The 128,799-nt window shown below is 46.2% G+C and overlaps 1 protein-coding gene across 3 annotated transcripts; it reads left to right on the top strand.

The window, feature by feature from the left end:
* Positions 1-19,069: 19,069 nt before the first annotated feature.
* On the top strand, positions 19,070-86,379 carry USP12 (ubiquitin specific peptidase 12). 3 transcript variants are annotated; one of them, XM_072976040.1, is made up of 10 exons: positions 39,350-39,372; positions 43,796-43,897; positions 54,167-54,247; positions 63,292-63,505; positions 70,790-71,016; positions 75,059-75,135; positions 75,252-75,335; positions 79,607-79,804; positions 81,833-81,911; positions 83,220-86,379. In XM_072976040.1, the coding sequence occupies exons 2-10, from the start codon at positions 43,817-43,819 to the stop codon at positions 83,319-83,321; spliced, it is 1,143 nt and encodes a 380-aa protein (XP_072832141.1). In that variant the 5' UTR covers positions 39,350-39,372; positions 43,796-43,816; the 3' UTR covers positions 83,322-86,379. The 3 variants fall into 3 exon arrangements, with proteins under 3 accessions (XP_072832143.1, XP_072832142.1, XP_072832141.1); XM_072976041.1 differs by lacking the exons at positions 39,350-39,372; positions 43,796-43,897 and adding an exon at positions 19,075-19,478; XM_072976042.1 differs by lacking the exons at positions 39,350-39,372; positions 43,796-43,897; positions 54,167-54,247 and adding an exon at positions 19,070-19,478.
* Positions 86,380-128,799: the final 42,420 nt, after the last annotated feature.

The raw sequence follows: 128,799 nt of genomic DNA, 5'->3' as shown, positions 1-128,799 counted from the left end.
CCTGTTGCCTCAGCCCGTACAGGTCAGCCCCCCGGGTCAGCACGGAGCTGGCTGGGCCAGCGGGAGACGTCCAGGACCAGAGCCCCTCAGCACCCACTCCCGTCCTTTCCCAGCACGGGGCACCTCACAAGTTCTCCCTCCCGACCCTTGTGCCGCTCGCTGCTTGGTGATTTCAATTCAGCCACAGTCCGACCAGAAGCCTAAAGTGTTAGCCGTTACCAGTGCCCTGCATGTAAAGTGAGGTTGGGGGCGGAGTGAGGATTAGGAGAAAGTGAGAGAGAAGAGGAACAGTTAATCAGTCAACATAAAACAGGACTGCTCCAGGGCCAGCTTCTGGTCCACAGCCTCCTTCCCCAACCCACTTCACATCCGTCTTCTGCCGGGCTGAGTGGGGTTACCTTAGTAAGGTGACCCACACTTTTACCCATGTGGGATGTGAGTCCTTGTGAGTCTTTTGCAGTTGCCACTGTTTTCCACGGACTTCTAGAACAGGAGGTGCCTCCATGTGCCCCCTCGGTTTCCTTCCTCTGTTGTGTGACAGCATCTCAGTTTCCCTTTGGTTAAAAGGATCAGCTGGTGCTTCTGTCCCTGCCTTTTGGTTAAGCTGCATGAGGAGACCCAGATAGCTGAGGGTCAGACTCAGTTTCAACGCCCCGTTGAATGGAGCTCTGTTCTCTGACAGAAATGTTATTCCTAGGCCCTAAGGCCAAGGCCAGATGGGAAGCAAGTCTTCTTTTGGTGGTGGTTTGATGTGGTAGTGAGAAGGGCCACTGTGACCTCCACCCCTGGGTGCCCAGCCCAGTGCGGGCCGGCTGTGGGGCAGGTGGTGCTGTGCTCTGGCTGCTGGTCTGAGGCGCTTACCACCTCCAGGAGGAGAATAGCGGCCTTGCAGGGCGTTGCCTCCCAGCTGTCACTCCAGCTGTCTTCTGCAGGCCACTCTATTAAGCAGTCTCTTTCTCGGGAATTAAGCATGTGACAAAGTCAGTGAATTCCACGGTCAAGATCCCACTGGCAAGTGACCACCTCTGCACATGTCCTCTGGGGAGGAGACGTTGAGTTGCAGCACTGTGATGACAGACAAGACGATCTGTAAGTTCAGGAATGTTGGTGCCGGCAGAAGCCCTGGGGGGCAGGGAAGGCAAATCTGTATGTGGAACAAATCTCTCTCTGAGGCCAATTCTGGCCCCTCCCTGGTGGAGGGGATCCAGGGTTACCTACAGCCAGGTCTCCTGCTGGTCCCCTTGGGGAGCAGGACCACTTTAGAGTCTCCGTGTTAATCAGGGGCCGGCAGTTGGACATTCAGCTCCGGTGGGAGCCAAATCGGCCTTGGTGGGAGACAGAGCAGGTTACTGACCTGAGCAGAGCTTCCGTCCCTTCCTCCTGTGTGCTTTGCTCACAGGCCTGGGGAGCGAGCACGTGAGAGACGAGGGAAGAGACTGACACGGATTCATGGGGGCAATGGTCTTGACCACCAGAGTGCTGTTCTGGGCAGAGCTGTGTCCCCCAGAGTCATGTGTTGAAACTCTAACCCGCGTGTTTTCATATTTGGAGATAAGGCGTTAAGGAGATAGTTAAAGTTAACTGACCTCAGAAGGATGGAGCACTAATCCTCAAAAGGCGAGGAAGATTGTGTGTCCATTAGATCTCAAGAAAGCTGGGAAAAACTTAATAAATAAAAATGAGGAACAAAGGGGAAAAAAGAAGAGACGTCAGAGCGCTCTCTCCCCGTGCACACAGAGACGAGGCCTCGTAAAAACACAGAGGAGGCTGCCTCCTATAAATCAGGAAGGGAGGCCCCTCCAGAGACCCACCCTGACGGCACCTTGATCTCGGACCTTGGCCTCCACAACCACGGAAAGTACGTGCCTGCTGTTCAAGCCTCCCGGTCTGTGGAAATCCGTAAGGGCAGCCTGTGCGCTTTCTAGAAAGTCCGTCCACGCGTCTCTCCCCGAGCCCTGCTGTCACTAAGCGTACAGCTTGTTTTTCCAAGATCTGGATCAGCGAAGCTGTTACCGCTGCCGGTGTCAGATGGTCGTTCCTCAGCCCTCCGTCCCTCTGTGCCAGATGAACCAGGCGGAACGCAGGGGCTTCCGCCTGCTGGAGGGGCCGCCCCTCCCTCCCTCCTTTCAGGCTGTTCCCGGGTGAGGCTGGCGTTGGGCCGCTCGCACTGCGGTCCGGTCTGTCCCGCCACTTGCAACCATTGGTAAATCTGGCCCCACTTTGCCTCCTCTGAAAACGGCTGCGGGGACTCCCCGGGCGGCCAGCGGTGTGTGCTGAGGGAGGGGCCGTAGAGCAGTGGGAGGGGGCTCCGCGGACCTGCAGGGCCTGGGCTCCGTGTACCACGCACACTTTCCAAGGGCACTGCTGAGCACGTCCTGGTCATGATGGGCAGTTCAGATCCTGTAGTCATTTGTGACCAGGGTCAGATGATCCCACCCTTGGGACCCTCAGAAAGTGCAGGGTGAGCAGCGCCTTTGCGTGGGTCCTGCCGGCCTTGCCGGGCCCAGCAGTGTCCCTGTCTGCCGCAGGTTCCCCCACCCACTGGGTTTGCTGCTCAGACTACTTGTGACACAGCCTGGGTTTGCTTCAGAACCTTTGCACAGCCTGTACCCACTCAGAACTGGTAGCGTTGTAAGTTATCCAGTAATTAGTTCAGAGTGTCACACACCAAAATGTGGTTTAAGTTACTTCTAAAATCGCTAATTGTTTTGTCTCCTCTGCGGTACATGGGGCAGGGTGCAGCTGCTCTCACTTGTTCAAGGAGACGTCCCAACATGTCCCAGACCACTGGACCTCTGGAAACATCACTGATGTAGAGCTTCTGAACTTCTGAAGGGGTTACCTCCCACCTTCTTGGTGTGTTTTACCAATGCACCTAAGGTGCTAGCAGCTTCCTGCTCCCTGAATCCAGTTAGCATAATACCATCAGTGTAATGGACCAGTGTGACGTCCTGTAGACAAATGACTTCCCTCCAGATTATATTATGACAGCGGGATTTGATTTAGCCCTGAGGCAGGACAGTTAGGATTTTAGGATACAGTGCTGTCCTTGACACATGAAGGCAAACTACTTTTAATGTTTGTTTGTTTGTTTTTCTGATAGAGAAGGTGGGTGGTGAAAGCATTTTCAGGTCATTAGGTGCATACTAGGTGCTGGAAAGTGTTGCCTTGGAGCAGCCAACCGCAACAACGCCGCTGAGAGAAAGCCAGGGTAATAAATACGCCAGCCACCTGCAATCTCCTACTGGTGCCTCCAACAAGCCAAGTCCAACTGAAAGCCAGTCCTGCAGGTCCACATATGGGACACAAGTCAGAGGGGACAGGTGGAGATGGGGTAAATCTGGTCAGGGAATCCCTCCTCAGCACTTACTGTGCTAATGCCATGGATTGTCTGTTCAACTGCTCAAGAATATCAACCCCATGAGAACAGGGACTGTGTCTGTCTTCTTCCCAGATGTAAGCCCAGAGCTGAGCAGATCCCAGGGAAATGGGAGAGGATATAGGAAAACAGTGGAAAGACACGGGGGCCTTGAAAACAAGGGAGCACTGTCCACGGACAAGACATTTTGGGAAATGTATAGAAGATAGAAAGTGGATAGAGAGTGGATCACAGCAGAGCAGAATGATAACCTCAGGCCATCTTGGAAGTAAGAGCTGTTTTTCCTGGCAGAGCTCTGCAGAAATTCCAAGACTTGGAGTCAGCAAGTTTGGAGAGGAGAGAGAAATTGCAGGCCCATCTACAGAATGGCTCAGTCAGTTAGTCCCCAACCCCCATTAAATCCCATTAAATATTTGGAGCAGCACCTCCTGCCCCACCTCCAGCCCTGGGAGTCCTGACTCTGACGACATAAAAGCTGTGTCTGAGGAGATCCCACGGTGAAGGGATGTGGGCAGCGGACTGAGGCAGAGCAGGAACTGAGACTCAGGATCCCCCCTCAGAGTCCCAGGCAAAGGACTGCCCTCTCAGAGGGGATTCAAATTTGTTCTGGCAATTCTGAGAAGTGAGCGGGTACATTTACACAGACTGCTTACCCAGCGCCTATTGCAGTGGGAGTGGGGTGAGGAAGAGACCGTTCCTGTTTGAAAGGGAACGCATGTAAGTCTCCTGTAAGGATCAATATATCCCATCATTCCTACGCCAAGCCGTGTCAGTCAGAGACTGTAAGGGATTTAAAAGAAACTGATGCTGTGAAAGACCAGTTTGAACAAGCAGAACACGTCATTTCAGGGAGTGGGAGACAAGAGACAAAACTTCAAACAGAGCTTTCTAATCTCAGCTCCAGAAGATACACAATTTATCTATTGGATAAAGGAATAGGAACAGATGGCCATGAAAAAAAAAGAGCACCCAGAAAATTTTAAATTCTCAAAAATGAAAAACACGATTGCTAAAATGAAGACTCAAAAGTAGAAGGTCTGAATGAAGATAAAATGGTGATCTGGAAGATATAGACAGATATCCAGAAATATAAGCAAAAATGAGGAAAAGTTAAGAAACAGAGGATTCAGTATCTGCCTAATAGAAGTTTCAGGAGGGGAGAACAGTGAATGAAAAGAAAATGTTTAAAGAAATAACTAAAGATAATTTCCCTCAACTGAAGAAAAACTCAAGTGTCCAGATTGAAAAAGTCAACTAGGACCACAGACAAGGGATTTACACACACACACACACACACACACACACACAGAGAGATGTATTCTGATCAAGGTTCAGAATGCCAAGTTCACAAAGAAAATCTCTAACTTTTACAGAGAGGAAAGAAAAGCAGTTTCTCATGGGAAATGAGGAATAAATTGACATCAGATGATTTACAGTGACAGCGTTTGGTAAAACGTGGGGAGCAATGACCCCAAACTTAAAACTATGTCCAAACAAGCAAATGTGAGGATAAAATAAACGTGTGAAGCACTCACAAAATTTATCTCCACATATTCCCTTTCTGAACAAAGTTAACTGAGGATGTGCTTCTTCCAAACTGAGAAGGACTCCGACAGGGAGAATCGCAGAGGCCCGGGAACGAGCCCAGGAAGGGGCTCATGTGTGTAGCGGGTGTGGACAGCGGTCAGGTCGGACTGAAACAGGAAGTGAAAGGCTTCCAGGAAGATTATTTTTAGGGAGAAAATAAATTTCATTGTACACATTGAATATTTAAGAACATGGGATATTATTACTTAATAATAAAGTGAAGACATTTCAATAACTACATAAACACACACACACACACAAAAGGAAGCTAGAAACTATGAGGAAAACAAAGGCTGAACAAGAAAGTCATGACTCAGATAGGAAGCTAACTAAAACACAATATAGACAATTTAGAAAAAACACCAAAATGTGTTCGTTAACAGCTACCGCTCATTGAGTCCTTGCTACCTGCAAGCACTGTGCCAGCACAGAAAGCAAATTCTAGAAAGGCTGGACTGACTGAGCTTTGGGGAAACAGAGTGGGTCAGGGAGCTCGGGGCTCAGACTGTGCTATGGCTATCCAAGTTCGGAGCGACTCTCAGCAGCACCGTGTAGTACAATTTTCTTCTCTTTCCATGGATGTATTTTGAAATTGTAGTTGATAGATGCATTCTTTTTGAAGCTCAGTAATCCAGGATCCTTTCTTGTCCTTTTGTCTTCTAAATTATTCTCTTAAATTGCTCCATCTGGACTTTCCCTTTGTTTTATGTTGAGAATATTGAAGTCAAAAATCTTATTCATCATATGCTTTCATTAATTCTGAAAAATAGTTACTGTGAAGTACACCTTGTCTTACTGACTCACATCCAAACTCATTATGAGATGAAAGAATATGCAGTATAATAAAAATACAGTAATTTATCAGCTATTAACCTGGAGTTATTGTACATGACTTAAGCTACAAATGAAGTCAAATAAAAGATTCTTTAATGACTAACATTAAAAAATCTTCCCCTTTTAGACTAACAACCTTTGGAAAATTGAATACTCAATAATATACTCAATATGCTATATAATGAATATGTATATGTAATACACTCAATATTTACTCTATTGATTGATGGCATATGAAAATAACTGTTCTAATTAATTCAGTTTACTCTTTAGCTGTTTTCAAACAGGAGACAACTCTTCTCCATTTCCATTTTGAACAATTAGTAAGGTGAGCCTTCAGTCCAAATTAAACCATCATTCCCTGTGAAATTCTTTCATAAATTTTTATGCTCCTTTGTTTCTTGAATAACTACCCTCACCACCTTTTTGATTGAAAATTATAGATGAAAATATCACTCAGAACCGAGTATAAATCCCACACATTGTAATTTTGAACCAAAATTGCATATTAGATTTTCTGAGCCTTTTGTTTTTCATGTTGATGCACTATAATGACACAAATGACATCATGCAGAATATAAGAACTACTTTCATAGGAAAACTGGTTATAGGGCTTTGAACTACCCAACTAATCCTTGAATATGGAAGCAGTGTAGTTTCTGTAGCACCAGGCAGTACTGTAAGAAGAAATGGTTAGGCATAAAAACAACTTAAAAAGAGACAAACTCAATAGTTTTGACACTATTAAAAATAAAATAAATTCTTTCGCAAAAAATGTGGTATTGAAAAAAGCAAACTACAAATTTGTAAAAATAAATATTTAAGACAAAAATATAGAGTGCTCACAGAAATAACTAAAAAAATAGACACCAACAGAAGCCTGGGCAAAGACTACAGATACATCACTCACAGAAGAAGAAATACAAATAGCTAATAAACGTAAGAGAAGGTACCCTCAGAAACAAAGAGATGGCAAATTAAAATGCACAGTGATTTTAAGTACCCCACATTAGCAAATATTCTGAAGTAATGCGCTGTTAAGTGGAAGTGGCTGGAGTGTATACTTCCTTGCTTTTGTTCCTGATCTTGAGGGGAAAGCGTTTGGTCTGAAACCGTTAACTGCGATGCTAGCTGTCCATTTTCAACATATGTTCTTAGTCATGCTGAGAAAGCTTCTTTCTAGTCCTAGATTCCCTTTCGTTCTCTGTTTTGACAACAGTGCACAAGGTTGGCAACGATACAACAAGGTAAACACACTGTACTCTGCTAGGGGAGTGTAAGCTTGCACACACTCTCTAGAAATCAAGTTAGCAATATGTATCAAATATTTTTAAACCACGCTTTACGTCAATACTGTTACTATGTACCTGACCTAAGAAAGTAATCTGATACATGGTTAAAGATTTACTTACAAAGATATTCACTGGAATATCATTCATAATAGTGACAAATTGAAACTAGCATAAGGTCAGTGTTACGAGAATGGTTGAGAGAATTATGGCCAAACATAAAAGAGAGTAATATGCAGCCATTCAATTTCAATTTACAGAGGCTTTTTAATGCCATGGGAAAATGCTTATACGTGGGGGAAAATTATGATAAAGATCAGATGTGGTCCAGGAATTTGGTTTCAGAGTCAAGTTGGTGAGGTGAATGGATCTGAAGTGACAGGGCTCTGAGATCCTGATCAGGGACCAGAGACTGAGTAAAGACCCAAATTAGGATCACAAGACCAAAACTCTGGGTTCAGTGGGCGAAGAAGCAGAGCACAATATGGGGGAAAGAAAACAGAGAGTCAACCGCTGAGGAAGAGTGGAGCAAGGAGGAGACAGAGACCACGCTGCTTACCATGAAAACAGACTGTTCTCCTTCTATGCGTCCACCCATCCTCAGCCCCAGAGTGGCATCCCGCACTCCAGGACAGACTCTTTCAAACTGTGGAGACAAAAGACTGGAAGGAAACACAGCAGACCCTTAACAGTGATTTTGTCTCGGTGGTAGAAAAATGGGTGATTCTAATTTCTTTCTTTATGCCTTTATGTGTTTTCAGATTTTTGTAATGGCAGAGAAGTATTTTTAAGGATTTCTGATGGTAGAAAACCAGCCTTTTAATTCCACGTTCCAAGTTCAGAAATACGCTATAATGGAACAAAATAACTAAAAGATGGCAAGATTCAGGGTATATCCTCTTAATCTCCAGGCCGATTCCCAATTTCTTTATAAATGAACTTCCCCGCCCAAGTGTCCTCAAGGCACTAAAATCACCTATGCCTGAGTTGAGAGTGTGTCAGATGTGTGTTTTCTTAAACAGTTGATTCAGGTTTGGCAGTCAGTGGGTGATTTTTTTTAAATAACTAATGTTAACATATTCATTCATTCATTCACTGTGTTCCCACTTGCTGTCAAAGAGGAACTAATTATGTCCACATGGCTTATATTTCTGGGGTGATGGGAACATTCTGTGTATTGATTAGGGATGGCAGTTAAACAAGTTTACATTTATCGAAACACATTGTACACTTAAAGTCTGTGTATTTTACTGTATGAAAACTTCTTGTAGAAAAAGTGGGTGATGGGTAAATTGGGTTCATTTTACTGTTCTCTCTACTTCTTTTATATGTTTGAAATTTTTCATAAGAAAAAAGAAAAAGAGAAGAAGGAAGAAATCTACCACAATATTGGAAACAGGAAAATTATTTAAATTAGAGTCCTGGAATGAAAGGGGGCAGGTTGAGTGACACGTTTCAGGTTCAAACATGTCGTTGGATGCAGTGGGGTTCTACCTTATCGGAACACTCACGCAGTGTTGCAGAACTGGGGTTGGGTTGAGTTTTTTGACCCAGGCATTAAAAGGAGAGAGCACAAAATAACTCTTTCAGTCTTTCCTGATGTAGTTCCCATTTGCTAGAACCAGCTTCATTATCGGTGTCATCAAAATGCCTATTTGATATTCTCACCTATAAAACTGACGCTTCCTCATCTCTCAAGGAAAAAAACAGTGAGAAGAAATTTTCTTTGATGTGCCTTGGTTATAGGATTGAGACATACTCAAGTCAGTGAATAATAGGCCCAGGAGGAAAGGGACTCAGGGCTTTCCAGGGCGAGCCTAACCCTAAAGAGACCTCGCGTGGTGGTTGCTGTCCCCTGGGTGCCTCCTGTTGGGACTGTGTCCACGGAGCAGCCCACACTGCCGTTTTCGGGTCTATTGACTTGTGTCCACTTTAATATTTGAAAGGTAGCAATCTCCCTGGGGATACCCACAGATTTGATATGATGATGACTAGAAATGACCAGCGGTGGTGCTTGAAGTAAGAGTTAGGGAGCAGGGATGGTCAGGGGAAGTTTTCACGACAAGGCTGACCGATCCTGATCGCGTGCAAATAGGAGCAGGCTCTGATGTGGTGCGTGCCCGGGGGCTGTGCATCCACGGCTTTCTGATAACGTCCTGAATGACGGCCAGACGAGGTCAACGTTCGGTCCCAGAGGCATGCTGACAGGATGGTAGGAAGATGTTACCAGAGGCATCTGTGGCCCGGAGGTGGATCTTTCCCTCAAATCCTACCCCAAATGGATACTGTTTACCCACCGTTTAAGTTTTAGAATGTAAATCTATTATCTAATGGTTCTGAAGACCAGAAGTCCGACACCTGTCTCCCTGGGCTAAGGTCAAGGTGTCGACAGGGCTGCTTCCTCCAGGACACTCTAGGAAGGGACCTGTTTCCTTGCCTTCCCAGCTCTGAGGGGCCACCTGCACTCCTTGTGTGCCCCCTTCCTCCATCTTCAAAGCCAGCATCCTAGCCTCTCTCTGACCCGGCTTTCATCATCACATTTTGCATCTTCCCTTCTGACTGAAGCTTGTTTTGACCTGGGTTTGGCCCTTGTCCCTCAGACAGCCTCACGCCTCAAGGGACGCTGGCCCCCAGCCCAGCTCCGGGAGCCAGCCTGCTTAGTCAAAGGAGATCCTGTGGCTGTACCCTCCCTCCCCAGTGATCTGTGCAGAAACGAACTCACGTCTGTTTCCTCCACTTAAACGTGAATGCCGTGAGAATACGAATGTTCATCTGTTTTGCCAAGAACCTGGAACAGTGCTGGGCTTCTAGTTCTCACTGAATAAATGAATTCATTTTTTTTATTCCTCTTAGCAAACTTTAATTGACCACCTACGCTGTGTCTGAGTACTGGGGATGAAAAGGTATCTAAGACTCAAGGAGTCTAGCAGGGGAGGCAGCACAGCAGTTCCCTGACAACGTGCCTTGTAGCTGTCGTGAAGTCACACGGAGAAGGCTGGCAGGCACTGACGGGGCAGCGGATTTCCCTGCAGGAGGTGTGCAAGGCTTTCCAGGACCTCCGACACTGAGCGGCTCACGGAAGACGAGTGGAGATTTGCCAGGTGAAGAATTAGGGCAGAGGTAGTGTGACCACATAACTTGCGCCAATCAGGACACTTTGAAGAGTGAAAGGAAGGTTATTAATAATCACACCGGACAACAAGTGTAAACAGAGAGTGTTCTGGGAAAACCAGGCCATGTGCTCGTTCTTGGCGGAAGGAGCAGCTTAGGCGAAGGCAGAGGCAGTAGAAGCCCCCCCCCCGGAGGAGACCCTCAGTGTGCTGGAATAGAGTGGGGCAGGCTAGGGGAGGGGCCGGGGCTGGCCTGGAGGGTGGGGTCTGATGTGAGGGACCTATTCTGGCAGGGAAAGAACTTCAGCTCGGCCCTCCAGCACTGGGGACTTGGGGAAGCTGCTCAGCGGGAGAGCACCAGGACCGGATTTGCATCTGGGGACGCCAGACCGGGCCATCATGGGGAGAAAGGACTGGAGGGGCAGAGACTGGAGGAGAGAAACCAGACCAGAGGCTGGTGCAGCAGCTCATGAGGGGATGGTGGGCCCTGATCTGAAGCAGGATGGGAGGGAGGTTCAGAAGGAAATACACACACTAGGTGTTCCAGAGGTGGGACTGACTGGGCTGCCTGGAGGGGCAGAGGAGGGAAAGTGGACGTGGATGATGCTCAAGTTTCCAGCCTTGGTGAATGGTGGCTTCTGCTCTCCTTTTCCTCGGGATGGTGACAGGCAGAGAATGACCTCAGCTGCTTGGCAGACTCTGAATCTTGTCAGGGAGCAGATTCAGAAAGCTGCGTCTCGCAGGGCCAAGTGCCTGGCCAAGTGGGCGAGCCAGACGCTGAGTCACTCAGCCCACAGGGTCAGCACAGGTGGAAAAGAGGCAGTCAAGGTGGTTCCCGAGGATGAGGGAAGCCCTTGAAGGGGAGGTACAGAAACAGCTGGGCAGGGGAGCGGGGACGAGGCATGGCTTCCTGCTGAGCCACAGGCAGGCCTTGTTGGTGTGTAGCCTCTGCACCTGCTGGTCGTGTGTGATTCCAACCAAGCAAGGATCCCGGAGCGGGCCCATGGAAGCTCTGGGAAGTCAAGCCTGAGGGTGGAGAACCACACTGGGTGGCAGAAGAGGTGAATCTCCAGGCAAGTCCACGGAAGTGATCTGTGCTCTCGGGGCCCAGAGTGGAGAGGAACTCAGTATAAACTGAACACATCGTTGTCTGTCTACAGTCCTTGGTCTTTTTCTTTTTCTTTTTTTTTTTTGAGGGGGGGTTAATTGTTTTTTAATTAATTAATTAATTAAAATGAAGGTACTGGGGATTGAACCCAGGACCTCGCGCGTGCTAAGCATGCACTCTACCACTGAGCCGAACCCTCCCCCTTGGTGAGTGTTTTTGAATGACTGTTTTTTTATTTCAGTAAAACATACATAATATAGCACTTAGCATTGTAACCACTTCTAAGTATCCAGTTCAGTGGCATCGAGTACATTCGCACTGTTGTGCAGCCACCACTTCCGTGTATACCGCAAACCCCCTCGTCATCCTCCAGAGAGGCTCTGCGCCCGTTAAACCCCACTCCCCCCAGTCCCTGGCAACCACCATCTTGCCTTTCATCTCTATGAATTTGACTATTTTACTCAATTCACGTGAGTGGAATTATACAGTATTCGTTTTTTTGTGACTGGCTTATTTCATGCAGTGTCCTCAAGGCTCATCCGTATTGTAGCAGGTGTCAGAATTTTGTTCCTTTTTCAGGCCGAATAATATTCCACATATGTATTTACCATATTTTGTTTATCCATTCATCATCAATGGACATGTGCATTGTTCCCACATTTTGTTATTGTGAATTCATCACTTTCTGAATCAGCAACCATGCACACTTCTGACGTAACTATCTTGCTAGGAGACGAGAGGAAAGATTCCAAGTGAACAGCTGCACACTCTTATTTCATTCATCCTGGGGGCTGGCTGCAGTTCCAAGTACTTAGGGGCAATGTCTCATTTAATCTTCCCCACAACCTGATGGAGTCAGGGTCTCCCCCTTTGTATAACGAGAAAACTGGAGCTTGTTCAGAATCACAGACTGGACATTGTGCAGGGGCAGAGAGAAGGGAGTCAACCAAGTCTTCTAACACCCTGATTAACTTGAAACCTGCTAGTATTTCAGGGGTCAACCACTGCTAACTGTTGTAGAGCTTTATAAAGTTTGTTTTGCCCTTTATTATTTTGGTTGTCTATTTCCTGCTTCTTAATAATGATTGACAGTGGAATTCTTTTTTTTTTTAATGGAAGTACTGGGGATTGAACCAGGACCTCCTGCATGCTAAGCATGTGCTCTACCACTGAGATATTACCCCCCACTCCCAACAGTGGAGTTCTTCAAATAAAAAACTCCTTGCTTCTTACGGCAGCAGAGGGGAAGAAGCAGTGGTTCTGGGGACAAAGTGTGCCCAGTCGGCAGGAGAGCAGCCCCAGGCTTGGACCTCAGAAAGATGGGCACGCATTTCCCTGTTACCTGGAAGACATAGTAAAAGAAATTCTGGTATAATATGTCATTTGTGTATCTTCAAGTTCTGTGCCAGAAAGTAGACACATCTGCTCCTGTGTTTTAAAAAAAAAAAAAAGTAAAATTTCTACCATGTTTGGTAGAATTGACCAAAGGGAATTGGGAAAGGCTAATGGAAAGAAAAAAAAGCCCTACCAAAAACCCCAGAAAAGGTTAAAAAGCAGAAGTGCCTGGGAGGACGAGACTGTTCCTGTGCTGGGAAAAGCCCGGGGCTGTTCTGGGGACGGGGTTGGGTGCGAGATTACGTGATGCTGATCGTGTGATTGTTGACTCCATGGCCACGGGAGGGACTGTGGTCACCTTACCTCCTCTCTGTTTGGCCTTGAGGATGGACCTCTAGGAACACGAACAGGAATTCCTGGATTCACCTCCCTTCTCCCCATCTCTCACTTCCTCCACAGCTTCTTCCTTTTGACTCTTGAAACAGGAAGACAAAAGGCCTCTTGTGAAGAGACTGTTGTCTTTCCCAGCCCGCAGCATCTGAGCCCGTGAGGGCCAGAGGAGAGTCCTAAGGAGGGAAGTGTCAGTTCAAGTGTGTGTCCTGCTTAGGCAGAGACCGGAGTTAGACTGGAGTTGTAAGTTACTTGACAAAAATTCTTGTTTAGATTGTGCCTAATATTTAAGAATATTGCCACATAACTATGTCTTTTACTTATATTTTTAGAAAAAAATCAATTTACTTCAGTTTTGAAATAGTTATCCATTTGCATGGCTCAAAACTCAAAAAGCATAAAGAAGTGTATAGTGAAAATTCTCTCTTCCATCTTGGTTCCCAGCTCACCCATTCCCACTTCCTCAGTCATGGGAAATCACCGTTAACAGTTTCTGGCATATCTGAGTTTCTTTATGCTAAATATATTTTGGAAATTTTGCTGTTGGTGAAGTTTGCTCCGGTTGGCTGTTTTAATAGTGTTTTTTAGAAGGAAGAAATGGAAGCCATGTCCGTTTCTCTCAAATCATGACAAGCTTGCATGGCTCAAGACAACCCACCCTGGGGTAAGCTCCCCCCACACCAGGTGCCCTAGGGAGGCTCATTAAGGTCAAGAGCAAGGAAGCATGGTGGATGCTAAGATGCAAAAAATGACAGTGGAATCATACATTAGAACCAAACTCCAAGCACATGGCTAAACTCGGGGAAACCATGTAGAAAAATCACCCTGAACATTTTGAGAAGTAGGTCGTAGGGAGAGGGCAGGATGAAGTGAGAAGCTGTCTCCATAGGAAAACCGAAAGGCACAATAAAGAAAATCAGAGTTACGACTGGGGAAGTTAGACGTAGGTGCTTGAGACTTTCTGGAGCCCAAAAAGTACATTGTCTTTTCTTTTCTTCCTCTGATGAATTTTCTTGCGAGAGCTGAGCAAATGCTGAATTGAAAATGGGAACCTGCAGCCCATAGGAGAGTCAGAGAAGCAGCAGAGTATCTGTGAGCATCTTCAGGAACTTCAGATTCATTGTGCTGATTTGTCAAGATAAAACACCTCTATGTGCCAGAATTCTTCTGCTTCTATTTGCTCTGGAGTTGGACATACTTAAAAGAGTAGATGTTGATTAGTTTCCATTCATTCACTAACATTTATTTATTGAGCACTTACTGTTCTTTCCCAGGCCTTGGGGACAGAGCTCTACAAATAGACAAGGGTCCAGTTCTCACAGGCTTACACTGAGAGGGGGCAATCTGGCGGCATCAAGGCAGGCTTCCTTGAGGAGGTGACCATGTGAAGGCAAGAGGGCTCCAGGGAGAAGGAACAGCCAGTACAAATGCTTAGAAGTAGCATGACACTTGTTGGTGTTTGAGGAATAAGATGGAGGCAAATGTTACTTAAAAGATATAATTATAGTTACTCTTTGGGATTTTCCAATTTTTCCCTTTGGATCAAGTGACCCTAATCTCTAATATGTGGTAGCATTTTTGGATGACCTAAAGGAGAAACAATCACTATATTCTCTAAACCCTTATAATACTATAAATCACTCAGTTGGTACTTACTAACTTAAAATGATTTGTGTACACATCTTCTCTCTCAACTAGATGGCAAGCTTTTTGAAGGCAGGACTCTTGCTCCTTGTCTACCACAAGCCTACATGAGTTGGAGGTATTCAGCAGATATGTGTTGATTTAAAAAATGCAGTTCAGATGTACATCGCTGTGGGACTGGAATGGATCATGTTTGTATCCAAGGTTGTCACTTTATGGCCCTATCTCTTTCTATTCTCCCCTTTCCACAGAAGAAAGGATTGGCTAATGGAAGCATTTGAAAAGGCATCCCCTCCTCAAGTTAAGCTCAGCAACTTTTGCACTTTTTCTAAGGAGCTGGGATGCTCGCCAGCATCCTCCCCACATTTTCCCCTGCATCCTCCCCACATTTTCTCCAGCATCCTCCCCACATTTTCCCCTGCATCCTCCCCAGCATCTTCCCCTGCATCCTCCCCAGCATCCCCCCCACCCAGTCTCCTATAGTCAGGCTCTGCTTAGTGAGGAGCTGAGTACCAAAGAAAACATTCTGATTTACTTCCGCGCTCACTAGAAGTCAAGGTTTTCTCTTCAGTTACAGACCTGTTAGTTTGATGTCTCCTTGAGATTCTCTGCCATGTTTAGTCTCAACAAATTTCAGGGCTGGGAATCCACGTTGATATTATGAAGAGCAAGGAACAGGTTTTAAGGTGGGCTGATACCACCACCTCGTACTGATGGACTTGACGGCAGAGATACCAGAGACTGTCACCTTTGCTGGTCTCCTTGTGGGTTGGATTGTCACTTTAACATTCCATACTTATCTCCACAAACTCCACAACCTTAGGCCCACACCTTGTGCTCCTATGGGTCCGTGCTCGTGACATTCCCTCTGCCTTCCCCTCCCCTAGCACTGTTCATTCTGTTTTTCTGGATTGTGAACCTGCCATCAGCCTGTCCCTCCTGCAAGCAGAGCTGGTCTCACTCCCCTTTAGGGCCCACAGTGCTTAGTTCTTCATTTTCTCAGCTTATTTTCCATAAAAATCCCCCAGTGGACTGTGTGCTTCCTGAGGGTGCAGATTTCTCTTAATCGTCAGTAGATGACCAATAGATATTTGTTTCAATGAATGAATTCACTTTTCAATTTTAAATAGAGCATAAAGTGGGCTATGCCTTTGACCCTCTGTTTAAAACCTAGGTTAAATAATGACAACATTTTAGATATATTAACTCTGTGCCATCCTGCCCAACAATCAAACTCATATATCCACAATGCGTATGGTTTGACTTTACTCTTCTGAATTAGAAGTCAGCACTGAAAAGTAAGTCACTGCTTTGTTGAATCAAACCAACAAGATCATCACTGTTTTTAACATCTACCTCTTGACAACTGGTTGTTGTTAATTAACGCCATCAGGAAGGAGGCTAAGTCATTCAGCTGTCGATGGGCAGGATAGAGAAGGGGAGGAACCATGGGTTTTCAAGTCAGAGTGTCTGGGTGTGGCCCCTGGCTCTGCACTGGCTGGGCAGTGCCGTGGTGAAGGTGGTAAAATGAGCACAAACTGACCCAGCTCCAAGGGCACGGGAAGGTTACATTAGAAAATACATCTGAAACACCAGTCGGGTGACTGGTACACAGCAGAGGCGCGTTAAATTGGCAGCCTGATGGCCCTTCTTGCCCATCTTGACTTTTAAAATGTTGATACTGAAAGTCCATTCAAAGCTCTCCAGTTTGTGCTGAGTGCCAGGCACTACTCTATAACCATGTCTCCATTTTTTTTCTAATTTTTGTTTAATTTTGAGGGGGAGGTCATATTTGTGTATTATCATTATTATTATTTTTTTATTTAACAGAGGTACCGGGGATGGAACCCATGACCTCGTGCATGCTACGCACGCATGCACTCTACCACTGAGCTCTCCCCTCCCCCCGCCCCCTGTGTCTCTGTGTTTTATCCTCATTACTTCTGAGATGGGCATAATCATTACCCTTGTTTTCCAGATAAGGAAATGAGACAAAGAAACATCCAGCTGAGTCTACTTTGTAGCTAAAACCTGCACACAGGTCCCAAAGGAATCAGTGCCTCTGAACCTCATTGGACTAGAATCAAAATGAGGCACTTCCACATGAGCTGGGTTAGCGGAGCGGGTACAAGTGAGACCTCTGGAGCCACATTAAACATCCTGGTTCCACTGCAGGCTAGTTGTACAACCTGGGGAAAGTGATCTCTGTGCCTCAGTTTCCTTTCGAAAATGGTCATGATCATCACACCTACTCCACTGAGTTGTTATGAGGATTTGAGAAAATGCTCGGTGAGAAGGTAAGCCCTTGGAAAGCACTCCCTGTCATTATGGATGTCTTACACGCCTCCCCGCCCCTCCCCGCCACTTCCTTCCCCGCCCCATCACAGGCAGCATTTCACTCATTTGTGTTAGCTAGTGTAAACCCAGATGCCTTCGGGGAGAAGAGAGGTGGCAGAAATACATGAAGTGACATGTGGTTAACTGGTGGCAGGAAGAGTAACAGAAAATATGAAGTGGCTTGCCAGGAACTGGGCAGTACAAGACTTGGGTAAAATTATTCAAATGAAACCATTCAAAATCATTGTGCTGACTGAATGGATTAAGCTCGGTCCTAATTTGTTTACTTGCTTGGTCCCTGAATTTATCTGGGTACAATTTGTAGCTTGTACACTCAGGAAGGCCCAAAAGAAGTCAGTTGCACACAAACTCCTCTTTCCCTATGCACAATGAAGCTCTCTGTAAAGCTGATACAGCTGCAGGTAAAAACTGTGTTCTAAGCCCAGAACATCCCTCTCAAGCTCTGGGGGCAAAAATGTGATGTTTCAGTCCAATCTTATCTTCAACTGTGTTACATATGATAAAAAACACCCCAGCCAGTGCAGTACCTAGCCCATAGAGGACTCTGTGTTTGTGCCCTTCCTTAGGCTGGGGAGATGAGGCACTGAGGTTTGCCGTTAGGATCTGTGGTATCACCTGTGAATTTAGATGGCTATAAAATCAAGTAAACACAGCTCCATACTATTCTACCAGAAATCCATTTGGAAAAGCCCTTGTTCTCATATAAAATTAGATATAAAGCTGATGGCATCTGTTCCTGTGACAGTTTAGGATTCGTGGATGAGGGAATCTGGGTGGGCAGCAGAGATGGAGATGGGGCTCAAATTCTGGTACATAGACCTGTTTGCTGGAACAGAATAGCAAGAGAGGAGGACAGAACGATGATAGACTTTTATCCAAATAGGCAAGACAGACAGGATCCAGGGCCATGGCGACACTGGTCCAAGGCCCAGGCGTACCCTGGAGGCCTAAGCAGGATGGAACATAGCAAGAAAGAACTCAGGTGGGTGATACTTCCAAGTCTAGGCGGGAAAACAGGAGGTGAGCAGTCCCAGGTACCTGATGTGTGGCTGTGAAAAACAGGCCCTAGCACTCCAGGGAGGCAGGTGCCTGGAGAACCAGACCAGCTACTATGGGACTTGGCTATATTCTGTTTGCAATTTTTTTCCCCTAAGCAAGCTTATACTGGAAATCACTATGGAAACAGCATTCATGTACCAGACATCTGTTTTTCACCTAATTTTTTTGAATGTTTTTGAATGTTTTGAACTTATGAGGTAAAGCATATCTGATTTTAGAGATTTGTCTGAATTTCTGCGGCACTGAGATGGGGGAACCCAAAAAAGGACCCCCATCAGTACAGTTCCTCCAATGGTGAAATATCGCCAGCTTTCTAATACAATAATTTATAAAGTTGTTCTACTAACTTGAACTTCTTTCTCAAGTGAGAAGAAGTGAAGCCAAGCTGTCTGGGTTGAGACCTTCCCTATTTTCCAATTCAACTTTCAGAACAAATATATTTAGAAATTATATTTATAACCATATTCTAAATGTATGGTCAAACAGCAGGAGGATATGCATCGTTTTTATTTAATTAATTTGTCTTTCGATAAATTACGGTGTTTTGACCCAGCTGATTCACCCATGTAAAAAGAAACAAACCACCTTAGATTTTAAGAGCTTGGGACGCTGCGTTACCGTACAGAAGCAGGTTTCCTCCCACCGCACCCAGAATTATTGTGGTCACCACCAGTTTTCTGTCTGGGCAGTGGGGACGAGCTGGCCCTTCGCCCTTGGTGGAGGCTGCGGGTCAGTCCCTTCCAGGATTAGCGCTGGTCGTGAGTCGCCCCCGGTGCCCCTCTGGCCCCTGCCCGGGCTCGCGGGCTCTAGGACCGCGAGGGACGCGGGCGGGAGGCGTGCCCACCCGAGCCCCGCCTCGGCCAAGCGCGGGGTGTGGCCGGCGCCGGAGTTCCCCGTCGCGCGCGCTCCGAGGCCGAGGCGGCTTGCGCGGGGGAGTGGGCGGGGCCGGTGCGCGGAGTGGGCGGGGCGCGCCGCCGGGCCGCGCAGCTGCCGGGCAGGCCGGGCATTAGGGCCTCAGCGGAGCCCGCTCCCCAGCGCGCTGGGCGGGGTGTGCGGCGGGCGGCTTCGCGGGCAGGCGCGGGCCCCGAGGCAGCGGCTGCGCCCTGCGCCGGGGAGGAGCCGGGGGCGGGCGGCCGGCAGGCGGGGGCTGGGGCCCGCGGCGGGGAGAGCCGGAGCGCCGGAGGCGGCGACGGCAGCGGCGGCTGAGCAGGCTCGGTGCGTGGGTCCGTGGCGGCTCGGGGTCCGCCCGCGGGCTGCGGTGCGAGCGGGCGGCGCGGCTGCCCTCCTCCCCCGCCCGCCGCCGCCGCTGTGATTGGGTGGAAGATGGCGCTGGGCGGATGGAAATCCTAATGACAGTCTCCAAATTCGCCTCCATCTGTACCATGGTAGGTGCGGCGGGAGGGCGGCGGGCGGCCGGGGCCCCGCCGGCGGCCCTCGTCCCCGCCCCTCGCCGCCCGCGGGGCCTGGCGCGGGGCCGGCGGCCGGGCGGGGGCGGCGCGCGGCCGGGCGGGGGCGGTTGGACGGCGGGGCGCGAGCGCGGGCGGAGAGACCCCGGGAGCGGGCGGCGCGAGGGTGGCGGCGGGGGGGGCGCCGGTCGTCGGTGCCCCGGGCTCGGCTGCTCGGTCCCCCCGCGGCGTCGGGGCGCCCCGGGCGGTGGGCGCGCGAGCGGGGCACGGGCCTGGCCGGGGATGGAGGTGGAAGGACACGAGCAGCGCCCGCGTTTCCGTCCGCGGCGGCTGGGCCGGGTGGCAGGGTCCCCGGGCGTGGGGTCTGCGGCAGGAAGGCAGGGTCTCCTTCCTGGCCGGGAGGGGACGGAAATCAGGCTCGGGTTTCCTTCCCGCGCCTCTGGCGAGGCCAAGACCCCCCACCGGGGCCGAGGGACGGGGTGTGTGTGTGAAGGTGGAAACTTTAAATAAGTGCTGTTGAAAAATTTCCCCCTTTTCTACTCTTCCTGAGAGGAAGAGCTCTCCCGTTTCCACCGTGTGTCCAGGTGGCAGTCTTGTCTTTGCGAATCCACGTTAATCTCGAAAACAGCTTAAGCATTCCTGTCATTTGTTTACTTTAATGCGCCAGTTGCATCTGCGTGCGGTTTCAAGTATTCCTGGGCAGGAACTGACGGCGAAGGTTGCTGTATGTTTGTTATTGGGGCATTTAAATCGACTTTCAGGGGAAAGTGCTAATGCCTGTTGAAAAGTCCCGAGTTAAGCAGAACGTGTGTGTATTTAAATCTTGGTGTTTTGTGCTTGGCCAGAAGGACCTGTTTTCCAAACAATGGGGCGAATTCGTTTCATCAGCTCCTTAAGACTTCCATTTAGCGATCTTAATGATGAGCCGTCACAGAAAAAAGTTATTCTTCGCAACGTGGCCTAGTGATTATGTTATTATAGACTTCTGAAATCTTTCCTTCAGTTTTCTGTCTTACCGGCCCTCTTTATGCATATAGGAAATCCCCCAAGCAATCTTCCATTTAAAGGTAGTACATTTCATGTACCTTTCTTTAATAAGGTGTGAATCGGATCGGAAAGATGCTTTAAAAGCAGATTCTATAGGGCACGCTGAGGAACAGTATGAAAAAATGGCTGAAATCAGGTGGGATTAAAGTCTACAGTATTAAATCATATTGAAGGATGAATCACTGAAGAATCCATTTTCTCAAATGGGTGTTTGTTTCTCTCTCAGTTCACATTTTAAGAAGGCATTGATGTTAAAGGGACTGTATTAAGAGGATTTCCCAGGGTCGTGTAGATTAATTATTTTTGGCTATGCCAGTTATTATCTTACTTTATTTCAAAAGAAATGTGATAATTAAATCTTTGAAAGTGATAATCTTGCCAGATTGCTGAGCTACACAGATTGTTTGGATCATAGTTCAGTTGTCAAAGTCTAGAGTTTCTGAGTGATGTGTTATTCTTTACTGACCTGTTCATCCGCTCAAGTGTATCAGGTATACATTTAGCGCCTACTAAGTGCTAGAGATTGAGCTGAGTGCTGGGGATACAGCAGTGACCAAGACTGCTTCTGCTTTCATGGTGTTTACATTCTAGTTAAGGGAGACAAACAGTATTTACATAAACGTATTAATACGTGCTCTAACCAGGTTAAGAAAATGAGGCACAGAGAGATTTGCCAAGTCACGCACTGAGTAAGTGGGATTTTGATCTCAAGAATTTTAGACCTCTAAGGTCTTTCGAGGGCTGCTGTACAGGTGCATTCACTGTGTGTGGCCTGTGTGTATTGTTGGTGGATACAGAAACATCAGTGCCTGGCCAAATGAGATTTCTCCAAACGTAGTGTTAAAATTGGGTGTGTCTGTGTTCCTATTTGAATAAATTCTGGTGTGCTCCCAGAATGGTGCTGCACATCTCAAAGTGATCTGCAGTCTTATTCTTTAAAGAAAACTTCATTCTATCTTCTGACAGTTACAAAACTGACAGTCAAGAAAAGCAAAGATACTTACCTCTATGCCTTTGTGAATTTCTGGCACGTTCATAGCTGTTTCAAGCAGGTAGCCTTACTTGAATAAGTCTATGCCTGCCCATCCCCTACATTTAATTTCACAGCATTTTTGTCATCTCAGTAGCACTTACCATGCTTCCTGTATTGTAAATTTTTCTCTTAATCTGTTCATTAGATTGTAAAGACCGTAAGGGGAAGGACTGTCGTTTATTTCTGCAGTTGGTGGAGTTGTGCAGACAGTAGAGGTTTCCCAGAGCCCTTCATTTCTCCTGCACATGTCCAGGGGGAGTGAGTCCGGTAAAACGTGGTTGAGGTTGGGGTTGTGTGGGGAGTGGTGGAGAGAACAGGGGCCGCACCAAAACAGAACGATTTCTCAGAGAATCAGCAGGTGGGAAAAGATTTATAACGAGTTTGAAATTTTATTCCATAAATAAGAACGGCGACGTAATATTGTCATTTGTCAGCATAAAGTACCTGGGCAAATCAGCAGTACCTTAATTGGGCTGAGTAACTGTTAAAAGCAAATCTTTTCAGATATGCCTCATTCTAGATTACTGTTCCGCTGACGGGTGAACATTAATGAAGTTTGTTTCTCTTAGGTTCGTGTTTTAGCCTGACCCAAATGAATGATTATGTTTAGGCTGCAGTGAATACATTTTCAGGGTACCTGTAGAAATGCCTCTTGTTATTGGTCCAAGAAATAATTTCAGTATCACGTGGTGCTTGTTCTGCTGCTGAAGTAGCTTCAGACTTGGCAAAGAGCAGCTGCCTAGTGTTTAATAGTGTGCTTAACAGTTGTGAAATAATGGGGAGAGTGGCTGAACACGTATAGAGGGGTGGCCTGTGTTTTGAAATTGAAGTGGGAGTTGTAGAGGAGCTTTTGGTGGCCCAGGACTAGAAAGTGACAGCACAGGTCAGGGTCAGGGCTGCCCGAGGAGCACGGTGGTGGGGGCTCTGCACTCCTCAGGTTCCAGTGGTGGGCGTCCCCGCTGGGAGTGGGTGTTGGGAGAGGGTTGGCTGAAGGAGAAGTTGTTCTGGTGAAGGTGGTAGGTCATGGGGGCCCTGCCTGGCTACTTTCCACCCCCCGACACTAGGGGGTCATCTCCATCGCTTAGAACACGGTGAGGCCGAGGCCACAAATCAGCTGCTCAGTGGGTCTTTTACTTCGAAAAACCTTGCCTAGCGCAGCACCCTGGGCGTGGGAACTGTATGTAGCAGTGAATAACTGGCTTATTGCAGGAAGGTCCCAGGTGAGACCGGCTGTTTGTCTTGTCTAATTGTTTGAGTCTCACTGAGACTTGAGTCACTGACCAGGAGTCAAATGTGTGTGTGGTCAGTGCAGTTTATCACTCCAGAAAGAGGGAAGGAGAGAAAACCGCAAAGCCTGTGCCTTGTCGGGGATGGGGCGGAGGGATTCATACAGTCAGAATATTAAATAGTAAAATTCCTTGTTCCTTTTTCAAGAAATAGGATGGATATAATTCTTTTATTAGTGAAATATTTAATTAATTTTTGTTAATGTTTTATTAGTAAAATAGTATTTCTGTGATAGGAACATTCAAGCTAAGTTGCCATTGGTTTACTAATTTTGCTGTTTCTAATGTTGATTTAAGAGGGATGGAAACTTCAAAAATAAGGAGTTTTCTGTCATATAAATGGTTGGTTTAATACTGATAAAGAATGTTTGAACATGTGTTTCAGGACCTTAGTGGAGAGAACGTTTAGAATAAGTATGATAAAGGTTTCATATAAGCCTGCTGATCTTTTGAATTTGACTAAAATGCATATTGGACATTAAAAATTATACGTAGGAGTTTGGGATTAGCAGATACAAACTGCTATATATAAAGTAGATAAACAGCAAGGTCCTACTGCAGAGCACAGGGAACTGTATTCAATATCCTGTATTAAACCATAATGGAAAAGAATATGAAAAAGAATATATATAGCCGAATCACTTTGCTGTACACTAGAAACTAACACGACACTGTAAGTCAATTATACTTTAATAAAAATTTTTTAAAAAATTACACATGCTCATTATAGAAAATTTGGAAAATGCTCTATAAAAGAGAGTTTGGAAACTCTTAAGGAAGCACAAAGAAAACAACTTTACTTCCCAGCACTTATTTTGTCTTTTTAAAAAAATTTAATTGAGCTTATACCCCAGATAAAAATTTACATTTTAGTTTTCGCTGTGTGTTATTGGCACTGACCACAAGTAAAGGTAAGACCATTGGGATTTGAAACTGTTAATATGCTTAGAAAGTATGGTTTTAAATACCATGTTCCATTATGTGCAACATGTGTGAAGATGCTGATCTCATTTTGTTATGTGCGACTTTGCTTGTTACCTCCTGTGGTTTTCTGCTTCCACCTCTGGTTTTTATAATAAATCTCAAAGTAGGCTAATTATTTACTCTCCCATGATCCATGTGGCCTGTTTCAGCCAGACTTACAATGACGTACCTGCTTGTCTTTGGTTCTGGGCTTCTGACCCAGCCCCCAGAGACTGAGCCCACTTCCATTTTGTCGTAAGTTTCTTTCTTCCTGCCTTTAAAGTCACATTTATTGAAGCTTTCTTGAAAATCTACTGTCCCAAGAAAGATTATTTAAGCATCTGTTTACTTAGTATTAATTCCTTTCCAGAAACCTTCATTTTTTAGATTTAAATAATCTAATTTTGTTTTGATTTCTCTTTGAGTAGTTCAATTCCAGAAACTTAAAAGAGCAATTGGACCAGAAGGAAACTTCTAGTCCGGGTTTTGACATTTAGATCTGTACATGTGGGGAAGTCTCTGAAGCCTTCCAAGCTTTGTAAAATGAAGGGTTTGGACTAGACACTGGCAAATGCTCTGTGTTTCCTTCTACATGTAAAACTCAGTGTTCTCTGATCCTTTGAGAGTTTATAAATGCTTATTGATAGCATTTTGGGAACTCTAATCATGTTTAATTCATCAGTCAATTAATTATTTTCTTTTTTCCATTTTGACCCCCTTCACCCATCTCTCCCCTCTCCCCTTCCACCTCTGGCAACCATCAGTCTGTTCTCTGTGAGCTTGTGGGGGGGGTTTGTTTTTTAAATTATGCATATGAGTGAGATAATGTATTTGTCTTTCTCTGTCTGATCTACTTCATTTAGCATAATATTTTCTAGGTCCATCCATGTTGTCACAAATGGCAAGATTTTAGTCTTTTCTATGGGTGAGTAATATTCCGTTGTATTCATACACCACAGCTTCTTTATCCTTTCATCCATTGGTGGTCATTTTGGTTGTTTCCGTATCTCAGCTGTTGTAAATAATGCCGCAGTGAACATAGGGATGCATCTGTCTTTTAGAATTAGTGTTTTCATTTTCTTCAGTAAATATCCAGAAGTGGAGTTGCTGGATCGTGTGGTAGTTTTAGTTTTAATTTTTTTGGGGAGCTTCGATACTGTTTTCTGTAGTGGCTGCACCAATTTGCATTCCCAAAAGCAGTGCGCAAGGGTTCCCTTTTCTCCACATCCTCAGCAACACTTGTTATTTCTCATCTTTTTGATGATAGCCATTCTGATGGGTGTGAGGTGATATGTCATTGTGGGTTTTTTTTTAACGGAGGTACTGGGGATTGAACCCATTGGGCCTTGTGCATGCTGAGCACACGCTGCCACTGAGCTCTGCCCTCCCCCGATGTGTCACTGTGGTGTTGATTTCAGTTTCCCCCATGACTAGTGATGTAGAGCGTCTCTTCATGTGCCTGTTGGCCGTCTGTGTGTCATCTTTCGAATCAGATCCTAAGCCCATCTTTAAATTAGATTGTTTTTGCTGTTGAATTGTATGAATTCTTTTATCTATTTTGGATGCCAGTCCCTTATCAGATACGTGGTTTGCAGTGTTTTCTCCCACTCAGTAGGTTGGGCCTCACTGTGTTTTAGGGAATGTGAGGAGCATAGAGTCAGATACAGTTAAATGGCTTATACCTAGTTTCCCAGTTTTTTTAACTGTTACAGAATTTATGGAAGGTTGCAGCCCAAAGTAGATGTATTTCTTTTTTCGAAAGTATTTATTGGAGGTTAGTGATACCTCATGCACACAGCTATTTACCTATTTTTGACATTTTTTTCTTTTCCAATACCATTTAAGAAAAGATTTGAATTGGGGCACTTTTTTGAGATTCTATGTTTATTTCCCTAGGTATGAGTGTGAACTTGCACAAGTTCCTTCTCTGTGCCGTGGCTTTTTTATCTGTAGATGAGAGCGAAGTAATACCCAGTTCACAGGGTTGTAGGCTGGCACCTGGGCGGTCGTTAATCCCTCTGTGGTGTTGGTAGCTATTATTATCACCTTTATAAAATGATTTATTTTCTCCCCTCAGTGTGTAAGGAGGACTTGTTGGCAGTACTAATTAATGCCAACTCAGCAAGTACTGGGAACCAAAATTGAATTTTTTAAATAAAATGCAGTTATTTTAGTTCATTTTCATCACGAGAAACAGTTTATTAATGGTATAGGCCTCTACGAAAGCATACATTTATTTTGAAGTTAAAACGGTTAGATTATACTACAAACTAAGGACATAGATTGGCTTTTCCCCTTGTTTTGAATAGTTTGTAGAAAGAGATTGTACTTCCTTTGTCTGGGAATAAAAATGTTCTAATTTGTGATGTTCTCAAAAATGTTTTAGATGTTTAGGTAAGTTGGGAATACTGCTTTCAGAAGAAAAATCTTACTTTTTATAGTAAAAAAAAAAAGCACACCAACCTTTTGTCATGGTTAGAATGAGACATAGGCTTCAGGCCGTGTTCCCTTTATATTTGCTGGTGTTTCCTGGTGCCGTATCATTGCACTGATCCCCTCCTGCCTCTGTCCTTCTCATCACCTGCTGTGCAAATGCCCACCTCCCTTTTAGGTCGCTTGTCTGAAACCTCTCCTTGTTTCATGGGCTGGAAGAGGATTATTTAAATATCTGTAAAGTACTTTGTTGGAAGAAAAAGGTAAATGCTGGATATTACGAGGAGTTATGGGTTATAGAATTAAAAACTCAGAGACCCAGTGTTGTTGAAAATACCTAAATATAAGAATCACTCAGTTAAAATCCTATGCACAGAATTTGTATTAGAAGGAGATGAAAGAGACAGTTTACATACATAATTTGTTTTGGAAGAGAAACTGTTCAGCCTTTGCTTTCACGAAAGTACTCAGTCGAGAAGGGTTTTGGGAGAGCGTGAAGTCCCTGACAGTTGGTACAGAACGTGCTGGCGTGGGGTGCCCTAGACCGTCCTCATCCTCTGTGCTTACTGGCTTATTCTTTTCTGCTGCTTCTCCAAAAGAAAGATTATTAGCTTTTTCTAAGAATTTTGGGGTGTCTACAGAGCGATGTATAAGCTTGCGTAGAATCTCCATCTGTAGTAATCCACACGTCCAAAACTGTGCCAAAGAAAATTTTTTTCCAAGTTAAAACAAGAAGTGGATGTTTTTTCAGTGATAACTGACAGATGTTCTTATTGAAATGCTTCTTAGGTGCGGGAGCCAACCATGTGTTTCCGACTTGTGAACAGTGGTTTAATCATGGTGTCTTTTAATGGAGTTAGAGCACTGTTGCTTTTGATTTTATTTCAGTGCTTTTTACTTTAGTGACCTAAGTAAGCCTTCTACCTGGCAGTGAATAAGTGTGTGAGTGCTTTTTATGGAAGGAGGGGTGACTTTATTATTTTTAAGTTAATAGCAATGTGTTCTGTTTTTGTTTTCATAAAGAGTGCCTTTTCTTCATAAGTATTTCCAAAAGTACTCATGGAGATGTCGTGTCAGGGTGGATGTGGGTATTGAGGATGCAAAGATGGGAGCATGAGAAGCTCTGGTCTTGCAGAGCTTCCCATTCAGTGTTTCCCTAGTGGGTTACAGTTGTGTAGAGAAAGAAGTCCTCTTGGGCCCTGGGCAGCTGGGAAGTGTCTGGATTGACCAGAGATCCCAACCAGCGGCACCCAGGGGAGAACAGCCCTACCTGTGTCTCCTTGTGGGCTCCGCACTTAGACGTGTGTGTGTGCCATGGTGAGAGAAAGGTGGGGAAGGAGGAGAGACGTGTACAACACGTCACTGTGATAAGCGTGTGAAAGGGAAAGTGGTCATTTCTTCCTGGGAGAGAGAGGAGGGCTTCAGGAGAAAGCTTCGCAGAAGAGATCTGAAGTTTGTGAAATGAAGTCTACTATGTGGACGGAAGAGAGGGGATTCCAGAGGTGAGCAGAGGGGCCACCTCGTGGGATAATGCGCTCCTTTTAGGTTCTGGAGGTGGTTTGAGTGGAAGGGCTCTTGGGAGGAATGAGGCTGGAGAAGAGAAAGGGGCCAGAGGGTTCACCAGTTACTGCCTCCCATTGAAGTATCATGAAAATATGCATTTAGCCTGCGGGAGTGTAAGTTCCAAGGAAAGTTTGGATAAAGAAACATTGGAATTGATGGAAGTATGTTGGTAAATTTTATATTATATTGATTGTTTAAAAAGTTGTATTAAAAAAAGGTGATGACAGTGATAAGATGGGGTGGGGTAGGAAGGATTGTTTCATGGGTAGTTAGAGCCTGTTAAATCTTGTCCTCCCCAAAACCCAATACTAGAAAGTTTAAAGTTTTATATGTATGTTAAAAATTAAGGATGAATACATACCCAAACAAGAGATGAATTTTCTTGCCTCCAAACCAATTGAAACTTAAGCTTTATCACTCAAACTCTGAGGGAAGGAAAATAGGAAAAATATGATTCAAAAGGAAAAAAAGATAAATAGAAAACCAAAATAAAATGGAAGAAATAGGCTCAATTTCATTAATTACAATAAATCTAAATGGATTAAATTTATCTGTAGTATTGTGAAGGAACTATCAGATTAGATAAAAAACAAAATACTGCTCAACAACAAACCTGCCTAAAACAGAGAGACAGTCTATATAACAGTAACACCATACTGCTGTCACCCCTAAGAACTTAATATCTCCACAAGCTCTCTGTAAGTTTCAGAATCATTAGTCCTTTTCTTTTTTCGTTAGTCTCATACTCTGTCTCATGTCTGTCATCTTGAAAATCCTTCTAGAGCTAGAAAAGCTCAGGAAATGTTAGTCCCACTTTCACAGATTGGAGAAAGAAGCTTCAAGTCACTCCACATCGACTAGGGATGAGGTCCACGTTTCTTGACTCCCAAATCCACGATGACACCTACAAGCCAAGGTGTTGCAGCTTTCTTGGTTGAGACAGAATTGGCTTTCCTTCCTTTTTAAACAAGAATCTGGGAATTTCTGTCCCTAACGTCTAAGCTTTCTGTGTGTGTGTGGTTTTGAATCCGATTTCACTTACTAGTAATTTGTGGTTGGATGGACGACTTTCCTGATTTCAGCTGTGAAATGGAGTGATAATTTCCCCATTGGATCAGATGAGAGGATGCATGTGAAGTGGGATGATTCGTGTGAAAGTCCTTTGTACTGTAAACGTAAATTAGAATCATCACATGATCACTATTGATAGGACTTCTTGTCCTCATAAGGAGAGGATGGGGGCATGTTCTGGTGCCATGGCTGTGGGAGTGACAGCAGGGCTCACAAGTTACTGCTGACAAAGTTGAAGTCATTACAGAGTTTGAAAATGAGTATTTTAATGATGCTAGTCTTGGGATGCTCGGGTAATTCATGAAGCAGTTGTAGATTACTCTTTTTTTAAAAAAAATCTTTTAAATATTTTAGGAATTTATGGTTCAGAGAGTTTTTCTTTTTTCCTACCTGGGTATCTGTGGGCTTGGTTCTCTTATTGACATGCGATTCTTGGCCAAATTATTTGTGCAGTGAAGGAGCAGTTTACTTCTGATGTCAGCAAACTTACTGTAATTTCCTTCTAGTTAGCATTTTTTTGTAAGGGCTAATATTATAGTGACTAAATTGTGTTAATTTCTACAGTATTGGTCTCCCTGAGTTTTTCAGGGATCCCTGAGAAGAGAACTTTCATAATTCTTTCAAATTATGATCAAAGTAAGAGCCCTTGCAGGCACAAATAAAGAAAGCAGTGGAGTAAGTCCTGGGGCAAGGAGAGAAGAAAATAAAAGCCTTCTGTTCTTACGGAATGGAAAATATGTCTATAATGTGAGATCCTATAGGCAAAAACATTTATTCTGCTTTGGACTTCAGTCTAAGGAACAATCCACTGTAACGCTGAAGAAGTTATCTTTTTTCCTAAAATACTGTTTCACAGTTTTTTGTTTTTCCCCTGATGTTGGGAAGATTCCCTGGTGTTTAGTCTGCGTCATGCAGGTGTTCATATGCAGAATAATTACGGTGGTACCTTGTGGGTAGTGATTGGTACTTTAAATTTTGCATGAGGTAGATGTGTCTTGAAATAATAGAGGAAGGGTGTTCTTGTTTCTGTAAAACAGAATGTAATGTTTAGAAGGTTTCAGACTTTGGCCTTGAATGGTGACGCTTTGGTTTTCTTCTAGGAACCGGTGAGGAATGGAAATAAAGTGTCTTTGCCGTTTGATTATTTGATGGACTTAAGGTTGTGATGCTGGTGATTTCCTCAGACTGATGGCCTCAGGGTTATTATTTAAAGGTGAACAAGAGTTGGAACAAATTTAAAATGTCAGAGGCTCAAAACTGGATACAGTGCTTTGACTCTGCTAGGCAAATTTTTTATTTTTGTTGTCATTATTTGCATATGTTTCTTTTAAAAGACAGTTCATTAAAAAAAAAGCTAGTTTCTCTAGCTTACTAGTTTCATTTGTTTTGATTGCATATTTTAAATTTCAGACGGTTTACATCTCCCTCACAGGGAGACGTCTGGACTGACGGTCAGCTCAGTAGGAGAGAGCTGGCAGGAAGCACCTCCCAACTTCTGATGGTTTTCTCTGTGAAAGCCAGGCCTCCGCCTGATGACCACACTTGGTTATCTGCATCGTTGTCTTCTTGTTTGAAGACATTTATAGATGGTCCTTTTCAACCGAAAATAAACAAGTGAGCTCTGTCACCTCCTCTGTGTCTCTGCTTGTGGTTTGTTTGATTATTTTTGTCCTTTCCGGGCGGCGTGGCCACCCTGGCTGGCGCTGCCCCTCCAGGCGTCCCGGCCCCGCCTTTCTCGTGTCCTCCCCCCCCTCCCCCCCATTGCAGCGTTTCACCCCAGATGTCACCATCTCTCCTTTCCACCTCTAGAACCGGGCTATGGTTATTGTACCACCTCAGCAAGTTCTGCCCATGATGACCTGGGTCATCTCAGCAGACATGGTGGCATGGGAGGTGACGCTGGTCATTTTCAGCTTCCAGAGGAGCGTGCATGGGGACCTGAGGCTGAGTGGCTCTTAGTGGTGCTGTTGCTGGGTACTTTGCACACTGATTAAGCAAACTTAGAGATGATAAATCTGGAATTGATTATTAACAAGAAGTAGGATGTTTGGGTCCATTTTTGGTTTCGTAAGCTAACGAGCCTTCTCAAAATGTTCCCTGGTGCTGTGGCAGGGAGAAGGCTGGGCTGAGTGGGCATGGCCCAGTTGAGAAATGAAATTCAATGATAGAACATTTGTAAAACCTTCAGAATTATATTCCTGGTAGACATGGGGGTGGTTGGTAAACATTATCTTATTTTCCTGCTGTCATTTTTGCCAACAACTTGTGTTGAATACTGATTCTGAGATGTCACGACATGGTCACTGTTAGAAATGGGGTGGTAGATATGCCTTTGTAGTTCAGTAATTAATGAATTTTTTAAACTGTCTGAAGTAAATCACTCAGGTTTAACTGTGTTATTGTTAAGGAACTTTACGACCTCTGATTTTCTTGGCAGCAGTAGTTTCTTTTAATTCATTTTTTAAAAGTTTAACAAAATTTATTGTTTTAAAAAGTACAAAAGCTTGTGAATTAAAAAAATCCATCTCCTACAAAGAGAAGGAGGGGCGATCCTTTCCAAGAGTTAATTGCTTGTAAGAGTGTGTGAATGTGTGTCAGGGGCTGGACATCACCTGAGCATATACAAACATACAGTAGTGTGTGTGTGTGAGTGTGTGAGAGATCACCCCCACCCCATCAAATCTGCAGATTGATTTGCAACTTGCTCTTTTCACTTAACAGACGTTTTTCTTTATCATTACGTTGCTTCATTCTAGGTCAAAACTGTGCTCATTTTAATTCTCCATAATCTTCAGTGTCTATCATTTGAGAAAGATTTAGTTATATAATACTGGCTGCACATTTTCATTCTCTTTGACATCAGTCTTGTTAGTTTCCTCGGGTTGCCAAAGCCAAGTACCCAAAACTTGTGTAGTTTAAAATAACAGAAGTTTGCTGGAGGCCGGAGCCCAGAATCAAGGCTCAGGCAGAGCCGGCTCCTTTGGAGGCAGGCTGTGGGGAGGGCACTCTCTCTAGCCCCGCACTCTGAGGGATGGGGGCTTAGGGCTGGGGGGCACGCTTGATCTCAGTACAGCAATGGGGCTGTCAGGTCCATTTTTACAGTCAGTATCGAGGAATGTTCATTAAGGAGGCTACTCACTAGACACTAGAGCTGCACTTTAGTGTCAGTCTGTGTCCTCAAAGGACTTGCAGTCTAGTTGGGAAAACCAGACTCACACGTAACAGCAGCAGCAGCAGTAACAGTGTAAATGACGACGCACACTTGTTGTGCTGAGTGTTCTGATGCTTGAATGGAAGACAGGCGGGCATTCGGAGCGAAGCCTGGGCCACTGGAGAAGGTCTTTGGGAGTGGTGCGTAGGGGAGCTTGGTGGGATTTGAAAGATAATTTGAGGGAAGGTGCGGAAAGGGAAAGGCTTTAGAGAAGAGGCGAAAATATGAATGAAAATTGACGGTAAATACATTAGAGTTTAGTTATTAGAATTACTTAAGTAGTTTAATGTTTCAGTAACTTTATCACATTTATTAAATGGATTGGATTTGTATTAGTTTAGGCAAAAATCTCCTGTTAAAGTTGTCTGGTAGATTTTTAAAGAAAAAAAACTCATATGTTTTTAATAATCACATTTGTAGCCTACAGAGCTCACTTTGCTAGAGTGAGTTAGTGAGGAGAAGGTCTGCCTTTGGCCGCGGGGCCAGGCAGGGGCCGAGATCGGGGGACAGCACTGGCTTCTTTCCTTCCCGGTGTGATGGCAGAGGAGGAGCCTCAATCTGAGACCCATTTCAAGCATACACTTTTTTTGCTTTTTAGCTCATTACTTGTAAGCTTATCAAGAGAAAAGGGGTCAGAGGAAGTGGTTTCATAGAAAATTAATTGAAAAAAACACAACCCGCTTACAGTGAATCAGTCATTAGTAAAAATAACTTACGCAGAATGTACTTTTGTGGCAGTACATCCATGAAGAAACCTCCCCAGTGTCATTGTTTGCATTTCAAACCACTTTATTACTTCATTTTTTTTCTGAACAGTGATGGGAAAATCTATGAAATGGGCCAACAGGAGTAGTATTGTTTCACAGATAAGGAGGTGGGCAGTAGGCTGCCTCAGACCGCAGTCCTGCGGTCAGTGAATTGAGGCAGGATTCCGCCCGGGATCTCTGTTCTGCCTAGAGCTTTTGCCGCTGGACCGTACTGCTCCCCGAGTAAGTGCAGAGTGTCCCCCCGTCCTCCACCCCCAGTACGACCACAGTATCGTTTACTCTGCTCCCCCACCCCCATTTCTTAGTGCCCTCAATCCAGTCATGGTTGAAATCGCCTGATTGTCTCAAATGCTTTATGTGGTTGGGTACATGCACTGTACTTGGCTGTTGTAGCTGTTAAGTGTGGGTCTTTTTAAGAACAGCAGTTTATCTGCTGGGACAGGACGTCGTCCCTTAGCTTCTCCCGTTTCCTGCATCTGCTGATTGCGTCCCTTAGTAGTGTTGAGCATCTTTCTCCATCCTGTGTATTTTCTGTAAACTGGTCTATCTGGAGGCTTGATCCAGACTCTTTATTTGGCTTGGTTTTATGGGGGTGGGATTGGGGGAGTAGGTGGGCGGTGTTGAAAAAAGGTGTCATAGGTGATGTGTCCTTCCTGTCACAGCACAGTAGGAGGCACGGGTGTCTCGTCTCCATGACTGGGAGGTTGATTTTGGTTCAAGAGTTGTCAGCACGATCCTTCTAGTGTGTAGCTCTCGGCCGCTCTTAATGGTTTTGGGGTTTTGTTTTGTTTTTTTTTTTTTTAGCAACTGTTGATAACCATTGCCTGAATCCAGCATTTCATTAGAGGTTCAGAATAGAGTTTTAACTGCATTTGTAAGTTTTTTATTTTAAATAAATACTATAAAAACCATTCAGAGAGAATGTAGATGTGTTCTTCATGTCACATTTAAAGCTATAGAGATGTAAACTTTCTTACATATGCAGATTTTCTTCATAATTGCACTTCCGAAGTAATGAATTTAGTCTGGCTACCCTTTAAAGTAAAGTAGCTTTTTTCATATCTAAACATAATTTGGTGGTCGAACTAGCGAACAGGTACCTAGGGTTCTAATGAAAATTCTTGCCTATGATTTATATTATAGTTAGTAAGGCTCGACTGTGCACTAGTGCTTATTAACAAAGTAGTTTTACTTTTATTTTCCATTTTTAATGTGTTCTGTTTCAAAGTCACATACTTCCTACTCTTGTTATTGAAGCAACTTCAGATTCTTAAGCAAATGATTCAGAAAGCTGGATGAACTAACCAGATATAGTCACTTTAATTTTCAAATTTTAAAGTTATTAGAGTGTATTTATTTCTATGTGTAGTGTTTAAAGTGAACCAAAAATCTGTGTGTGTATCAGTTTCCTGTTGCTGTTGTAACAAATCACCACTAATTTAGCTGCTTAAAAGAACATACATTTATTCTTCTGTGGTTCTGGAGGGCACAGGTTTGCAGTGGGTCCTACTGGGCTGGCATTACAGTGTTGGGAGAGCAGCGTTCTGTCTGGAGGCTTCGGGGGAGAGTTGGCTTCCCTTCCTTTTCCTGCTGCTACAGGTGCCTGCAGTCCTTGGCTGGGTGCGCCTGCTGTTTACGAAGCTGGTGGTGGCTGGTCGGTCTTTCTCACACCGCATCGCCCTGACACTGACTCTCCTGCCCCTCTCACTTGCAGTTTGATAAATCAGGCGCATCTGGGTCATCCAGGATAACCTCCCTGTCTCGGTCACTTGACTGGGAACCTTAACCCCCTCCCCCCGCCGTGTAGTCTAACATTCTCAGGTTTTGAGGATTAGGGTGGGGTGTTATTTTTCTGCTGCCACCGTGTGTATACATTTTTTTACTTAAAAAAAATAAGTTGTTATACTGAATGTGGAAAACTGGTTCCTGACATGTTTGCAGTGGATTTGGGGCTGAGGCGAAGTACTGGGCAGGACTTTGAGTGGGTTTGTGAGCTCTGCCTTTGCACGCGGTGGACGGCGGCGGTGGTTATTACCAGTTGTAGGCGCAGGAGCAGCGGGAGAGACCTGGAGGTGCCCGGGTGCTGAGGAGAGCCGGCTGCCCGTATTTCACAGCTTTTGGTGAGCTGATACATGCAGGCTTTGTAGCGTGAGAGGGCATGAAAATGAACACAGTGGGTGAAACCCGGACCACGTGGCCTTGCTCAACAGAGAATCTGTGGAATACATTTCAGGACTTAAAGACGGGGTCAGACCTTTTAAATTTGTAAGTCGAATGAGAGTTGGGTTTCATTAACGGATAATCTTTGGGGTTAAGAGAGAAGGCTTCAGGACAGACTGTGAGCCTCCTCAGGGGGAAAGGAGAGGAAAGGGTACCTGGGGTTTCCTTCCTACGCAAGCTGGGGAGGTATGGAGAGTCCTGTAGGGTGTGAGGTAGACGTCTAGTGCTTAAAGATGACACGGGAAGTTCTCACTCGAGGATTCCCGAATCTCGAGCACTTTTTGTCTTGCAGTTATTGAACAGCTGCCCTAATTAGATTTGATTTCTCAGTAAACGTAAGAGAAGTAGGTCGGAACAAAAAGCCTGCACATTCAGGAACTTTATTTTTTTCGATGTGCTTATGAGTCTAGAGGAAAACCAAGGCAGCAGGAGACGGAGAAGAGAAGAGGCGTGCTGGTAAGCAGGAGCAGTGAGTGCTCCTGCCCGGCCCTGTGCGGCTGGGCGGGCGGGGAGAAGAGCCGCGTCCCCGGGAAGGTGTGTCCTCGAGGGGAAGTGAGACTCGAGTCCTCGGGCGCCGGGGGCCGGCGGCGGGAGCGGCGGTGGGAGCCGGGCCCGGTGGGAGGCGGCAGCGCGGCGCTCTGCCGTTCCGGGGGGAGCCGTTCACCCTTGCCATCTCCTTTTTGGAGAAGTTTATTGTTATTAGAGCTTACAGCACGTACTCAAAATTAGGAAGTGTTTCCGCCCTGTCACTTTATATACACGTGCAAATCCGTTTTATCTGAATGTTTATGTTGAGGACTGCGACGTGGGTTTGGGCGGTGAGCCCTGCGAGCTCTGACGTCGGGTCCGGGGACTCGGAGCTGCTGCGCGCGCTCTGCTCCTCAGAGGCCGCTCGGTGCGCGGCGCGGGGCTCCCGCCTGCCGGCCGCTTCGTGGGGCCCCGCCGCACGGCGTTCCTGCCGCCGCGGCTGCGGACTGAACGTGCGCGCGCTTTCCCACATTCCTGTGTTGCAAGTGGGCCCTTCGGGGGTGATGAGGTCGCGAGGGTGGAGCTCGCGGGTGGGGTTAGTGTCCTTGTAGAGGGGGTCCTGCGAGCTGCCCCGGCGGGTCCGCGTGCAGGCGGGAGGGCCCTCGGGCAGAGCGGCCCTGCCGGCACCCGGCCCTGCCTTGCAGACGCCGGAGCAGTGAGGAACCGGTGCTGGCCGTGTAAGCGCCGGCCTGTGGCGGTTTGTGGTCGCATCCCGAGCAGACTGGGGCTGATGCCTTGAAATACCTGCCGGAATCTGCTGGCACCCCGTGGCCAAGATTTTATAAGTTTTCCCCCTGACTCTCGCCTTTTCCCCACTACTCCCCCTTTATTGCTTGCTTTTGTGTGAAGTGAACGTTCTCCAGTGTAGTATTTTATTTTCATTATTGATTTTTCATATGTATATATTTTGGCTCTAGGTTTTACCATGTAAGTCTTAATTTGCCAGAATCAGCTTTCAATTTATACTAGCTTAATTGCAGTAATATAGAGGAATGTTACTCCTAATAGGTCTATTCCCTTTCTCCCCTTTTGTGGCATTATTTTTATATGTATCGCATCTGTTAGTGTTACTGATGCAGCAGTGCATTGTCACAATTGGTACGTTACCACCTCTGTTTCCTAAGCCCCTTAGAAGTTCGCTCCTTTTGTGCTGTTATTGGTAAACGTATGGCATGTATATTACATTTACATAGATCACAGGCCCAGTAATATTTACGTAGAGATTATTTTACACAATTGCTTTTTAAATCAGTTAAGAGAAGAAAGAAAAAATGTGTCTGTGGTGTCCTTTGTAGTGAAACAGTTACTGTCACGGGTCTTCCCCTCCTCTTTACATGGGCTAGAATTACTGTCTACAGTCACACTTTCAGCCTGAACAACCTCCTTTTAGTATTTTTTATAACATGGTCTGCTAGCAAAAGATTGTCAGGGCTTGTTTTGTTTTTTTGGTGTGGGGAAGTCTGTTTCACATTTAGTTTGAAAGCTTTGCCAGATTTAGTATTCTTGGTTGACAGTGCTTTCCTTTGAGCAGTTTGAGTATGTTGCCCCCCTGCCTTCTTCCTGCCTTGTTTCTGCTGAGAAGTCAGCTGTCAGTCTTATTGGCGCCCTTGTAAGTGACTCATCCTTTTTCTCTTGCTGCTTTCAAGTTTTCCTCCTTGTCTTTGACTTTCAGCATTTTCACTGTCATGTGCCTGTGTGTGGGCCTCTTTGTGTTTATGACATATGAATTCTTAAATGGTTTATGTTAAATGCCTATACCTTTCAGTTGGAAGTTTTGTTTCATTTTTTGGACATTTCAGTTGCAGTATAATATATCTACATTGTAGGTCAGAATGATTAGATTAATTCAGATTTGTTTCAACTGGGAATATATTCCTACAGTTAAATATTACAAACATTCTCACAAATGACACTCACAAGAAAATTGGAAGCAAACTGAAGTGAAATGATAGTATGAATTCCTTTCATGACGTACATTGTTGTGCCTAATTGTAGGTTAGCTTCACTGTATGTTCTACAAATAAAACTGTTCAGTGCTAGCTCTTTGAAAAGGCAGTGGATATGGGCCATCCAGCTGCATGGTTGTAGGATGATGTGTTAGTTTCCTAGGGCTTCAGTTACCATACTGCAAACCTAGGGGCTTAGAACAATGATTGTCTTACAGTTCTGGAGGTTAGGAGTCCAAATTCAAGGTCTTGGCAGGGTTACACCCCGTCTGAAGGTGCCAGAGAAGGCTCTGTCCCAGCCTCTCCTAGCTTCTGATAGCGTCACTTGGAAGTCCTGAGCCTCAGGGGTCCCTTGACTTGTCCACGGCCAGCTTTTCCCTGCATCTTTTCACACCACGTTCCCTCTGTGTGTGTCTGTGTCTGAACTTCCCCTTTTTATAAGGACACCAGTCACGTTGGATTAAGGTTCACCTTAATGGCCTCATTTTAACTTGATTACTCCTGTAAAGACCCAATTTCTAATGAAGGTCACAATCTGAGCTCCTGAGAGTTAAGACTTCCATGTATTTTTTTTTTTTGGTAGGGGGTGGGGGGACACAGTTTAGTTCATAACAGGTGGGTTAAAGGAGTATTGCCGTATTAAGCCCTTTCAGAAACAGGACAGGGACTTAAGGAACCGTGCTTTTTAAGGAGAGTAGCAATTAGTTTAGGCATCTTTCAAACTAACTAGTTTGTGTACCTCTACCTCACTGACAGGCCAGCGGTAGAGCTCTGTAGTGGTGGAACTTGTGCTTAATTTTGCCGTTAGTCTAATAATGACTGACATTTTCCAAAAGTGGTTGTAGTTCATTGTTTGATTTTTTCTCCTTCTTTGTAACTGCTCAATCTGCTGCCCTATCCAGCGTCCCTCACCCAGGTCTTTCACAGCTGTGTAATTTTTTCTTTTAATTACATAGATACTTAAGAAATTTTACTGTTTTACTGAGTATAAAAGGAATAAATGTTTGTGATGGACAGCAGTGTGTAAAGAAACTAGAAGTCACCTGTAACCATTAGTCAATTACTAGTAATGGGTAGCATGTTTTCGTATGTTCTCCTGGTCTTTTCCATGCATGGCAAACAGTTTTTAAAATGAAAATTGGGATTATTAAGATTCTTTCAACTGTCCGGTGGAATTAATTATTAATGCTAGTGCCTTCAAATCAGACTTTTTGGGGGGTGGGGGCTAGAATTAGAAAAGAGCAGCTTTGCTGCCTTGCCAGGCAGAGGGAGTCCCAGCAGCTCGTGCCTTAAAGACCACGAGCCCCCACACGTTTTAACTTATTTGCTCTTCTCTCTTTTTATTCTCTGACCTCTTAGAAACCAAGACTGTTTATTTTGTTGTTTCTCATTTTCTCTATTGGCAGCAGAAATTTGGTGTAATAGACTTGCAGAGTTTTGGAGTTTAAAAAAAAAAGGACCTTATAACAGCTGACCCTTTGTGGTGACAGATGAGTCGTGCAGGGGAACTAAGTCTGAGATCACAGTGTTTCACAGTGATGAGCAGGTTCTCAGGGAACTCCTTCAACAGGGCGATTTAGATTGAAGTTGTGTGGAAGCTAGTTTACATGATTATTAATTTGTCCTTCCTTCTGAAAAGCTACCAAACCGGAATAACGAGCATTGGAGGAAAGTAGTTATGCAGGAAATCTTCCACGAGCAGGTTGACTTCCAAAGGTCTTTTTTAAAAGTCAGTTGGTTGGCACTCCTTGTTGGTTGTCTCGTAGAAGCAGTATGTGAACTCAGGGTCTGAGCCAAAGGGAGAGGTGAGTTTCAGCGCCGACTGTTGCTCTGTTCAGCAATGTTGTGGCACACGGTGCACTCACAGGGGCTCCTGTTGCCACGTGGGAAAAGTGGGGCTCAGAATTTCATGTCTTTTGCCACCTGCCATTCTGTAAGAGGGAAACGTCCTGGGAGTGATCTTACACTCTCACAGTTAACGAGGAGGACCTGCTATCTGGGGAGGGAGGTGTGCTGAAGAGTGGAGGCTCTGTGTTTGACACAGACCAGCATTCAGCTTCCCTTCTGCCTTTATTAATTCATGACCCTGGGCAAATTACCCTAAACCCTTGAGTTCATTTTATGTATAAAATGGGCCAAAAATATGTGTAACAATTGCGTGATACTTACTACACGCTTGACATCATTCTGGCCCTTTACGCAGAGTAACTCACTTAGTTTTCACAATAGCTCAGTGAGGTTGAAACTGTTACCTTTGTAGATGAGGAAACTGAGGCGCAGAGAGCTTACAAAGTTTTCCCAGTGTCATACAGAAACTGAGCTGGTAGAGCTGGGGTTCAAATCCCTGACGTCTGGATCCATGGTCTTTGTTTATAACTGTGGTACTCAACTGCTTGTCCAGAAGCACTGCTCTGAGGTTACTGGGAGTAGATAAGATAGTGTGCCTCGGGGATCTGGCTTGTAACTGCTAGTCCTCGTCTTCAGCTCTGTCCGTGTCTGCCAGGAGCCCTGTATTTTCGTGGCTGACTGTGTACCCAGTCACAAATTATGAATTCCCTGTACCAGCAAAGTAAGCTTTAATGACATAGTACCTCTCTTGACTTGTCTACACATTGCCTTCTTACTGCGGGTGGAAACCCCCAGTCAGAAGTCAGGCAGTTTCAGGGTGAGTGGGAAGGGGGAGGGAAAAACACCGAAAGGTCCGACCAGCCTAGAGCGGGTCTGGCTTGATGTTGGGAATAATCGGGCTGGAAACCCTGATGCGTCAGGGCGCTTCCCCCGGGGGAGTGAGGGCCTTCTCTTTGCAGTTTTGAGTTATACTTCTTTCTTTCTTTATTTAGGTCCTAGTGAAAAAAAATTAACCTTCAGATGAAAAGTTCCAGACAGATTTGATGAAGGAATTGGATTCTGAGGAATGACCAAGTAGGCAGACCATGGTGGATCATCTGAGAGTCAGGGCACATGTCTACCTGACAGCTCCATTTTCTCACCCAAGAAAAGTCCAGGCAGTTTTCTAATATTGTCTAATATTTAGAACACGTTCCAGTTACCTCACTTGTTTTAAAAGTGTCTTCTGTGTTTTGTTTTTTTGAACGACAATGTGATCAGGGTTCCTGCTTTACACTTGGTGTTATGTCTGTGTAGTCTTGTAAATCTGGAACAGTCTCTCAAGTTCTTTTTTTTTCCTCCATGACCCTGACTTTTTGAACAGACGAGATAGGTTGTCTCATATAATGACCCGTGCTGGATTTGTCTGATTGTTTCTTTGTGGTCTCTCTTAACCTGCTCCTTCATCCCTTTACTTCCTGTAAAGTAGAGGTTAGATCTTAAGGCTTGATGAGACTGAGGTTAAACATTTTTTGACTGGAGTAGTTTGGAAATGTTACATACATGACATTGCAGCATGTCACGTGACATGTGATGGCAGTTGTCTCACTGTTGGTGATGCCAAATTTAGTACTCAATTAAAGTGGGAACCACCAGCTCTCTTTATTATAAGGGAAATAATTTCACTTTGCAGTTACCAAGTAATTGGAGGAATTTGGCCCTGCCAGTGTCCTGTTCGCCAGTACACACACTGATGGTTAGGGCGGTTTCAGTTATTTCTTTGGGTTTTGCAAAGTGGTATTTTTCCAATTCTGTTATTCCGTCCATGTTTGTTAGCAAGCATTTCTCTGTAAAGAATTTCTCCTCGTTAGCTGGAGCTGAGGTATAGTTCTTCCTAAAAAGGCAGAGTAAGTGTTTGAGCCTTCAGTGACTACTGTGCAGGATAAGGAGTCCCTGTGACACTCCCCACCAGTGCTCCCAGTGCGTTTTGCTTCCTTCATTATTCTTTTACTCCCTTTTTGTCTTTGTGAATGTCGTGATGGGTTTTTACCTGAGTGTTATAATCAGGTACAGTTGGTTTGATAATTACAACCATTCTTTTTGATGCTCAGATTATTCTAGATTGTGCCAGTGAGAGGCCCTCTCTGGCTGCTACTGTGACTTTTTGACATGATTTCAAATTTACAGAAAAGTGGCAAGTATGGGAACTCCCAAATACCCTTTTCTCAGATTCACTGATTGTATTTTGCTGAATTTGCTTGGCAAGTGTGCAATGTGTTTTGTATGTGTGTATACAGACACATGATCTTACCCGAACCACTTGAGGGTAAGTTGGAGATCATAATCAGGCCACTTCACTCTTGAATTCTTCAGCGTGCATTTCCTAAGAGCAAAGATATTCTCATTCATAAACACAGTACAGTTTTTAAAAAGTCAGTACTGTTCCCTAATCCATAGTCCATTTTTAAATTAGGCAGTTGTCCTGGTAGTGACCAATATCAAATTAAAGATTATCACGCAGTGTATTCAGCTGTCTATTTTAGTTCCTCAGCCTGTGTTGGTCTTCACCGACCTTGACGTTCTTGAGGAGCACAGGCCAGTTTGTGCGCCGTTCCTCAGTGTGGGTTTGGCTGACACCCTTGTGACTGGGTTGAGGGCATGTGTTTTCAGCAGGAACACCACAGAAGCCGCACGTCCTAGCCGGGCAGCACGTGGCGGTCTTGATTTGCTCTAATGCTGGTCATGGTAGCTTCGATCATTTGTTTATGGTTTTCCCCCGAGTTTCTCCACTATCAAGCTTCTGTGTTTTACTTTGTCAGTAATATTTGGAGAGATGCTTTGGATAGAAGTAAATCCGTGGCTCATCAAACGTCACTTGCTAGCTTTGGACGTCATTCCTTCTGCGTGTGCTAGTTGGCATTCTGCAGCAGAGAGGTTTCCCTCTATTCCACCTGTTTGTTCATGTGTTCATTTACGGCAGGATGGACTTCTGTTTCGTTCAGTAGATTGTGATCCATTATCATGATTATTAGTCTTGATGCTCGGATTGATGTGGCCAGTGAACTTCAGACTTCCCCTTCTTCCCCTTTGTCATGTGTTCATCATTCTTTGAATGCTTTTTTTAACTTTCTGACATAGAATAACTTAGGTTCATCTTGTACTTTCCTTTCCTTGGCCCTGCAGTCAACCACTTCTCTAATGCGTCCTGGTTCCTTTTATTGGGGAATGGTGTTTAGAAGCAAAGATATGGGCTCTAGGTGTGCTCATTGCTACTGGGATGTCATGGTTTGAGGCTTTTCTAGTGGACTTAGCAAGGAAATTATATTTTAAAATGTAGTTCATATTAATATTCTCAAATCAAATTTAATGTTAGAGTTTTTTTTTTCACCTCTTAACCTCTTTAAATGTTAACTTCTTCCTTTTTAATTGGAATAGCTATCAAAGGCTTTAGGGAAATTCTATGTAGTATGATTTTGAGGTTCTGTAGTAATCTGTCATTTTAGTATGTTGTTTTGGTTGAATAGTCAGTCAGCTGACTTGAAAATAATTGTGAAATCTGATCTCCTGTTAGAGCAAATGAACATTTTGCAGTGAAAAATTTTTAATTTCAAATTAAGACCTTTTAAAATGAATTTGTTATATCCAAATATTGCTTTATTTACATATGAAGAAGGAATAGCATTAATTAAATTTCTCGTCTTTTAAGGATTCAAAGTGCTAATTTCAGTTTTCTTATCTATAAAATTGAGGTTTTGAAGATAAAATAGGTCATGTATGTAAAGTACCTAGTATGGTCCTTGGCCCATTGTAGATACTTAAGAAATGGTACCTATTATAATGTAGTTGTGCCTTATATTGCCTGTAGAGATATGACAAGGATTAGAAATTACTTGTTTTGATTAATATTCCTTGTTGATTTCATGATCTGAGGCTTTTGACTTTCTGTGTGTTTTCATAACTGCTCTAATTTGCTTAACATGTAAATTGGCGAAGCAGTCCTCTGATAACCTAGCTCCGCGGTAGCTCAGGTCTCCGGTGGGGAGAACTCTAGATGGAATTCCACCTGAATTCTAGATGGGGGGCCCTGTGAAAACAGAGCTCTGGGACCTGGGCGGGGCGTCCCGCCCAGCGTGGGGGAGGATGGAGCGTGTCTCCTGTGCCCCCTCCCCGGTTTGCTCCTCACAGCACATGTTGGTGTTTGGCTGTGCCCTGCGTGTGAAGCAGCAGGGGTTTTATGATTTATATGTTTTATAGACTTTAATATTTAAGTGTTTGAATATATAAATGTTTAGGGATTCAGCTGGAATAGTAAAGAGTTACCTATATTTAATTTATCTATTTTGTTACACAGAGATTTGGGATAAAAAAATAGAGAATGTTTTCATTCATTTTATGATGCAGGTTTTTCCAGATTATCCATAGATGTCTGTAACATCGGCGTTTTGTTCTGATTGTTTCCGTGGCATCTCGGTTGATTGTCAGAGCACATCGTCACTCCTGCATGTAAGTGCATCCCTGCGTGCAGCACTTTGAGGTCTGTCTCTGATGGTGTTGGTGGATACTGTGGCTTGAGGTGGCATTTCTACTTGTATAATGTTGACCACTGGTTTTGTGTCTGCTTGCTTGTTAACATCCCCACCTAAGAGCTCATGCCAACTTATTCTCTACTTTAGAAAAGTGACTTTAAAGGCTTGTTTGCTATTCCATCCATCGAGTACAATGCTGAGATCGTATCTCTAGACGTAATTAATAAACATGTTCAAGTTCCTTCTTCTCTGAAGGCGTCTAGAATGACCATTCATGGGGGTTGTTTCAGGTCACAGACTTCCCAGGGTAACCCTCTGTTGTTCAAAATGAAGTAATTGTGAGAGTATTTTTGGTAACAGGACGGACTTCATAGGACCTGGACAGAAAGGAAGTCCCTCTTCTGTGAGACTGAGGCGAGAGTGCGCCGTGTACCTGGACGTTGTGGTGTGTGTGACCTCACGCTGGGTCGTGAGACTGACTTCTCCCTCCTGTTGGATTGAGCAGGGGACACCAGTCACCCCCTTTCCTCTGTCCGTTTCAGAATATGACGGAAGATGAGCCTAGGTGGCAAACCAAATGTGATAAAGAAATTTTAGAAATTGAGTTGCTGTTGATCACGGTGCTTACCAGTACATTGCCTCCCTCCAGGTTCTGTCCTGGGGTCTTTAGAAGCCCTACAAAAACAGCTTCTGTAGTCCTTTTTGTTTGGAGTGTGAGGATATGGTTCAGCCATAATGTATGACTAATAAAATTATTTTTTATAAATTAGAATAAAATTTGAAAAAATTTTCTGAAATAGGTAATTGATCTGCATTTCTTGTACATTTCTATATACAATACGTAGGAGACACTGTTGGAGAGCATTGCTGGGAGCAGTGGTCTGGGTGGACCTGCCTTTGGTGCAGGCAGAGTTCCCGGGGAGACTGGTTCAGCCCCAGAGGTGCTCCTTCCACTGTGGTAGGTGTGTATTAGCAAAGCTTTTTCTGTGATTCAGACAATACTTACATTCTGAGGAGAGTAGACTGCTTTTAAATAATATACTTATTAAAATGAAAACTCTTATTTTATACGAAATCTGTTATAAAGGACCCCAGCCAGTCTGAGCACATGCACAGCCGCCTCTTCAGAAATGTCTGTGGGAGCAGACACAGAGAGATGTGTCTGCGTGCGAGTAAGGGCTGGTGGTTTGTGCTCAGATTCTTAGACGCTAACAGAACTGGAGGGTAAATGGTGCTACCAGTAGACCAGATCTCTCTGAGGAATTCCTGGAGGATTGAAAAGTAGTGGCAGGAAGGAGAAGAACCAATAAACAGAATAGCTGACTGGAGTCCTCCCAAGAGAGTCCCGTGAGAGCTGGACCTTGGAATCCGCCGTTCTCGGCTGGGGTGTGGCTGGAGTGCCGTCACCGTGGTAATCCATGGAGGCAGCTGGTTTGCAGGAGCTGGCTCGGTGGGGCCTTCTCTCCTGTTCGGAGTGGCTGGCTTGCGGGGTTTCTACCTGCAGGCCCAAGCTGAGTTGTGGTCTCTGCGGGAAGTGGCTGACCTTGTATCTGAGAGGCTGATGGGCTTTTGGGGTCGAGAGTGGAGAGAGCGGGGCCTGGCGTGGGACGGCTTGGGGCCCCCGCAGACTCGGGCCACCCTCGGCCACCTGGTTCCGCTGCCGCCTGGCTCGTCACACAGCCCGCCTCGTCCTTAGAACTTGGAAGCAGTGCTTTCAGGACCAGTGCTGAGGAATCCCGAGCAGAAGCTAAGCAAGAGTTTCCAGACGTTGAGGGACAACCCAGAGCTTGAAAGAGAGGAAGAAGCTTGAAAGATTCTCCTTTAAGTGGCTGATTCTCCGTTAAGTGGCTGTAGTTGAATGACTGAGGGCCACGTTTCTGTTCCTTCACTTTTTTCTTTCTCTTTTTGGCTTTCCTGTACTGCTTTTTGTGGGAGGGGTGACATTTTCTTTATTTTTTGAGAGTTCGCGGTCAAGTTTTCGCACACATAACTAACCTTGTCTTATGTGGAGGGTGTGCTGCCCCCCCACCTGCTTCCCAGTCAAGCTCCTTTGCGCACGTTACTGTGCCTCTCTGCTGGACTCTTGTTTTTTGAAGAAAGCGGGGCAGATCTAGTTGTAGTTACATCAGCAAATGTTAAGTGTTACGGTTCACGAACGTGTGAATGGGTGATTGGGATGTGGAGGAACAGGAGAGGCAGAAGAAAAAGTAAACTTGGTTTCATAGTGGGAATTTAAGTGCTGTATGACATTGGCAAATCTGGCCAGAGGTTTAAATATGGAATTAGCAGAACCCTAAAACGATAGTACACTCAGTAATTCGTAGTAAGAATTAGGAGGTGACGTGGAAGAGTCGGGGGGTGGTCTGTGTGCCAGTGAGCAGATTTACGAGCTGTTGACTGACGTGGGTTATTTACCGTTGTGATAATAACCATGTAAAGCTGAAGCTGAGCTGTTCGCAGCGGGGTCTCGGGGAAGAAACGAGGCAGGGAGCGGCACACGACATTTACGTTCTACTTTCTGCCCTCTCCGGTGTGCCTTGTTTTCAGTGTGTGCACGTGCAGTATTCATTAAATAAAGCTTGACACAAGGCTTGCAAAAGGGAGTTGATGCTTGTTTAGTAATTACAGCTGTCCAGAGGGAGCTCACTTCAGACTTTTGAATGAAGATCTGTGTATTTTCCTTCCACCTACAGGGTAGCTTTCAAAACAAAGCACACTTAACATACTTCACTCTTCTCTGTTGGAATTTTCCGTCTGTCACTCAGCTTGGTGAAATGACCACTTAGGAAAATTTTGGTGAACGATGTTTCTGGTGACACCTCTGCCAAGTGCTTTGATGCTCTGGAGAAGTTTCAGCCTCGCTGTTTATTTCCACACCTGTGAGCTGGGTGGGGTAGGTGTCCTCCTGCATCGGATGGCAAGGGATCCGAGGCTGGTCAGAGTGACCGGCCCCGGCTCACCCCGCCACCCCTGCGAGGGTGATGCAGCCCAGCCTTGTCCCGCGACCTCGCGAGTGCCTCTCCTGCCCCTTCCTGCCGTCCTCCTTTATAGTGTGACCAAACTCAGGATCCCACATTGATTTCTTCTGGCGTTCTGAAGGGTGTATTCCAGCTCTGTTTAAAGTAGGTAAGTCTGTGTTCATTTTAAAAGATGACTCTCACTGCAGTTTCTTTAAGAAGATCCGCACGCACGTGAACATGGGGCGTTATTCGCCTCTTGCTGTTTCAGCAGCTGGACAGCACTCACTCCTGAGCCGCGGAGGGGATCTTTGCCCGGACTCAGGGCCTCCCGGAATTGTTCTGGTGTCCGTGTTTTGAGCTGTTGTAGCTCACTGAATCAAAGAATGGAATGTAAGTGTTGTTTGCTTCAAGGGTTCACTTACCTTTTGGGGCTCGTGATACTGAATAAGCAGCTCCTGGCCGTATCTGATCCCTGCGGTTGTTTTTCACCCAAGAAATTAGGGATTTCAACAACTGACTTGCTCTCTAGGAAGATGATGGTGGGGGGAAGTAAGTGTATTTGTTAATTCTTGTCTTGGGGCCTCAGTGTAACCTTCTTGACCCTTGATCGTGTGGTCTTTTTCTTTTTTTAAAAAAACTGTGGTAAAATATATGACTTTATTTGCCATTTTAACTAATTTTTTAGCTTACATTTCAGTGACATCAGTTACATTCCCACGGTGTGCAGCTGTCATCACTGTCCAATTCCAAACCCTTTCATCACCCCAACCAGCAGCGTAGCTGTTCAGCAGTAACTCCCCCTTCCTGCCTGTCTGCAGAGTGTGCTTTCCCCTGACCTGCTTTCGGTCTTGCATGCATTTGCCTGCTGCGGATGTCTCATGTCAGTGGAATCGTGCGTTGTTTGTCCCCTTGTGTCTGGTGAGTTCCACTGAGCAGTGTGTCAGCGCTCGCCTGTGCTGTAACGTGTGTCGGCACTTCGTTTCTTCGTACGGCTGAATGACATCCTGTTGTCGCTCCACGTTCTGTTGGTCCATTCCTCTCTTGATGGACGTTTGGGGTTGTTTCCACCTCTCGGCTGTCACGAGTACGGCTGCCGTGAACCTTGCCATACAGGTGTCTGACTTCCTGTTTCCAGATCTTGTGGAGGTAAACCTAGGATCGAAATGGTTGAACCGTGTGGTAACTCCGTCTAGAAGTTTTTGCGGAGCCACCAGACTTCTTCGCCTCCTCACTGACACTTGTTGCTTTCCTTTTTCTCTTGATCCTAGCCTTGCAGGTGGGCGTGGAGTGGTACCTCGTGATTTCGATTTGCAGTTCCCTAGTGAGCAGTAATACTGAGCATCTTTAAATGCGCTTATTTGCCATTTGTGTATCTTCTTTGGAGAAGTGACAGTTCAGGTCATCTGCCTGGTTTTTAACTGGATGGTCTTTTTGTTCTGCAGTTATAGACGTCCTTTATTCTGGGTATTTATCCCTCTGGGTCAGGGTCAGTCATCCTCTTAACATGTTGCTGAATTTGGTTTGCTAGTGTTTTATTGTGGTTTTGCATCTATATTCATAAGGAATATTGATCTGTAGTTTTCTTAGAGTGTCTTGGTCTGGCTTCAGTGTCAGGGTAACGCTGGTTTCACAAAATGACTTGGAAAGTGCTCACTGCCCCTTAATTGTTTGGAAGAGTCTTACAGCCCCGCTTGTAAGTGCTCTGGAGTCGTCGGTGCTGATGGAGTTTTCAGTGACTGGTTTGGTGGAGGGGCTGACCCTGGAGCTTCCGCTTTGTGCCGGGCTCCCCGTCAGGGCCAGCACTTTCTCAGTCCCCGACTGCGTTAGAAGATCTAAAGTGAATCTGTATCTTCTTCTATTCTCTCCATATAAATAGTCTCTATAAGTAATGTATTTAGCCATGAATTACATAATCAAACTTTTCATTGGAGATATTAGGTCAGTAATTTGAAGATCGTAGCTTTTAACACGTCTGATAGTGGACATTTGCATTTTGGAAGGTGAGAATTAGATGCCTGTTTTGGGTTTGGTCATTGATATCTAACAGTGATGCAGACGCGGAACTGGCTGCTCAGCTTGTTTCTTACATGGCGTGTTTGTGTATGTCTTACCATCAGGTGGAAAGGATTACGTGAGTGCTGTCTCCTGAGTGTAGATTTTCAGTCTTCGGCCAGTGACGAGTCGCAGAAGCTCGTTTTCCTGAGTTGCTCGGGGCGGGGGAACTTGTACATACGCGGTATGTCACGTATATGCTCCCCAGGTGGCATCTGAAGGAGAAAGTCAGCTACTTTAATTTCTTCTGGGAAGAATTCTGTTCTTGAAAACTTCAGAAACTTGCCAGAAGTCTTCCTTCGTGAGTTGAAGATTTGAGGGGCAGGGGGGCGGGTGCACACGCACTGCTGGAAAGTGAGTGGGTGTGGCTTCTCCTGAGGAGCTCGTGCTGGTGGCTTTGAGAAGACCTGACACCAGAGGCGGGGCCCCAGGAGCATGGTGATCAGAGCTCCGTAAGGGGTTGTCTGGATCTCATTTCAACAGAGATGGCGGTTCAGTCTGCCGTGCGCGTTGGTGCTGGAGACTGCCCCGCTGCGTGCTGTGGTGTTGGCACCATGCATTGTGTTGGCCTTTGATTCTCAGCAAGCATTCGCAGCCCCTGTGCTCAGGCGGTGGCGCCTGCAGTGTTAGGTTCAGGCCAGTCCTTTCTGTGGAGCACGTGTGAACTCCAGTGGTTGACTTAAGACCAGGGGAGGCCACTGTCGAGGGCCTGAGATCCTCAGAGTGACTACACGTCCGTGTGGAACCCCCAGATACCTCCTCAGTTCCTTTAGGAGTTTCACCTGAAGGTGAGGTGAGAGAGGGGGCAAAGGAACTGCTGTTTAGTGCTCTCTGTGCAGGGCTTCTCGGACGTCTTCTCTGCATCCTTCAGAAACAGGCCCCAGGGGCAGGGGAGGGGGGGGTTGCCCTGTTTTGCAGATTAGAAGATCAGTGCTCAGAGGGGTGAAATATCTTCCCCTCAGTTCAAACCTCAAATGTGACTCTGTATTGCCTCTAACTCTTTAAGAATTGTAGCATGTTAGATTTTTCAGCAGGTGCCACAAATTTAGTCTTTCTCCTTGCCAGAGAGGAAGGTGCGCAGTGACACTGGGGTTGGAACCAGCTGGGAGCTCGGGCTCTGGGCACAGTTAGCCTGCCGGGGGTGGGGGAGGGTGGGCAAGTCTGCCCCTCAGGGCTCTAATTTCACCAGCACGAGAAGCAGTGATGGAGATAGCCATGAAGGAAAATCAAGGCTTGGCTCTTTGAGTCCATCTGGTGCTAAAGCCTTCCCCCGGTTCTCTGACATCCTGAGGAAACACTTTGGTGCAGCGTGTTCTCTCCTGTATAACTAACTGTACATTGACTTTTTAATAGTTTCTACCTCTGTGTCATCATGAAAAGAAGTGTTTTTTCACTGTGTACTCCCCAGTTGGTTTAGGACTTCGCAGATTTTTTTCTTTTTAAAACCTTTTTTTTAATGTATATCAAAATTTTTAAAATTATCAACCCACATTGAGAAATAGGTTTTACAGCTAGGCCTACATGTGTGTACTTAAATGTTGGTACAAAAGTTTCACAAACTGTTGTTTACTCCTAGTAGGGAGATGCACTGTGATCTGTTCTGTTTTACTGGAAAAGAAAGCGGTAGCTGTGACCCACTGAACTGACCCCGCCACCCACAAGCAGGTGCGACACGGTCTGCAACTTCTCGCACAGGGCTGGACAGAAGGTGCTCAGGTACCTGCTGAATTGCACCTTTTCTGAAGGACTGCTTTGAGACTTTTTTTGTGATGCCTGAAACTGAGGGTATGCAAATAGTTTGTTTTTTTCATGAAAACGTTGGTTGTCTCTGGTAGGGTTTCAGGGCTGCGCCGTCTTCCAGGGGAGCACGTGGGCACTCAGCCTCCTCTTCTCCGTTCTCATGTTCAGGAGATAGAAGCTGCTTTCTCACACCTTCTTTCCTTGGATTCGTCCTTTCACGGCTCAAGTCCACTTCCTCCTCGTTGTGTCCACATCCTCACATCGGCTCTTCCTGTGCCTCCAGAACTTTCTTAATTTACTAAGATCACTTGCTTCTTTGATCTTCAGGAAGCCTTTCCTGTCTGTTTTGGCAGTTCTCCTTCAGGCGCTGACCTGACCTGACCCTTTGCATTACTAAACTTGGAATGATAAATGCTAGATTCTAAGATATGACTGGAAACACAAAAGTGGGAAAAATGTATTTTCTCATATTTGTATTAAATATAAATTATCTGGTACAAAGATCTTTAACTATATAGTATAAAGAAGGAAGTTCCAGCCCTCCATATCTGTGGGTTCCACATCTGAGGATTGAAAATATTTGGGGGAAAAATTCCAGAAAGTTCCAAAAAGCAAAACTTGAATTTGCTACCTGCTAGCAACTATGTACATAGCGTTGGCATTGCATTAGTATTATAAGTAATTTAGAGATGGTGTAAAGTGTCCGTGCGGTCGTGCGTAGGTTACGTGCTGGTACTGCTCCATTTTGTATAAGGCACTTGCACATCCTTGGATTCTTCTATCTCTGGAGGCCCTGGAACCAGTTCCCCGCAGATACCAAGGGACAGCTGTATTCTTGATAAGTCCATTTTCTAGGTGACAATGTTCATCTTTTTAATTCCTTGCTAAAATGTATTAAGTTCTCTGTTTTCTTAAACGGCAGATACTGAACATAATTAGCTTCTCAAAATAATACGTCTTTCCAGATACCGTTTTCACCATGATTAGTTTGTGGAGGTTTCCGTAATTTACTGTCCTGAAGACATTCCTGGGTGTCGGTTTGCTTTTGTGTAATTGTTCCTTCCTCGTGGTGGCAGCGTGCGGGGCAGTCGGTGCGTTTTCCGTGGCCGACTGTGTGGATGTGATTTGATCTCCCAAGTGGTTTCCTTTTTTCCTGTTTGCAGATGGTCTCTTCAAGACAGCAGATCCCCTTATCGATAAATAAAGGTACCCTTATCATCTCAGCTTTCTTTTCTTTCACTTGGGTGATTATTTTTGGCATGAAAAAGAAGCGTTGCATTCCTCAGCTTTCTAAGAATTGTGCTGGGGAGGTTTCGAGAGGCACTTAGTCCGTGGCCTGCAAAGCCCTGTGTTTCCAAGGATGTAACACTGCACTAACTTGCAGTCGGAACTTTGTTACTGCCTGATCTTTCATAGACTGTGCGGCATCTTACCTTACTGTTTGAATCAGGTTGGAAGAGCCAGTAGATTCACATATTGCTGGATTTGTGGGGTTGGGAGGTATGTAGGTACCGAGATCTTGTGTTTGGCTAGCCAGAGTCCCGAGGGAGAAGTCTTTGTCTCAGGTTATCACAGCTGGTTAGTGGCACGGCCAGGGTCAGGCTCAGTGTTGGTGACATTTCCCTTTCACACTTAGGACCCTGAGCCAGTCCCGCTCTGAGGAGGGGAAGGGCTTTCTGAGCAGTGCCTGGGAGCGGGTAAGGGGGCAGGTGGACATCTGGGGTGACTGGAGCACATGGTGTGTGCCGTGCGATTGGTGTCACACTGCCACACTGGAGGGTGTTCACGTGGCATTCTGTTCCTGGTTCATCCTAAGGGCCAGAAATGCTTTCTGCAAGTATCTGTACTGGTTTTTTTTTTTATTGTTCCAAGTAGATAGATGTACAGGGTTGTGCTTTGGATGGTAAACATTTTCATCTTGTTTTGTGGGGACAGAGTTAGACTCACTTGAATATGCTGATATCAGTCTGAATTCTTGCATCTGGCTTAGTGATAGTTTTCAACGTATGTGAGGAAGTTTGTGAGAAGAGACTTGAGCTGGCAGGGATGGAAGTGGGCTTGTAGCGTTCCCACCAGGGTGGTTCCATTCAGTGGATGTTGAAGTTGCTGTGATAATTGAATTTGACGTTGTTTAGGAAACAGTTCATGGATAGCCAGCTTTAGAAATAAATAGTATCTGCAAACCAGTGATTGCATCAAGGTTTTACAGAAGGCCTAACTGCAACTACTAAATTACAGAAATAAAGGCAGTGTCATACATGTGCAAGTGCTGGGCGGCTGGAGGGTGTCAGAGGAAGCGTCTTGTTCTGCTGGAGCTTGACCACCACCCCACGCCTCCCTTTCATCAGTGCCTATTTGCAGGCCTGGCCTGGCAGGAAGGTGAGGAGGGGCTTTCTGGCCGAGGTCTGAGCCTCCCAGGTTTGGAAGCAGCCGGGCGACTCCTGGACCCCGGGGCCATGACCCTGGCTGTGCCCTCCCCCGGGCGTGGTGTGTGTCGTCTTGTCTGCAGCTGTTCTGTGGGTAGAAGCAGTTCTCTCTGCTGGGAGTATGTTTTCTTGGGAACTTCCAAGTAAACTTATGCAGAGCTCTTGTGTTTTCAGAATTGCTTTTACTTCCCTGTGGAACTACATCTCGAGTCCATTTACTAGTTTGTACCAGCGCCCGGGCCTTCGTGCCCCCGCCCTTTCCTTCCGGGACCCCAGCTGCGCAGAACTGAGTTGATGGGACTCCTGAGACCCTGCCACACAGTTATTGTCAGAGCCAGGCCCTTCTTCAGTCGGGTTTCATTTTATTTTTTCCTTCTGATCCTTCACCCTCGATTGTCCGCCCAGCCCTTTTCCAGCCCCTACTCACGCGTGTTTTCACGTGTACTTTGCAGATAAGTAATATTTGCTGTTTTGTGTGTATGTGGTGATCCCGTTTTTTTCTTTTCTTTATTCAATATTATGTTTTTGAGAGCTGTCCATGTTTTTGTGTGTGAACCTAGCTCACTGGCTCTGCCTGCCACGTAGCCCGCTGCCGTTCACAGACCACGTGGACTGCGGTCAGCGTGCAGTCATCGTGGTGCTTCAGCAAGCGCTCTCGTCACCTTTAATTCTGTGTGGGGGTTTTTCAGGTATATGCGTCTGGAGAATTGTTGGGTCACTCAATAGATGCATATTTAATCTCACAGAGTTTCATCTCCCCGAGGTTGCGCTCCGTTAGACTACGGGACACAGCAGGGGCTTTCCTCCGTTAGTCAGGAAAAGGAGAAGGTATGAGGTAGTTCCTTGATCCAGGCTTTGGTCCCATGAGAAAATTCCTGCAAACCAGTGTTTTGTCATATCATCAAAAGCCCCCATTCTTCACTATCATCCTTTATTTTCTTTCAGTAATGTTAGGTAATTACAGGGAACAAGATGACTATTTTAAGGATTTCTCTGTAATGTACATACAAGTGTGACAATGTTGTGAAAATACTATAAAAACTGAGATGTCTGTTTTTCACTTTGTAGGGCGCCAATGCCTCGGCATTAGAGAAAGAGATTGGTCCAGAGCAGTTTCCAGTCAACGAGCACTATTTTGGATTAGTCAATGTGAGTATCCATTGACACTTAGCCCTCAAAAGTATGCTGACAAGTAGTTTGAAGAATGATGAATGCAGGCCATCATTTATTAAAGGAAAATTGTTGATTTGTATCAGTAGACTTAATGCCAAGAAACTCGACTCGGAAGTTCAAGATTATCTCTAATGATGGGAAACAAAGTTGCCTGAAGTCTGAAGAGCCTTGGAACAGTTTCTAACTTGTCAGCCTCATTTCCCCTATTTTGTGTCAAAATTTTCTCATAACTAGAATTTCATAAGGCCTAGATCAAATGAGCTCTTGATTCTCTGAGAGTTACTTACGTGTCTAAATATCAGTGGTCCAGATGTCCTGGTGTGAATAGTTTTGTAAATGCCTCTACTTGTCCGTAGAGTGTTTGTCAGTTTACCTCTGGCAGTGTCCCGGTAGTACAGACGTAAAAGTGTAAAATGTAAGAAAAAAACCTCACCCTGTCCTTCTTCGGGTAATTTATGTAATTACACGTTATTAAAACTTGGAAGAACTTTCTTTAGAATGTTTAACTCTTTTCTGAGTCATCAGAAAACACCGCAGATCTGTGTTACATAATTGTCATGCTAGTTTCTGCTGTTGGACTGCACTGTTCGGTGGACCCCTGGTGAGAGTTTTGAAGTACATATGCTGCTGATGATACGGGTAAGAAAGTGTTACACTGAGCAGACTGGTGTGTCACTGAGCACTAGCACGCAACTCTGATGTGCAGACAGATTTCTTGTATGATTTGAGCAGGGCAGTTACAGTGACACTTGTATGCCTCCCCTTGCCCTGGGACCCTTCTCTGTGTGCGCTGGGCTGAAGCCAGTACCACGGGATCAGCAGCTCCCTCCCCCCTCCTCCCCTCCCTGGAGGAGGCCGCTCATTAATCCTCTGGCTAATTTTTCTGGAATTTACCTGTACAGTCTAAATAAAGTGCTTATGCTGCTATTAAAACAAAACCCCATCACCTTCCTATTTTGGTAGATAGGAAACTTAGCTCTCTGCCACCATCATCCATGCCCCACTTTCCCAGTTCTTCCAACATGAAATTAATCGTTGCTTTATTTCTCCATGTCCTTAATTTTCACTTATTCTTGCCAAAGTCTTCAACAAAACTGAAAAATGCCAAAAAGACCATCTCGGTATCAGTTTCCACTGAATTGTGCCATCAGGTGTCAGGTACTCTCGCCCCGCCCCCCGCCCCCCAGAGCAACCCGTGCCCTGCCCTCTCTCTCCATCACCTGCACATCGCTGTGCACGGTGCCCTCACCTGTCTCCTCTCCTGCATCCCATTTTCCTTCTCGGTTTTCTCCTTGTTTGGGAATGTGTTCTGTAGTTTGTTGAGTATGTGTGCATGGGAGATAATCTTTGAGGTCTTGCATATTTAAGACCGTTTGGTCACTGTTGGGGCTCGATACTCACCCTAGGTTATAGAGCTCGTCCAGAATTTCCAAGGCGTGACTGTTGAAGGGAGAAGGCTGATGCCATTCTGATTCTTGCTCTCTTCTGTACGTGGCTGTTTTCCCGTTTAAAATTTTGAGAGGCCTCTCTATGCACAAAGCTCTGAAATCTCATCACGTGCCTAGGTCTCCCCACGTTGTTCTGCTGGGCATTTAGGGACCCATTCAGATCGGTGACTTATTTTCCTCAGTTCTAGAACTTTTCTGATACTATTATTTGGATAATTTCCTTCCTGTCAGTGTAGTTTCCCTGTTCTTTTTGTTATAGTTAATTGCATATTGGAACACTTAGACTTTCTCGTTATTTTTCTTATTTTTTCTCCCACTTTTGATCATCTGCCTTATTCTGCGTGTTAGGCTGTATCTTCAGCTTTTTTATCCAGCTCATTGCGCCTTTTCTTTCTTAGAATGGTACTTCTGTTTTTTTTTATCTTGTTCCATGGAGGCAGCGTTTTCTGTTATTTTTCTCAGGATACTATTTATAGTTTTTGTTGTGGCTGAGGTTTTCTTATGCTTACTGGATTATTTCTGAGACCTTTGAGTTTATTATTTCCCCGTTTTGAACTTTACAATCTTTGCTATTGGAAGCTTTCCTCAAATGTTACTTGTCTCCGACAGTGAAGGTCTAAAAGGGTGACCCCTGCCCAGTGCCCCTCCTTGCACGCCCCCTCCCCACTTCAGCAGCCAGAGCCGTTTCTCTGGGGCTGTTTATTTTCTGCTGAGGGGGCCCCTCCCTCCAGTGTCTGTGCAGGGGGCTGTTTCCTGTGGGTGCCTCACTGCTGTTCTCAAGGGTTCTCACTCCCAGTCTCCTGTCCATCTTCTGTGGAGACTAAGCGTGCAGTTGAAGTAATGGTCTTTTTAAAGGCATACCCAGACTTGTGTTTTCAGATGCCCCCCCCCCAAAGTCCCTGACCTTTAGTGGTGAGTCTGTCCTTTCCTATGTGTGTCGTAGAGGCTTTTGGGCCACTTGTCTTCCATCTGCCTTCGCTCCCTGGCGGTTCTTGGGTGTCTCAAGTCTGTGGTTGTCTTTGGCCGTTTGAGTTTTTGCCTGATCTGTTCTTTTCCTGGTGTTTCATACGGAGCAGAACTGGCGTAGGGGTGAGCTTGTCCTGTGCTGTGTGCGCTCAGGCTACAGCACAGCTGTGTTCTGTACTTTTAGCCATTTTCCATAGGCCCTGTTTTTCAGTCCTTAAATTATCATCACTAGTCTCTCTCCTTTCTTTCCCCTCTTTTTTGTTCGTAGAGTTACCACACTGTTTATAAGAGTCCCCTAAAAATCAAGGTTGGAGCTTTGAGGGGTCGGGGAGGGGTAGCTTAGTTGGTTCCGAGGTGGACGTTTCAGCTCTTTCCTCCCGTCCTAGCCTGCCTGCCAAGCAGTGCTGTCGACAGCGTGGGGTGTAGCTGCTTTAAGGAGCTTGGTGGTCCAGCTTTCCTAACAAGGGATTTTGTCAAAATGAGGCGCATGCCTGCTTCCTTCTCATCAGTCTGTTCTTAGCTAAGGGTGCATTTCCACGTTCACTTCAATTGCTCTTACAAAAAGGTGATGCTGAACAGAGTTCCTGTTGGATCTGCCTGATTGGATCCCTTTTTGCGACCAGTGAGTGTAGCACTTGCTTTTAGGAAACAGTACATGTATTTTGGGCAGTTAGAAATTTAGACTTTTTTTCTTTTAATGGAGAGAAGAGAAATAACTACAGTTTAATTAACCTAGCAGAAAATTCAACAGAGTGGTTACTTTTCACTTTTTTTTTTATTAACAACTATTTTCCATGATTTTCAGTTGTAGATATTTTTATCTTGGAAGAATATTTTCACAAATGACAGCTTTACGGCGGTTTACTCAGTGATGACTCTGATGTCTTGCACCGTAATTTGCGTAATCCGTAGGTGGGGGGTTTCCTGTGGGGTTGGCTTTGCTGGATACTGTGGTGTAATTGGATGTAACTGGAAGTTGGAGAGGAGAAACGCTGGTGTGGCGTGTGGGTGCAGAGACCAACTTGGGGCAAAGGAGCCTTTAGAAGCGCTCTCTTGCTGCAATATATCCCAGTTTCATGTCAGCTGTTTATATAGGCAGCTGAATTCTTTGAAAACATATTGTTTTCATCTGATAAGCCAGATCGCCCTTTCCCTTGTCTCTTGTATGGTGAGCACTTCCCTCTGCAAAGTGGGCAGGGGAGGGTGGCGTGGACCAGCAGTGCTGCCTCCCTACCCCCCGCGCAGCCTGTGTGTATCACGCAGTTCCGCGGTAACTTTCTACCACCACAGGCCCCCAAACACGAGTTGGGCTCAGTACGTCTTTCTGTGAGGCTAGACCATTCGTATAGATGGCTTTTTAACCTGAATTGCCAGTGGTCATTAGCTGGCACTCTGGACCAGGGAACGGGGGCTGTTACAAGGAGAGAGAAATAAACATGAAACTTTTTTCCATGTGTCGGGAAATCTCTTGCTTCCATTTTCTTTTGCATGGATTTCATTTTTCTTTAGTTTCTCTCTACCTGACGGCCACAGACTACGCGAGGCTGAAGTTACCAGAGATCCGTATCACATCTGACAGAAGAACTCTGGCCCAGGGCCTCTGTCCAGGTTGGATGAAGTGCCCAGCCCTGTTGCAGGGTCTACAGAGGGCCTGCGACTGTCAGCCTCGCAGAATTTGCGTAGAGAAGTCAGCTCCTGTCCGGAAGCAGGGGACGGTGGGGTGAGGGTAGGGGTGAGGAGCGGGTGTCCACTAGAATTAGGTCCATTTGGCTGCAGTGGGGGTGGTGGGCAGGGCATGTGGGGTACAGAGTTATGTGAAACAAGGCCGCCCAGACAGCAGCTGTGGCCATGGAAGAGGGCCTTCCCTTAGAAGGGGATGTTCGCAGGGCGGGCACTGTCACCAGCCAGCATGGGGGACAGTGGAGCATTTAAACGTTTTAAAATATTTTTTAAAGGTAATACTGTTGACATAATGGTGGTTAAAACCAGAGGTCTCCAGATGAAATACGTAAGATGATTCGTTGGGGAAGAAAATGCTAGCATTCCTAATGTTTGTTTTTACCTAAGTATGAAAGATAGATTGAGCTTACTGATTATTAATAAGTGAATGGCGCTGGCACCCACACCTGTCCCCGTGTGCGTGGTCCTGTTGACTCAGCTTCCACGTGTCAGCATGACGGTGTCACCCCTACGCATGTCTGCTGTTGCAATTTATTGTAACTTAAATGTGGATTTACAGATTGTGTGATCTAATTTCAGCTAATCTGATTCTTCAAAAGGGGTGTATGGCTCAAAAAGGTTGTTTCAGAAATAGCTGTGTAGCGATGAGGTGCTCTGAACCATGCTAGGTTCTTCCTGCAGATTATTCATTTAATGCTCCACATGACTTTAGAGGCAGGTGCTATTATAAGTCCCATTAGCAGATGAGGAAACTGATGAACAGAGCAGCTTGGTAATTTCTTGGTAATTTTCAGGTTCAGGTAGCAGGACCAGACTTGAACCTAGATGATTTGGCTTCAGATCTTTGTGCTTAGTTGCTATGGTTTTTGCTGCTATCAAGGCAGATAATTACTTAAATGAATTCAAATAAATTTGGAAGATAGGATTGAATATTTAATACCATAATTTAGAGAATGAAGGTTGTCAAGGAGAGACTCTAACACTTGGACCTGTGTATGTATCTTTGTGAAAATGCCTTTTTAAACTTTGATAGCCAGTAAAACTATATATCCAAATAACTGAACTCTATCCATAGACTATCAAATCACTGTAATAAAATCTATTACTTGCAGTTTACAAAAAAGCGTATCTGCTGCTCTCTCTTTAATATTAATAATTTTTAGTGAAAACACAAAATTAATGTAATTTAAAATATTCATCTTAATCACATTTGTTACATTTTTAGTGTACATAATGGACGTATATTATTTCTTAACAAATGCGTATATTGGGTGTGTGCTCAGAGTGATCTCACTGATAGGGATATGTAAGTCTTTGTGGAGAGTGTTTTTGTTTGTTCGTTTGTTTTAAGAGTTAGAGACAAAAGCATTAGAGAAAGCAAGGATAGGTCACTGTGTTCAGTAAACAATTGAAAAGTCAATTATCAGACCTTGAGGGTGGCAGCTTTTAATATTTGTTTCCCCTGATTTTAAACCTGGTCATGCCTTTGATCTTTAGAACCAGCTGAAAAAACATAGGGTAGGTTTCAACCTGAAAGCGATGTCTTTTTGAGAAATTGAGCATTCAGAAACAAGAGCATGGTGGAAACCATTCCAGGGAATCTTTTGCATGAAATCTGTATACTCGAAGGGTGTATTTTTAGGTTTTAGGAACTGGAATGAAAGTTACTATTAAAAATCAGGGAAATTGAAGGAAAAGCTTTGAAGTTATGAATAAGATTGAAAGTTAGCTTATTCTGGAGAAATAATAGTAGTTTCAACCTTTAATTTTTCTTTCATGGGATTGATGACGGTGAGTGAAAGAAGACCATAGTGGTAGACTTCGGATGTGATGTTACCTGTTGCTCTTAGTGGGAACGCGAGCGAGAGGCTGACTTAGAGCACTCCGTACCGAGTATGCCAGCTCCTTAGCTTATGCTGGTGGCTTCTTTTTTTATTAGTAGGTCAAGCTTCATTGTCGTAAGTTTTCTTTTTAATTTTTTTTTATGGTAGGGGGAGGTAATTAAGTTTATTTTTTAAATTTTTTATTGGAGGTACTGGGGATTGAACCCAGGACCCTGTACATGCTAGGCATGTGCTCTGCCTCTGAGCTCTACCCTTCCCCCATAAATTTTCTAACATACCGCGAGATGCTGTCTTTCGTTTTTATCTTCCAGCTCTGGAAGTTGTTAGAGCTCCCTGTTGTTTATTCTTCAGTACAGATGTCCAGATGATGGGGATTTGTCTTGTCTTCAGTTGACACAGGCTTAGTTTGTTGGTCATTAGAGTCACTAGTCTGTGGTACAATGACTCGTATTCTCCAGACTGACCAGCACTGAGTAGTTGGTAAGTTAATCTGGGTAACACTGTCGGTTCTACCGCAGGTGTCCTCTGCGCGGGATAGGCTTTACTGAAGTGTAGCCACGGCTGTGTTTGTGATCAGTAATACCAGTGCATCCTTGCCGTGCACTGATGTTAGCATTTCTCTGGAAAGCCTTTCTCAAGCATCTGTCCTTAAGAAATCAGTTCTTGGCTCTGACAGCCAGTGTGAATGTAGAAGTTGTAAATCTTCACTGAGTCACGTCCTATTCCTTTTTTGAGATATTTAACTCCTTCCTCTGTCTCTGTTCCCTGGGTATTTTGTAAATTGGTAGTTCGATCTAGGCTCTAGTTTAAACTTTAGTGATTTTGTTGTTTTTTAAGACAAGAATACTCTGTGGGAATTGCTGCCTGTTTCTTGGTACATCACATCAGGAGACGTAAAAGTGTGCTCATTTGTAATGATGCTGGAGTGCATTGGGGGTTCAGATCTGAGCCCTCCACTTTGAAGTTCCCCACCAGCATTTAACCTGATGGTTTTAGTATCCACTGATAATTATTGCCTTATCCATATTTACAACAATCTCTGAATTTTATTAGCCGAAGTTATTTTCTAAACAAGAACTTCAGTGCCCCCTGAAATACGGTTTTTATAAGAAAGGCAGGGTAAAACTTTGATGCTTTCCTATTTTATATATTAGTTTACAACTTCCATTGCAGACGAGTAAACTGCATAGATTTTTATTGTAGTTGGTGTGCCTTTTATCCATTGCATTAATTCTTTTTGATGAAAATTGGCTCTTGAATCCACACAAAAGTGTACTCCAGGCTCATCTTGTACTTTACACATTTCCTGTCCCATATCTTGTGTAGCCACATCCTGGTTCTTTTTGTGGGAAAAGGGTTTTTAGAGGCCACAGTGTAGGTGCGGGGAGACTGACTACCGGGGAGGCCTTTTCAGTGGACAGAACTTGAGAACACGCACACCGCGCACACACTTGCATACACACTCACACACTCATACACTTTAACATTTACAAAAAGGCACTAGATATTGCTAATTCCAATATAACTTAAAGGGCTTTTACCTCTCTGATTTTTACTGTTGTGTCTTTTTTCTTTACATTAAAAATTTTGATCCCTAAGGCTGTTAACCTAATTCTTCCCTTGCTTTGTCCTGCAGGGGATCTATAGTGGTTTCAAAATAGCAATACGAATAGGTTAATCCTAACGGCGTGACTCCTGAGTGCTAGCTTAAGATTTCTTTGTTCTTTTTATTCTTAGACTGTATTTCGGTAGCAAGTGTAGTAAAAGGTGTGTGTTTTAAAGTCATTTGAAGTAACCCTTTTCTTTATGTAGTTTTACCACCAACTGGATATACATTTAAGTTTGATTTATATCTATTTGTTTTCAATTTTAGGAGGTTTTTTTTCCCTCTCTTTTTTGATTTAATTTAGTTTTTAAAAATTTAGGTACAAAGTACACTTTTTGTAACAGTATACATGCAGAGCAATCTCACTCTTTTCCCTCTTTCTCTATAGATAACCATTTTTACTAGCTTTTAATTTACCCTCCCTGGTATTTATTTATTTCATTTTTATGGAAGTTTAGTCAGTATCCTTCCTAGTTTTAAATATAAGCGAGAGTGTGTGGGTCTGTGCACATAATGTAAGAATGCCCGTTCTCACACGCTCCTCTCTGCTGAGCCTTTTGCAGGTAACGTGTATGTGACTCACCCATGGTGGTGCTCTGAGGACGCCCCTTATTCCTCTCTCACAGTTTCCAGGTAGTCCCCGAATCCTCACTGATGGACTGTTAGGCGTCTTATTAGCCAGCTTTGGGAGTCGGTGTCTATTCATGGGAAGGAAAAGGAAGGCAAAAAATACTTATCAAATTATGTGTTATTTTCTCTGTAAAGGAGGATAGTTTCCCCCATTATTGAAGAGAAGGAAACTCAAGTTCAGTGAGTTGTGGTTCCTACTCCAGGTCCCATGGCCAGTGGGAGGTAGAGGCAGTTCAGGACTCAGCCCTGGAGCTGAGTCCATGTCGCTCTAACGTATGAGAATAAAGTCACTTAATATTTCAGTGGTTGTTAGGCTGTCACGTTGGTGACTTTTCAGCTAACATTTCAGAGGCTCTTGGTTTTTGTTTGTGGTTTTTTTTGGATGGCATTGAAGAACCTGATAGTAAACCTCACTTCTGTATTTTTAAAAGAATTTTTGAGAGTTGTATTTTTAAATATACAATATATAAAATGCTTTGTATGTAACAAATACTGTCATAACAGTGGGAATTGAAAAAGAAAAGAGAAAAAATTCTCCAGAATCCTAAACCTTAACTCATCTCACTATTTAAACTGTGTTGTTCTTTAAGTCAGTTTTCGTAAAGGCCAAATTTATTGCATACTATTCGCCTTCAGTTTTAACCTGAACCTGATGCCAAGAGCATCCATTAAGTGTTAAAACAGCTAATTTGTAGTTGGGATAATTGTTTCTGCTCTCTGATAGCTTTCGGTTTATGAGGATCATAAATGCCCTGTCTTCCTCTTCTCTCCACTGTATACGTGGAAATTCTTTCTCTTGAAAGCGCGTTACCCCAGATTTAACAGAACATGTTTTTTCTCTTCCAGTTTGGAAATACCTGCTACTGCAATTCGGTTCTTCAGGCACTGTACTTCTGTCGTCCATTTCGGGAGAAAGTCCTAGCGTACAAGAGCCAGCCCAGGAAGAAGGAGAGCCTCCTCACGTGCTTGGCGGACCTCTTCCACAGCATAGCCACTCAGAAGAAGAAGGTGGGGGTCATACCTCCTAAGAAGTTCATAACAAGATTACGGAAAGAAAATGGTAATTCTTCTGCTTCCTAATGTATTGCTTGCGTGGCAGGAAGGCCAGGTGCAGCGTTCTGCAGCGCAGCCAGCGTCGCCCGGCGTCCTTACGCCTGGTGGTGCGTCGGCCGCTGACAAACCAAAGGTGGTCCTCCTGTCTTTAAGGGAGTTCCAGTTGAGTGAGGAGACGGCCTTGCACTGATGGCTGTGAGGAGTGGTTACTGTTTGAAGTTTGTTACACAGAGATCAAATTCTGTGCACCAGGAAATGAGAAATCGTAATTTCTCTTTTGCCTGCTTGGCTTTTCTATCAAGAAAAGTGTGTGTGTGTGTGTGTGTGTGTGTGTGTGTGTGTGTGTGTGTTTTCCAGTTATTGTTCGTTTGTTGTTTTTCTAATGCTTTCATGTATATTAACTTGTTTGATCCTTAAAATAACCCAATATAGACAGCATGTTACTTCCCTCATGTTAGCTGTGAAAAAAGAGAGGCAAAAAGACTTGCCAGGAGTCACACCCCAGGGACGGAAAGTGCCAACTCAGTTCATTAAACTTTCTGGCTCGGGGCGGGCAGTTTCACTCTGCCCCCGCCTCCCTTTTAAAAACAGTTACTGATTACATCCCACTTCCCTTTTCTCTATTAAAATATTTTTCATTTAATTTGCACAGCAAGCCATAAAGTAGACATCACTTCCTCACTTTCCATGGTATCACTGGCACTCAGCTCTGTCCAGGTGTCCTGTCAGGCCCTGCACTGCTCCCTGCCGTCTGGATCAGCGTTCTGCCCGGCGTGCTGTGCTGCCATGGGAAGTTCAGGCTGGATTTAAGAAACATGAGTGGTTATTAAATACACCAGCAGGGAGCCCTGCCCTTAACTCAGCTGGCACTGCTTATCATCATGTGAGCTGAGATAAACATGGGTCGTATGTAGTTTCCTAAAACATTAGAAGATGCTGAAATGATATGGCTGTAGGTTATCATTCTTGAATCTGATACCCACAATAAGATTTTATTTATTTTCTCTATATACACATATAGAGCAGTTGGTTCATTGCTCACAAAGACACATCTTTTATGTTTTCCTGACTAAAGCTAAACATACTTTCTTAAATTTTAGATCTGTACAGTATCTTCTGTTTTTAAGAAAGCCAAATACAGCTCTGTTAGAATGTGGATGCAGTGATTCAAGTCTTCTTGGAGAGTCTTTTTGTCTGTGTTGGTGTGAAACTTAAAATATTTCGTCCTGGTAGAAAATTCATATACAGTTAGTTGACCCTTGAACAGTGTGGGTTTGAATTGCACGGGTCCACATATGTGAGGACTTTTTCAGTAGTAAATACTGCAGCATTGCGTTGTCTGCTGTTGCTCGAATCTGCAGATGAGGGACCAGACACGGGGGGCCCATGTATACAGGGGGCCAACTGTAAGTTATACACGGATTTTTGACTCTGCGGAGGGTCTTCTAACCCCTGCATTGTTCAAGGGTCAACTGTACGTGATAATTGAACATGCCATCCTTTCTTGGTGATTTTGTTAGTATTTTAGAAACTATCAGCCTCAGAAACATGAAGCTTACCCAGAATGCACATTATCTTCTTTTTCATGTAATGGTACATTTTTCTTGACCTTATTGTCTAATAATATATTGCATGTGTTCTGTTTTAGTTTGGACTGCTGTACCAAAAATACCATAGACTGCTTGGCTTAAACAATAAACATTTATTTCTCACAGTCTGGAGGCTGGGAAGTCCAAGGTTAAGGTGCCGGCAGATTGACTGCCTGGTGAGGGCTCTCCTCCTGTTTGCAGACAGCCGCCTTCTTGCTCTGGGAGAAAGAGAAGCATGCTCTATCGGTCTCTCCTCAAGGGCGCTGTGCTCAGCCCTCAAGACCTAAATGACCTCCCAAAGGCCCCACCTCCAAATAGCATCAGACCACGATTTCAACATAATAATTTGGGGAAGGGCAGGTACATGCTGTCCATAACATTGTCTTTAAGTGAGCAATGATTTTTTAATTTAGGTAGACTCTCTTGCTGAACACAGAGATGATGTTACTGTGTTCTGAAAGTTCTATATAGTTAAATTCCTGTGGTTTCACATGTTTGCCTATCAAAACTGGGGTATCTTTACAGTGTTTATTATCTTTTAATAATTCAGTATTTTTTGAATTTTTTGTGTGTTTAGGCAAGATAAATTTATGCACAATAGACGTCTTGATTACTTTATTAAAGGAAACTGATTCCAGAATGAATATTCCAGACCCATCTTCTCATAAGCTGTGTTTCATTTTCCTATGCTTTAGAAGCAATATTTAATAGAAAAGCACCCCTATTATTGGATGTTGCTGGCTTTTGTATGTTTTGATTTTTTCCCCAATAATTAGTGTAGAGAAGAGTATACAAATCAAAGAGGATTTAATAGGTTATCCATTGCAAAACTCTTCTGAGATTTTACTTGCTGGTTTGTTTTAAATCTCTGGAAAGTATATCACCTGTTTCAGTATTTCCAGTAACTTTAACTGTTGGATTGTAGTTCTTACATCAGTTTACTCCCATGTTATGTTAAAAACGTCACATTCTATATTCTCAGTAGGTATTAGCTCTGTATTGTTTTAACCACTGTTGCTTTATATTAATAGTAGTTTTGATACCCCTTGGAAAGACTCTTTTAATTTCGATAATGGATTTTTGGTTTTGAAACGTTAATTTATGTTAACTGATCATAGCATGAGATGCTGTGGTACCGAGCTCCTATGTAGAGTGTGATAACATTTGTTCCACAAATATGTTGTCTTTGGTGATGCGAACCTGTGGTTGGTTGCACTAAAGATATTATGTGTGGAGCTCCTCCTGTGCCAGGCACCATGCAGGACCAGGAGACAATTGAGGGGGCTGACAAGACAGACAGACAGTTATGAGAAACAGTCCATCTTTGCTGCAAAAAAAGTAAAGCAGGGAAGAGTGGTAGAGAATGAGGGAGCTGCTAATGACGTGAGATCAGAGATTGGAAGTGAGAGGCAAATCATTTGAAGATCCGAGGCAAAACTGTTCCAAGTGGATAGAACAGAAATGGCAGTAGCCCTGAGTGCTTGAAAGGCAGTGAGAAAATTACTGTGGCTGTAGCGGGGTGAGATGAAGGTAAAGTCAGCACGAAAGCAGGGGCCGGCAGCTGGGGGTTACTGTGAAAGCTGCAGGAGGCCACTGGAGGGCTCTGATCTGCAGGAGGAGATCCCGCCGGCTGCGGGGCCCCGCGGTGGGAAGGGGTGCCCGTGGCAGCGCCCGTAGCAGCAGGGAGACCAGCCAGGAGGCCCCTGCAGTGGTGCGGGCAGGGGACGACGGCATCCGTCTAGGATGGCCGACTTCCCGGAGGCTCTCCCTTGTTTGGGAGGATGGACACGCAGGTGGGGGACCTAACTCTGTTGGTGAGGGTTGTCTCAGCTGGAGGGCGGGGTCATCCAGGGTGGGCTTGAGGTCGGACCAGCCAGCTCTTAGCCGTGTGCTTGGTTCACGTCGTTGTTTGCGGCCAAATTTAATTCTTCTCATGTCATCATAAGTGTTTCAACCCCTGTTGTCTGTTCATTCATTCATTTATTCATTCAGGAAATACCATGCACATCTGATACCCTGAGCCCCAGGGACGCAGCAGTGGGAAGGGTCCTGGCTCTTAGGGAACCTGCATGTACACAGCAGCATTTCAGGTGCTCTGCAGAGATACAGACAAATTTGTAAATACATGTTCAAGTGTTGGTCTTCCTCAAGGGAGGAAACGTTCGTTGTTCACAAATAACAGCTGTTAAATAGATTTTAGTATATAATTTCTCGTATTCCTTAATCCATTTTCTCCAAAAGAGCATGAAAGATATTTTTTGTAATGTAAAGCTATCGCTATTTCTGAATTATCAAGAAAACCTAACTTACTCTCAGGCAATGATTTAGTTTTCCTCTTTTTTTGCATGAATGTTGCAGCTGTGGCAGGACTTCAGTAGTTGACACATTTCATGTACGTTTATTAATAATGAACTTGTGTCTCCCCTCCTAGACTGGCAGCTCCTTGGCAGAGGGAGCCCATTCATTTTTGCTCACCTTTGTGTTCCCAGTACTTAATCCAGTCCCTGGCACATAGTAGGTGCTTACTTAAATATTTATTGAGTGAGTGAATAAGTGAGTGAATTTGTTTAATTTGCCACAGCAAGTTTGAAGTCCAAGTTTCCCACTATGCTGCTTAGCAAGAAAGCACCCCTAGGAAAACTAAGAGTTTAGGAATCAGATACAACACAGTTTACAGGACTGTCGTGGGGCCGTTTAGTGGATGTTGTTCTGATGTTTATGGGTCTGGGTTGATGTTTTTAAAACTGTAGTGGCTGCTCTCAGCTTAGGCTCTGCAACGTCAGGCATGTTCAGTATACCATATTTGTAGGAAATGGACCAGATGTTATTTTAACCAAATACTTAGAGTATCTTCTGATTTACTTTGCATCTTATTTCCAGAACATTCAAGTCACTTGAGGTATTTCTGTGAATATGAAGTCATTGTTCTGTGTTGAAAGAACATCTTAAAAAAAAGATATTTCAGGTTTTAAAAAATGAAAACACCTGCACACTTCTGCTTTACTAAAAAGAAGTATTTATTTTGAAAAGCAGGCATATATGCTAAAATAGTTCTTTACCAGGGAAAACTGAGACTGGATTGTGACATGAAGCCAGCACGTAGCGGTCCGCTGCGGTGAGCTACTCATCCGTCACCTTCGCCAGGCCCCCGCAGTGTTTCTGAGATCTTTTTCCTGGTCCTCTCCCATCATCCCTCTTCTGGATTCTCCGTGGCTTTTCCAAGACTTTTCCAATTTGTTCCCACTTTGCTCAAGATCCCTAATCAGCTCTGGCACAGCCTCCTTCCGGCCCTCATCTTAGTGGGCCTCCTGAGGTGGGGGGATCTGGATTGTGACCTGCGGGTAGGTACACGGGGGATGAAAGCTCTTGGTTTTTAAGGGGTTTGCGTGCACTGACAGAAGCCGCCTGGACAGCGACCAGGTCAGTGCAGGAGCGGGGTGGACGGAGACACCGTGGGTCAGGCCGCTGGTGGGGGCGGGGTCAGCTGATGACCGCAGAACCACGAGGGTCAAGGGCAGTCTAGTCGGATATTCCGAGCTTTCTTGATTGAGGGTGAGTTCTTATGTGAAAGTGAAGTGGTTTAGAAGGGGCAGCGGGGAGCTAGAAAATGCCAGAGGTTGAAGCGGTCGGGGGGGGGGTGAGAACAGCAAGCAGCTGGTAGAAGGTGCGCAGGAGGGGCTGGGCAAGAGCCTCCCAGAGCTGAGGGTGGTCGTGGAGAGCAGGAGCCAGGGCTCAGGCAGGGATCCGGGGGTGGGGATTACTGCACTGGGGGCAAGTCAGCGCAATGTTGGCCTTGACGAGTCCAAGGGCTGCACCCCGAGGGTTCTGAGCACAGCTGGGCTTGGTCACAGAGGTGGGGGGACGCCCAGAAGGTTCCTCAGGGGTGCCAGCTGTCTGGCATGTCGGTGGCAGTGCGGTGGCTCCCCCTGTGAGCGGGGAGGGCGGGCAGTGGTGTCAGACGCTCTGGACCCCCTGCCCTGGGGGACAGCAGCCAGTGGACACACCGTGTACCAGATTAAAGGTCCGTTGGCCTTAAGCTGTGCTTAACAGCAGGCCGGTGCTGCAGTGGCGCTTAGGACTCGGCTTCATTGTTCTCCCAAGAATCGACCCCTCGGGGCTGACTCATGGCATGGAAATGAAGTGTGGCTCCAGTGGCGTCCCTGGTGTTGTTGTGTCTGACCTGAGATCCACCAGAGGGATTAAGTAAATTGCTTCCGACTTGCATATAATCGGGGGAGAGCCCTAATGGGGACCCCAACAGTCTTGCTCTCAAACCTGCGCCTTAAATGTGATACTTTTAAAGCCCTTTTTCTTTGAATATTCATAAAAATGAATATTTTCACTTGTTACCATTTTATCTTTATAATAACCTTGCAAAGGAACGTGGTATTCCATTTTATAGACAGGAACATCAGGCCTTGTTGGTTACCATGGGGATGAGTGTTTTTTTTAACCTTTTGAATTTTGTTCTTAGAAATTGCTGATTTCAAGTCCTTTGCCCACTTTGTATTTTCTTTTGTATAAACTCCCTGTGTTGAAGATGATAATAATTTTCAGGTTTCACTGTTTCTGGCTTCTGAAATGATTTCTAATGCATAAAACTTAGTTTTATGGAGTCATATCTGTCGTTCTTCTAAAATGTAATTTTTTATTATTTTTATCTTGGAAGGCTTTCCCTAAATTTTCTTCTCAATTGCTAGTCTGTCATTTAAAAACTGTAAGCGATAATCTTTCTGGAACTTCTAAAATGTGCACTGAGACCACTACCTGGTCAAGAAGCCACAGGCGTCCGAGTGTGGCCAGGTTGTACGACTGCTTTGTGTGTGCTCGGGCTGGACGGTCTAGTTTGAATCCTGGCCCTGACGCTTCCTCACAGCGTGACTCCACCCGCTCTGATCCCATTTCCTCTTTTGTAAAATAGTGTTAATCGTGGTGTCACAGGGTTGTTAAGAAGATGGGGTGAGACCACCCTGCCTCTGAAGTCCTTCCTCTTCAGCCTCGGGGTGTGTGATGTAAGCACAGGGCCAGAGCTTAATCTTAGGACGGTGGTGTTGCCAGCACGCCAGCACGCCAGCACGCCAGCTCTTCGTGTACCCACGGGGGGGCGTTGTGTGGAGTCCCAGATCTCCCCTCTGGAGGCGGCCTTAGCGATTACCTGGATTAGCAGATAATTAGTGAGGCCTTTACTGCCTCACCCTGACTGCCCAGCAGGGCCGCCTGGAGGAGCTCCAGACTTCATCTCTGACTTACTGAGTCAGGTTGTGTACTGGGATGTATGGCCCAGTAATTTATAATTTTAACAACGTTCTCGGGGGTTCTTATGCATCTGGCTTGGCCCTGCCAAGAGGTCGTCCAGCTTCTGCTGTAAACTTGCCACGTTGTACCACGTGTGGAGTAAGATTCGAGGAGCGAGTGGAAAGCAGTTGCTTCTTATCTCCTCGGTGCATCATGTGTGGGGTGGGTTTTGCCCTATTCTCATTGATCAATTACTGTCTTTTTTTTAAGGATTTTCATTCACCATAACTTTATTTTTCCCAGATTCAGTCCTAATTTGTGAAAGATAACCTATTTCTTGTACGCACCTAACGATGCCAAACATTTGTACTTAATTCTGATAGAATGCTAGTCATTCTTTTTTAAATTCAGTTTTTTAATGAAGTTATTAACTCTGAAATAACTCTCTAATAAATTCTTATTTTTAGAGCTTTTTGACAACTACATGCAGCAAGATGCCCACGAATTCCTAAATTACCTGCTAAATACGATTGCTGATATTTTACAAGAAGAGAGGAAGCAGGAAAAACAAAATGGTCGTTTGCCCAACGGGAACATCGACAGTGAGAACAACAGCACAGCGGACCCCACGTGGGTCCACGAGATTTTTCAGGGAACATTAACTAACGAAACCAGGTGTCTTACTTGTGAAACTGTAAGTATGTCATAACACTGTGTATAGAACAGACCTAATCCATGAGAGGTTCTTGGAGGACGGGTGTGAGAGATTGAACTTGAGAGCTGTAATTCCTGAGTGTAAATGGGCATCAAAGACGTCCTTGTCAGGTGAAGGCCCTGTCTGCTTGTTCACAGTGAGCACGGGGATAACAAAAAATACTTACTGCAGCTGGAACTACTGCATTTTCTTTCAGTACAGGAGACCATGAGGCCGTGCTCTAGGAATTGCAGCCTTAGTTAAGCTGATGAGAAACTTGCAGGTCAGGGAGGTGTATTCATTCGTTTTTCCTTTCCCTGCGGTCGCGATCATCCTTACTGTTTGCTGCTGGAATGAACATGGAGGTGCGCTGTGCGCACTCGCGGAGGGGACAGTCCCCGATGAGCAGGGCGCGAGACGCTGGAAGGCTGTCCACAGGTGGGGTTGGGTACCACAGCCCTCCTGCCGGCTGGCGCCTTCCCTTGCTCCCGCGTGAGGAGTGAGCACTCAGACTCTGACTTAACCAGGTGTCCACTGTACTGTGTTCCCAGCTGAGCCAGTCATGTCCCTTGTAGCGTTTCCCTCCTTCAATTCAGGGTCCAGTTTTAGGGTTTAGCAGTTTGCATTGCATGTAGTGACCATGTTTTCTTTAGCCTCCTTCAGTTTGGGACATTTCCAGAGTCATCTCGTTTTATGATATTCACACTGGAAGAATGTTCCCCTCCCCTCCTTCGTAAAATCTAACATTCCTCATACCGAGTTTGTCTGATGTTTCCTTCTCATTTGATGCAAGTTATAGATTCCTGGTGGCATAATTCATAGTTAACGCGTCGTCCTCAGGAGTCCGCCCCTGGGCACACAGTTCCGCCTGACCCTCATTGGTGAGATTGATTTGAACCTCCCACGCACAGTGTTGTTCGGTTCTCCACTTGACCATGACTCTTTTTTATGCCCTTGTAACTGGTAGGCTGACTGTGGGAGACACAGATTCCTTGTTCCTCATTAAAATCTCCCCCAAGATTTAGCGTTCACGGATGATTTTTGCCCAGTCGGTCTTTACTTTACTTTTTAACAGCAGAGGAGAGTGGTGTGGTCCATTGGAAAAGGGAGTCCAAAGCAAGAAAAGGAGGGAGATGTTTTACTGATGTTTGAAAGAACAACATAGTCTACTTGGTTGACTGAGGCAAATAAACTTGTGCTGGCAGAGACTAACAGGGAACCGTCTCTCTTTTTTTTTAATAGACCTAAAAAATACTGAGTGGAAAGTACAGAGAGTTCCCAAATACTGCCCCCACCCCCGTCCACTGTCCCCTAAGAGTAACGTCTTGCATTAGTGATGTACGATATTGATAACATAATTAACCAAAGTCCATAGTTTGCATTAGGGCTCGCTCTTGGTGTTGTCTGTTCTTTGCTTTCTGTTTGTTTGACAAACATATGACGTATCCATCATGACAGTATCGGACAGTAGTTTCACTGCCCTGAAAATCCCCTGTACTCCACCTGCTCTTTCCTCCCTCCTCCGCAGCCCCGGCCACCACTGATTACTTTACTGCCTCCATTGTTTTGCCTTTTCCAGATGCCACATGGTTGGAATCGTAGAGAATGCTGCCTGTTCAGATTGGCTTCTGTCACTTAGCAGTATGTATTTAAGGTTCCTGCGTGTCTTTTCACAGCTTGGTAGCTCATCTCTTTTTATCGCTGAATTATGTTTTATCGTCTGGATGTACCATAGTTTATCCATTCACCTACTGAAGGACATCCAGGTTGCTTCCAAGTTTTGGTAATAGTGGATAAAGTTGCTATAAACACGCGTGTGCAGGTTTTTGTGTGGACATAAGTTTTCAACTCCTTTGGTTAGCACTGAGGAGTGCAGTTGCTGGACCGTGCGGTACACAGCACGTTCAGTTTTGGAAGGAACTACCAGACAGTCTTCCAGGGTGACTGGACCATCGTGCGTCCCCACCAGTGATGAAGGGGAGTTCCTGTTGCTCCGTACCTTGTCAGCATGCGCTGTTGTCAGGGTTTTGAATTTGGCGATTCTAATATACTAGTAGTGGTATCTCTTGTTTTAATTTGCATTTCCCTATGACATACGACAGGAGACATCTTTCATAGGCTTATCTGCCATCGGAGTATCTTCTTTGGTGAGGTGTCTGTGCTGTCTTTGGTCCATTTTAAAACTGGGTTGTTTGTTTTCCTGTTGTTGAGTTTTAAGAGTTCTTTGTGTATTTTGGATACCAGTCCTTTGTCAGACGTGTCTTATGCAGAGATTTTCTCCCAGTTAGTGGCTTGTCTTATCTTAAACGGTTAAGAGATACAGTCTTTGGCAGATCAGAAGTTTCTGATGTTTTAATTTAAAATTTTTTATTTTAATAAAGTCCAGTTTTTCCTTCATGGAAATGCTTTTGATGTTCTTTAAATGCTGTTATTGGTTGTTGTACTGAAAAAGTTGTCAGTAAGCCCAAGGTCACCTGGATTTTCTCCTGTTACTCTTCTGAGACTTTGCACAGAGTCCACTGGCCATCCTTGTCAGTGCCCAGATACCACTAGTAGACTCCTAGTGACCTTTATCCCATCTTCACGGGGTCCCGCTGTGGCCTGGGATGTATCCTGACAGATGCCTCCCAAGAATTAAGGGTGTGAATTGCTGCTTATTTCTTGCCGCCTCTCACTCTGTGTGGGGAGGGCTGTGTTCCATTTTCATTACCACCTGTGCTGACGACCGCCCAGCCCCAGTCTCCAGCCTGGACTTCTTCATTGAGTCTGTATCTCCCAGATGCCGAGTGTCCAGCAACAACCAGACATCAACCAGTGTTTGGAAACAGTTTTGAACTTAAGTACTGCTGCACGTGGTGATCAACCGGCGCCAGCACAGTGGTAACCGCAGACATAGTGACCCACTTGCATCTGGGGCATCTAGAACATCCTTATGTCAGGGTTTTAATGTTACCATAAGGTGAACATTTCAAGTGAAGACCCCCGAGGCAGTGAGTGTCTGAGAAGCACAGAGCGCATTCTGAGAAGCACTAGACTCTCCTGTTTCTCTGTTTCTCTTTAGCCCGTTCTGGCTTGAGCCTGCCTCCACCAGACTGTCCCGTCTGCCTCCTCACTTTGCGACAAAACTGGGTGAATTGTTTTTCCTGAAGCACATCGCATTCTCTTGCCTTTCTTGATTGTCTTTCTTCCCCTTTTTCCCGGAGTCTTTTGAGACCCACATGACTTACCTTCCAGTGTCACTATACCTTGTATACACGACACTCTCGTGTACTCATATTTGCGTCAGCCTGTAATATATAGCCACGTAATCGATCACAGGTTAATGATCCTGAGCCGATAACCTTGATGCAGGGTGGAAGCAGGAAAGCACTGGCTCGGTGGGTGACTTGCGGGCGGGAGGCTCGGGGAAGCGAGAAGGACATCACTCCTATTGTGTCAGGTCCCCGCGTGCGTCTTCAGTGGGGGGACAGCCAGGGAGGGTGACGTCTGAGGTTCTCTCCTCCTCCTGTTCAAATGAATGAGTGATAATGTTATTTTTTACAAGATGATTTTTTCCATAATTCAAGCAAGACGTTAAATTGGAGGCGGGGTGATAAAGGAAGGTCATAAGTGAAGATTGTAGTCTGGCATTTTGGGCTAGGTTTTTTCCTTAAATGTGATAAAACAGTACAGATACCATGTCCTTTACCAAACACCCCCATTCAGTCTTGTCCTGTGTTTTTAAGAATCAGTGTATATAGTACAGTTTGTGCTTTCCCGTAATACCAGATTAGGGGAAGTAATGGAATTTCATGTCACACTTGCCTTTGCCAGTAAGAGAATTAGCCACAGGTGCACTTTGGTGTTCACTTCTGCATAAGATGAGAGTCATTTGTTTGGTGTTCTTTTGGGTAACTTAAATCAAGTCGTTTTCTTTTACACGTGAGGAAACAGAATTCTTTATATACTTACTACTAATGATAGGATGCATTTCATTCTGTCGTTTTGGATCAGTGATTTATTGATGTTTCAAGAAATCAAAGGCAGTTCCCTGTTTTTACAGATAAGCAGCAAAGATGAAGATTTTTTAGACCTTTCTGTTGACGTGGAACAAAACACATCCATTACTCACTGCCTGAGGTAAGCGTGGGGTTATCTGTTTTGACGTTTCCTGAGTCTCTTGGGTTTAGAATATTTTAAGATGAACGCGTACATTCTGGTATAGACGGAATTAACGTATTTTGAATTTTACACAGAGGTTTCAGCAACACAGAAACGCTCTGCAGTGAATACAAGTATTACTGTGAAGAGTGTCGCAGCAAGCAGGAAGCACACAAACGGTAATGGAGTTTCCCGAAACTCGCGGCGGTTCTTTGGCGGTGGGTGTGTAGACGGGCTTTTCCAGCTGGAAGGGAACTGGGCGGCTACATGAGTAACGTGCGCCACTGTGTCACCAGCAGTTAGGACTCGTTAGGTGATTGCTGGATAAACAAAACCAGCTCTGTGCCCGCGGGTGATCTTCTGCAGAAGCCAGCACAGTTCAGATGCTCGCTTTGAAGCTCCCCTGACTGTGAACTTCTCCTCGGCGAGGAAGGAAGAGGGGAAAGCACTTTGCTCAGCCCCCGGCCCCAGTTTCCACCCGTTCCTGCGTGGGATTTTGTGCCCTCTCTTAGGATACTGTTACAGAGACTGTGTTTTGGTGTCGGGAAATGGACTCTTCGTCCTCATCCTGATGATTTTACTTTTTATTTTGAAACAACGGCAAACTCTGAAAGGCTGCGTGGGCAGCGCCAGGAGCGCTCTTTTACCCCAAGCCGTTTGGGAGTTCCTGCCGTGATGCCCGTGACCCGCGGACGTTCGGCAGCTGTTTGCTGCCAGCAAGGAAGTTTTCCCCTTACCCTGTCCATCCAGGCCAGGAAGCAGCACTGACGTGTTCCTGGGACCACAGGCCTTGTTTTAGTCTCCCCAGATGTCCCGGGAGCGTCCTCTGTAGAGGAAAGTGTCCATCCCGACCCACAGGCGGCATCTGGCATTCATGTCTCTTTAGTCTTCTTATATCAGGACAATTCCGTAGTCTCTTCTTGACTTTCTTTGTCTTGACACTTGAAAGCAATGAGTTATTTTGCAGAATGTCTTCCTTTGGGTTCATCTCATGTTTTCCTGTGATCAGGTTCAAGCTGTGTGTTTGGGGCCGAGTCACACAAAAGTGGTGCTGTGTTCTTGTTTAAATGGTGCGCGATTTTGTCCTGTGTTGGGTCCCCAGCACCACTCGGTGCTGGATTTGGTGATACACTAGAAGGACTCTCGGGACTCAGCGTGTACAGTCGTGCTCACGGCTAAGATTTCTTACAGGGAAAGGTGACGAGTACAGTCAGCAGAGGGAAGCCAGCAAGCTTCCAAGAGTCCTGTCCCAGTTGGGGGACAGTGGGCGCACTCCCTAGATCACACTTCCAGATGCCAGCCAAGGACCACCCGTGCAAGCAGGTCTTTCTAAGGAGAGTCTGAAGCCTGCAGAGACATCTGCAGGGAAGCTTGTAGTCCGGGGTTTCCCGGTGGGGCTCAGCTGAAGCTGCCCTGGGTGGGTGGTGCCTGAGGCAGGAGACTGACGCCCGCCCCGGGAGCACCGCCTTGGTAAATCCCAGGCAGACGTCTGGGCTCAGGGTCTGCTTCCGGGGACTAGGAGCACCTGCTTCCTCGTCACCCTGCTCCCTCCACCCCATTGTGGTGCCGCTGCAGTCGTTTGAGTTTGAAACCTGGCCTCATGACAGGTACTCTGATTAGGTTGGAAGAAGACAAGCTTGTTTTTAAAAATTGCATTGCTCAGCATACGTTTGGTGCAGAGAGCTAACATTTCTGGGAAATTTAAGTTGGGGTGATGGTGCTTTTGTTTGGGAGGAAACCTATGCTGTACTAATTTTTTTAAATGCCCCTTACATGTTTATTATTACTTTATTAATTTTAGGAAGTATAAAGAAATCTGCTTTATTTTTACTGTTACTGATTTTTCAAAACAACTTGAGGTAAAACATTGTCAGTACACTTAGTATAATTATCACTGCATCACCAGGTGGGTCTGTGTTGCTGGATTCAGTTTGCTCTCATTTTGCTGAGGGAGTTCACGTCTGTGGACCATCAGGAGGCGTGCTGCTCTGCAGTTTCACCCGCCTGTGGCCCTTCGCCGCGTTTGGTGGTGGGTGGTCGCTGGCCCCAGCGACCTGCGGGGGTCGCTCCTTCTCCTCTTTGATGGAAGAGTTTGTGCAGGACAGGTTTTCTTTCTTAAACGTTGCTAGAACCCACCAGGGAGGTGATTTGGTCCAGTTGTTTCCTTTGAAAAGAAGAGTTTTTTATTACAAATGGATGCAGGACTATTGTTTATTTATTTATCTATTTATCCGTTTTTTAGTGGGGAGGTAATTTGGTTTATTTACTTATTTTTTAATGAGATGCTGGGATTGAACCCAAGAGCGCATGCATGCTAAGCACGCACTCTGCCACTTGAGCTGTATCCTCCCCCACCTTGCTGTTTCTTGCTTTAGTTTTGGTGAGTTGTGTTTTTTGAAGGAATTTGTCCATTTTATCTAAGTTATCTAATATAAAGTTATTCATAATATTTCCTTATAGCTTGCTTTCTTTATTTTTTAACTTATTATTTTGAAATGAGTTAGGGTCACAGGAAGTTGTAAACGTGGCACAGGGAGAAGTCAGGAGATAAGTGTACCACCGTCCTCAGAGTCCCCCACGGGCGTCATCTTGCGTGAGGATGGGACAAGACCAGAGCCAGGGAGCCGGCCTCGCTCCAGCCCATAGACCTCACTCACGGTTCACCAGTCTTGCTCGTGTGTGTGTGCACATGTGTGTGTGTAGTTCTGTGCCATTGTATCCCATGCGGGTTCATGTGACCACCATGGCAGTCAAGGTAAGAGCTGTCCCGTCTCCCTTGTTAAATAGCCACACGCAGCACCCGTGCTGCCCCCGCGCCCCCCCCCGCAGTCACGCGTCTCGGCTCCGTCTCTATGGTGTTGTCACGTTAGGGTGCCATGTGAATGGTATCTTGTAGTGTGTGCGTAGTATGTTAACTTTTGAGATTGGGTTTCTTCGCTGGGCATAATCCCCTGAGATGTGTTCAAGTGGTTACATGTATCAACATTTCATTCCTTTTTATTTAAGCTGAGTAGTCTCCCAAGCACTTCAGAATCTGTAGTAATAGCCTATCTTTAATTTCTGATACTGACTATGTGTGTTTTCTCTTTTCCTTGATTACCCTTGCTAGAATTTTATAGCTTTTAATGCTGTGAATCTCTATTTTTGTTTTCAATTTCATTGATTTGTTTCCCTTTTGTTATTTTATTATTTCTGTGTACTTTGAGTTTTAGCCCCTTCTTTCCTGGCTTCTTAAGGTAGAAACTTAGATTTTAAACCTTTTCTTTTCTAATTTAAATGTTTAAAGCTATAAATTTCCCTCTAAATATTGCTTTAGCTGTGTCCTCACAAATTTTAACGTGTCATATTTGCATTATGCATTTCAACATCTGTTTCAATTTCCCTTGTGATTTTTTTCTCTTTGTGGATTATTTAGAAGTATATAGCTTAGTTTCTGTATTTCAGGGGTTTTATAAATATTCTTTGTTTTTTATTTTTGTCAGAGAACATATTCTGTGATTTCTGTCTTCTGGAATTTGTTGAGACTGGTATAAATTATGAAAAGTGTTTTGCTCCACTGAGCACATACAGGATTCAGTTCTGTAGTGTTCATCAGGTACCTGCCATGTGCCAGGCCTATTGCTCACAGTGGAGAAGTAGAATGAAAGAGATGGCTGCTGTCCGCCCAGAGTCCTGGCCCTGAGAGAAGAGAAAGACCCATGATCATCTGGGTGCTTTGTAGTGTAATAAACTGCACAGATACAGAGTGGATCTGCGAAGTGCGGATGGAGGGTGGAGAACAGTTACTTGTGCCGGAAGGTAGAACGTGTGAGCTGAGTCTTCTGAGGGGAGACTTGTGTGGTGAGGTGGGGCAGCGAAGGCCTCCCGGGAGGGGCGGTTGGAAGGGCTCCAGGCTGTTCCAGGACCCACGCAGGCAGCACCTTTCAGGGGGAGCTGTGTCTTACCTCTGGCAAACAGATGCCTTCAGTGGGACGGTCTTTAATGCTTTTCTTGCTGTCTCCTGTTCTCAGTCTTCAGAATGATATAGATGAATAGGACAAATGGATCCCAGTCTCCCCTCACATCCAAAGGAATTAGCAGCTTTCAGGCACTGGTTTTTCCTCCACCAGCCATAGGCTTCACGTGCATTTAGCCTTAATGTAAAGGACCCGTATTTCAGAAATGCAGATTTCTCCACAGAGGACTGTCCCGCTCCGACTGTGCGGAGCCGCACCGAGTGCTGCCTCACATGATGTGCTTTGGTGGTGATGATGGTTTTGGGGTCATCTGAAGACTTGCGGAGTGTTGCTTTCCCAGTGTAAAAGTAATGGGTGGAAATATGCAAAAGTGGGCAGTGCTGGGCTGTTAAAACTGACCGTCAGCTGTCAGCTGAATCATAAAGTTTGACAGTTCTTTTAAGGACATGGCGAATGTCTCATGGGAAATTCTGTTCTCATGTCTATTTTAATAGGATGAAAGTTAAAAAGCTGCCCATGATTTTAGCTCTGCATCTGAAAAGATTTAAATACATGGATCAACTTCATCGATACACAAAACTTTCTTACCGAGTAGTTTTTCCTTTAGAACTTCGTCTATTTAACACTTCAGGCGACGCAACCAATCCTGACAGAATGTACGACCTCGTTGCCGTCGTGGTTCACTGTGGCAGGTACGGGGTGCTGGGGGGTGCGGCTGCTCCTGAGCGCCGATGCTCAGTGGCGGGGTGGATGCTGTGGGGCAGCACGGATGTCTGTGGGCGCAGATGCTCGTCGGGGGAGGTGCTGGGTCGCAGGGCAGTGCACGTTCAGGACACTCATGGGGACTCGGTGTGGGCCTTTCAGGGGTCTTGTATCCTTCAGTGCTGTCACACTAAGATAAGTTTATTTCAGATAGGAAACATCTTACCATTTCCTCCTCCTAAGTTTTATATATGAATATAGTGTGTTATTGTCTGGATTTGATGTTTTATTCTTATTATTTAAATATTACTCTGAGAATTTTTAAGTCCTGTTTTTCATTTCCTTTTTTTCTTGATTGTTGGTAAATAACAAAACAAAACAAAACAATGCTGCTTAAAGAAATTTTACAAAATCAGTGATTTCTGAGATTGATTGGGTATATTCATCATGTTAATGGTTGTGAAAAACACTAAAAACGCTTCGGAGATAGTCTTCAAAGTCAAGTTCTCTAGTTTTACGAATCCGTGTGTTTATTTCCCACTGGCCAGTTTAGTGTACTGTCTCACTCTGTAGATCTTAACTTATAAAATAGCTCAGAAAACTCTCAGACCGGAATAGCGTTTCTATTTGGAACACGCAGTCCTCCTTGACCATTCAGAATTTCCTGTAATAACTGTGAAACAGGGCCCTCCGGCTTTCCCCTGGGTTTGGGGGAACTTGTACTAGCAGCTTGTTTTCTCCAACGGAAAACACCCCAGCCTCTCAGTTGCTGCCCCCCAGCTTTCTGCTCAGCACAGCACTTAGGGAGTCGGTTCCTGGCCTAGTCTGTCACCTCCGTGGTCCGTGTCAGCCTGGCTCCTGGCTCTTGCCATCAGTAATAACCTTTCTTTCCCATTTTTGGAGCATTCAGTTTCTAAACTAAGAGTGATGACATCTGAGCAGAGGAAAACAGTATCAGATAACTTGCAGAACCTTGGTGCAGTGATCAGACCAGAGGTTTATGTTAGCTTAAAAGCTTTGTTTTTTCTGTTTTTTAAGTTTTGAGGTATTTTCCTCTATAGTGAAAAAGTGCTCTTGTTTGTGTCATTTTGTCGCCTCAGATACTCAACTACAGGGTCAAAGATCGGAAACGTACGAAACTTGGAGGTGGCTTATTCTAGTACCTGAGGTTGCTACTTTTAAAATAGTATTCATCATAAAGAATAACTTGTTGAAAATTATTTCAAATTCTATAATAAAATTGTGATAGAATTATAACTTAATAAAAATAATGTATCAGCTTTTATAACGAGTCATACTTAAACTGGGAGAGATTACAATCTTTGACATGTTCTTTATAAAGAATTTCTTGTAAGAGAAATAATTCCACCTTTATTTTTACACATTTCTGTATTTCTGTATTCCATATTTGTTTAAAATGAGATTCAGAGGCTATTATAATAATTATAATGGGGTTAAGGGTTAAATACTTAAGTATAGCACTAATAATACTAAAAAAGTCATTTGTTTAAAGAAGTTTATGAAGTTCAAGCTTGATTTCAGAAGCATGGATTCGATATCTTTGCTTTTTCAAGCATCACATGGGATCCTTCCTTAAGAGGAAAACTATTGCCAAGGGAATAAGACTCAGAAATAGTTCTACCTGCCTTGTTTTGTAGTTTAATTCAGCATGCTCTGCTCACAAAACGCTAGAAATTTTTATTTAAATTTTCATAAAAGCAAATGTGAAAATTACTTCAAAAAGTAATAATTTTAAAAGGCAGCAAAGAATGTTAATAGTGTAGCTCTGTATAGATAGAATACTGGCTGTAGCCCTCAAAGTGAGAACCAGTTGCTTGGTGGTTAAAATTGAACGCCAGTTCACATCCGTGTAACTTGATCTTTTGGGGGAAAGACCAGAAAAGGAGTATTTTTATCTGCTTGAGTTTTTCTCCTTTATGGAACATGAAATTTAGGGCATAGAAGAGAAATATTGGTAAACATTGTGTGAAATGAGCTTTTCTTTCTCTTTGTTTCAGTGGTCCCAATCGAGGCCATTATATTGCAATAGTTAAGAGTCATGACTTTTGGTTATTGTTTGATGACGACATTGTAGAAGTAAGTAGCTTTCTGATTTCTTATTTTTCTTGGAAGTTGTGCGTGTATTTTGCTCTTCACTTTTTTCTACCAGCTTCTCACTTGCACAGGACAGGTGATAAAAGTTAGACAGGTGTCTGGGTCTTCAGACTGTGGTATGATTCTTACTTCTTACTTCCAGTCCCAGTGCTGGAATGGTCAGCTGTCTTTGAAAACATTTAGAGTAAAAGAAGGGAAATCTTTCAACAACAGAGCTAGTTAAAAAAAATCATTATTAAAAATAATTTATTGAGCTGTAAGACACAGTAAAGTATGCAAATCTTAAGCAACAACTTGAAATTTTACATGTGGATGCACACGTGTGTATACACACACACGTAGCCACCGTCCAGATCAAGACGTAGGACGTTTTAGGGTGAGGGTAGAGCTCAAGTAGCAGAGAGCATGCTTATCATGCATGAGGTCCTGGGTTCAACCCCCAGTACCTCCTCTAAGAATAAATAACCCGAATTTACCTCCCCCCACCAAAAAAAAAAAAAAAAAGATGTAGTACGTTTTCAACACCCCAGCAAAAAGCTCCCCTTTTCCTCTTGCTGGTCCATACTCACCATTTTCGTGCCTTCCCCACCACCCGCTGGGAGCCACTATTTTGAGTTTTATTATTATGATTCATTTTGCCTGTGTTGAATATAAGTGGACTCATCCAGTGCGACTGCTTTTGTGTCTAGCTTTTTACACTCATCATAATGTCAATGCAGTTCTTACTCTTATTGCCTGCAGTAGTGGTTCTTTCTTACTGCTTTGTAATTTTGTAATTTAATGGTACAAATGTACCAAGTTAGAAATTTGGCTTTCTGTCTATTATTGACTATTACAAGTAAAACTACCTCAATTATCCTCGTGTGAGTCTTTTGCTGGATATACGCACTCATTTTGGGGGTATATATTAGATTGGACCATATGAAATTGCCATTTTTGTAGGTTCCAAATGGTTGGCAATTAGTAGTTTCCTATAATTCAGCCTATATCTAGGAGTAGAATCACTGGATCAGAGGGTAACTGAATGTTCAGCTTTTGAAAATCACGCTAAACGTTTTCCGCAGTGTCAGTGCTGTTTGACATCCCTGCCGGCTGTATGCAGAAGTTCCATTCGTTCTGTGTTCTCGCCAGCACTGGGAATCAGCCATCTTTTAGCCATTCTGGTTGTACAGAGCTGTTTTATAAATGAGAAAATGAAAGGCATTATTTTAAGAAATGTCGAAGATTTTACTGGATTTCAGCAGTTCATAGAGGTCATTTTTGTACTAATGTGTGTGTTTTCCCTCGCAGAAAATAGATGCACAAGCTATTGAAGAATTCTACGGGTTGACCTCAGATATCTCAAAGAACTCTGAGTCTGGCTACATCCTTTTCTACCAGTCCCGGGACTGAGGGAACCGTGACGGAGAGAGACTTTCTGCCTCATTTCTTCTCTGGTTGTTTGGGAAAGGATCAAGCACTGATTTTTCACGCAAAGAGAAATGCAGGAAGCTCAGGGGGCAGTGGCACACTTTGCACACAATAAAGCAAAGGCTGTGGCTTGGCAGGCTCTTCCTATCACGGTAGTTGATTGATTTGCTCAGGTATCGTGCTGTCTGCGCACTTCCATGCAACAAGGAAGCGAAATCAGAGATACCAGCTCCTCTTGTAAAACAGCCTTCCAGTAATTGACATGCATTTTCTCTTCATTAATTGCACCAATACTGATTGAACTCCTTGGGGTGCAGCGGAAAGAGCAGGAGTCTGTGCGAGGTTGAACGGATGATTGCGGGAGGTGACACTGAACACACGGCACACGTTTGCCTGGGTTCAACACGGAGAGGAGGAGTATCAGGTGGTCTTTTCAAGCGTAAACCACAAACACTTTTGGGCCCAACACTTGCAGTTGCCCTTCCTGATGTAAAGAAGCTAACAGGTATTAGAATCCAGTGTCAGGAAGACAAATACGTTTGCTTCTCTGAAGAAGCTTATAATAATATACAGTGTATGTGTATCTAGGGAACAATTGGTCAAGAGTGGCTTTTTGTTTCCCCAAGGGGAAAGACTGGCTTTGTAATTACAATTTTTTTCCTTATTTATTTTACTTAAAACTGGTAGAGTCTAAGTATTGTATGAAGTGCCCATGATTCTGTCAGTAAGTTTGAGCATATTTTTATTAGTTTTTGTCAGTTTAACTAATCCTTTTGTTTGTTTCTATTTTTAAGGTGAATTTTAAACTCGATATTTTAAATTGTAAGTTACTTTAAGAAAACTTGCAGTGAGAGGAGGTAAATATTCTTTTTCAGGAGGAACTGATATCTCTGGCTAAATATTTGTCCTAGTTGTCAGTCAGTCATTTTATTCTGCTTTAATTTCAGTAAAATAAACAACTATCAGAAATCCCCTGTAGCCGTGGGAGCGATCAGAGGAGCCCTGGCGCGGTGCTGGCGGGCGGGCCTTGAGGGTTCTTAAATACTCTTTCAGGTTGAGGCCACGTCTTGAAAATCGCTGTCAGAGCAGGTAGGTTGTTTCTGCGTGTTCTCCACCCTGGAAGGCAGTGAGCCCTCCTAACCCCAGCGCCGGCGGAGCTAGCAGACCCCGTGAGGAGGACATTCTGACGAGGCTGACCAGGAGGACTGTGAAAGCAGGTCCTTGTTCTCCCTCCCACCTTTACAAATCTTACCGGAAGGGTGCTCAGAAGTTCAACTTTATGTTTGCAAAGGCTTCATTCTGCTGGGGTTTGAGGAAGTAATATACGTGATGTAAAATGTCTGTCAACCATTGCAGTTGACTGTTTCCATGCATCAGTAAGTTGCCTGACAGTGGCCGAATGTAACTTGCAGAAAATAATTGAATATATCGTCAAAAGAATAGCAGTCAGGTCTTCGATGTTCTTTATCCAAGTCTTTTCAGGCAGTAATCTTTTTTTCAAATTGCTGTAATTTTCTAAACTTATTTTACTAATACTGTTGAATCTCAGAAACAAACAACAAAAAAGAATGTTTTGTCTGCTGCTATTATTAACATTTATTATCTGTATCTTTTAGCTCAGGAAATGACTTCACCTATTCGTTCCGTGAATAGATCTTCAACAGGGTCACTTAGCTAATTGGGCTGTCTAAACAGATGTGCCGGGAGAAAAATATGATGTATTTTGACAGATTGCTTTTTAAGATACAGTTTCTAAAGCCTTACCCTGGCTGGACTGGTTTTGTACAAACCACGTGGCCCACCAGATCTACCAACATTACACACAGAATCACAGCCAAGAGTGTGGGCAAGGTCATAGCTGCAGAGATGGATGCATTTTTTTATTTTGAGGGCTTAAAATTGCCTTGGAATTGGAAGCTTTGTTTCAGTACAGAGGTGAGGCGTACGGGAAGCTGAACCAGTTTTCACTTGCACTGGGGCTGCAGCACGTGTGAGAAAGATAGATGAAGTCATTTGCATAAAGGTACAGCATTGGGATACTGTGCTGTTTGTTTTTACATTTCACATTAAAAATATATATACAGTAAAGTAAAATCCAAGGTTAAATTTCCTATTAAAGCAAGTTATAGCATTTTTACTGAGTTCCATGGTAGTCGCACACTGTTCACATCTACACCTTGTTTAACAGTCTGACCTGTCAGGGGAGGGACTCTGGGGTGATGGTTCCCAATTTACTTCTTACTCTTGGTGCAGCTGCATCTACGTAAAATGTTTTGAAGTTTATCAGAAACTCAGTATACTTTAAAAATGTATAGGGTTAGGGTTGGGGGGGGGATGTAGATACAGTAAGGAAGGCAAGTGGCCCACAGAGAGCGCGCCGCGAGGCTGTGTGGAGGTTGACTGTGCCGGGAAGGAGGGGCGGGTCTCGTTGTGCATGGTGGCTGAGTGCTGTCTAGCGGTGTACATGTTTGTTGGGATGGCTGTCCCATATTTTGTATATTGGAATAAAAATTTCTATAAATTATCATAACTGAAAGTAAATATTCTAAATTAAGTCTCGCTTCTAAGTCACACAGCTTCTGTCTTGGAAACTTGAGATTGCTCAAGACAGGAGCCGTGAGACTTTAGGCAAAGGGAAGGGGGTGTGTAATATATGGGTCTTGTTGCCTCTAACCATCAGTGTAGGGTGTTTTCTTTCCTTGATGGCAGTAGGAAGACCTCACTTTCATAACATACTACTCTTGATACTTTCTTTAAAGATACTTTTCATTAAAGATTCTCTCATGAGGTATTTACCTGGGAGCTGGGAGGCTAAAGCGCTCAGGTCCTGGCTCTTCAGTGAATTTAACTGTGTGACCTTGGGCAAGTCACTTAACCTCTCTGTGTTTCAGTCTCCCTATCTTGTAAAATGGGAGTAACACCTACCTCACAGGGTTGTTGTGGGGATTAATTAGATATAATGTCTGTAAAGCATCTAAGGTTCTTGAAGAAGGCGCTATATAAATACAAAATAATATCTATTAAAGTTGGTTTATTTGTGCTTGTGGGGTTTTGTGTGTTTTTTCCTTTTTTCCTAAAATGCATTTGCGAAATAGAAGTATATACTTTGGAAATTGTCTTACTGCTTTTGCTCATTTTTCTTCTCCAAAGAGATTTTCCCAGAACACATCTTATGTGTGTAGAACAGCATTCCATATGTGCCTGTGTTTAATCAGCACGTACCTTGCGTTTAATTTTCTTTGTGTAGTAGCACTGCCTTTCCGAAAATCCCAAATTTAAAGATTTAGAGTTACGGACTCTTAGAGGACAAAATACCTTAAAAGTCACTGTCCCTGGTGCCCCTCTTCCCTTCCAGGCAGCAATTCCTCCTGTAAAGTCGGCTCATGAACTTCAGAACCTGAAGGGCGCCTCATTGTTGAGGGACTCAGTCACCATTTCTTTAACCTTCACCGTTCTTGGGAACCCTGGCCGGGAAGCACTCTCGTTTGTTCACGTGTCTAAAGGGGTGTCTCGGAGTAAACGCAGAAATGGGGGGGCCAGACTGTCGTGGGAGCCGAGGACTGCGTTCTGTTTTCTGACTTGAGTGTGATAGGCCCTGTGCCCAGCATTCCACATTTTTTAAAGATGTTCACCTTGAAGACAGCGTGTCCCTGAAGTCTGATGTCCTCATTTGACAAGAGAGGAAACAGGCTCTTCAGAGGGTCAGCGATCTTTCCCGAAGTCGCTCAGCTGGAAAGCAGGCGGTCCAGGCGTCCATCAGGTCTGATCTCATGGCCACGCCCTTACCCTGTGTTTCCCTCTGGAAAGTTCCTAGATTACGCTCAGGAATTCTCCCTCAAGTGAGTGCTGTGGAGCCCTGACTCCTGAGAAAACAAGCCTGCACTAGTCTGTGTCATGTGTCACTTACTACAGTCGCCCTAAAAATGGGTTCATTTCTTAAATCTCCTTGCCTGCTGTCAGTGCTTCGCCCCATAGTTAAACTGATGTAGGACTTAATGCAAACTCCATACCTCCCAATTATTTTCAAATAAGCAAAACTCTTTTTACAATTGAAGTACAGTCACAGTGTATCAATTTCTGAGCACAATGTCCAGTCATACATAACATACATACATTTGTAAGAAAAACTCTTATGATCAAGAAAAACTACCATTATCCTGATAAATCACTTCCAAATCTAGATAATTTGCAGACTCACTGGGGGAATTTAACAAATGTTCAGATTCCTGAGATACATCCCCGAAGGTTTTGACTCACAGGAGGTGAGGAATCTAGTTCTCAAAGGCTCCCAGATGATTCTTGCCATCCAGGTTTGGACCTGTCCCCGTAACTCGTCTGAAGATCCGTGTCATATTTCTTCTATAAGGTTGCTGCCATTGTGGAGTTGACCTGCTAGGAGTGTTGTCAAAAAAACAAATTACCTGAGGGATGGTCGCCGGAAGCTTAAGAGGGGTTGGAACACTGGTCTTTACATACAGCGTTGGAAAGGTTGCCACCTGGAGGATGCTTTGCTTCTAGGGTGAGCTGGCGTGCAATGAGAGGGCAGAGGCCGCGGTGCGGGCGGGGCGGAGCTTTCTGATTGCTGGGCAGTGAGGAGCTGAGAAAGGAAGGGTCCAGCTGATGCACTAGACCATTGGCAGGTGGGGTGTCTAGACCGGCTCTGGGGTGGTGCTGGAGAAACTTCAGCTTCTTAGATGAGGTGGCAGGGACAGAGGGCAAGTGGAAGCCGTATCTTCCAGGTCAGGGCTTATATATAGTCCACGTCCCACTGCCCTCTGTCTTTTAAAATAGTTGGACATGGAGCGCCACCATTTACTACAGGAAAAATTTAAATGGCACTGGTCATTAGGATGGGAACCGTCCTCTCACCTGTCCCTGACTTGAAAAGAGGGAGGTGGGTTGAACAAAACACACTGGTCTCAAGGTTTTGCGTGGCGGAAGCTGAGTTTATGTTGCCTGCCGTTTGAGCAGGCAGGACGCCTTGGGTGAATCTGCCCTGCCTGAAAAAGGTCACTCCGCCTTGTCAGGTCCTCTCTGATGAACACGCAGGTTCTGTAGATTTAGGAACCCCTGCGTTGTGGCCCACTTGACAGAAGACACTAAAAAGTGACAGAGGGGTGACTGTCCACCTTGGGCGATCGTGCCATACTGTCTGTGCACGTGCTGGGATGGTAGGTGCAATGACTGGTGTGTTTGTAACCTATTTACAGAAACTTTTGTTTGATGGTAGCTTTTTCCCGTCAGGAAGAAACCATTTTCCAAATGGTGTTTGTTTTAGGAAGCAAAAATGAATGTTTTCTTGGCTGGACTTTAGCTGGCTAGTTTTTAATAACCTGCCAGAGTGTTGCACTTATTTTAAGGGAAAAAAAATGATAGAATGATGAAGAAAGTAGATGTACACAACTGCCTGTCAGTGGTTTAGACGGTTGGGTGGGAAGCTTCAGAAAACATCACTTCAGATAAGCGTCTTACCTACCTTCCCAGCATCACGTGTATTTATCATCCTAAAAGCTGTCTCGGGGGTTGTGCTCTGCCCAACAGATATATTTAAAAAAAATTTTTGTTGTGAACACAGAAAACGGGCAACGTGGTGTCTGGAGTTACGTGCATCATATGGACTATTTTACTGTATCTTACGCTATGGATTAGAACTGGTTTCAAATTACATTGATTTGCTGAATGCAAAGTTACAAACTGAGAGAAGGTTTATGATCCTACACCGAAGCAGGCAGGCGAAGGTGGAAAGATTCGTGCATTTGGAAGGAAATCCCAGCCTGAGGTGTAGAGAAGGGTTTGGAGGGAACGGAGTGGGCGATGAAGCTCTGGGTGGGGGCAGGATTTGGCCACGGGCTGGCTGGTAGGGGTGAGAGGAAGGCACGGCTAGGAAGATAGAAGCCTGCTGAGGACCCAGGAGGAGACCAGGCTTGGGGGTAGATCACGTACTTCACGGGATGGCTGTTCCACGGTTTCTTTACAAGCATCTGCTTTTAATAAACTCGCACGTTGCCTGGCAGTTTGGGGAGGTCAAGCCGTGATGGCCAGGGAATCACTGGAATTCACGTGCTCGGATCTACCTGTTAGCTTCTGTCCCATGTGCCGCCAGGGCAAAGCTTTATTATTAGAATTTCAGATTAGGTACAAAGCTGAAATGGTTCTTGTCCTTCTGAAATAATTACTCTGTTTTTCGTGAACTCCCAGACTGTTTCAAAGTCTGCATTGATTTTGACGCATTTAATAACTGAGGACAGACTGATAAGCTCAACAGCCTCATGTTGAATAATGTTGAATGTCTTTTGGAAGTTTTTACTGGAAATGAATTGGATCTATCATTTGCTCTGGCATAAAAATTTTCCTTTCTTCTATGGAAAGATGATAACATTTAAGGACCCTGGGGAGGCTTTAGGACAAGGGGGAAAAATGCAGTTGATGGGCAACTTGAAAATTTTTCAGGAGAAGTGAAGTGAGTTTACTGCTAGGCAGATTGAAGCCCAGTGCAAAAATTGGATGGACCTGTCCCAGAAGCTGGGTGCTGCCCTGTTGGGAGCAGGTGCTGCAGTCCCATGGGACGGAGGCGGGCTGCAGGGCACCTTCAGCCCCGCCTGGTGTGTGACGGTTCACGGGCGTCAGAGTTGCTGCCCACCTCTCCAGGGAATCTCTCTGGTCAGAGACATCTTGGTGTCTTTCCAGGACCAACCTAGATCTGACCTGGTGCTGACTTGGTGGCTGCAACGTTCATTGCCTCCTCCTCTGCCTGCCATGCTAACGAGACACAATGAGTAGGTAGCGAGCCAGCCCTTCACTGTCCCCAGACCTGGAGCCAGTCCCATAGCCCCTAAGCCCACGTTCCTCACTTACAAAATGGCAAAGTCATACTATCTTGTAGGAGTGAAACTGGATTGAGACACGTGTAAGACACGCCTGGTATAGTCCAGGGCGACGGTCCCTCTACAGTGTTGTCGAGAAACTTCAGCAGAAGCCCAGCGCTGATTTCTCAGGTGTTGATTGAACAGGTATTAAGCGCAAAACATCCCATCGGCTGTTGCAGGGGATGGAAAGACAGCTGAGACAAAATGTCTGTTCTCCTGGAGCTTACAGTGTGGAAAATAAGATTATATTTTAAAAGGAAAGACGAATTGCGAATAAATCACTCTTTGGGTTCAGAAGGCGTGTTGGAGGCGGGACCTAGCGTGGTTTAGTGCGCACCGCGGCCGCCTCCGTGCGGAGCTGAGCGTAGACCTGGGCCTGGCTCAGGTCCTCCTCTGTGAGACAGACATCGCTGTGGATGCTGCCTGACTGGTCGTGCTAGGAGGGTCCGGAGAAGGGCAGGGGCTCAGCCCACGCTCGCAGTGATCTGTTGACTCTGCTTATAATACTGAGTGCCCACCACGTGCTATCTTCCACGAACACAAAGTTGAGCGAGACTTTGTGCACTTCGGTGAAGGAGACAGATCAATAATTAACTGCACTGATCCCAAGTGTTGACAGCCGAGACAGGAGCGTAAGTAAGACGATGTGAGACACGGAGGAAGAGCATCTGCGTGAGGTTGCTGGGCAGGGAAGTCATGCTGCTGACCAAGCGGCGAAGCTGGGACTTGCACCCAGGAGAACCCGGGTCTGGCCTTCGAGCAGGCTGAGTCCTCTGCCGTCACTCCCCACCTTGCCTGCTTCAAGGCCTGCGTGACACACCACCCACTTCACGAAGCCCCACTGATTCCTCGGCCGGATTGCGCTGTCGCATCCTTGCATCTCCCTGGCCCTTGTGGTGGGCTTGCAGGAGGTTAACCTGGCCCCAGATTTCAGCCTCTGCGCGGGCTGGGAGCCTAGGCTCAGGGACCTGGAGGCAGAACAGGCCTTTACTGAATGTATTAAGCTAACTTTCCAGTGGCCAAGCCCAAGACCTTCCACAGGGAGGAGGACAGGTGGGCAGAGGCTGAGCCCACCATTCTGGACAGAGGAGGGGTCAGTGGTACAGCGAAGAGGGCATGAAGGTCGAAGGAAGACAGGCCCATTTGCAGGATGGTTGCACTGCTTGCTGGCTACGCGCTCTCTGGAGCTGGGAGTCCTCACTTTGAGCTGTGACATTTACAGAACACAACCATGCCAGCCAGGCCCACAGCAGAGTCCCAGGGACACGCCACCTCTGCCCCCACCTCCGTCGTTGACTCAATATTTACGAGCCTCCCACGGAGGCTCTGTACGAAACATCAGATGGACCCGTTGTTCCCACGGAAGAGCGTCTCAGGGGAAAGGCTGGGGGTCGGAGGTTCGAGAGCACAAAAATGGAAAACCGTCACAAACTTGGGACGCTAAGGAAGCCGTCTGAACAGACCACCTGCCTGTGTGGCTAGGAGTGTTCTTCCCGCGCCTGCACCGTGGACGACAGCGTCCCAAGACACGGTGTGTGCCACGGGCACTGACGCTGAAGCCTGATTCTCCGGTTTATAAAAGGACTTTCCCTTTGAGAGCAGCGTGGGAAGTGAGCAGAGTTCCCTGCAGACCCGCGTCTGGATAACTCAGCCCAGCGCTTTGGTTTCCCAGCAGTGCTTAGGGAGGCGGGAGCCCGTGCGCCCGTCCTCTGTGGACTCAGCCCCAGGGCCGTCAGTCAGCCTGGGGGCGGAGAGCGCAGGAGGCCTCTCCCCACGCGCACAGGCGCTTCTGGCCGTAACTGCAGATCTTTCCACCTCAGAGCTCCTTCCGCAGCTGAGAGGCTCTCCTTTTTGATGTTTTATGCACCTAATGCCACTGTTCCGGGCGTCTCCAGGCTCAGGCACTGCCATGAGTCCCCAGATTCAAGGTCAGAGTGAGTTTCATGGGGGAAGTTATTGTTTGCTCAAGGATTAAAGTAAACAGAGAGGACGGGTTATTACGTCGTCAATAACGTTGGCCCCTTGATTAAAAATACAAATGTAATTCAGCTCAAAATTAGCCTCTGGTATGCTGTTCTAGAAAATTAGACGGCGGTTAAGAAATGAGTGGAGTCTTTTGAACACAACAGTTTGCCTCACGTCATCTGTCTCTGGAGGCACGGTCTTCCCAGCTCGGATTTTCTATGGGTGGAATTTTGGGGAAAAGCATTACTGACCTGGACACTGGAATCGTGCTTCCTACAGTCACGAGGGGCTGAGAGACTTGGCAGAGGGGAAGGCTCGCACTTCGGAATCAGATAAACCCGGGCTGAGATACTGGCCTCTTTACTTAACCAGCTGTGTGAGTTTTGATCACGTGACTTCACCTTTGTGTTTTCTGAGCTAAAAAACCAAGATAAATTAAAACTTTTAAAAATGAGGCTAAAAATGTCTACCCTACAGGATTTTTTTGGGTTTTCAGATACCGTATAGAAAAGGGCGTAACACAGTGCTTGACACAAATTAGGCCCTCAGTGTATAGTAACCAGCCCTGTTACTAGTGTTTAGTAGAATTCAGATCAGAAGACTGTTCACATGGGTTCCAGCACCCAAGGGCTCTGTCTTCATCTTAGAAAGAGAAATACACGAAGCCAGTGGTTCTTAATTCCTGCAGCTCAGTAGACTCTCCCAGGGGGCTTTTAAGAAAAGCCACTGTCCCAGCCTCGCCTCCAAAGATTCTGCTTTTCACTCATCTGGGCTGAGGCTGGGCGTTCATCTTTCCTTTTTTATTTAATTGAAGGATAGTTGATGCACAATATTAAATATTTCAGGTATACAACATAGTGATTTGACGTTTATATACATTACGAATTAAGCACCATGGTAAGTCTAGTAACCATCTGTCCCCACACAAGGTCGTCTCAACGTTATTGACTGTTAGGTCCCCGTGACTCACTTGCTTTACCGCTGGAGCTCTGTACCTCTCACCCACCTTCACCTGTTTCACGCAACTCCCTGCACCTGGCAACCACCTGTTTGTGAGTTTGTTTCTGTTTTATGTTTGTTTTGTTTTTTAGATTCTACATATAAGTGAAATCACATGGTATTTGCCTTTCTCTGTCTGACTTATTTCACTTAGCACAATACCCTCTAGGTCCATCAAAATGTCATAGGGGTGCATATATCTTTTCCAATTAGTGTTTTTATTTTCCTTAGACAAATACTCAGAAGTGGGATTGCTGGATCATATGGTAGTTCTATTTTTAATTTTTTGAGGAATCTCCATACAGGTTCTGACAAAATAGTTCTGAACTGGCTGAGCCAATTTAAATTCCCACCAAGAACGCACAAGGGTTCCCTTTTCTCCACATCCTCACCAGCACTCGTTATTTCGTGTCTTTTTGATGATGGCCATTCTGACAGGTGGGAGGTGATACCTCATTTTGGCTTTGATTTGCATTTCCCTGATGATTAGCCATGTTGAGCATCTTTTCATGTGCCTGTTGGCCATTTGCATGTCTTCTTTGGAAAAATGTCTATTCAAGTCCTCTGCCCATGTTTTAATCAGATTTTGTGTGTGTGTGTGTGTGTGTGTGTGTGTTGTGTTGAGCTGGGTGAGTTCTTTACATATTCTGGCTATTAACCCCTTATCAGATCACATTGCTTGCAAGGACCTTCCCTCATCCAGGAGGCAGCCTTTCCATTTTGCTGATGGTTTCCTTTGGTGTGCAAAAATCTTTTTAGTTTGTTGTGGCCCCATCTGTTTGTTTTTGCTTTTGTTTCCCTTGCCTGAGGAGATAGATCCAAAAAAAGATTGCTAAGACTGATGTCAAAGAGCCTGTATCTTCTCCTAGGAATTCTATGTTCCATATTCTTTTAAACAGGGACGCAGGCACTGTCAGGGCCGAGGACCCCCGCACTGTGTCCTCATCCACCGGGACGGGCTGACCAGAAGTCGGGGAGCCTCACTGAAGTGTCTTCTCTGGGGTCTGGCCTTCAGCCTCACAAGTTCAGAACTATTTTGTCAGAACCCTTGAGGTGACTGGTCTCAGAGAGACAGACATGCTGAGAGTGAAGTGGAGAACTCTGAATGTCATCTTACTAATTTATGATGAAAAATAAACCTGCCGAACAGACAAGCGTGTGTGTTGGCCTGAACAGCCTATTTTCTCTTCAAGCAAACTCCTAAGGAAGCCAAGTGATGAGGGTGACTCAGGACAGGGGAAGTGGCCGCTTGCTTCGAATGTTGCCTGGCATCTGGTCTGAGGTCCCGGAAAGGGTCCGTGCCCTTTGGGCGGGCGGAATGCGCCTGCCTCTTTCCTGGTCTGTTCTCACCCGTGAGCAGGTCGGCACGCCATGTCCTGGGTTTGCTGCTAGAACGACTTTGCAGGTCACCATTACCAGGTCATTCAGAAAGGGACTCCGTCCTGTGGGTCAAAGCAGCAGAACTAGCTTCTACCTGCATCTAACAAACTGACTGGTCATTCTGCCTGAAAAGGGGAGGGTCTGGACCCTAGCTATGGTCTGAAGAAAACAGGTGTCATAAACACCCATGTGAGTGCCCCAAAGGAAAGGGTCTTGGCTGTGAACTTTGTCCTTCTCATTCCAAAGGAGGACTGAAAAACTGCCTTGAAAGCTGTAGCTAATGGACATACACGCAATGGAATACTACTCAGCCACAAAAAAGAATGAAAAATTTTAACACAACATTGTAAATCAACTATACTTCAATTTAAAAAAAAAGAACAAAATTTTGCCATTTGCAGCAACACAAATGGACTTGGAGAGCATTATGTGATGTGAAATAAGTCAGACAGAAAGATAAACAACTTATAATATTGCTTATATGTGGAATCCAAAAAAGACAACAAACTAGTGACTATAACATAGAAGAAGCGGACTCACAAGTACAGAGAACAAACTAGTGGTTTCCAGTGGGAGAGGGAAGCAGGGAGGGGCACTGTAGGGGTGGGAGGGGGAGGAACAAACTGTTGGGTGTAAGGGAAGCTCAGGGATGTATTGTGCAACACAGGGAAGATAGCCAGTATTTTGCAATTACTGTAAATAGAAATTAACCTTTAAAATTGTATAAAAAATTTTAAAATTAATATAGATAGATTTTTCAAAAGCTGTAGCTAAAATTTTGCCTGAAGAATCACAACATTTACCTTTGCTTTTAGAGCTCGGTACCCTTCCCACATGGGGGCCAAGGTGCAGGTTTGCGGACCAGGGCTCGGAAGAGCAGGGCTCCTGAAGCCCATGTGTCTGAGCAGGAGGAGGAGGACACTTGCTGACCGGTGTGCACGCGAGTCACCCCCAAGGTGCGGCCCCAGTAGGGTGAGGTGAGGAAGCGGGTGTCAGCAAGTGACAGGACCTACAGCTGAGGCCAGTGTTTCTCATCAGCACGTAGGTGACAGACAGAACAGGGTGACTGAGACATCGGGGTTGTATACAATGTTATCAAGGGAGGAAAGCAGGACTTCAAAGTTAGGTTCACTCTGGGTTCAGAAGTCTGTGTTCAGTAATACCTGCAGGGAGGAATTTGTTTAGAATTTAAAGGTGAGGAGGGGCTCAGTGGTAGAGCGCATGCTTAGCATGCGCAAGGTCCTCCTCCAAAAATAAATAAGTAAATCTAATCCCCCCCCAAAAATTTTAAAGGACCACGAAAGAATTGAGGATGACTGCTTGGTCATTCTCACTGGAGGCCAAGAGCTAAGTTCAGTTTACTAATCAATAAAATAGGATAACTACTTATGGAAACCCAGCATTCGCCATGGGTCTCATACTAACTTTAGTTTCTTCTCACAAAGGATGGTTCCCTGGCCAGAAGGGTGGAGGAAATTTCTCGCCTAGGCTCTATTTGGATTCTTGCTACACTTTGCTGCCCTAGTTTTGCTTTTCCTGTTCTCCCCTGGGGGACCCAGAGCAGTTTCCAGCAGAGTGGCCACGTGCTTGGTTCAGGGACTTGTGTTCCACAGAAGGAGCCCTATTTTCTGACCTCCTCTAAGCTGTCTCACTGGAGCAAACCCGCTGGCAGGCGGCAGTGAACCTGCACCCTCCAGCTCTCCTGCACGCCTTTGGGGTGAGCGATGTTGGTCCCTAAACCAGCTTATGCTCATAGTTCGTTATCGTACTCAAGAAGCTGGATTACGTTCTATGTTAGCCAATTAAATATTGTGTAAACTAACATAATGAGTGTAAAAGCGAGAGCTGCTTCTTTGAAAACTAAGTTGAATGATTTGGAAAGACTTTTCAATAAAGGTAAGTTGGCTTAAAGATCTGCTTTAAATTAAGTGCAAAGGAGACCCAAGGACAGGGGGCAATTTAAAAATGAGAGGATTCTGTATTGAAATTGTTTTTCAAGAGTCTTTAAGATCTCATGCTGCTTTAAAGAAATTGAAATTTGAAATTGTAGATAACACATTACAGGTGTGATTTATGCCAAAAAAAGAAAAAAAGGGAGACAACCAGAATCCCCAGTGAGGGCACCACCCTCAGAGGAAAGGCTTGGGTCCTGTGTCAAAATACTGGCTAGTAAGTGACCATATATGTGTTTTAAGGTAAAATACAATGTTTAAAAATTTATATAATTTCTTAATCATTGATTCGTCCATTTAACATATATTTATCAAGTACCTACTACGTGTCAGTATTGTAGAACTTAGAAATGATTAAGACCAACTGAGTCCCTGTGCTCAGAGGGTTCACTGGGGTCCGGGAGACGGCTGGACACGTGCGGAATGTACCCGGTCACCCGCTGTGTGAGCCGTGCAGGCGGGCAGAGCCGGGTGGGGGTGAGGGGGCTGCCGTGGGGATGGCGCTGTGAGGAGGCGAGGCTGGAGCACAGATGGCACCACGTGGGGGCTATCAGGAGATGGAAGGGGGCCTCCCTGGGGCAGAGGGACCAAGGGGGAAGGCTCCCAGCCGGGCCTGAGCTGGAACAGCGGGAAGGCCATCTGCCGGGAGGGGCAGGTAGGAGGGGAGCACTCAGGGGTAAGGGAGACACAGGCAGGGCCAGGTCACCTAGGGGCTGGGACTCTGGGAGGCACTTGGGATCTTACCCAGACGAAGCCACTGGGGTTTGGGAAGGAGTCTGGCCAGATCTGATTTCTGTTTTTAAAAGGTGGCCCTGCTACTGTATGCAGAATTGAGAATGCGGGGTAGGTGGGCAAACGTGGAAGAACAAGTCTCAAACTGGACAGACAGGGCCCAGACAGAGATGCTGAAGGAGACCAGCGGGGAGGGCAGGACGGCCGGAGGACAGGAGCAGAGGGAGCGACCCTGCCAGTGGCCTGATGGACCCGGGGTGGGGGGGCGGGGAAGGGTGGAGGGAGGCCTTCGGACGGGAGGAGAGGGGCGCAGGGAAGGGTCGGGGAGGCCCGGGTGGGCGCATCCCGGGGGAGGGAGCGGCCGGCGCCCTCCGCGCGGCGGGGAGCGGAGATGCTGGGGACTGCCCCTGAGTTCATGAGAGCGGCACAGGTCCGGGTCCGGGGAGGAGGCAGGACGAGGAAGCCGACAGGACGGCGAAGCCCGCTTTCCGTCCGTCTCCGCAGCCGATCGGGCTCCGGCCGCGTTCTTGCCCATTTTTGGCGGCGCTGCCGGGGAATGCTACTCGGCAGGGTTCCCGGCGGAGGAGAAGGAAGGCCGAGGCTTACATTTCTCCGGCCTCAGCTCGGCGCTCTGGGGTTGAAAAGCTTTCGGAAAACGTCTGCTTTTGGGAATCTATTTTATACACAGGTGTCAGCAATCTAACTGGAGAAAAAGAGGTTCTAGGAAGCTTCCAGGCCCGGCTGGGTCCCCAGCGCGGACTGGAAGTCTCCCGCGTCCCATCCCCTCTGGGGACCAGGTGCTTCTGCTGAGCAATGGAGGGGGCGTGGTTCTGAGACTCCACGCCATGGCCTGGCTTTAGTTTTCTGCCGTTTCTGCCTCCACCCCTCCGAACCGTCCTTTGGGAACAGATGATGCCAAAAGGTTGAAGATCCTAAATCATATATATATGATATCATATATACAAGAAATCTTCCATATATACATATATTTAATTGAAGTATAGTTGATTTACAGTGTTGTTACTTTCGAGTGCGCAGCATAGTGATTCAGTTATACATGTATTACTCTTTTTCATTATAGGTTATCACACAGTATTGAATAGTCTCCTGTGCTGTTTACTTATTTTATATACAGTAGTGTATATGATCCTAAATCTTTGAATTTTGCCCCAGCACAACCCTCCTTGCCCCTGATGAGCCCAGGACAGGAAGGTGAAGGCAAATGGATGCTTTTTATAACAGCGAAGCCCAACGTGGACACTAACAAACTAGTGTGACCCCTGGAGAATCCCTTCTTACTGGGTTGGAGGCAGGGCAGTACCCAGAACCCAAACAGGATAGTGGGAGTTGCCTCGCAGCCCACAGCTGACTCTTGCCTGGTAAGAAATAGGCATTTCTGTCTAGGAAGGGTCTGCCCACAGCTGAGAGGCTTTGGCCGGGAGCCTTCAGCCCAGGACCTGCAGCTCCAGGCTGCCTGCCTCCCTGGACTGCCTGGGGGGGGTGGGGGTGGGGGTGGGGAGGAGGCTGAGAGTGGAGGCAGGAGGCTGATGAGGGAGGGGACAGAGAAGAGAGGGCGGAGCTTCTCTGGGTGGGATAGCTCCCAGGGTAGTCGGCCCTGCTTTCCCGAAGTTTTGAAAACATTGCTTTTGCTGGTAAATAACAATTAACATATATAAAATTGCATAAAAGTGTTTGCACAGTTTAATACCTGCAGCCTAAGGGCCCCCTGTGTGCGTGTCCCTGGTCAACCCCGACCCCACAGAGTGACCATCACCCTGACTGTGTGATAAGCATCTCTTTTCTGCCCTTTGTGGTGTGTGCAATCCCGAGTGTACCTGCAGCACTGTACTTTAGCTTTGATTGTTTCTTGACTGTATAGGAATGAAATTATGCTGTGCTCCTTTATCCTGGCTCTGTCCCTCAGTCCTGTGCTTCAAGATTCATCCGTGTAGATTTAGTTCGCTGGTTTTTCACTGCCCTGTAGGCTTGTCTCACATGAATACACCACAATTACGTATTCATTTGACTGTAGGTGGGGAATCAGCTGTTGCACAGGGCTGTTGGCAGGGCAACTGCTGTTACGAATTTTTTTGAATATGAGTCACAGTGCAAGTGTGTAGTTTATCTGTGGGCTATACCTCGAATTGGAAGTTCTAGGTTTGCATATCTGTAAGTTTATTTTATTATTTCAAATTAAAAAAAATTTTTTTAACAGAAGTACTGGGGATTGAACCCAGGACCTCACACGTACTAAGCATGTGCTCTACCACTGAGCTATATACCCTCCCCACTGTAATTCTAAAGAAAATGGCAAGCTGTTTTCCAAAGGGGTATTTGGGTTGTCTAACTCTACACCCTTGTTGATTTTTATCTGTTTGTTAATTATGAAGAGAATATATCAAAATCTCCTACTATGTTTGTAGATTTGTGTATTTGTCATTTTAGTTCTGTCATTTTTTTTGGCTTTCTATATTTGAATCTATGTTATTAGATACATAAAACTGTTATATCTTCTTGGTCAATTGATCATATTCAAAACAATTTTGACTTGAATGCAAAAATGTTTATAAAAACATTGTGCACTGCTGACAACACTGAATAACAGCCCCAAACAGGAAACCGTCCAAATGTTACCATTTTATCATGTGCCCCGTTTTTCCTGTATCACTATGACGAATAGTATTGATACAGGAGAATGTGTGGTGAGAGAATGGCCGTGTCCCAGGTCTCAGTTGAATCCCTGGGACCCACCCCACCAAGTATGGGTCCTTGGCTTCACACGGGAAAGAATTCAAGAATGAGCCACAATTGAGTAAAGGTAGATTTATTCAGAGAGATACGTACTCCATAGACAAAGTGCAGGCATCTCAGAAGGTAAAAGAACGGCCACAAGGTACAGGGTTTGGTGCTCAGTTTAAAGTAAAAGTAGTCGCACGCTCCGTAGGCAGAGTGTGGTCCGTGTCACGCAGAGGGGAGAGCGGCCACGAGGTGTGGGGTGGCTAGCTTTCACGGGCTCGGTTATCTCACTTGCTAACAAGTGGGAAGACTACTCCAGCCACGCTGGGAAGGGGTGGGGATTTCTAGGAACTGGGCCATCGCCCGTTTTTTGGCCTTTTATGGTCGGCCTCGGAACTGTCCTGGCACCTGTGGGTGTGCCATTTACCAAGCTGACGTGTTACAACGAGCATGTAATGAAGCTCAAGGTCTGCTGGGAGTCAAGTCTCCCTCCACCTTGGTGCTAACTGCTGTGTCATTCCTTGAATGGCGGTGCCCTGCCCCCTTCCCTCCTGCCTCAGTATTCTAAACAGTTTTTGACTTTTAATTGTTCATTTTTTAGCATATGGAAACGTGCCTGATTCCCATGCGTTGGCCTGTGACCTCGTGAAACTCAGTTATGAGCTCTAGGAGGGTTTGTTTTTATTTTTCATCTTCCTTTTTGACCAGGGATTTTCATGTTGTCTGTGAATAGGGACAGTTTTTATTTCTTCCTTTCTAATGTGCGTGTGTGTGTTGTTGCACTGGCATGGTGTTGAGAAGGAGGGGTGAGAGTGACAGCCTTGCCTTGTTTACCGCTTAGGGGACGAGGGTCCCTTTTCTCACTGTTGGATGACGTTAGTTGCAGGTTGTTCAGATGCTCCTTTTATGCTGAACCTGTTCTCTCCTGCTGCTCGTTTGCCAAGTGTTATCATGGATGGATGTTGAATATTATCAACTGTTTTTTTCCTACATTTATGATTGTGTGATTTTTCTTATTTAGTTAATAATATGATAGAATACATTAACTGGATTAGTCGGGACCGGTCCGCAGGGATCTGTGTGAATAGGGTGGTGTGACTGTGAGAAGGCAGGTCCAGGCCTGCGGGACACTGGTGGTGACAGCAGGAGAAAGTTTTGACAGATGCTTACGCAATAGAAAAGAGCAGAGAAACAGGTTGTGAGAGTTCATGGGCCAATTAAGTGGGATGTTTCATCTCATTCCTTGTGTGTTTTTCCCAGGGATCAAGAACTACCTCTTCCTCCACTGTCACGTGTGCTGCCAGGGACACAGAGAGGAGGACAGATGCTCGCTCTTGCCTCCAGGATGTCACAACCTCGGGCTGGGCTGCCGCAGCTCCTTCTTTTTAAGCAAGGTGGGAGCACCAACCCCAACATCCAACTGTTTCCAAAGCAGAATGTATGACATGTATGTTCCTTTCCCCCAGTCACCTATTAAACACACTTCAGTGCAAGGCACTGCTCACAGCTAAATTTTCACATTAAAAATGGTTGGTGACTCTTGGCATTGGTCAGAGGGACGTGAGTCCATGGAGCTTGAAATCCTTCCTTAGCTTTAAAGCAACTCTAGGGGTAAAAGCAAAAAGACCCACAGCCCAGTGATATAAGAGGACGCCACCACTGCCAGCTGGGATTGCTCCTGGGCTCTGTCGGTGGAAAAAAATGCACAACCGAGCAGTTGAGAGTTAGTTTTATTCAACGGACTTTCTGAGGACCTGAGCCTGGAAGATGGTCTCTCAGATCTGAGACAGCTCTGGAAAGGCAAGGGAGACGCGAGGCTATATATAGGAGTTTTTGCAGCGAAGACCAGACCGGTGGACCATCAGAAGAGTACTGTTAATGAAAGGAAAGCACATATCTCAAGTCAAGGAATTTAGCTCTTTTCTATGTATGGGAAGGTGCAAATATCTGGGCTCATTGAAATCATTTCTTTGATAGGCATCTAGCTATCCAGGGCCAGCATCCTGTCCTTTCCCATCCTGAGTCCCTCCAGGGGGCCCCGTTGGGGGTGGTGGCCATGGCCCAGCTGCCTGCTTGTCTGCATCCTGAGTTCCCTCCGGCTCACCAGTTCACAGCTGGGGGGTGGCGGCAGTGGCTGATGATTTGATGGCCACGGCATCTTTTGTTTACTGATGTGGCAGGCAATATTTTTCACTCACAGTTCCTACCTCCAGCTTAGTCTGAGAGTGGACGGGAGTCCCGGCAATCCAGGTGAGAAGAAAGATAAGCTCAGGGATGGCCGTGAAGGGTTGGGGGCAGAGCAGCTGGAGACCCCCTCTTATGACTGGAGGGTGGGGCCCCCTCTCCTGCACCAACCCTCCAGCTGGAGGAGGGGCTCCCCTCCAGGAGAGTCTGGAGCTGCGGACTAGGGGAGACTTGGAAACCTGTAGTCCCCGTGGCCTTGTTGTTACAGGCAAGAGGTGACTTTTGACTCGTTATTGAGTGATTCAGGGTCTATTTTGCTACAGAAATACATACAAAGTCGCCAGGCAAAGCATAGAGCAAAGTAGCTTCTCAAGGCACATAAGCCTCCAACTATGATTGTTTTTGCCTTGGAGTTGCTTTCAGTTTTATTAAAAACAAAACAAAACAAAACCAAATCAAAATTCGGCTGAGTAAACTTGAAGATCTGATTGGCTCTATTAGGCAATTCATAGTTGGGGCAGCATCCCACCCAGGGACGAGGCGGGGCTCCAAGGGGCTGTCCAAAGTGGAGGGTTTTTATAGGCAGGAGGGTGGGGCCAGAGGATGAGCAGCAAAAGAAAAGAAAGGACTGTTTCAGGTCAGGAGGGCTTCTTTTGCCTGAAGGGAAGGCAGGGGTCTTACTAGGAAAATTATCTCACCAGCCTTGATCTGGAAATTTCAGACTGACTGTTTTAAAGGTGGTATTTCTGGGAGGGGTTGAAACGACAATTAAGTCTTGGTTTGCTGAGAGGGTGTGGGTGGGGTGCAAAGGATTCCATTTGGGGACTTGGTTTTTTTTTTAACAGCTTTCTCAACCAGTGTCTCTCATATTTTGCAGAGTCCTCTGCCCTCAATTAACAGGGTGGGGACCAGGGAGCAGCTTGGCTTCTTTACAGAGTGTTTCGTCACACTAATTTCTGCTCCCAAGTTAATGAATTTCAGGCAAATTTTTCACCATGTGCACAGAGTGAACGCTTGGGTGACATTTTTACAGGCACCCAAAATACCTTCTATTATACTGTTAGCGAATAAGAAAATGACAGCCCACTAGTCATCAAAACCACGCCTAGGATTTCCAATGTTTAAGAACTGCCTGGCTCAGGGGGTGCTGAACGCAGGGTTTCCAGCTGAAACGGTGCTACTGCTGTGATATTGTATGTGATAAAAATATGTATTTGGTTTTGTCCCATGTTCCTGGCACAGGGCTTCCAGGACCCTTGGAACTTCCTGAGTGATGGAGGTGATGGGGACACCTTCACCTGGCTTTAGTCATTCACAGCCAGCCCCTTGGAGGATGGGGCTGGTTGCTAGAGGAACCTACCAGTGATTAAAGGGTTAGACCTTTCAGCCTCACTCCACCCCTGTGGAGGGGAGAGGAGCTGGTGACTGAGTTCTGCTACGGAAGCCAGTGATGTAATCGGTCATGCCTTTGTAATGAAGCCTCCCTAAAAACCCGAACTCAAGGGCCTTGGAGAGCCTCCAGGTAACTGAACACCTGGAGGTGCTGGGAGGGCCGTGCACCTGGACCGCTCCAGGCTCCGCTCCACACACCTTACCCAGGGCATCCCTTCTGCCTGGCAGCTCCTGAGCTCAAGCCTTTATAATAAATGGGTAACAGTTAAGTCACCTGTTTCCCTGGGTTCTGTGAGCTGTCCTGGTAAATTACTGAACCTGAGGAGGGGGTTGTGGGAACCTCCAGTTTGTAGCCAAGTTGGGCAGAAGTTGTGGAAAAATCAGGGACCCACTCCTTGTGGCTGGTGTCTGAGGCTGGGGGCAGTCTTGTGGGACTGAGCCCTTAACCTCAGAGTCTGGGTTAATTCTGGGCAGTCTGTGTCAGAACTGAGTTAAATTGTAGGACACCCAGTCAGTGCTGCTTGGTTTGGAAAAACCCACACTTTGGTATCTGAAGTATATGAAAGCTGAGGTTTTTCTTTTAACTCTGGTTAGTAGTATAAACACCACTTGTAACCTCCCTGTCCTACCAGCTTTGAAATCGTGTGAATCTTGACAAATTCTTACAACTCAGAGCCATTTGAATCACTTCAAAGTTTGCAAACAAAGTGAGGCTTTATTAATGTTTTGCACGACATCATTTCAGTTTTTTGTAATTCGAATTGGCGTGAGATACATTCATTCATTCACCCAATCTTCTTGGAGTTTCTTCTGTGGACCAGATTGCTCTGGGTGTTGGAGATTTGGCAGTGACAAAACTACGTCTCCACCTCTGTGGACGTTACAGTCTCATGGGGAGACTCACAGTAAACAATCCATATGATATAAAGTCAAGTAAGTTTGGTGAACGAGACTAGAGCAGCGGAAGGGATACTAAAAGACGGAGGAAGAGATGCTGTTTCAGATCAGGTACCAGAGGGAGTCGTGCAGAAGGAGGGAGGTTCAGAGGCAGCAGCAAGCCATCGGAGTGTCTTTGGCAACTTTTTAACCCATAAAGGACTTGCTCTGGGGTTGACAGAGAAAGTGGGTTAAACCTACTAGTTACAGATCAGATCTGAATTCAAAAACCCAGCTCTACCACCTATTAACTGTGCGTCTTTGGGTGAGTGACTTAACGAATCTTTCTGAGTCTGTTTGCTCATCTGTTGGGCCAGGATGATAATAATACTTGGCTCATCGGGTCATGGTAGATATAGAAAGTGATCATGTACATAAAACCTGTGTCTCTGACCCCGGCACAGAGGATGTGCTGAAAACAAGGTGGCTGTCACTATTATTATTATTACTGATCATCATCATCACCACCAGGAATGGTAAAGCCTTTGAAAGTACTTACTATTGTCAACACACGGGACTCGGGCAGAGCACAGCGGCTGTCTCTGCTGGGAAAAGTCTAAACTGTAAACACATCTGCGCATATTTAAACACACTGAGTCTCCTGCTGACAAGTGCTAGTGAGGGCTGAGGGCAAGAGAGCTGAGCTCAGAGCCACATAGGATAGTGGAGAGTGGGATTTTAGGGACACACACCCCTCGCCATCTGGGCCTCTAGCTGCCAGGCTGGACCCTGCGGAAGCATGGCTGCCCAGGCGGGCAGAGCCCGTGAGCATCCTCGGCGGCTGCTCTGTGCTGCTCACTGGTGACTCATCGCTGCAGACGCCGTTGGCAAAGCTGGCTAAGGCCGCCTCTCCGCTCCTAGATGCCCAAATATTCCAGAAGCTTTGGCCTGGCCCGAGGTATCCAGTCAGATATCAGCGCTGGGCGGAGCTCCTATGAGTGCAAAACAGTGACTTGTGTTTAGCAAACACTTCTGTGTTTACAAATCTCAGTTTCAGAATTCCTCCATCACACTAGCTATATTATAATCACCTGCTATTTTCCCTCCCCCCCCCACCATGAGAACGAGAGCTCCTTGAGGACAGGAACCCTTTTCTTGTGTCCCAGTACCTAGTCCCTAGTAGATACTCAAAAGTGAATGAATAAATGAATGAGTGACTCAAATGTCAAGGAAAGAAAATAATTCACAGTAGTAATTAGCCTTCATGTCACCATGCGTTTATCTTTCGTCTTATGGTTTACCCGACACTTTTGCTTAAACGGGCACACTTAGACCTGTGAGATTGTCCTGCAGATGAGGAAACTGAGGCTGAGACCGTGGTGAGTTTAGAGAGATAATTCGTGGTACAATGGCTGGTCCCTTCCACTCGACACAGCCCCCTGATAATGAACAAAGGACAGCTTTACCGCATCACGTGCTTCACTCACCCAGCCAGTCCATCTCTGTACTCACCAGCCTTGACGATGCACTTCCCCTGAACATGTTTTGGTAGCAGCACAAGTGAATGACATGGGCTCAAGTTCTGGATTCTAATCCGGGTCCCATGGTTCCGAGCCAGATGCTCTTGGCACAGAAGTCGCTGTCTCTTAACCTCGATTTTTCACACTCAGGCACCCATCACAGTCTTACTGGGCCCGGCCCTGCGAAGTGGATGGAGGGCTCAGTCACATCGTCCCGTGGGAGCTGCTGGTCTGCTAAGGGAGGGACACACAAAAGTGAAATCACTGCAGCAAGTGCAGGCCTCGCTGGGACAGAGCCTGGGAAGCCCCCATGGAAGGAGGAACCCTAAGCCGAGTGGCATCGCGCAGACCCCGGAAAAGGAAAGGAATGTTCCCAAGACAGGAAATGCATGTTCTGGATTCACTTTAAATGATACTGAATGTTTTTTCAAAGCCTTATTTCTTTATTTCAAAGCCTTATAAAACCAGTGTCAGATGTCCCCTTTATTTTTGTGGTACCACATCCTCTCTGAAGCCTTTGATGCCTCTAGACGGGCTGTGTGCCCTGTGCTGAGTAATCACCTTCCCCACCCCTGCACCCTCTCTCCCCACGGGAGAGAGCTTTCATTTTTCCTGCCTGGATTTCCATCCACACTGGCCCTTCTGGTGCCATCAGTGTCCCCCTGCCACCCCACTGGGCTCCCAGACTCTGCCCTCTGGGTAGCCCCTGCCAGGCTTCTCTCTCTGACACTGCTCGCTGCCCTGGGCTTGTCTTCTCTCCGCCTCTCTTCCCACCACTACTGAGCTGGTTGACTTTTGAAACGCTTGGCCTGGGCGGCCAGGAGCAGGTCTGCTTTCCTGCTCAGCGCTGTGCTCGCCGTCCTCAGGCTTCTGTCTGCACAGCTGTGCACAGCTGGCCGCAGCTGCTCGCCTGGGAGGCCTCTTCTGCTCCTTCAGTTTGTGGGTGCTGGTGAGATCCTGGGTGTGTGTATCAGAAAAGTAGGTGGAAATGGTACCCAGACAACTGGGGGAGTGGGGTGGATGGAAGGCTCTGTGGGCTGAGGATACGCTTGGAAAACCTTGGCCAGGAAGAGACGCCTGAGCTGGAGTCTGGAAGAAAGGCGGGCCCTGCTGCACCCCAGGCAGCCTGAAGGGCGTGGAGGGGGTCGGTGGAGGGGGCTTTCCTGGATGTATGCAAACTGGTCCTTCTTTGGAGGGGTCCCTGAGTGCCAGCCTCCCAGGTCTCCTAGTGTCTCGGATAGAGCCTGATCTTCCCTCTGTGTCGGCAAAGTCTCTGTCAGGGGCCGGAAGGGAAATACGTTAGGCTTTGTGGCCATCAATCTGTCCCTCTCTGCTGTGCAGTGTGGGCACAGCTCTGATACCTGTGCAGGTGTGTGTAAAACAACTTACAAGCTGCAGATTGATCGGACCCAGGAGACTGCCGACTCCTGCTCTGAGGGATCCTGTTGTGGGGAAGGCTGCCCCGCCCTCCCACCCCAACCTGTCCAGTGGCTGTTGTGTGGCAGAAGCCATACTGATGACAATCACACCCACAGCTGCCACTTGCCCAGCGGTCACTTTGGAACAGGACCTGCGAGAAGAGCTCTGTGACCTCATTTAATCTTCTCAATCACCCAAGGTGAGGATTACAATTGTCATTTTACAGACTACAAAACACAGATTTCAGAGGTTAACTTGCCCAAGGCCACCCAGTTCAGCACCTTGACCTCCATAGCTGTCAGCCGGGGGAAGGCTCCTACTGGACAAAGGGGTCCACAGGCTGGTGCTGTCTGTCCTCTGGGCTACAAAGCAATCACCGAGCGTGGCCACGTCTGGGTGCCGGCAGCTCTGAGTGGTGGGCATGTGGATGGAGCATGGGATCCCAGGCGAGCCCCTGGGTGTGCCTCTGCGCCCACAAGCCAGCATTTCCTGAATGCTGTATTCTGTCCTGGGTGAGTGCTTTTCACCTGGAGCCCCGCAGATCTTGTCTTGAATTCCTAGCACTATGAGTTGGTAACTTCAGGGCTAAAATTAAGTATGATTTGAGAAGAATTCTTAGTCTGATATAAACGAATATAATCCAGACACCACTAATGCCGTCTTTGGTATCTTTTGTGTATCTCTGTTGATGTGAAGGAGCGTTTTTCAAGGTCCTTTCAAGTCTGTGGAATTACGCTTGTATGTGGAGGGAGATAAACACGTGCACACACGCACACCCCTACAGTGCATGTGGGTGAACAGTAAAAGGTGCAGCCTCTGCTCCCCTCCTTCCTCCTCTTCCTCATGCTCTCCTTTTCTATTTTTTTAAATTCTTTTTTGGGGGGCAGTGGTGGATAATTAGATTTGTTTGTTTGTTTGTTTTTAATGGAGGTTCTGGGGATTGAACCCAGGGACTCCTGCATGCTAAACCCGTGCTCTACCACTGAGATATACACCCTCTCCCCTCCTTTTGTATTTTTTAAAATTCTTTTTTAAAATATCTATTTTTCTCTAGTTGATGAAACTTTGTATTCAGGAGTGTTACAAGTGTTTATGAAATAAAGTATTTACTGATCAAAATCAATAAATAATAATACTGAAGAGAGACGGGTATTCAGAATAAAGGACTTCCCGTATAAGTTTTCACTTACAGTTAGTTTTGCTATAACGCTTGTGAATTTGTTCCAAAGCAACGGGTAGATTAGGGAACAATTTGAGCATCATGTGAATTTTTGCTTCTCGGTGAGCATCAGACTGCTCCCCTCAGAACCGAGCTGGGTCGAAAGTCTCAAAAATGCACGTGCACACGCATGCGCACACGTGCACATATGCCCGACAGATACTCGCGCTCAGGCACACGCACGCGCACACGTGAGGACGCACATGCAGGCACGCACGAGAGCGTGCTCGCGCACGCATGCGCACACACGCTCACACCCCCGCGCGCGCAGACCGCGGCCCCTCAGCCAGCGGCGAACTCAGTTCACGTCCCGTGTCGTCTGTAAAGGCTGTGCTTTGCCGTGCGTTTGCACGCGTGAGCTTTTCTGTATTCAAAAAGAGGAAGAAAGGAACATTCCTTGGACAGCGCACACGTGTCCAAGCCTCCCGGGTCAAAACTGCAGAGAGGACGCGTGAGGAGGGCGTCGTGTGCGGGCGAAGACCGCGGATTCGCCGAGTCCTGCGGCGGAGGCTGGTTTTGGGGCGGGTGGGGGCTGGGCCCGTGCGCCCCGGCCCTGCTGCGGTTTCCGGAGCCCTGAGAGCCCGTGAGAAAAACGAGGAGGTCCGAAGCAGATTTCCAGCGGTGATTCCGAATTGTCAAAGAAGTCTGTTCTAATATGAGATTGGATTTTCAGTTTTCATAAAACATAATTACCGTAAACACTTGCCTCAGAGGACCTACAGCTCACCAGCAGAAAAACACGCCTCCGGATAAGAGGCAGGAAAGATTGCTTCTCTTTGATGTCCAGAGTCAGGGGAAACCGAGGAAGCCGGCCACACCCACCGTCGAGGCTGTCGCTTTCCAGCAGCCACACACCAGCCGCAGCCCTGCCCAGCCCCCTCTGCAAGCCAGCCTCGGGTCATTTTCAAGGTAAAGTGCCCAATTCATCGTCACACTTTTGTGTTTATGAACCATCTACCATGTTGAAAGCGCTGCCGTTTTTATTAGGGTGCTGTCTGTGTTTTGAATGTGTCACTGGTGACATTTTGAGTTGCTCCTCTGCCCGGTTTGCTCCCGAGAGCCCTCTGCTGTTTATTGAATGATTTTGTATCCAGCAGTGATTTTTAGGAACACACATGGCTCATTAAAGCACAGAGAACTGTATTTGGAAATGGTTTGTCAGCGGCATTACTTAATGAGGGTTAGTGATCCTGCCACATGGCCCTGAGTGGCTCAGGAAGAGCGGGGAGGGCTGGGACGGGGGCTGAGCGAGCGTTAATATTCTGAGGAGCCTCACATTTGTTAATTCATCGACCTTTTAATTGTATAGTTTTCCATACATGCACGAATGTACCTTCTTTAAATGTTGAAAATACTGATCTGGAGCTTGTAATTTAAGGTGGCTTGAGACTGGCAGAGTTAGGAAAGGACACTAGGGCAGGCATGGGAAACCCAGCTGGGGAAGTGGGACCTGCTGACAAAACTGACAGGAGACAATTGAAGAAAACACCCTCAGAGTGGTCCACGATCTGGACAGACTCTGGTCAGAGATGTGAGCTGGCACCGTCAGAGAAGGTATCCTGGGGAAAGAGGGGCTGGGAAGATTTGGGGGAGAGGTGAGAGGTGTGAGTTACAAGCAAGAGAAAATCACGGCCAAGGGCCTGGACATGAGAAGGAAGTGACCAGACATCATCTGTCAAGACCAGGAACTCGTCGGGGGCTCCTGACGTCAGTCCGGTGTTTGCCTCTGTTGATGCTGCTCCGGAGATCTGACCGGCTCAGACAGGCCGTCAGCAGCTTGCAGCCTTACAGCTGCAACGCTTGGTCCACGTGCAGAGTGAATGCATTCACATTTGTGCGAAATGGCCCAGTGAAACCACCATGTCCCTAGAGAGCGTGACTTGTTTCACAGTGTTTACTTGGCTAAGATAACCCCAGCCTCATTTCTTCCTCGGGGACCAGGTTTAAGGCTCAGAGAGGCTGTCCACGGCAGGAAGACAGAAGAGTGGTGGAGGGTGGGATGGTGTCTTGGTAACCTGACCCCTGCCCGGGTTTATCCCCAGAGGAGGCTGGCTGGAGAGGGGCCCCACTCAGCACCACGTGTCCCAGGAGCACGCACGCACCTCGCACACGACTCACCCATGCTCAGCTGTTGGGGGACTGGGTAGAAGCAGAGGGAATAATCTCCCCTCAGCTGCTCTGTCAAGCCTCCCTCACATCTCCTCCCCACCCCTCCTCCCGCATTGCTTCTGCTGTAGCCCGGAGGCTGGAGTCCCCTTGTTCGTTTGGAAGTGATGGGAGAAGCACCATCTCTGCTCCTCCGTGGAGGCGGGTGGCGGTGCCACAGCCCTGACAGCTCCCTGCTGGAAATCCTTCCTGCTCACTGACTGCCTCCCTCTGTCCTCCTCCCGACACCCCACCCTAACTCAGATGGAGACTGTGTCTGGGGCACCTCTGAGCAGTATCAGCAGAGATGGTCCAACATCTTTAGAATATGTGGGTACTTGTCTGTTCTCAGCTGAAGCACAAAGACGATGACCAGTGCCTTTGGTCACAGTCCTGCACACGTGGATCTTCTGTGAGTTCACTGCTCTATTCCACTGTGTTCTGCACCCCAGCTACTGAGTTTTTATCACTAAGACCTTGTTGCGTGTCTGATTCTCTAGAAATGTGGCCTACCTGTGACCGCGGGATATATTCTGAGGTCCAGAAAAACAGCAGAGGAATCTTAAGTTTCATTCCGTTTTATTACCTGTCGTTGTGTTGGTGTCGTAATTTTGAAACTAATGGACAAGGTAGGATAGAATCAATAGATAAACTGATTGATGTAAAGAGTCAAGATTTTCAAGGTGAGAGAAAAATACAAATTTAAAGTTAAGAAAAACACCTTTTGCTTTAATTTTGAATTGGTGATTTTGATACTAATTAATGATTTGTTTAAAAAAGATATTTCCCAGCTTTGTCCACTGAAAGGCCTGGAAAAATGACACAGCAGAAGTAATGGGCACACTTAGGGAATTGGGGTCTAGACCTTGGTTTCTTAGCATTAGGTTGAAACCTGTGAAATGGCCATTTTTGTATAATTAAGTCTAATATTAATCCTCACTAAAGGAATCAGGGCTTTTTGGAGAAGTGGCAGAGACGGTATAAGGTGAACCTGGTGTATCATGTGTCAAAAAGTAAGGAAGCTGTTGAAGATTAAAGAGGTTGTACCTGAAACATACAGGAGCCAACCTAAAAGGGTCTTCTAATGGCCAAATTTGGAACAGTTTGAACATCAGGGAAAAAAATGACTATGATTGATTATCAATAAATAGATATTGATTGAATAAATAAAAATCCGTGGCTCCATATTTTGATGGAGAAAGAGAGGAAATCATGTACCTGAGTTGTGGCAGCTCTACAGAGTTCTTTGTCTGAACATTTGTAATGAAAGGGAAAACAATTAAGCCTTTATCCTGCCTTTTAGGGAGAAAGTGCCTCTCATTCCTAGCTGATGAGAAGCAGTCCTTTACAGAAGGATGTCCGCTAATATGTGTGGAAAGAATGATTGGATTAGAAAATTACTGCTTTGCAGACTTTGATGAAATGATTCATTCAGGCAATAAGTGGATTCTGTAAATCATGGTTCAGCAAACTACAGCCCCCAGTCAAATCCAGCAACCCACCCCCCACCTGATTTTGTAGATCCCGTGAACTAAGAATGTTTTCAGTAGTTTTAGGTAGTTGACAAAATCTAAAGGAGAGCACTATCTCTTGACAAGTAACATTTATATAAGTGCAAATTTCAGTGTTTGTAAGTACAGTTTCATTGAATATGGTCACTCTCTCTCACACATATTCACGGGCCTGCATTTGTGTCACAGTGGCTGATTTGACTTGTTGAGAGAGACTGTATTGTCCATAAGGCCTATGTTGTTTAATGTGTGGAACTTTGCAAGAGTGCTTTGCTGACTGGGAGCTGGGGACGAGGAGATGTGCATGGTGTCAATGTGTCACTCTATTGGTGGTTCACTAGTTGCAAATGGAAAGATGCACTTTTTAACAGAAAGATCTGGCAGTTGTCACCTTACCAAGTTATCAGAACTTAGCATCACTAATAAAGGGATAACCTGATATGAGGTGCCTGCTGCTGAGAGGCAGGATGCAGTCTGTGCATCACCTCGGAAGTATTCTCACCAAAGTGTTTAACTTAAAAATGCTAGAATACATTTACTGAAGTAGAGTTGACAGACAATAACCTGCACGTATTTAATGCCCACAGTTTGCTCTGTTTTGACATACGTATGTATACACTGTGAAACCATCACTGCAGTCAAGATAATGGGCAAATCTATAGCAGCAAAAGTTCCTCCGGGCCCCTTTTCAGTCTCTACCTCCCCTCCCCATCCCTCTCTGTCTCATAGATCTGCTCTCTATCACTGCCAGTTAGTCTATATTTGGTAGAATTTTATTTATACATATTTTTAATTGAAGTATAGTCAGTTACAATGTGTCAGTTTCTGGTGTGTAGCACAGTGTCCCAGTCATACATATGTATACGTATATTTGTTTTCATGTTCTTTTTCATTAAAGGTTATTATAAGATATTGAATATAGTTCCCTGTGCTATACAAAAGAAATTTGTTTTTTATGTATTTTTATATATAGTGATTAATATTTGCAAATCTCAACCTCCACCTTTACCCACACAGAGAATTACCACATACTCTTGTATAATTGAATATACCGTCTTGTGGCAGCTGAGATCAGGTATGTCTGGCCCACAGAATGTGTGGTATCTCTCCCGTCCACCCCGAGGATCTACTTCTGTCCACTGATTTAAATGAGGGCAGAAAAGCTCTCATGTGGACAACAGACTCCATTAAACGGGGCTCCGCACAGTTTAGGAGTGTTTAGCTATGAGGCTGGGACCCAGGCGGGAACCTGGACTGATGGAGGGAGTCCCAGTGAGAAGAAGGGCTGAGTCTGGAGGCGGGCATGTGGATCTGCGCTGACCCGGCCTGAGGGATGTGGTGTGTGCTTATGCGGAGGAAAAGACCATGGCGCTAACCCACGGGACTGTCCCCCAAGTCCGGGCGCTCCCTAGCCAGACAGACTGAATGTGGGAGCCATTTTTATTCTCCTTCTCAGAGTCTGCCAAGCCATCAGGTCACATGGAGTCTGAGGGCCATGAGCAGAAACCTGCAGCTTGGAGGAGTGGAGGCTGCATGGCAGTGTGGGGCTCATGGCTGGAGATGGTGGCTGGCACTCTGGACGGGACCTGAGGAAGCAGAAGACGGTCCTTTGGGACCACCAGAGGCGAAGGGGAGCCTGGCGGGGTCTTAGCAGTAGAGGTGCGGGCTAGGAGCCGTGGTGGTTTGGATCTTGATTCTGGGGCACTGAGGCTTGCCTACCCAGTAGCCCCTCTTCCTCTTCTTTGCTAAGGAGCACTGATCTTGTTTAGTCCAACGCTAGTGGCAGTGCTCACGCAGAAGTTGGGCCCAACCCTGGGGGATTAGTCATGCATGTCTGAGGCATCACACTACCCCATTTCCCTTTGTCAACAGTTGGTTCATAAGTGGGCACATGACACTTCTGGCCATGGAACATAGAGGGGGACCACAAGTAGTTGATTTTATGTGTCAACTTAGCTGGGGCCTGGGGTGCCCAGATGTTTGGTCAAGTATTATTCTGGGTGTTTCTGTGAGGGTGGTTTTGGATGAGATTAACATTTAAGTCAGTGGACCGAGTAAAGCACACTGCCTTCCCTCATGCAGGTGGGCCACATCCAAACAGTTGAAGGTCTGGATTAGAACAGAAAGGCTGACTGATAACCTTTAAACTGGGACATTGGATCTTTACCGTCTTCAGACTCAAACTGAAGCATCAGCTCTTCCTGGGCTTTGAGCCTGCTGGCCTTCCCACCGGAACTGACATCACTGACTGCCCTGGTTCTCAGTCCTCCAGGCTTGGACGGGGATCATACCATCAGCTCCCCTGGGTCTCCAGCTTGACGACTCACCTTGTGGATCTTGGCACATCTCAGCCGCTGTGATTGCATGAGCCAGTTCCCTATAACGAATCTCTCGATATGTATGTGTGAGAGTGTGTGTGTGTGTGTGTGTGTGTGTGTGTGTATATATATATATATATATTCTGGGGGAGATTGTTCTGCCTGATGAAGAAAAAGAGCCCGGTGGGAAGACCCTTTGCTCTTGGCTTTGATTCTGTTGTGGGGGATGGAGGGCTGGTGCTGTAACGGTCTTCTTTGGTTGTGAGAGCACAGGAGAGCTGTGCTGGGACGGCAGGACAGAAAGGCGGCCTGACCCTTGGCGACACTGCTGAGCCACCAGACCCACTGTGGAACAGCCTGGTCCAGGCATCTCCTGGAAGTTTAACCCTTGCTACCAGAAGTGTGGTCCTCAGTTCACACTGATTGCGTCATCCATCGTATCGGCCCATTATATTGTCAGTTACGGCCTACATTTCTAACCAGCTTGTGCAGACCCCAGCTCTTCTCACTTGAACCATTTAATCATTTAAAAGTCAGCGTCTTCGTTTTAATAAGGTGATCTGCAGGCACACAGGAGTTTGGAAAGCCCTGGCTTGAGTGACTCGTAGCTGGGTGTCATTTTCCTTGCACCCGAGCACATCCTGATAATAACGGATATGACCTTATTTGGATCTACAGACAGAAGTTTGTGAGTGTTTGGCTTATGTGGTTTTCTGACCATTCAGGGCCCCTTCTCTCTTGCTTATTCCTTGCAACAGTCTGGTCCCTGTCCCTGGTTCCTGCTTGTTCACGTGGCTGACTTACCTCCTTTGAGACTCAGCTAAGGCGTCACCTCCTCCAGAAAGCCCACTGGACTGCCCCCAGGTGGAATGCAGAGCACCTCCTGTAACGGTGCCCGTGTTCCCTTACTTGACTCTTGAGCTAGCACCCGGGCGCCTTGAGGGAAATCTGTTTCACTCTGCGTGTCCTCCACACTCCCCCACTGTCTGGCACAAACCAGCAGCTGAAAGAGTGTTTCTGAGAGGCTGAATGAGCGCTTTGCCAGCCTGCTCTGTGCTGCAGCCCCCCCCTCTGGAGTCCTGGGCACTGAGAGGGCGGGAGCCGGCTTGGGTCAGGAATCAGGAGGCCTGTGGGCCCGGCACTGACTCCCCCTCCCACCCCAGCCGCGCCCTCTGGAGGGCACACAGAGCAGAAGCAGCTGCTGGAGCCTGCCCTCCCCTCCGCCCCTCCTTCCCCGGCACAGATGTCACACAGCAGCGACAGCTGAGGAAGAGATGTCTTGCCAAAGGGGACACCGCATAGATAGGTGCTGGAGCTGGAAGCACTGCTGTCCTCCCCGGAGCCGGGGCCATCTGTGTGTGCCACCCAGCCAGCCACTCGGACTCTGGCTGTCACTTTAAACACAGGATGAGCGGTGACAAGACCTCACAAGGGCAGGGGCCACGCCGCCTACCAGTCACACTGAGCACTGGCGTGTTTCACAGCGTTTTCTTACTAAGACACGATTAGGAACGTGGTGTTGCTGCCTTGCTAGATGCAGTGCCCTCCGTTTCTGGGCACCAGGGCTCCCAGCACAAGCAGCCTGGCCTCGATCTTGGGGAAGCCTGGGGCCCTTGCTGGGAGCAGGACTCCCAGGGTGGGCGGAGCCCAGGGACCCTGCGGGAAGGAGGGGTGCTGTGGTGCCCGTGCGCACGTGCCCGGGTGTGCTCGGGGAAGTCAGCTCCTGAGGGAGCGGCCCCTCCAGCTGGGCCCGCCTGGCCCATGTGCGGGTGTGCGGATGTGCTGACTGGTCTGACTGCAGGCGGAGGGCGGACCCTCCTTCCCGTGGGCTCGCCGGACGAGTGAGGGGCCCAGGTGTCTGGAGGATCTGTGCCGTCGCCATCAAGGCCGGAGCAGCTGGAGGTGGAGCAGATGCCCGAGGATCGTGGGTCCAGGGAAGGCTCCAGAAAGGCAAGCAGACGTGCTGTCTTCTTTACTACTCTCGTGTCCTTCTTGGAAGGGCGCCCAGCCATTTTCAGCACCTCTCTCCTTCCCCACGTGGTGTCTCAAGAGCTAAGCGTAGGTCTCTGGGCTTGGATGAGTTCAGCCCCATGAAAACCTGAAGAGCGGTCACCGTCCCTGAGAAGTCACACCGCGCCAGGCAGGGTCCACACTGCCCACCGCAGGTGCCACCCCGCACGGCGTGCTGCAGACCCGCACCCTGGTCAGCTGAAGTGGGTCCTTCTCAGTACCTCCTGAGCGGAGAAGGCAGGCACATGAACTCATTTCAGCCGCTGAAGGAATCACCGAGTCCATTTAATACCTTAAGAACAGAAAAGACAAAAATTCCCACTAACAAAGTGAAAAGGCAGACAGTGAAACTCAGCAGTGCTGGTCACACAGTGACCGATGAAGGGTTAACATCTATCAGCTCATGGAGATGAGTAAGGAAAAGCACAAGACTGCCCAGGATGTGGGAACACCTATTCCCTGCTGGGGAAGCCCACCCCCCACACAGGCAGAGAAACACTGGGAAGGCGTGTTCCCAGCTTCCCTGACGGCTGCGGGGTGGACACGTGCCCCTGGGCGGATGGTGAGGCAAATTCTGAGGCTCTGGGGAAAACACAGGAGAGAGCCTTGCAGGGGGGAGCCCCTCCCTCTTTCCTTCCTGCGGCTCAGAGGCCGTAGCAGGCTGTGACCAAGAAGGTACCATGGAGAACATCATTGACAGTTTGGCCACAGCCCTGAAATCATCCAGGCTCTGAACCAAGCCTCCCGTGGGTGGTTTGTGATGGGAGATTTATTAATAAACTTCTGTTGTTTAAGCCACTTTCAGGTAGGTATTCTGTTACTTCGGAGGGAGTCAGCCTCCCTGATAAGGTGAAATAGATAATTTTCAGACGAGGAAATTGCAATCTGCTATAAAGAGTTCTCCAAAGCTTCCAAAGACTAGTGGAGTTATTTCGCCACCATTCAGAGCTGTGATGGAGCGTGTGAAACTGTGTGATACGGCTGAGAATACAGAGTAAATATCCTTTAAGTAGTGTGGTGATGGCATGGGGTGTGGGCTGTGTGTGTATCTGCACGTCCAGGTGTTTTATTAACAACTTAGAGAATTTCTGTCTCCACATTTTGTTGTGAACCCATAGTCTTCACATGTCCTCAAAATTTCTGAATGATTTATAGACACCGTTTTTTTTCTGTTGGGTGAGTAAAGAATTGTATCTTTAACTGTATAGATACATCAACAATCTGAAGCATCAGAATTATATTTTGAGGTAGCTGATGAAAATTAGAGGTTACTGGAGCGTCTGTAAATAGCCGAAAAGGAAAAGCCGAAATTCCCTCAAATTTGGAGTAACATGAAGCTCCGATTTTAATAAGTGTTCCAAGACTGATTTTTCAGAATGAACTCGTCCCTGATCTGTTTCCAGCCGCCTCTCTGAGTAAAGGCTTTGCAGGGAGGACCTAATGTCACATTCCCAGGGGACGGTGAATCCTTCCACACTGCAGGTACACAAGGACATCAGCTTCCAGAAGCAGGCAAACAAGTTTCCGTGGAGAGGGAACCTGCAATTTGAAGTTATTTTGAGAAATGATTTCATTGTCTTGTATTACGGAATATTATATAAGATAATCTACTAATTACCTCATACATAGCAGTTTCTCATTAATTGAACAGAGCAGTTCTGTTCACTTCCTTTCAAGGCGTAGTACACAATTTCACAGCCAGCAGTTAGGGGAAGGGGCCCTGGGGAGCACTGTTCTTGCGTGTGGTGCGTGCATCACCCCGCTTATTGGCTTCACCTTTGAAACTAAGCAAGGCACCAAACATGTCCTTTCATGTCAGAATCAGGAGATGTGTTTCCAGGAAGAGCAATCGCACTTTATTTTGGAGCTGAAGACTTAGGTGGAGCAGATGACAAGACACAAAGCAGGACTTTGACCTTGAACCTTGACTTTGAACCATGATCGGTGGTATTTTCCTCTCATGTCAGGGCAGCAGGGAGCAGGAAGCCGTCTGCTGGCCCCTTGCGCCAGCCCTGTGGGAGGAAGAGTTTAGTGCTTTGCCAGTCAATCTGCAGCACGGGCTGGGGTCCAACACACCAGGAGAGTGCCTGACACATGCTGCTCAGACTTGGGCTTAATTCAGTTATAATTTTTTTTCCAATTTCTAATGTTCTTTCTGAAAGAAGCTCAAGAAACTGAAACAGATTGAGGCTGTTGGCTCTGCATGCATTTTGGTATTTATCCATCTTACCATGAGCCCGGGAGTTTGGGTGGGCACAAGCCTTGGTGGTAGACCTTCAGTAAGTGCTTCCCGATGAATAAGCAAATGCAGAAACACACGAACCACTTCCTGGGTGGAGCTCCCGGCGCTGGGGCACCAGCCAGGTGTGGCGACCTTTAGACGAGGTTCAGTATCTCAAGCTCTCAGGGACTGTCTGCTAACTTGAGGCTGAGGTCTGGCATTGATGGCCCCTGTCTTGGTCTCTTGTTTCTTTAAAGAGATAGTTAATTCTCTGGTGTCAGAGACCACGTATCGTTTTCATAGGAAAAGCAGGAAAGCGAGGAAACGAGCTGTCTAGAGCTGGAGTGAAAGGGGAGCAGGAGGCACGGGAGGGAGGAATAGAGCATTTGCTCTGCTTGTTCTGTGCTGTGGATGGAGCTGGGGTGGGTGTCACACACGTTATTTACGCTTACCCCCCTCCCCAAGAGACTCCGAGATAGATGTTGTTATGTCCGTTTCAAGTATTAAAAAACCAAAGCACGTGGAGATTGAGTGTCTCGTCCTCAGGCCCCGCAGCCGGCACGTGGCGGGGCTGCGGTCTGTATGCTGGCTCGGCTGCTCCGTCGTGAGCTGTTTATGCGGAGACACGGCCGATAACACAGGGGGACACTGACTGTGTCTCCTGAAGATGTGGGCTGCATAGGAAGGACGCAGTGCCGTGGTTCATTTGGAAGAAGCAGTAACTCATTAAAGGAATCTTCATATCATTTTATATTAGTGGAAAAATTTAATATGCAACTTACTATAGTCTATGCAAAGTGCAAAGTGCTTTACCTCATCTGGTACACACATGCACACACACGCGCGCTCACACACACACAGGATCCAGTGAGGCAGATGTAAGTGTCCTTCCCATCTTACAAGTGGCAAAATTAAGGCTGAAGACACTTTACGGCCAAAACAATCTTGAAAAAGAACAAAGTTGGAGGGCTATGCTTCAAGAATGCCTATTTAATTTTTTTGGAAAAATCCATTTCCAAGAATGGTGGCAGTATATAAGAAAGGGGGGGAGGTTAGATAAGACAATTATTTATTATATAGGAGCAAAATAAGAACACATTCTATTAAGTCTTCAAAAAGCCAACCTTCGGAACCCTAGGAGGCAACCCCCACCTGCAGAGAGTGAGCTCTCGGGGCCCCAGGGAAGGCACAGGAATGGCAGACACGGAGGGGGGAACCAGGCTCCACCCCAGAGTCACCCCTGCCTCTGAGCTGACCTCAGGACCATGGTGGCTTCCCCTCTGTGGCCAGTGGGGAGGGAGTGGGCGGAGCTGGGAGTCCCCTGTGCCCCCGCAGGCTCCTCTCTGCAGCTGAGCCCTGCTGCCTTCTGTCCCTGCCGCAGACCAAATGAGGGAGAAATTAGGCTCTGATTGGAAAAATTAAACAAATGACAAATCCCTTACTACGCCTGGAAAATTGCACTGTCTGATGAGAAGCATTGAGATTGCTAACAGAACAGACAAAGTTCACGAACGCTGGGGACTCTGTGTAACGCCCTTGCTGTCCAGGTCCAGTCCCTGGGCTGGAGTGCAGGTAGTGTGTTAATAACAGCAGCTAGCACTGACTGGCACTTCCCTGTGGTCCGCACCACGGCGGCCGTGCCTGGTGCTCCCCCGGATCTGCCCCGCCTTGCCGAGGCGGTGCTGCAGGCGCCCCTCCTCTCCTTCCCCTCCCTCCTGGATTCTGTGAGACAGCCCAGAATCCCTTCAGTCCCTTACCTTTTATGTGTTTATTTGCTTTTGGTTGAGCCATTTCAAGTGGGTTCTGTTGAACTGAGGGTCCATGATTGAGGGGTTATACCCATTCTACAGATGCTAAAATGGACACTCAGGGGAGTTTCATGATATGCCCAAAGCTAGCAAATGGTGGCACCGGAATTCGTTCCCTGGTCCATTTGGCACCAAAGTCCACCATGTCCACCTGCCTTTCCAGGGTGCTGTCCCAGGTGGTTGAGGTGCAGGGTGGGAGCAGGTGGACAGATGTTGCCCACTGGTCTACATGAAATGCAGTTACAGACTGGGCAGGGGCCCGAGGTTGGCAGCTAGACAGGCCTTCGGGAGAGCGTGGTCAGGAGGGTGCCCAAGGAGAAGCCCGCCTTGGTGAAGCCTCTGGGACAGAGGCCCTGGCGTACTCAGACTATGCGGGTCAGCCCTGCCTCTTCAGCTCCTGGAGGAGGCCCCATTCTGCTGTATAATATTCCATGTGCTGGTGTGGGTCTTGGTTGGATATAGAATTTAGAAAGAAGGAAGACTGTCAAGCAGTATTTTCTTTTGAAAACCATTAGCTTGAAGGCAGTTTTGGATAGAAAGCTCCTGGGTGGGTTTTCTTTTAATTGAAGTTTAGTTGATTTATAATGTTGTGTTAGTTTCAGGTGTATAGCAAAGTGATTCAGTTACACATACATTATACATATGTTCTTTTCCATTATAGGCTCTTACAAGGTATTGAATATAGTTCCCTATGCTATACAGTAGGACCTTGTTGTTTATCTATTTTATATATGTAGTTTGTATCTGCAAATCCCCAACTCCTAATTTGTCCCTCCTCCCCTTCCCCTTAGGTAACCATAAGTTTGTTTTCTGTCTGTGAGTCTCTTTCTGTTTTGTAAATAAGTTCATTTGTATTATTTTTTAGATTCCACATATAGGTGACATCATATAATATTAATCTTTCTCTGTCTGACCTACTTCACTCAGTGTGATAATCTCTAGGACCATCCATGTTGCTGCAAATGGCATTATTTCATTCTTTTTTATGGCTGAGTAGTATTCCATTGTATAAATGTACCACATCTTCATTATCCAGTCATCTGTTGATGGACACTTAGGTTGTTTCCATGTCTTGGCTAGTGTAAATAGTGCTGCTATGAACACTGAGGTGCATGTATTTTTTCAAATTAGAGTTTTTGTCTTTTCTGGATATATGCCCAGGAGGGGGATTGCTTTATCACAATGTAGCTCTGTTTTTAGTTATTTAAGAAACCTCCATATTGTTCTCCATAGTGGCTGTGCCAGTTTACATTCCCACCCACAGTGCAGGAGGGTCCCTTGGGTGGGCTTTGAACTCCCACCTTCCTGTTCCCTGCCCGCACCCCCACCATACACAGACATCTGGTTGGCAGAGCCCTGTCTGCTGGGAAAGGGTGTCCCTGCTGAGGGACAAACAACCTATCCAGAAGCTCTGCCCAAGTATATAGTTCTTCAGAACACGTTCGTCTCTGAGTTCTTTGCCCCTCCATCCTGAATGTTGGGACCTCTGGTGGTGCCAGCACTGGTGAGGGAGGGAGTCCCTCATGGGGCCTGCATTGGGCAGCTCTGGCCCTGAAGGGCTTGTCCACGCCTTGGGACAACCTGGGTGATTGGAGGACACGTGTTCTGCTGGAGGAAGGCTGCCTTGTCTGTCAAGGACAACCAGACGTGTCTCTGGGCACAGGTAGATTTCTTACTGGTTGTTGCTTTCAGAAAGTTCACTGGGGCCGGCCTGAGCAGAGGGACGCTGGCATCTGCACCCGCCTTCTTACTTGGGCTCCTGACCGGAAGGCAGAGCCCCTGGGAGAAGGAAACCTTGTGTTGCTGTGAAGCAGGCGGCCCCCCGCCCTTTCCTGTCTCCTGTCTCAGTGACTTAGCGATTGAATCAGCACCACCTGGTGACTTGGCCTCCTGGGCTGGCACCATCGCTACCCACGCTCCAGCCGGCATTCTGAGATCAGCCCATCTCGCCTGTTCTGAAAACATGAGGGCTTGAAGATTTTGTTGAACACTGAAAAAAAAATCAATACACGAGGCTGTATATTGAAGTATATTCACCTGAACACAGAAACTAAGGTAGTGACCCTTCAGTTTGACCACCCAGCTCTGTGGACACTTGGAGGCTGACCTCTCCCTGACTCGAGCCTCTGTGTGAATGCCGGTGTTCTGTACAGACGCTGCGCGCAGGCCGAGCAAGCCAGCACCCCCCACCCCCGCGCCCACAGCTCAGGGCGGACGGAGCACTTGCATTTGGTGGAGACTCGCAGATTCCTCTATCTGAATTGAACACAGATAACAAGTGGCCTTAGCAGAGAAACTCTTGTCATTTTGTTGCTAAAAACAGGTATTTCAGTGATTTTGAACTATGATTCTTGTCATGGTGTAGAGAGTCCAGCTTCTGATGGTTCTAAAAAGGCGTCCACATATTCATTCAGTAATGAAATGTTATTCAGCCAGTATTTGTCGAGCACCGACTTCGTGTCCGGCTGTGTTCTGGGTCCTGTGGTTGGCACGTGGATGGCAGGGCTGCCCCGCCCTTGGGGGGCCACTGACTGTGGGAGAAAGGCGGGCGGTTGCTGGGGGGCCGTGCTCTGCGGGAAGTGCTAGTTGAGCTGTGGCACGTCTGTGGGCTTTGAGACGGCAGGTTTGCTTCACGCAGAATAGGCTGTCTTAGCCTGACACCTGGTGGTCAACCTTGCAGTTACGTGTTTGTCACCTTTTTGCATCCTGACTTGCACGTATCCTGTCCCCAGCATTGTTTTTAATTTAAAAATCCAGTCTCCCCACTCCCACCCGCTCTCACGCCTGGTTGTTCCCTCCCTGAGATCCTGGGAACTAGAGAGTCTCGCCGTCTCTTGCATTCTCCTGCTGACTGGTCATTGACCTTTCTTTGCAGTGGCCACAGGGGCATCTTTTCCCGTTTCCTCTCCTTTTTTGCTCTTTGTTGCCTCTTGTTTACTTTCCAACCCGTTTCCCATCAAGCTGGGACCTTTCTCCCTGCTGGTTGCCACCCTCCAGAGCGGGGCACAGTGTTCCAGGGCTCAGAACTGAATGCGGCCCTTCCTGCAGACCCAGGACAGGGTTGGCTCCTCTCCAGCTGTTAGACGCAGGGAAGGCATTTCCAAAGGGGCTTCCGGGAACCTCTTCGGCGTCTCATGTTCCTGGAACTGTGGCTAAGCTCAGACTTATGAATGATCCGCCACCGGAGCCTTGGAGGCTGAGGGAAGTGGGAGCCAGTGTGCAGGGAGGGGCTGCATTTGCATTTTTTTCTCTATAGTAACCAGTGTTCCCATCTTTGACAAATCACTTGGTGAGGACAAGTTTACTGAGTGATTTGAATAGAGAAGGAGGGAGGATGGGGAAGGGAGAGGAGTGGGGGCAGTTGATACAAGGACCAACCCTCATTCATTAAAAAAAAAAAAGTCAGGGATGAATAGAATCAGTCGCAGCCTCACACCCCAGTAAGGGGGGGTGTCACTGATGAGGGGGTCCCTGGTGTGTGACCCTGTTTACCCAGAGACCAAAAGCAGACAGCACCAATCTACGGTGACCGGAGTCGGAGTAGTGCTTCCTTCTGGCGGTGGGGGAAGCGTGCGGCGGGGTGGGTGGACTGGGCACAGGGAGGGGCACAGGGCCCCCGGGGACTGAAAGTGCTCTGTGTCTTCATCTGGCTGATGGCTGCACAGGAGTGTACACATGTAAAAGTTCTCTTAGAATTCATGCGTTTTTCCATCTGTATATTCTACCAAAGAGAAAGAGGAAACAATTAGTTATGATGGTCACCAGGAAGACCCTAGGGGAGGGGAGAGCTCAGTGGTAGGGCTTGTGCTTAGCATGCATGAGGCCCTGGGTTCAGTCCCCAGTACTTCCGTTAAAAAAATAAAATAATCAATAAACTTTATTACCTCCTTCTAAAACGAATACACAAAAATTGGAAAAAACCAAACAAACAGAAGCATCCTTACTGGCCGTCCGCTGGCATCTCGGGAGAAGAGCAGCAGCAGCAGGGTCTGGGGAGACCCACGTGCGGAAGTGCCGGGCCAGGGTAGGGCGTTGTGCTGGGGGAGGGGGGAGGGAGGAGTTGTCAAGGGGTCTTGTTCGAGTTCCTTCATTTTAAAAATTTCCCCTTTTTAAGTTGGCCACAATGTCTGCCCCAGAGAGGATGATCTAGCTGTGGGTGCTTGCCTGCCAAGTCTGGGGGATTTTCTGCCCGGACTGTGGCCAGGCTCTCCAGAGGGACCCTACTTCCTAGCAAGCACCCAGGCCCGAGACCCTTCGAGACACTTGCAGCTCAGCATCCGACTTAACGTTTGTAGAGCTTGGCTTTGAGAAAACTGGGGAATTTCCAGTTCCCTGAGCCCCACCTTCCAGGTGTGGAAGCCTCTGGAGCTGGGCTGTCCTGAGGGCCATGAACCCAGGTCAGGGAGGAGGGTGCAGAGCCAGTGGTCATTTGTGACCCCAGGACGTGTGACATCAGCTTCCCTTCCTGAGTGCACCGGCTGCGGAGCAGTGTGGGCACGGAAGTTATGAGCTTTTTGTTGGTGCTTCGGGGTGACGTTCTGGACGGCTGGCCGTGGTGCTTACTTGCTGCTGGTTATCAGTGTGCTGTCATGCTTCAAACTGCCAGGGGATGGCAGAGATGAACGCCAGCTGGCCTCAGACTGAGCGGCGCCCGGGACAAGCCTCGCGTGCTGGGTTTCCTTGCTTTCTTTTTTCTTTTTATTGTAGAGTGATTTTTTTTTTTGACCTGAAAATTTTTATGCAAGGTAGAGAGGGAAAACAAAATCCCCTAATCTAAGGGCACGAGAATCCTATTGGTGTCCTGCTGTTTTCTTTGCTTTTTCCTTCTCTCTATTTGACGACAGAAGTAGAAGAAAACACAAGACAGATAGTCGGGATCTGGGGGGATGTGTGTCCGGAGAGCTGAGCGGGCAGGGCATTCATTCACACACATCAATTTCTCGAGTGTACGTGGGGGCATCGACACCCGGGTTCCGTTCTAACATCAGTGTGTGAAGGGCAAAAATCATGTCCAACCAGAATTACCTTTGAAATTCCCTTAAATCCCCCACAAAACACCATGCAATGGTTTTGGTACACAGTTCTGCAGGATAATTCTTATAAACACGTAACTTTGAAAATCACTGAACTCGAGGAGGGTATAGCTCAGCGGAAGAGCGCATGCCTAGCGTGCATGAAGTCCTGAGTTCAATTCCCGGTACCTCCATTAAGTAAATAAATCTAATTACCTAGCCCCATTAAAAAACGTAAAAAACAAAACAAAAAAATTAAAACTTATAAAAAAGAAAATCACTGAACTCAACTGCAGGAGAATTCTATATGTAGAAATTAGGGCTTGATAAGAAAATGTCCATTTTTTGACACTTGTGTTCTGTGGAATAGAGGTGTAGAGTCCCTGTAGAGTCCTTTCATTTTGTTTCAATGCTCCGCCTCTACACCTTTAACCCCTGGCAGTAGACTTGCTGTGTGGGGGTCAGTGAGGCGGGGAAGCCTCCTTACTTTGGTCATAAAGGGGAGAGCCTCCCTTCAAGTAGGGCTTTAAATGTAGGCTATGGACAAGACCTTCGGGAACCGTACCTTTTTTTATGCCATTAATTTATAAGACTGATTAGGCTCTGCAGACAGTCAGCATCCTTTTCTCTTCATCCCCCCCCAAAGGATTCATCTAACCCCCCCCCCATTGCCCTTCCCACCCAACACCAGGCACAGAGCCTGGGCACGTTCATCACAGACCACCTCCAGCCACTTCCAGCCGGCAGGCCTGTGTTGGAGGGATAAACCCCGTCTGCCCGCTTCCTTTGTACCACCAGCCCTGGACCGTTTCCTGATGGGATTTCTGATGCTTTGGGGGACTTTCTGAAAACCAGTTTCCACAGCAGACCTTCAAGCAGTGTAGAAGATTTGAGTACGTGGACGCTTTTGAGTTTCAGCATTTTGTTCCAGATGGTGGAGGGAACCACCTTTGAGTCCAAGGCATAGCCTGGCATTGCCCAGTGATGTGTCAGATTTGACCAGAATCACTGAACTCCTTTAAAATGGCTGTTGACCAAAGAGACTGACATGAAATGCCAGTCATTAGATTGAAGGATGGGATTAAATAGGTTTCATGAGGACCAACAGATCTGAAACAGAAATAGTGCACTCTGAATTCTGGGAACGAGGGCGGGAGCTGCTGTGACATGGCCACCTGCTGGCCCCAGAGTCCCGGCACAGGCCCCGAAGGGCTGTGACTCCTGGGAGCACAGGTCACACGGCCACAAGTCTCCCAGGTACATGGGGACAGATGGCCCAGCTGCCTTCCCCCTCTGCAGCTTTAGCTAAATTACGGAGGCTGCGATGTGCAGAGAAACGTCTTCAGGAAGTGCACACAGGAGGCACTGTAAAACCCCTCTGGGCTGTGTGTGCTCTGTTTATTTAGCAGTTTGGAAGGTGAAAACCATGGTGGAGTAAACCACTTTTCCTCCAGACTGCTCTCTTGCTTGGCTTTATGGCTGTCTTTGGGCTTTTAAGCACTGAGCTCTTTTTCCTTGAAAACAATTTAAATTATGACTTGGTGGCGGAGGAGGAGATCTCTGTGGAAGGTTACCCTCAGAAACCGAGGGCGCAGCACTGGGCTGTAGGGCCGCGGAGGGGCGGCCCATGTGGGTCCTTCCTGGAGAGGGCTCTGCTGGCCTCACTCAGCATGTGCCGGGGCTGGAGGGGCTGCTGGCCCCTTGGGGTGGCTGGGCCTGGGCTTCCCTCCCTCACCGCCCACCTGGTCACCCCTCCTGAGTCCATCAGCTGTTCCCCTTCTGATTTCTCAGAAAGTAGAATTGAGAGGGGAGGAGGGTAGAGCTCAGTGGTGGAGTGAGTGCTTAGCATGCACGAGGTCCTGGGTTCAATCCCCAGCACCTCCGTTAAAATAAACATAATTACCTCCCTACCAAAAATAAAATAAAAAAAAATTATAGTTGATGGTGGCTTTGAGGGAGAAAATAAAAGGACTGAGTAGGGGTGGAGGGGGAGAGATGTGGGGAATAGGAATGAAGGGGGAAGGAGGGGTGCTGAGCAGGAAGGTTCTAGAAGGCTGCCTTCCTAACTGCGGCATGGCTGCCAAGAGGGGAACCTGACAAGCCGGGGAAGTCTGGGCTCCTCTTGTCACGGATTATAGTGGAAAGCTGCTCCCTGCTGTGAGCAGAGTCCGCAGGGGGTATGTGGCTGGAAGGGGCCTGGGAGCCGGCAGCCCACACCCCCTCCAGGGCCTGAGCTTTCTAGAAGGGGACCTCCTCACTAGTTGGTTCAGTGAACAATTTTGTCCCCTTTATGCCGGGTCAGAGGCCAGAGTGGTGGCCGAGCCCCACCCTCCGTGGGACAGCCAGTGTCCTGCAAGTTCTTGGCCGCAGTCAGCCCCACTAGCCGCCGCCGGGGACGTTGACCGGCCGCCATGCGGACCAGCTTCTGACGCAGGTTTGTGGGCCCCACGCTGCCTCCTGGGCCGGGGCTGCCGCCTCCTGTCCGGCTGGGGCGCTGAGCAGGCCTGGAGCTGGGGGAGCCCGCAGGTGTTCGCTCAGCCCTTCCCTTGCCTCCGCGGGAGAGGGCCGCCAACTGTGGCAGGTCAAGGCCTGGGAGTCTCTTTTTTATTGAAATACACAAATTTCAATAAAATTATTTTATTGAAATATGTAAATATTGATTTACAATTTGTGTTAATTTCAGGTGTACAGCACAGTGATTCAGTTCTACATACACGTATGTGTGTGTATATGTATATTTTTTCAGATTCTTTTCCTTATGGATTACTTTAAGACATTGAATGTAGTTCCCTGTGCTATACAGGAGGTCCTTGTTGTTTATCTAGTAGTTTGTATCTGCTAATCCCAAACTCCTCATTTATCCCTCCCCCACTTTCCCCTTTGGTAACCAGAGTTTGTTTTCTATGTCTGTGAGTCTGTTTCTGTTTTGTAAGTAAATTCATTTGTCCCGTAAAGCTGAGTCCACACTTACGTGGAAAGAATGGAGAAGCAGATGCCTGCCATCTTAGGAGCTATTCCCCATGCCTCTCCCCAAACCCACCAGCAAAAAGGAAACCTCCCGATGATCAGTGGAACTTTACACTTCCTACTGAGTGCGTTATACCAGGGCACTTAGCGGAAATTAAATGAACGGTAAATAGCTTGCAGGAATTGATCGATGGGTAGGAAAAAAATGACTGATCTAAACCAACTTCA

This window comes from Vicugna pacos, chromosome 14, assembly GCF_048564905.1.
Source record: "Vicugna pacos chromosome 14, VicPac4, whole genome shotgun sequence".
NCBI lineage: Eukaryota > Metazoa > Chordata > Mammalia > Artiodactyla > Camelidae > Vicugna > Vicugna pacos.
This window is presented reverse-complemented; position numbering and strand designations above follow the sequence as displayed.

Excerpts from the sequence above, each read along its gene's own strand:
- USP12 (XM_072976040.1), top strand. The coding sequence starts at position 43,817 with ATGTCTGTAACATCGGCGTTTTGTTCTGATTGTTTCCGTGGCATCTCG. Across the intron at positions 63,506-70,789 it reads AAGATTACGGAAAGAAAATG|AGCTTTTTGACAACTACATG; the intron begins GTAATTCTTCTG and ends TCTTATTTTTAG. Across the intron at positions 75,336-79,606 it reads AAGCAGGAAGCACACAAACG|GATGAAAGTTAAAAAGCTGC; the intron begins GTAATGGAGTTT and ends CTATTTTAATAG.